This window comes from Mesocricetus auratus, unplaced genomic scaffold, assembly GCF_017639785.1.
Source record: "Mesocricetus auratus isolate SY011 unplaced genomic scaffold, BCM_Maur_2.0 Super-Scaffold_4256, whole genome shotgun sequence".
NCBI lineage: Eukaryota > Metazoa > Chordata > Mammalia > Rodentia > Cricetidae > Mesocricetus > Mesocricetus auratus.
Genome location: NW_024429182.1, coordinates 47,569,269 through 47,683,182, shown reverse-complemented (window position 1 = coordinate 47,683,182; position 113,914 = coordinate 47,569,269). Strand labels below are relative to the sequence as shown.

At 44.9% G+C, this 113,914-nt stretch overlaps 3 protein-coding genes, 1 long non-coding RNA gene and 10 other non-coding genes across 15 annotated transcripts; 6 read left to right on the top strand and 8 right to left on the bottom strand.

Moving 5' to 3' along the window:
* The first annotated feature begins 12,703 nt into the window (after positions 1–12,703).
* On the top strand, positions 12,704–44,492 carry LOC101823323 (oxysterol binding protein). The gene is made up of 14 exons (XM_040747068.1): positions 12,704–13,167; positions 17,405–17,613; positions 20,256–20,506; positions 25,099–25,297; positions 25,542–25,644; positions 25,912–25,966; positions 26,151–26,282; positions 31,894–32,139; positions 32,380–32,500; positions 38,492–38,595; positions 39,520–39,615; positions 40,918–41,099; positions 41,939–42,159; positions 42,243–44,492. Exons 1-14 carry the CDS (start codon positions 12,812–12,814, stop codon positions 42,383–42,385), a joined length of 2,418 nt encoding a protein of 805 aa, XP_040603002.1. The 5' UTR covers positions 12,704–12,811; the 3' UTR covers positions 42,386–44,492.
* Positions 44,493–46,212: 1,720 nt separating this feature from the next.
* On the bottom strand, positions 46,213–59,335 carry LOC110340438. The gene is made up of 3 exons (XR_002382258.2): positions 59,014–59,335; positions 58,587–58,810; positions 46,213–46,352 (listed from the first exon to the last, which is right to left on the bottom strand). It is a non-coding gene; the product is annotated as an uncharacterized LOC110340438 (long non-coding RNA).
* Positions 50,961–51,033, bottom strand: Trnaf-gaa. Its single transcript has one exon. It is a non-coding gene; the product is annotated as a tRNA-Phe (tRNA).
* Positions 54,287–54,359, top strand: Trnaf-gaa. Its single transcript has one exon. It is a non-coding gene; the product is annotated as a tRNA-Phe (tRNA).
* On the top strand, positions 58,397–58,469 carry Trnak-uuu. Its single transcript has one exon. It is a non-coding gene; the product is annotated as a tRNA-Lys (tRNA).
* A 1,934-nt stretch (positions 59,336–61,269) lies between the features above and the next one.
* Positions 61,270–61,342, top strand: Trnaf-gaa. Its single transcript has one exon. It is a non-coding gene; the product is annotated as a tRNA-Phe (tRNA).
* Positions 61,343–64,132: 2,790 nt separating this feature from the next.
* On the bottom strand, positions 64,133–68,231 carry Gtpbp6 (GTP binding protein 6 (putative)). Of its 2 annotated transcripts, XM_040747059.1 has the most exons (11): positions 67,629–68,231; positions 67,457–67,473; positions 66,928–67,066; positions 66,665–66,731; positions 66,371–66,501; positions 66,076–66,146; positions 65,360–65,518; positions 64,973–65,181; positions 64,686–64,834; positions 64,418–64,570; positions 64,133–64,313 (listed from the first exon to the last, which is right to left on the bottom strand). In XM_040747059.1, exons 1-11 carry the CDS (start codon positions 67,919–67,921, stop codon positions 64,190–64,192), a joined length of 1,512 nt encoding a protein of 503 aa, XP_040602993.1. In that variant the 5' UTR covers positions 67,922–68,231; the 3' UTR covers positions 64,133–64,189. The 2 variants fall into 2 exon arrangements, with proteins under 2 accessions (XP_040602993.1, XP_040602999.1); XM_040747065.1 differs by lacking the exon at positions 67,457–67,473 and having other exon boundaries at positions 67,615–68,229.
* Positions 68,232–71,306: 3,075 nt separating this feature from the next.
* Trnak-uuu lies at positions 71,307–71,379 on the bottom strand. The gene has a single exon. It is a non-coding gene; the product is annotated as a tRNA-Lys (tRNA).
* A 7,379-nt stretch (positions 71,380–78,758) lies between these two features.
* Trnak-uuu lies at positions 78,759–78,831 on the bottom strand. The gene has a single exon. It is a non-coding gene; the product is annotated as a tRNA-Lys (tRNA).
* A 1,112-nt stretch (positions 78,832–79,943) lies between these two features.
* Positions 79,944–80,026, bottom strand: Trnal-uaa. The gene has a single exon. It is a non-coding gene; the product is annotated as a tRNA-Leu (tRNA).
* Positions 80,027–80,435: 409 nt separating this feature from the next.
* Positions 80,436–80,521, bottom strand: Trnar-ucu. Its single transcript is given in 2 exon segments — positions 80,436–80,471; positions 80,485–80,521. It is a non-coding gene; the product is annotated as a tRNA-Arg (tRNA).
* A 681-nt stretch (positions 80,522–81,202) lies between these two features.
* Positions 81,203–81,275, top strand: Trnav-uac. Its single transcript has one exon. It is a non-coding gene; the product is annotated as a tRNA-Val (tRNA).
* Positions 81,276–81,559: 284 nt separating this feature from the next.
* Trnav-uac lies at positions 81,560–81,632 on the top strand. The gene has a single exon. It is a non-coding gene; the product is annotated as a tRNA-Val (tRNA).
* Positions 81,633–92,565: 10,933 nt separating this feature from the next.
* LOC101822791 (olfactory receptor 4D9-like) lies at positions 92,566–93,501 on the bottom strand. The gene has a single exon (XM_005063257.1). It carries the CDS (start codon positions 93,499–93,501, stop codon positions 92,566–92,568), a length of 936 nt encoding a protein of 311 aa, XP_005063314.1.
* Positions 93,502–113,914: the final 20,413 nt, after the last annotated feature.

Below are 113,914 nucleotides of genomic sequence, written 5' to 3'. Positions count from 1 at the left end.
CCATGGAGGGATGCTGCTTACTAGCTTCCTCTCATGGCTTGCTTGGCCTGCTTTCTTATAGAACCCAGGACCAACAGCTCAGGGACGGCATCCTGGCCTGGGCCGTCTCCCATTGATCACTAATTGAGAAAATGCCTTACAGCTGGATCTCATGGAGGCATTTTTCTCAACTGAGGTTCCTTCCTCTCGGATGACTAGCTTGTGCCAATTTGACACACAAAACTAGGCAGGACACCTTTCATGGCATACTTGATTCTTGCTTGCACAAGACTGTTCAAATATTTGCAAACATTGTGCCAGGCCCAGTCACTTTCCTTCAGAGGAGCTCATCAATGTGACTCAATGGAAGCCGAAGTAGTATATTACTTCTGGTGTCTGCACTGGAGATTCTTTTCAGATGTTGGTTAGCCCCTTGAACCTTAGGAAGCTTGGCTATGGTTCCAGTGGGTTAGAGTGCATGGTCGCCGTGCCTGAGAGCATGACAGGAGGCAGGTAGGCAGAGTGCTGGATCTAGATGGGAGCTAATATGTTGTGATAACAACTATAAGGGAGAAACAAGACAGACAGAGAGAGAGAGAGACAGAGAGAGAGGGGCTTTTTTCATCTCATTTTCTTCATGCTGCCTATGACAAAGTTAGAAATAACTGGAGCTATGGCTAAAAGTAACCTTACCAACAGAAGCAATACAGGATGCAAGAAGCTGTATCTGAAGATTTCAGGGATCCTCCACAATAAGCCTCCACACCAACCGGAGCTACTTTTCCGGAGTCTTTCTTTGCATATGAAAGGGTTGTGTTTAATCCAGCATAAACTGAGTTTCTGTTACTTGAAAAATAATCCTAGCCAATTATCACAAAGGACTTTTACTGTCATTTAAGTGCTATTAAGAAAAACACTTTTTTGGCCGGGCATTGATGGCAAATGCCTTTAATCCCAGCACTTGGGAGGCAGAGGCAGGTGGATCTCTGTGAGTTCAAGGCTAGCCTGGTCTACAGAGCGAGTTCCAGGACAGCATCCAAAACAATACAGAGAAACCCTGTCTCAAAAAAAAAAAAGAAAAGAAAAACATTTTTTGATTTTTTGAGACAGGATTTTTCTGTGTAACAGCTCTGAACGTCACTTTGTATACCAGGCTGACTTCAAACTCACTGAGATCCACCTACCTCTGCCTTCCTAGTGCTGGGATTAAAGGTGTGTGTCACCACCATGCCTGACAAGAAAAGCACTTCCTAATTGTTACAGATTTTGAGGAATCCATCCCCCAGAGCCTCCAATTTTCTCTGCAGTGCAAAGCATGCTTTTCTGGTGTGAAACAAAGGGACTACATACCTAGAAGAGGGTGGTAGTTCTGCCACTTTGTAAAAAAAAAAAAAAAAAAAAAAAAAACTTTTTTGGTTTGTTTTTAGAGACAGTTTCTCGTGTAGTTTTGGAGCCTATCCTGGTACTCACTCTGTAGACCAGGCTGTCCTGGAACTCACAGAAATCCACCTGCCTCTGCCTCCTGAGTGCTGGGATGCTATCAAAATAAGTCAAATGTTATTCTGTTGTGTTGATGACATCTTGACACCTGCTATTTATCTGTCTGGGGGCTCACACACCATGGCACAGACATGCAGGTCAGATGATAACCTGAGGGAGTTTGTTCTCTCCATCCTTCCCATGCGTTCTGAGGATGGAATTCAGGTCATCAGGTCTGGGAGCAAACACCTTTCCATGCAGAGCTATCTCACTGGCCCTTGTTTATTTAGTTTTCTTTCCTTTTTGAAAGGAGGCCTCATATAGCCCAGGCTGTCCTCAGACTTGCAATATAACCAAGAATAGCCTTGAGCTTCTGATCCTCCTACCCCTGCTTCCCCAGTGCTGGGACTTCCAGCATGTGGCACCATACCCATTTTTCACTGTGGTGATGGGGACTGAACCCAGAGTTTTGTGCACACTAGGTGTGTGCCTTGCCCACTGAGCCATGTCTCCCGCCTCTGTGACTCATTTGAATGAATTCAGCTTTTTTTTCTTCCCTCTCTTTAAATCAGGGCAGGTGAGATGACTCAGTAGGTAAAGGCTCCTGTCACTTAGCACAACGACTGAAGCTCAAATCCCAGGACCCCATGTGGAAGGACAGAGCCAGTTCCCAAAAGTTGTCCTTTTACTTTCTCACGAGAACTATGGAATGTGCACACACATAAATAAATAAATAATTTTAAAGAAGAAAATTCTGAAACAAAATTGTGAGTTAAAAAAGGCAAAAATTGTTGGGCAGTGGTGGCTCACACCCTTAATCCCAGCACTTGGAAGGCAGAGGCAGATGGAGCTCAGTGAGTCTGAGGCCAGCCTGGTCTACAAAGCCTGTTTCAGGATAGCCAGGACTGTTACATAAAGAAACTCTGTCTCGGACCTGGAGAGGTGACTCAGAGGTTAAGAGAGTTAACTGCTCTTCCAGAGGCCCTGAGTTCAATTCCCAGCAATCACATGGTAGCTCACAACCATCTATAATGAGATCTGGTGCCCACTATATACATAATAAATAAATCTTAAAAAAAAAGAAAAGAAACCCTGTCTCAAAAAAACATAAAACAAAAACAAAACAACAACAAAAAGAAGGCAAAAATTGCCAGGTGGTTGTAGTACATGCCCTTAATCCCAGCACTTGGGAGGCAGAAGCAGGTGGATCTCTATGAGTTTGAGGCCAGCCTGGTCTACAAAATGAATTCCAAGACTATTACACAGAGAAACCCTGTCTTGAAAACCCTAAATAAATGAATGGAAGATGACAAAGCATAGGTAATATATGACATGCCTAGTCACATCTGTGTTTGAACATAGAGTCTGCCTTTGCAAGGTACTTTACTTGTTTGAGTCTCTGTCCTTTCAGCAGAAACGCAGCTAGAAGTGAGGCTGGCATGAAAACATAAACGGTGCGATCCATGAAGACACTTTAAACAAATAATCATATACTTCTGCTTCTAAAAAATTCAAATGTTTCCAGGCTTCTCTACAACATGTCTGAAGCTGTCACTGAAAACTATTTGAAGCGGGGAGATGAAGAGAGGGACACCTTTAGTCCCAGCACTTAGGAAGCAGAGGCAGGCCGGTCTCTGTGAGTTCGAGATCAGCCTGGTCTACAAGAACTTTCAAAGCCACAGAGAAACCCTGTCTTGGGAAAAACAAAACAAAACAAAACAAAGAAAGCCATTTGAGCTTTTAGTTGCTGGGACAAAATATCTATTAAAAAAAAATTTGGGTTGTTGTAGAAAGATGGCCCAGTGGTAAGATTACTTGTTCTTTCAGAAGATGAAGCATGGTTCCCAGTACCCTAATCATGTAGCTCACAACTTCCTGTAACTCTAATTCCAGGGGATCTGACACTGACTGACCTCTCCAGACACTGCTAGCATGTGGTATGCATACAAACCAGTAGGCATAAATGCACACACATTAAAAAAATAGCTTTTAAAGTTAAGTTAGAAAAATAGTGTTAACAACAAGGACAACTTAAGGGATGAAGGGCTGATTTTGGTCTCATGGGTTCAACCCATGCTCACTTAGTTCCATTGCTAAGGGGCCCAACTGTGATAAAATAGAACATCAAGGCAGGGGATGAGTGGTAGATGGGGCATTTCCCTTCTTAGCAGAAGGCAGGGCAACAGAGGAAGAGTCCAGAAGTAAAGATAAACCCTTCAAAGGCTGGCCCTTAGGCCTCACAAACCTACTTCCTCTCACCAGGCCCCATCTCCTACTAGCCTATTCAGCTATGAATTTACAAATGATGAGGCTAGATCCTGTGATACCATCATCTCTTATTATGGCCATTAGGGAAGGACCAAACCTTCTGCGTATGAAGCATCTGTGGAAGGGATGCTTCAAACCTGAACCACAACTTGGAGAAGATATGTTGGGCTCTAATGACCTTGCATAATTAATAATTACAGTTAGTATTTAGTATCATAAATCAAGGCACATTTCCTGTGTTTTCATTTAATCTTCCCCCAAATCCTTAAGAAACAGTTATTAATATGGTGATTGGATAATTGTCAAGTTGTTGTATAAACAGCCCAAGATTGAATTTATTTAGCAAAAACAGGATTTATGCCCAGGTGATCAAATCCCTGGGACACTGTGACCGAATGAGGGGCACAAAGCTCTCCTTATCTGAAAACACACAATGTGGTTCTTGCACCTAAGGATGGAAAAGCAGAAGGCACATTACCTCCCTCTCTGTCAAGGATACATTCTGACACCTTCACTCTGTCTCCTTAGTTTCAATGAATTACATCATTCTGTTGCCCAGACTTTAGTGAAAGAGGAAGGTTACAAGGCTCAGAGACAACCCTTGCTCCAGGAAAAGTTAGAAAGCAAACAAAGGAAACTAGACCAATCCCCAGTGACCACAAAAATAGAATTCATTCCCCAAGCTCTTTGACACTCTGACTACAGTACCTGGAACTGGTAGGCACTAAGAATCGCTTAGGGAGAGCAGGAATTTAGCGTCTCTCTGTCAAGCAACAACGGGGTTACCAAGTACAGCCTTCTAGCTAGGTCTTTCATGTAGGTTAAGAGAACTAATGAAGTCTTGACCTAGGAGGGGAAGTGCTTATGGAGCATAGGATACTCTGGAGCAGCCCCTTAGATGTCCATTTTAGGACTAAGCACTGTCCTCAGCTGCAAGTGCTGTTGCCTGACAGCTCACAGCTGAGTGTCTGCTTCTCAGGCTTGTCCACTCCCTGGGCAATCTTCAGGGAAAAGGCTGAGTCTTATCTACTCTGAAGCTGATCCCAGTCCAGCTCATGCTGTGCTTGAGGGTCTCTATTGCCATTGCATTCATTCTTCTGCTTAAGGGAGTGCTTCCATAAAGCCTTGGAAGAATTCAGTCTAAGACAAACTCAAATTACTTCACATTCATATTTACAAGGAGACTCCTGGGCCAGGCAGTGGTGGTACACGCCTTTCATCCCAGCACCCAGGAAGCTAAGGTAGTCAGATCTCTGAGTTCGGGACCAGCCTGGTGTACAGAGCAAGTTCCAGGACAGTCAGGGCTATACAGAGAAACCCTGTCTCAAAAACAAAACAAAAATAAAGAACCAAAGAGACTCCTACTGTCTCTTAAAACAACAAATCAGTTGTCGGGACATGGTGCTGTCATGCTAGGAAGGTGGATCTCTGTCAGTTCAAAGCCAGCTTGGTCTACAGAGTAAGATCTAGGCCAGCCTGAGCTACATGGTGAGTACTTTAACTGAAAGCACACATGCACAAACCAATCAATAATTAAAATTTAAAAAATGAAGTGAGGGTAAAATTAGGGGCTCCCAATGCCTACATTGGACTACATTAACAAGATTTACACCACCACAAACATCTGCACCATTAGCAAAATATCACATGGTCAAAGTTGAGCCATAGAGCCATTGCCACCATGCACAATGAAAAATAACCATAAAAGTTTAACCTGGCAAGTAGGAAATATGTTTATCTAAAAACGTGTATTCTCAGAAGGAAGAAAAATGAACTAGGAAGCAATGGAATACATACAACAGGAAGGAGATGGGGGACTGTTTGGAGGGGAGAAGGCACCATCAGAGCAGAGGAGGGAGTACTTAGAAACAAAATGTTTGTGTGGAAGTTCTGTAATGGGGACTGAAGTGATAATCAGTAAAGGGCTTTGCTTTGGGGGTACAGGGAACCCCCTTGTTTAATCCCCAGAACCTTATTTAAACAGCTGAATGTGATGGTCCACATTTGTAATTTCAGAGTGGTGAGTCAGAGACAAGTAGGGCTTGATGGCTACCCAGGAAAGTCAGGTCAGCAAGATCCCGGCCAATAAAAACAAAGCGATCAGCTCTGGAGAAATACCACCCCCACCCAAGGTTGACATCTGGTCTCTATGTGCACAGTTGTACACACTTACCTACATGTATACATGTGCACACAAAAGAAAATGCTGTAATAAAACCTACTTCTTTGGGTGCTGACTTAAAAAAATAAACTTAAAAAGAAAGAGTGGAGCCGGCCATTGGTGGCGCATGCCTTTAATCACAGCACTCAGGAGGCAGAGGCAGACGGATCTTTGTGAGTTCGAGGCCAGCCTGGTCTACAAGAACTAGTTTAGTTCCAGGACAGCCTCCAAAGCCGGAGATAAACCCTGTCTTGAAAAACCAAAAAATAAAATAAAACAAAACAACAACAAAAAAGGAAAATTCTGGATAGAGAATAGACTAGATTAAGAAGGTCCCCTTGGAAGCTGTTTCGTGAGATGCATTGTGGAAGATAGGCTGGAGGCACACAAACTCATTGAAGGTACAGAGTTCATGTGCCCCAGACCCCATGAAGAAAAGGGCTGCATAGAAAATCACATAGGGTTTGGTGACTGACTGACTACACAGATGAGTTCGGGACTCTATGAGAATGCCCAGCAGTAATTTCAAACATTTGTCCTCACACACATTGACTGAGCCACTGAGTTACACCAACACTAACTCCAAAAAAAATGGTCTGAAATTTATCACCATCTTCCCATATCTGTTGTCACAATATTCAGTGATGTTACCAGCTTTTGTTTGTTTCTTTGCTGTTTTGGGTTTTTTTTTTCAGGCAGGATATCTTGTACCTCCTGTCTCCACCTCTCAATTGCTATATATTGGGATTACAGGTGTGTGCCACCATGCTCAGTTAGTGGGGTGCTGGGGATTGAGCCCAGGGCTTTGTGCATGCTGGGTGAGCACTCTTCGAACTGCTACATCTTCAGTGCAGCCACTGGTAGGCTTTAAATCAAAGTTGAGGTCACTTGCTTAAACTAAGTCCCCATGCACTAAGAAAGAAATCCAGGTTTCCAAGCACCATGCTCCGTCTCCACCTGGGTCACTGTCCTTTGCCTCCTCAGATCCTTTCACATGAATGACTGTCTCTATTATTTCCTAACTCGTTCTCAACTGCCAGATTATAGCTTGAAGAGTGCTATTCTTCTTTGAAACAAATTGCATTTGTTACTCTTTCCTAACACCCCAGTTGACCTCCACAGCTTTCCTTGTGTGTATAATCATTATAAGACTTTTCTCTGTACAAATACTGTGTCTATCCATTCATGTGTTCCATATTGATTATGCATCTGACCTTCAGATCCTTTGTGCTTCACCCAGAGCCAGTCTATTTGTATGTTTACTCTGGTGTTCCCAACACTTGGTTGAGGCTTCGAGCTGATAACATATGCACAATTAATTTGTTTTTAATTGTGTGCTTGCATTCGTGCGTGCATGTGAGTATGTGTATATGAGTTCCCTTGGAGGACAGAGTTCCCTTGGAGGCCAGGATCCCTTTCAAGCTGAAGTTATAGGCAGTTGAGAGCTGCCCGATGTAAGAGCTAGGAACAAAACTCTGGTCCTCTGTAAGAATTGTACCCAATCTTAACCCCTGAGTCATCTCTCTAGCCCCACAATGGTTACTCTTGTCTAGTTGATTGGATTGATAGACAAGTAAATTAGTGAAGCACACCTTTTGGGTGGGTCTATGAGGGCATTTTCTGAAAGAGTTAACTAAGGAGTAAAGACCACCTCCCCTTGAATGTGGATAGCTGCATTCCACAGGTTGCATAGAATAAAAAGAGAAAAAAAAGAAAGCCCTCATACCTCATCACTACAGGCATGCTCACTCTCCCTCCCGCCCTGCCCCCTCCTGCTGTGAGTGATGAGAGTTCTAAAATTATGATCCGAAACTAATGTCCTCTTCTTCAAGTTGCCTTTCTCTGGTGTTTTTACTAAAACTTAAGACAATTAATATTGTAAGAAGAGTGTGAGTCTGTGGAAGGGAGATTGCTACAGGATGGAAACCAGGGGACATTCTATAAAAATGTAGAAATCACATTGATCACCGAGAAAGTTTCTACAAAGGCACCAGCCAGAGGAAGTCCAGGGCCCACCTGGAGAAGGTGAGTGGATCAATTTAATGGAGCATGGAGACAAAAGCAGAAGGGGGGTGGTAGGCAGAGATGGTTCACAGAAGGAACTCATCTGCCAGACTAAAACTTCTGAATTGTATTCTAGAGGTGGTTTGGAGTAACAGTAATTCAACTTATTAAAGTCTTTTTTTTTTTTTTAAGACAATTTCTCTGCATAGCACTGGCTGTCCTAGAACTGGCTCAGTAGACCAGATTGGTCTTGAACTCAGAGATCTCCCTGCCTCTACTGCTAAGTGCTGGGATTAAAGCCATGTGCCACCATATGAAGCTGTTTGAAAATCTTTTTGAACAAAAATAAAAATTGTAGCACAATAAACAGTGATGTACTTGGTATGTGAGAAAAACAACCAGCCAACCAACCATGCAAGACTGACTCCGTTTTTGCTGTATTTGTTTTTTAGGTAAGCACATAGGTATGTACATCTGCTTGTGTGCAGATTTTAGGGTACACACTCCTGCAGTGATTTACATATAGGAGTGCCTGCCAAATGGCTCCTTTCTTGAAGGCTTGTTTCTCCCATGTGGTGGATTCAATCACTGGGTGGTTGACTCATGAGGGCTTTGAACTAATCAATAGACGAATCTATGTTTTAAAAATCTATGTACACCTATGTGCCTGAGAATATGTTTGTATAATATGTGTACAGGAGCCCAAGGAGGTCAAAAGAAGAATCAAATCCCCTAGACCTGGAATTATAGACAGTTGAGAGTTATAGGTGCTGGATAATGAGCCTCAGTTCTTTCTAAATTCAGTAAGGCCCCCAGGGCAGTGGTAGCTGACACCTTTAATCCCTCTAGTAGGGAAGCAGAGGTAGGAAGATCTCTGAGAGTTTGATGCTGGCCTGGTCTACAAACTGAGTTCCAGGATGGCCTGGACTGTTACACATAGAAACCCTCTCTCAAAGAGCAGAGAGAGAGAAGTAAGCACCCTTACTGCTGAGCTGTCTCTAAGACTTGGAGGAAGTAGACACTGGACACTGGACCCTCTCTGTAAGGTGCTTTGCTGACTACATACTCCCCGTGTTCTGTCTCATCACACAGGCTCAGAATCAATGGAGCAAAGAGACCCTGAGCAGGAACTTTGGAGATGAGAAGGCAAAATAAATTCTTCCTACTGCAAGCCATTTCTCAGAAACTCTGTCTCACTGATGAAAACAAACAGTGATTCAGGGGCTGTCTTCCCTTTTCTGCCTTTTGTGCTGAATCATTTCAAAGGAAATTCAGATAGTGCAACATTCACTTCTATATACTTTGACACAGTTTCCCAAATCTTTTTCGTTTGGTTGGTTTTTGAGACAGGGTTTCCCTATGCAACAGCCCTGGCTGTCCTGGAACTCATTCTGTAGACCAGGCTGACTTCGAATTCAAGAAATCTATCTACATCTGCCTCCTGAGTGCTGGGACTAAAGGTGTGGGCCACTATGCCTGGCCAGTTCTCCAAATCTTAAAGATTTATTTTCAGATCTTCCACATTAGCACTGAATTAATGTAGTAACTGCCCAACAACAGGCTGATAATACCAGACAGTTTGCATTTTGTAACTGTGTAGAGAGAAGCCTTCCCGCCAGCCTGGTTCCAGAGCCAAATCAGTGCCAAATGAACACACAGGAGGCTATATTAATTATGAAGCTGTTGGCAGTTTGCTTGGTTTCTTACTGGCTATCTCTGACTTAAGTATTTACTCCATAATTGTTATTTCTCTTACTGGAAGAATGGTCCGGACTTCTTACCCCTATGGCGGCTACATCATGGCTCCCTGTGTTTCTCCTTCCCAGAGTCCTCCTGGACTCCTAGTCCCACCTATCTTGCTTCCCTAATTCAACAACCAATAAGAGACAGATTTCAGAATGACATCTCCCATCATAACTGTGCTGAAAAAAAAGTATAAAAGTCATCTTTTCAAAATCAGAATCCAATCTGGTATTTGACTGTGTCTTTAAGTTTGTTAGTTAGCAAACAGAATCACCCTAATATGTAGCCCATGTTTACTGCCTCCCTCTCCTGGTGTGTGTGGTGCTGGGGGGTGGAATTCAGGTTCTTGTGTATGCTAGGTAAGCCCTCCACCAACTGAGCTAATCCTTGGTCTTTAAATTCACTAATTATTTTTAGTATATGTGCTGCAGAAGCGAGCACAAATTCACTCATTAAAACTAAGTATTTTAGACCGGGCAGTGGTGGCACATGCCGTTAATCCCAGCACTGAGGAGGCAGAAGCAGGCAAATCTCTGTGAGTTCGAGGCCACCCTGGTCTACAAAGCAAGTTCCAGGACAGGCTTCAAAATTTACAGAGAGAAACCCTGTCCCAAACCTCCCCCCAACTCTCTCCCCCACCCCTGCCCCAATGCAGTTGCAAGAGGAAGCCAGAGGCATTGGATCTTTGGAGCTGGCATGACCAGTGATTGTGGGTTTGAACTGAGAGAAGTGGGCCGTGAGCAGAAGCAGAAAACTTCACAACGACTAAGCCATCTCTCCGGGGCCCACATTCTTGATTTGACTGTCTCCTTCCACCTATCGTTGAAAGGCTTTCTCTAGCCCCTAGAAACAGGAGTGCAGATCTAGAGGCTTTACTTGATTCAGTTTAAGTTATTTTGGCAAGAAAATTTCATTCACTGATAACATTTATAGGTACTTTGTGCTGTAAGATCATAGGGACCTAATAAAAATGTTGTCCCTGAGTCAACGATGTTAAAGTAGATTACTGGGACAGCCAGACCTCCTGGTTTTAAAAGTGTGTTTCTCCTTTGTGATTGCACATTGAATGGAGGGACATGTGGCATCACTGCTCACAATTTTTACATCTGCTTGCAGTTTGTCAAAAACTTTATTACAACTACATTATTGTAAGGCCCTTCTTTTTTGCTATTACCTGTAGCTGTTTTGAACTGAAGTGAGAAGCCAGGTTCCCCAAACAAAACAGGCTGGATGACTTCTGTGTTGTGTTGTTTTGTTTTGTTGAGACAGGGTTTTTTTATGGTTCTGGCCATCCTGGAACTTGCTCTGTAGACTGCTTGCCTCTGCCTCTTGAGTGCTGATTTAAAGGCACCACCACCAGGCGACAGCTATGTCAGCTGCCTTTTGTTGTTGCTGTTTGAGACAGGGTTTCTCTGTGTAGCCCTGGTCTTACTGAACTCTGTAGACCAGGATGGCCTTGAACTCACAGATCTTTCTGCTTCTGCCTCTGTGCTGGAATTAAAGGAGGGCACTACCACTGCCTGGCTTAGATTACTTTCTTGACATCAATGAGGAAAATAGTTTTTACAGGATCTAGAAGCAACTCCTGGGGCTAGAGGGATGGTTAAAGGTGCTTCGTGCTCTTCTAGAAGACTCAAGTTCTGCTCCCAGTGTCCCTATGGGTTCCCTAGCCTTCAGCTTGACCTCTAGCTTCAGGGGATCGTATGTCCTCTTCTGGCATCCACAAGTGCCTACACACAAATGCACACACATACCCAGGCACACACCCATACACATAGTTAGAAAAAAACCGATACACAAGTTAGATCCTATCCCTACTATCAGCTCCAACTACTAAACTTTAATAGGTACTGGGTTCCCTGAAGTACAGATTTTGGCTATTTTTGTAATAATATATAACAACTCAATGCTGCACTAGTTACTGAATTTGTGACCCCTAACACAAGCTGTAATTAAGCTCATCAAACCTAATGATTCGACACTCAGTACAAAACAAAACAGAAACCCAACAACAAACAAGAATATTATTTTTGTTTTTACCACACTAAACCTAACAAAGGCCTTTAGATCTGTAAAAGAAATATAAAGGCCGGTAGGTCTTTGCCAATCTATTCTCCCCGGAAACTAGGTCGGCAAATAGGTGGTCAGAATCAGTAGAAGTGTACAACAATCTAGAATGAAGAGACAGAGGGTAAACCAGGAAAGGAACCAGGATGTCGGTGGGGGATGGGAGGCGCCGTGGGTCCAAGAGGGCGCTGAGGAAGCTCTTTCTGAGCTCTTCAGGAAACAGGGCCTGAGAAGGGAATCCCTAGGAGGACCCAGGAACCATCCATCTCTATCATGACCATCTGCAAATCTTAATTCAGGAGGGAATTCCACAACGCGCCCACATCAAAGAGCACTTATAGCAGTTCTCCGCTTCCTTAAAGCTGCGAACAGAAGGGCGCGGCCCACCCGAGCGTCCAGGAATTTAATTGAAGTCTCGACCGGCCAGCTTTCACTGACAGTTTCCAGAACCAATCATCTCCAAACACAGCTCCGCCTCTATCGACCTGTGAAAGACATAGATGTCAGCCAATAAGAAATAAGAATGAGTTTGTGAAGGCGGGACTCTGCCCCTTTTACCTCAAAGCGTTCAGTAATTGGTAGAAAGGCTTGAGCAGCTGATATCAACCACCAATCCCTAAGAGCGGAAGAGGATGAAGGGCAGAGCGATGGGCGGGGGTGACGTGGCAGTGACAGAAGCATAAACTGAAATGACTGGCGGAAATAGTAGCCAATCGGAGGCCAAACCGGCCGGGCGCTCTGCATTCTCTCGTCCTCGGACTTCAGAAAAGCACCAATGGTTTTGGAGATCTGCCTGATTGACTTTCCTTTCAGCCAATCGAAATGCGGCCTGGAGGACGCGTCGCGCCCCGGGCTTCTCACTGGGCGGAGTAGCATGACAGGCCCGAGAGAAATGCCAATGTCCGCGGGGTCTTCCGCAAGTGACACTTGGCGGCACCAATCGCCGCCCTCCTTCCCGGCGGCCGAGCCCTCCTTCCCGCGGCGGGGCTGGCGGGGCGGGGACGCTGCGCGGCGGCGGCTGAAGCGCTAGCCGTGTTGGGTGCTCCGGGCGGCGGTGGCGGCGCTCGTAGGCGGTTCCGGTCTTGTCTCTCCGGGCGGCGGCGGCGGCTCATGGCGGCGACCGAGCTGAGAGGAGTGGTGGGGCCGGGCCCGGCCGCCATCGCAGCTCCGGGCGGCGGCGGTGCGGGTCCACCCGCGGTGGGAGGCGGCGGCGGACGCGGGGACGCGGGGCCCGGCTCCGGGGTGGCGTCCGCGACAGCAGCGACGGCGGGCGGCCCTAGCCCCGGAGCCGGGGGAGTGGCGGCTGGCGGCCCGGGTTCTGCACCGCCAGCCGCCGGCTCGGGCGGTTCGGGCGCCGGAGGCTCGGGCTCTGCTAGAGAGGGCTGGCTCTTCAAATGGACCAATTACATCAAAGGCTACCAGCGGCGATGGTTCGTGCTGAGCAACGGGCTACTGAGCTACTACAGGTAACTGCTTCCGGGGCGCCGCGCTCACCTGGCCTTCCCCAGTGCAGCCCACGGGCCCGCGCTGTCACTCTTCCCCCGGCCAGCTTCGCAGCCAAGGTCGCTCTGGGTCCCTGTCTGTCACCTGTGCAGGTTGACAGCTTGCAAAAGTCAGACCGTCCAAGATTTGACATGCCGCTCCTGTCCCCGCCGTCACTCGTCTCTGGTGCCTCATCTGCCTCTATCCCTGGGTCTTTCCTGTCAGCAATTGTTTGGAGAGCATCTGCTCTGCCATTGTATTTCCGCTACCACGTGGGTGCAATTGCTAATTCTGCAAGTAAGGCACTGTTGTGAGGCTAGAGGGGCGCAGACCGAGCCCGGGCACTGTCCCTCAGGAACTTACAGTGGAAGTTCTAACTCCTAACTTTTTGTGCTCCATTCTCTAAAACTAAAAGTTCCTGACACACTCTTGATAATACCTGCCCTTGCTTGCTCACTCCACACATTCAGACATCAGAACACCACAGTCGGGAGACTTTGGGGTTCTGTCCACGTCTTTAAGCGTGCGCTTACTTTCTCGGTCTGGACAGCCCCGAATGGAGATGTATTCTTGCTATAGCTTTTACACTTGCTTACCTCACCTCCTCCCACAGAATGATTGTCTTATCCAGCAGTCCCGTGCTCTTTTTTGTTTTACTTACATTTTATTACAGGAAGAATGCATGTTTTTGAAGTGCTTATTTTGGTGTGGTTAATGTATACTTACCATGACTCATAACGTGGTAATAACATGTCACATTCTGGGGCTTTTATTACTAGACAGAGGTGTTGAGAGGTGGTTTGGGGATAGGTCATAAGTATTCCCAGTGGCTGGACATTATGACTGGATGCCTTACATGCAACATTTCATTCAATACTCATAGATCTCCTAGCTCCCTGGGAGTTAGGACATGTTCCTATGTTCCTGACAAAGAAGCAGACTCTCCCAAGGTCTTAGAGAAGTCAGAATTTAAAGCTACTGTTCATAACAATATAACCTAAAACCTAGGTTAGTGTTCCGTGAACCAATTAGATACAGAGATAATTACCTAAAACACAGTTTATAGATTATGGTTACAAAGTATACCTTAAGAGGAATTTGCTTAGTATAATGCCATTTCTAATTAAAATCTCTTCTCAAAGGTCATCCAGTTTGGGAACCCAAGTAAAAGAGTGGCTCAGCCTGTATTTCTTTTCAGTTTCACCAGTAGTTACTCTTGTTACCAAAAGTTTCAGGGTGAAAGTTGGTTTCTCATCAACAACATTGGCTTGTTTCTTAGAGGATTTCAGGAAAGCTTGAAGACAAGAGTTAGAGGTTGCTATGGGAACATTGTTATCTCTTCTCAAGCATAGAAGATACCTTAAGATAGCTCATCCTCTATGCTTAAGCAGAATTAGTTGTGAATAACATTTGCATTGTTGTATTTTGAATTTTTTAATACAGCCCTTTTCTTCTGCTCATCTAGAAGTCAGTTTAAGATTATAACATGTATCTGAAGTTTTAGTTTGACCCAGAGTTTTTTCCCATTTATTCAAGCTCATATCTTTTTTTGTCATGTCTTGTTTTAATAGACTATTCTAATGTTCAGTTCTTTCATATCCTAACTTGGCTTATAGATCACTAATAACACTTATTCCCCATTTTCAAAAATTGTTCATTATGAGATGGGCATGGCGATAACAAGCTTTAATTCCCGCAAAAGGCAGAGACAGGCAAAATCTTTGGTGAGTTTTAGGCCAGTCTGGTCTTCCATTGCCAGCCAGTGCTACACAGAGAAACCCTGTCTTAAGAAAAATTAAAAATATTCTGCGGTCTTTGTAATCAAACCAAATTCTTGAGTGATCTCCTTTTCAGGCTATTTGATTGTTCAGTATCAGTCTTGATCAGTGCTGACCTTGGACATTAATAACTTACCTGTTGCTGTCTCTTTGTATTTGTTGCTACTTTACCTTCATTTTTACAGTAGCTGACTCCATGTAAACTCCTTCTAAAACATACCAAAATATACTATTAGCCTGTCCTTGCCAACTAGGACGGTCCCACTCACAAACCCATCAACAGGGTCCAGCTTATCAATCTATACATTACATTACATCCCCAGTGAAGTACCTCCTTCCTACAGTACTGACAGTTTCTTCTTCCTGGTATAGTGCCTGTGATCCTCATCTCTTTCCTAGAATTACCTATGCTATTCCTTCTCTGATTGTCATATGTCCAAAACCTACAGTCTCTTATGTATGCCATTTCTAAAATACCCTTTTCCTTCATAGATTCCATCCTCTGATGACAGAACAGACAAGAGCAAGCCTTCCTTTTATCGTTCTTATGCTTCTTTACATAGATATTCCATAATTTACTCTCTTATACAGAATCCCAGCTCTCCTCGCACACCCCAGGCTATAGTATTGGTTTTCCTTTTAGCTCCTAGAGATTAAATTACTATTTCATCTGGCCTTTTCAGGCAAGAGCTTTCTAGCCAGAAAATAACCGTGTAATATTGTAATGACTGACAAACTTTTCCTGTGCTCTCAGAATCTTTCCTGCCTCGGTTCTAAACATTTATAACCAGAGGTGTGTTTGCCTGAGCCTAAGAGCTGTGGTCAAGCCTGCCTCCCTCCCAATGTTTCTTAGTGTCTGTTACACAGCTGTAGACTTTATATTATCCGAGAAACTTCTTTGGTGCATGAAGCCAGTGGAGGCTGAAGAGATCCTAGGAGGTGGTTAGTGAAAAGTGCCGATAAGGAGGAATGTGGTAGAGGCCCAAGTAGTAAGGGTAAGCTGGCCTTCAGCTGTGAGTCTCTAATTCAGCCTGCATTATTCATAATGTAACTGAAGCTTGGGGCTGGGAGGCAAGAATAGAAAAAGCGGGGGTTCACGTTACAGTGCCAGGTGCAGGACAAGGAAATTGACCAGTCCTTTGAGACCCCCACCCCCACCTCACGGTCCCTTATTGCTCATTAGTACACATTTGAGAAAGAAAAAAAAGTTACACGTGATGAAGTGAACAACAGTGGATCTGTCTTCCTGAGGGCAGTAAACAGACTTTCTCAAACATACTAAATCTTGGTGTCTGGGGAAGGGTGTGTGCCCTTCCTGGCATGCAGGAATTCTGGATGTGCCAGGTGTATTTGGCTGCTTGGCTTTACTGCTTTGTTATGTGGCAAAGGACTTTGACCTCTTTATGGACAGAGAAAACTACAGTTTCAGCATGAAGGTCCCTGGGCATAGCCATTGGTAGTGAAAAGATGAGCAGTTTTCCCTGCATTCTCAGTAGTACTGAGATTTTGATGTTCAGTGTGAATCTTGATATTTTATGTCAAGTGCTTTGTAGCTTGTTGTCACCAAGTAATGTTGTAAAGTTCAAAAGTTAGTCTATTAATAGAATTGTCAGTAGACATTGGGGAAATTTTTACACCCAGTTCTCTTGAGTGCAGACCTGCTGAGTCTTTCCTGGCTATTAATAGGATGGCTTAGGAGTTCCCACCAATAAAAGTCTGGAACTTAGGAAACTGCGTTTTCTAGAAAGATTAAAATGCCTGGTGACTCTTTTGAGGTTATTCTTTATTGTCTCAGAAAGGTAGTTATTCTTATTTCTTATCATTTGAGCCATGACCAATATTTAATAGTCTAATCACTTAAGGTTTACCCTTTATACACTTCTGCAATATAATCCTAAGTGTGGCATGACAGTTCTCATTTGGGCTGATTTACAGCGAGGGGGTGGCTTAAGTGTATAAAAATGGAGCTATTCTTAGAGAATGAGAGTGTCAAAAATTTTTGTTGCACAAGGTTATAAAGTGTTTTATAACTTGTTAAGTAAAAAGTGTTTTCTAACTGCAAATGGGCATGAGGGAGCTTTGTTAGGTGAGGGAATGCTCCTTACTTGGTAGTGGCTGCACAATTGGAACTATTTGTCAAAACTCATTCAGTTGTACTTAATTAACTGCTGAATTAATATTTCATGCAATTTTATCTCAGTAAAGACTGTATTTTTAAAGCTGATGGTAAGAGGAACAGTGGGCCAATAAAATCTGACTCACATCATGTTTATAAGCTCTGAAAGCAATTCCCAATGCTTAAATTTCCAAGGCTTGAAAAATTTGCTAATTCCTAAGACTGCTTAATTTTCCAAGTGCTCAGAGTAATGAAAAGAAACTAGAAGCAGAACAGGACAAATATCTATTACCTTTCTGTTCAGCCTTTTTTCTCTTACTATGGCAGGTCCAAAGCAGAAATGAGACACACCTGCCGTGGTACCATCAACCTCGCCACAGCCAACATTACTGTGGAGGACTCTTGCAACTTTATCATTTCCAATGGGGGTGCTCAGACCTACCACTTGAAGGCCAGCTCGGAAGTAGAGAGGCAGCGCTGGGTGACAGCCCTGGAACTGGCCAAAGCCAAGGCTGTGAAGATGTTGGCAGAGTCAGGTATGGTGCAAAGAAACACTGGGCCTGAGTAACACAGGTTTTACCCTTGACTGCAGTGTATCTTTGGAGTATGTCCCATGCCTTAGATATCTCAAGCTTCTCATTGGGTGTTACTTTTCTTGAGTAGTGGTTCTAAACTCAGTTCAGTCCTTCACATGCACACACAACATTTTGTGATGTCTAGAGACATTTTTAGTTAAAATAATGAAAGCAGGGGTGTGTGTGACTGGCACATAGAGACTAGAAGCCAAAGACACTGCTCAATTCCTTATGAGGCACAAGAACAGCACCGCACCCTCCAGCAAAGAATCAGCTAGCTGAAGTTGAAAAACCTTGGTACTAGAGATATGGCATAGCACTTAGGCTTAATTATTATTATGAGGGGCTGGAGAGATGGCTCAGAGGTTAAGCGCACTGACTGCTCTTCCAGAGGTCCTGAGTTCAATTCCCAGCAACCACATGATGGCTCACAATCATCTATAATGAGACCTGGTGCCCTCTTCTGACATGCAGACAGAACAGTGTATATATAATAAATAAATCTTTAAAAAATTATTATTATGATTATTTTTATTATTATTTTTTGATTCAGGGTCTTACTAGTAACCTTGGAAATCCCAGAACCCCATCTTCCAGCCTCTGCCTCCTGAGGGCTAGGACTAAAGACATGCTCCAATAATGCTTAGCCTTATGACATATTGAGACATAATTACTTTGTTACTAGCTCAGTATTAAGATTCTTACTCGACCTAGGTTTGTTTGTTTTGTTTTTTTCTGGCAGTCTCATGTTCCAGGCTGGCCCCAAACTCACTCTATAGTTTAAGATGACCTTGAACTCCTGATCTCTCTGTCTCCACCTCTCAAGTGCTGGAATTTTAGGCCAGCTTCTGATAGCTTCTCATTTGGTAAAGTTGTAACAGACTTGATAGATGACCTAAAAACCAGTCTTATCAGGAGAGGTGGCCCAGTAGTTAGGAGTGCATCTTGCTCTTGCAGAGCTTGGAATTTCAGTTCTCGGGCTGGAGAGATGGCTCAGCCGTTAAAGGCTAGGCTCACATCCAAAAATATAGGAATTTCAGTTCTCAGCTCTCGAATCAGGAAGCTCACAACCATTGTGACTCCAGCTTCAGGAGGATCTGCCGCCTCTGACTGCTAAGGGCACGCACTAAAACACAATTTAAAGTAGTAAAAATCTTTTTTTAGCCTTTTTTTTTTTTCTAAAGAAAATGATAGGATTTGCCCTCAAGATATTGATAGTCATACTGAGCTTGCTCGGTGACAGAGAACTGAAATGTTCAGTTTGCCAGTTGCCTAGTTTATTTTTCCATCATTTCCCATACTGTACTGAATATCTGTTAAGCCTTGAGAGGAAACTTCATCGCTTTATCAGTTTTGTGGTGACAGGTTACGTCTTGACCTTGACCCCTGCCTCAGTCTAGCAGAAAGGACAGGCCTTTTCTTGTTCCTTTTGTTTAATTTGAAGGCTGATGTCAGCTCCACAAAGGAGTGACAGTGCTGGAAAAACAGTTTGCAGTGACAAACTGTTAAGTACAAAGCTGATGATGAGAGGTACAATACAGATTCCTGCTTGGTTTATGATTTGAGAACTCTCTTGTTTTGCTTTTGGAGTGGCTTTAGGGTCAAATAAGTTCATCATGAAGCTCAGCTTGGAGAAGAAAAATGAATAGAGCTTTTAGTGATGTAGACTTTATCTCAAGAAGCTGCTCTGCGATGCCCAACCCATTTTGCAGAGGGCCAGCATGCCTCCCTAAAGATAATGGTGGGTTTGCAGTAATAATTAGTGTGGATTACATTGGACTCCTCAAGCTAATGTTTAAAAGCTTGTTGCTGGGGATGTAGTTCAGTTGGTAAGAGTGCTTACCTACTATGCATGAAGCTTTTGATTCCTCAGAACAGCATAAACTAGGTGTGGTGGCCATGTCTTCCAGGAGTTGGAAGCAAGGGGATTAGGAGTTCAAGGTCATCTTGTCTACATAGGGAGTTCAAAGCTAGCCTGAGGTGCATTGGATGCTGCCTCAAAAAAGAGTTGGAAGGTTTAGTTATATGTTCCTAATTCTAAGAGCCATCCAGTTTCCCATAATATCCTTTTCATCAGAAGATCTTAAACTTCAGCATACATTAGGACTACTTTGGTCACAATTAGAAGCACAGATTCTGGGCCAGTGAGATGGCTTAGCTGGGGAGGGCACTTGCTAACAAGCCTGACAACCTGAATTCCACTTCTGAGATCCTCATAGTGGAGGGAGAGAACTGACCTCCACAGGTTGTTCTCTGACCTCTCCACATATGCACTAGACACATGTACCCTACCCTTGCCCCCACAAACATAATTATAAATACATGTAGTTTTAAAGAGAAATGCATGTTCCCAGGCCTTGCCTCTCACCATCTGAATCTAAGTGTCTAGGAGTGCGACTTGACTCTATGAAGTGCTTCAAGTCTGTGTGGTACAGGTCATGGGCCACACTGTAGAGGACTCCTCTGGAATGACCAGCCCTCAGTTGCTCAGAATTTTCATCATGAAAAGTGGTGGTTTACTTGGGGCAGAGTAGACAGGGCTACTCTACCCCAACTCTCAGTCCTGTTCCTGGAGGCAGAACTTAATCTTGGCATCCCTACAGATGAATCAGGAGATGAAGAGTCTGTCTCACAAACTGACAAGACTGAGCTTCAGAACACCCTCCGAACACTCTCCAGCAAAGTGGAGGACCTGAGCACATGCAATGACTTGATAGCTAAGCATGGCACTGCCTTGCAGCGTTCCCTCAGTGAGCTGGAGTCCCTGAAGCTGCCTGCTGAGAGCAACGAGAAAATCAAACAAGTCAACGAAAGAGCCACACTTTTTAGGATAACATCCAATGCCATGATCAACGTGAGTAAAGATGGTGTACCTCTGGCTTTTTGACACTTCCCCTCTGAAATGTAATGGTTTCCCAACCCCTTGGAACTAACTGGTAAAGCACTGACTATTCTAGGTCTTGCTTCGATGATCAGTGCTTCAGGTTACATTGTCTGTTGCATGGAACGGGACTGGCTGTCCATGTGGGAGGTGCTCTGCTCAAATGGTCAGAAGGACCTTGCAGCGGTCCAGGAGGTAGTAAGGAGCCCAGTGGTGCAGCCTTCTTTCTCTGAGCAGCAGGGCATCTGAGGTGCTATTAGTTCAGTACCTGAACTTCTTTTGTTTTGATTTTGCCTCTTTGCTCTTTTTTCCTAACCTAATCTGTCAGAGCTGAAAGAGCCTCTTGAATCTTTGGCTCTGTTTTTCGCTTCCTTCTTCCTTGGAGTCAGACACTGCATGGCTAAGGCATCCTGCCTGGGAGATGGCGAGCAGGCCTGGCTCAAGCACTGCTGAGAACTTGTAGTACTAATTCAGAGTACTCCACTCAGGCATTAGAGATTGTGGGCAAATACAAAGAAAGCATCGTGGGCCTTGCTGATATATTGCTAGGTATGAAAGGAGTACCAGGTTTTACAATGCTGTTTTTCCTCTCCTGGTAACTGATTCTCACCTGACAGGTTGTTTTAACTCCCATGCACATAAAGACGCTAAAGGACATTTCCGTAAGTGAGCTGAATATTCCGTGAGAAATGGTTTTGTAGAGCTTCTCTCCCCATCTAATTAAATGGGTAAAGTTACCTCACAAGTGCCAGATTTCCCTTGTTTAGGAAGTGATTGTGAGAAGAGCTAGTTTAGTTCCTGTGGTGCCTGAAGATCAAAGACCTTTTCCTTCGATGAAAGGGAAATTTCATTTTCTTATTGTGTTTATTTGTTACTTGATGGCAGTTGTGTTAACCTTTTTTTAAGTGTTGAACACCTGCCGGGCTCTGATTTATCCCAGCCAGAAAAAAGACAAATTAGTGTTTCCTCTTAGGAATTTCAGGAAGGTTAGTCACCTCCTAGGAGCACTCAGCAGGTCAGTGCTGATGCAGGCATTCAGTGGCCAGGAAGCCTGGTAATCACACAAACTGACATCCATGGTAAATCTGTAGACTTACATTTTGTGGTTTGTTTGTATGGCTGTTTACCCTGTATGTCTGTATGCCTATGTATGTATGTATGTATGTATGTATGTATGTATGTATGTATGTATGTGCCTGTGGAGGCCAGAAGAGGGCATCAGATCCCTGGGATTGGAGTTATTGGTGTCCACAAGCCACCATATGGGTGCTGGGAAATGAATCCAGGTCCTCTGCAAGAGCAGCCAGTGCTCTTAACCCCTGATCCATCTTCCCAATCCCAAGTATGTATACTGTTTAGTTAAAAAAAAAAGCTACAAATATCACAGTCACCTAAGAATGATGGCTAATTGTTATCAACATCAGGTGAACACTCAACTATCTGACCGTCTTTTTTAGTTTCTTTATTCTAATATGAAATTTTTTTTCCAAATAAGCAACCCTGCTTTATAGAACCAAAGCCTTGCCTTAGCCTTTTCTCTTGGAAATTGTTCATCTTTGTTCTTTGGGGAATTATTCATCCTCAAGTTCTAGATTATGTCAGGAATGGTCTCTTAGAAGTCAGAACTAAACTTTCAGAAGGGAAGTGTAGCTCCGTGGGAGAATATTTGCCTAGCAAGCTCCAGGCCTTGGGTTCTACCCTCAGCCCAACACACACTGAGCCATCCAAAAGCTTGGTAGAAATAAGCTGTTCTTACCGGGCGTTGGTGGCGCATGCCTTTAATCCCAGCACCCAGGAGGCAGAGGCAGGCGGATCTCTGTGAGTCAAGACCAACCTGGTCTACCCAGAGAGTTCCAGGACAGCCTCCAAAGCTACATAGAGAAACCCTGTCTTGAAAAACAAAAAAAAAGAAAGAAAGAGAGAAAGAAGCTGTTCTCTCCCTCTTTGCTTTCTTGTCCACTGTCTGTGTCCCTGTTATCTGGTTGTTGCCTGAAATGCACTTTTTATCCTGTGTTATCTGTTTATCTTTCAGGTGATAATAGCAAGGCTTTAAATGCAATCTGCATATTAAAAACAAACCAGGTATGGTGACACATGCCTGTTAATCTTAGTACTCTGGAGACTTAGGCAGGAGGAACAAGATTTCAAAGCCAGTCTGAGCAGCTATGTGCCGTTACAGAATAGGCATAGGCAGCACATCGGAGGGGTTCAGTATGTACTAGGAAAGTTAAAGAAGCTAGCACGGCATCTAAATGCTGAAGGATAATGCAAATTTTCCTAGAAAGAAGGCAATATAGACTTGGAACTTGAACTCCAGCTGTGTCCTCCACTGTCTGCATAACCCAGGGAAACCTATCTGTTCTGTGACATCTGTTTGTTATCTGTGAATGCTTTGATACTATATCTTTCACGGTGTTATTGAAAGACTTTTGGTAATACATTTGAAATGCTCGGTGAGTGCCTGGAGGTACAACTGTCTCTTCATAATTTTTTATTTTAACTTTTGAGACAAGGTCTCTCTGTAGCTCTAGCTGTCCTGGAACTTACTATGTAGACCAGGCTGGCCTCAGACTCACAGAAGTCTGTTTGCCTCTGCCTCTCTACTGCTGAGATTAATGGCAGGCACCGCCATGCCCAGTGATTCTTGCTAAATTTTAATTATTGTCAGTATTACTAACAGAGAATAAGGGAGAGGAATTGATGAGAGTAGTGGTGTGTGGCATATGTGGGCCTGTTCTCAGAGTCTGGGAACTGCTGGTGACTGGCAGAGCAGGGAAGTAGCTGGAGGTGAGGCTTGAGTGGAGGTTAGGGGCAGTGCAGACTTAAAACCGATGGGCTTGTGGTCAGCTGCGAGAAGAGTTTGAGGCCAGTCTTGAGGCAAGCAAGCAGGGCTCCTGCCTCACTGAATGCTTACTGTGAGCCAGTGTCGTTCTAAATGCTCTGTGTAAAGAGTGACAGCTCTGAGGTGGTCTCTGTTGGCAGTCTTTGTTTACAGACAGTGAATGTGAGGCCCAGAGGAGTTCTGTAAGTAACTAGATGGCAGGAAAGAGCTGTGATTTGAGGCCAGCCATCCCAATCCCAGATCTGTGCTCCCCCGCTTCTGCTATGGAGGAATGGAAAGAGATTACAGACTCCAGAATAGTAAAGGGAGTCACTAGGACTTGATATTTGGATCTGAAGAAGGAAGCAAAACTGAAAGAGAGACACCATAGGGTCAGACAGCTTGAAGGGCTTTGGAGCTGCTCTGTGATGGAGAAATTCAAAGAGAGAAACAAGAGGCAGCAAGAGAATGTGGTGAATCAAGCGTGAGACCCACTGATTTTGAAGTTACTTTGAGCCATTGAATAGGCACTTGGATATTCTGGTCTGAACTCAGAGAGTCTGATTTGGAATCACTGATTTAGTAGCCATTGGTGGACCTGTAGGCAATTGTTGAAACCATGGGAGCAGACATTCTAATAGAACCTTTTAGTTTCTCTGTAATAGGGAATACACTTTGAAGCTTACATTGGTTCCTTCCTTCATTTATTTATTAAGCAAACTCATAGGCTCCTGCTGTGTGTTAGGAGCTGGAGACCTGTATATGAATAAGCTGTAAAATGTGTTTTAAAGTTGCTTGTGATCCCTCTGGAGAGATAGAAACTCAGTCATGATACTGCTGTACACGGGTTAGGTGGAAGTATGCTGAAACTGGTAAGGAGATAAAAGCAACTGGCTGCTTAGGAGTGTGGGTGTCACAGAAGCATTGTTTCTCTATAGGTCCTTCCCTTTCTTATAGAAAGGGGAGACGGAAGAGCCATGCAGGCAGACTGAGTAGCATATACCTAAGTAGTTAGGACTGGGAAAAAGCTGTGTGTCCAAGAAATGGTGAGTTCAGTGTGCCTGTGTTGTACAGTACAGAGGTAATAGCAACTGGGAGAGGAGGATTCAGGTGGTTGGTGGCCATACCTGGGAGGGCTGTTTGTGTTGTAACAGTAATTAGGATTTGATCCTTGCCATGAAGAGCCAGCAAAGGGACTGAGATAATCAGATGGGGTGGGGGGGGGTGTTGTTTTTCTCTATATCTTTGATTCTTCAAGTAGTGTTCTAAAAAGATCAGTTGTTTCCTAAATGACTAAAATACAAGCAAAGCCAAGTTACCCTGTCTCTAGTTTGAGTCAGTGCAGATTCTGTTCTCAGTGTCTCAGTCCTCAGCTTTGGGTTATGTGAACTTAGTTGGCTTATTGAAAGCAGTTGTCATTTACTTTTTCTTTCAGCCAGTAGATCTCAGGTGCAGTTCACACGCCCGCCCTTTGTGCTGCTGCCACAAATGCCTTGTCTGGGTTTGCTGCTCACTTGGTATTTGCTTGATCCTCGTGACCAGGAAAATAGGAGAACTATGACAACGGTGTTCACTCTTTCCCAAGTCTGACCTTGATTGCAGCACAGAGCTGGTTGTCCCTGATACTGTGAAATAGCAGGAAGTATTTAATTGTCATATGCCTTCTCATGTTCCCAGAATAAGGTTGCTTCGTGGGGAGTCTGACTAATTGAAGTGACATAACCCGAATACTTTCTCTGTACAGGCCTGCAGAGATTTCCTCATGTTAGCCCAGACTCATAGTAAAAAGTGGCAGAAGTCACTACAGTATGAAAGAGACCAGCGGATCCGACTGGAAGAGACTCTTGAGCAGCTAGCGAAGCAGCACAATCATCTGGAGAGAGCCTTTCGGGGAGCCACGGTGCTGCCGGCTAACACTCCCGGCAGTGCTGGCTCTGGTAAAGGTGAGAAGAAACTTAGCTCTTACATAGTGTTTTGATATGACCCAGGCGGTTTCTGCAGTTGACCGAAGAAATTCTCCACAATTGGTGGCTCATGTGAGATGCATTTGGAGCTGTTGGTTTCTTTTGGCTTTTCTGCAGCTTTCTACCATTGTTGCCATGTTTGTGATCAGTATTTAAAAGAACCCACTGTGCCAGGCATTGGTAAATGTAACCACAGAAAACAAATGAGGCTTTTTTCTTGTAGATCAGTGCTGTTCTGGAAAAGGAGACATGAGTGATGAAGATGATGAGAATGAATTTTTTGATGCACCAGAGATTATCACCATGCCTGAAAATTTGGGCCACAAGTAAGTTGTTCTTGACTGTTGAAGAAAATGAACATGTGTATTTATATGATGAGACTCTTTCCCAAGAGAATCTGAGCTAGTGATAGTTGCTAAGATGTGGGTTTTCTTTGTGTGGAAAACTGTTAGCACTTACACACTGAATTCTCCAGAGACCCCAAATTCTAAGTGTGGGCAGATATTTGGCATTGTGCTTTATAAAGAACTGATGAGGCCCAAACTTTAGTTCTGGTCTTTGTTCTAATTCTCCTCTGTTTTTCATCCATGAAGACGTACTGGTAGCAATATCAGTGGAGCCAGCAGTGACATCAGCCTTGATGAACAGGTAACTCATATTTGGAAATTGTCAGAGTCGAGGGACTTTAGTTTTGATTCCCAAGGACTTGTCTGTGAGGCGCCAAAAGAAATAGAAACTCCTGTTGTTTGTTAAGCATGGGGGAAGGGAAGGTTATAGATAGCAGATTTTTTGTTCTTTGTGGCTGATTGAATGGCTTTGTTTTTGCTTCTAGTACAAGCATCAGCTGGAGGAGACCAAGAAGGAAAAGAGAACCAGAATACCGTATAAGCCCAACTACAGCCTCAACTTGTGGAGCATCATGAAGAACTGCATTGGAAAAGAGCTCTCTAAGATTCCAATGCCGGTGAGGTCCTCAGATACCCAGAGTGGTCTACTCTCCACCTCAGTGGCACTCTGTAGCAGTTTTAAGCATGGTCTTTATTACCTTGCTAGTCATCCACCATCCCTTTAAGTCAGCCTGGCTACGGATCTGGTATGTTTCCAGATCATCTAGAGTCAGTTGCTTATGTTTGATAACATTTATGAGCAATTTCTGTGGCAGGTAGGCAGGTAGGCAGGCATGAGGCATGCACTGATAACAGCATTGCTACTGTCTTCAAGAAACAGATAGTGGAAGCCAGGCGTTTGTGGCGCACGCCTTTAATCCCAGCACTCGAGAGGCAGAGGCAGGTTGATCTCTGTGAGTTCCAGACCATCCTGGTCTACAGAGCGAGTTCCAAGAGAGCCTCCAAAACAATACAGAAGAAACCCTGTCTTGAAAAACCAAAAAAAAAAAAAAAGAAGAAGAAGAAGAAGAAGAAGAAGCAGATAGTGGGAATGAGGAGATGGCTTAGTCAGTAAAAGTACTTCCATGTAAGCACAAGGACATAAAAAGTCAGGTATGACAACTGTTATTATCACCATCATTACCTGGTGTCATGGTTTCCTAAAGAGAAAACAAGTGACTTAAAAATTTAATAAAAAAAAAAGTCAGGTATGGTGACATCGATGTCTTCCTTGTATGCCATGCATTCACTACACACATATACAACTACCACTCCCAAATTAAAAGACTGTAGTGGCAGGGTGTGGTAATTCATGCCTGTTAATACCAGCACTGGGAGGAATGACAGGAGTTTGAGATTAGCCTAGGCTACATAGTTTCTTGCCAACCTGGGTTAAAGTGTGAGACTTTGTCTCAACACACAGATACCAAAACAAAACATACATAGATTAAAAGTCAAGGAAACAGATGGGCGATGTGTTTCCTCTTTTAGTGTTAGGGTAAGTCCTATACAAAGGAAATACAGAACTAGAAGTAGTTTATTAAGCCTAGAAGATGAGGACCATCTCCATGATGAAGATGGATATTGGAACTGGGCATGGTAGTGCACACCTATGATCCCAACACTTGGGGCGTAGAGGCAGGAAGAGCAGGAGTTCAGAGTCAGCCTTGACTACTGATCAAGTTCAAGGACAGCCTGAGCTACTTGAGACCTTGTCTCAGAAATAAGCAGAGATGGGATTTGAGATGACCTCCCTTCTCTAACTACACTTCTCCTGTCTGTCCATATTCTTGTCAAAGGGATCTTAAAACTGAAAGTGTGATCATGTCAGTTCTCAGCCCACCATCTTTTAGTGAATCATTACTGCCTTAACTATAATCTGGTTCCTTGGTGGGCTGTGTGCTTTCTCCTGATGGGCAGATCTCTGTTGTGAAGAGTAGAGTCAGGATAGCCTTCAGGTGTTCAGGCATCTTGCCTCTTCCCTTAGGGCGTCCACACACATTGCTCTTTATGATTGAACTGTGTTTATTTGCCCACTAACCCATGGCCCTTTGCTGTGTTGAAGGATTTTGCTATGGTGTCTCTTGAATAAACCTCTAGCATATCTATCAGGGTGAGATGTTGATCCCTTGTGCCTGACCTCCATTGTTTGTGTCTGGCAGTGTTCTGCTTGCTTATTTATTGTACAAGTGTTTACTGAGTATTTCCAATTTGTATATGCAATGTCTGTATGCCTCTTAGACAGATGTTCAGTTTATAGAAAGAAATTCCAAACTACATTAATTTGAATCAGAGGTCAGCAAACTAAGGCCCTGGGGCCAAATCTGTCTGCCATCTAAACAGCCATAAGCCATGATTTTTTTAAAATAAGTGGTTGGGGAAAAAAATCTAAAGGAATGTTAATGTCCACAAATAAAGCTTTGTGGGGACAGAGATTCTCAATCATTTATTTCTGTTTGTGGTTGCTGTCTTGCTGTAGCAGCAGTGTTGAATGACCACCTGGTCCTGAAGGTGTAAATATTTACTGTGTAACTCCTTACAGAAAAACAAACAAAAAACAAAAACAAAACAAACAAAAAACTGGCACCTGCCTTAAACAAATGTTGGCTTAACACATTCTTCTTTTGGAATCCAGAAGTAGGTTGTCCCAGGCTGAATAACTACAGTGTCAGGACCAAGATTCTTTCTGTTTTGTGACCCTCTGCTTACAATTAAGTGCCTTAATTCATAGATGTTTATTGGTTCTTTGAGCCATCAGGGGATACTCCTTAGTCAGCTGGAAGATGGAAAAATAAGAGCAGGCTGTGCCTTTTAAGGGCACTTCCTAGAAATTGCATAATCCATTAATCTCTTGAATCTCTGTGGTCACAACTTACTTATTTGACCATAGCTTCCTAGAGAAAAGTCTAAAAATGAAGACTTAGGGTCTGGGAACTGCATGTTCTGTCCTTGGCAGGTACTTGGAAGCAGAAATAAAATGTCCTTCTCAGACTCTTGGTACATAGCTCGTACCTCTTCATAAACTGCTTCTCATAGGTAGGAACTGTATTGTTGCTATGTATATCCTTGATGCTTGGCATGGACATTCAGCAAATATTGAAGTAATCAATTAATTGAGCCAAGAAAACAAATAGGTTTTTACATACTTGTGGTTTTTTGTTTTGTTTTGGTTTTTGGTTTTTCAAGACAGAGTTCCTGTGTAACAGCTCTGGCTGTCCTGGAACTAGCTCTTGTAGACCAGGCTGGTCTCTAACTCACAGAGATCCACCTGCCTCTGCCTCCCCAGTGCTGGAATTAAAGGTGTGCACCACTACCACCCAGCTTACATACATATTTAAGCTTTACTTTTTAAAGGGAATGATTCCTAAGAGTGAGAATATAGCTCAGTGATAAGATGCTTGCCTCTCATGTTTAAGGCCCTACATTCCATCTCCAGTACTACAAAATAATAATAATAGTAATGGTGGGATAGTAATAGTAGTAGTAATAGCTAGGCAGTAGTGGCACATACCTTTATTCCCAGCACTTGGGAGGCAGAGGCAAGTGGATTTCTGTGAGTTTGAGGCCAGCCTGGTCTACAAAGCAAGTTCCAGGACAGCCAGAGCTGTTACACAGGAACTCTGTCTCAAAAACCAAACAAAAAATTAGTAGTAGTAATTAAAATAAAATGAAGGTTAACCCAAGAAAAAGGATCTTAATTAGCATATATTGGAGAAACCTCCAAATAATTGGTATCTGGAAAATAGAGGAGGACCCATTTGCTTGAGCATTGAGCACCTTATAGGAATTAGTAGACAGGTGGACTGGAAAGGCAGTCACTGTCTCAGATTGTAGATCCTACTTATAAACAGCTTCTGGGCTAGGTGACCTCTGTGTCTTCTGTCCTTATTGACATGGCCATTAGGAATGTGCAGTCCTGTATCTGCCTCCAGACCAATCATCTTCTCAGGCACCATTCTGCCACAGGAAAACTAAAGCTAGTGAGGCCGTGGTTTTTAGAACTTCTGTGCCTGCTGGCATCTGCCTGGGCACTGCCAGTATAAGACACAAGTGGGAGATCTTCTGGCAGCACCTGTGTGACTCTAGTTTTCATTAGACAGTCCTCCCTGAGCTCCTCAAAGTGTTAAGCTTCTGCCATGTCCTCTCAACCTCCGAGGTGCAGTGTTGTCTCTGTTTTTCTTTGTCGCTGGCTCATGGCTGTCTGGTGTTGCTAATCTCTGTATTTTGTGGCTAGCTAACTCTAATTGGCAGTGAGTGATGTCCTTGCTTCCTTCTGCTTGTTTGTGTTTGACCTCCAAGTGATAAAATGACCATTATGTAGAGCTTGGCACTTTCAGAGAAGCTGAGGTTCTTGGAACATTTATTAGAAGGTGGGATATATATAAATGAAAAGTAGTGACAGACTAGTGATGTTTGGACTCTGGTCCAGGTTCTGTTCTGTGTCTGGTAGCCACCAGTAGGACACAGTTTGTCGTGATTGTCCACTGAACATGTGAAAGGTTTCTTTCACTCTCCCTGAAGTGTCGCCACCTCCCTGCTGTAGTAAGGGCTTGGGTCTCACTGTCACGCTGGCCACTGTGCCACATTCAGGCATCTCCTGTAGTGTGGGCTTCTCTGGAGGCTGAGGCAAGACTGTCACAGGAGGGGAGGGGGGACTGGAATTCGCTCTGTATACCAGACTTGCCTCAAATTCACAGAGGCCCACCTGCCTCTGCCTCCTGAGTGCTGGGATTAAAGGCGTGCGTCACCACCACCCATTGATTAATTTTATTTAATTACATATATGTGTGTGAATATGTGCTTATGAGTTCAAGTGGCTGAAAGACAGTCATATGATTCCCTAGAACAGGAGTTACAGATGGTTGTGAACCGCTGAGCTCTTGGGAGGTGCCAGTCTCCCTCACCCCCACCCCCGATGTTGGGGTTACAAACATGTGCAGCCATGCCTGGCTTTTTTTTAATGTAGGTAGTAGGTAGTGGGGATTCAAACTCAGGTCATCAGGCTTTCAGAGTAAGAGCTCCTACCCACTAAGCCCAGCCCCTAGAGCAAATTTTATTTCTTTGTTTGTTGTAATACATGGGTCTCTATTAAGTAGCTCTTGCTGTTCTGGAACTCATTATGTAGACCAGGGTGGCCTCAGACTCAAGAGATCCACCTGCCACTGCCTCTCTATGTGCTGGGTAAAGGTATGTGCCACCAAACTTGGCCTTAGAATAAATTTCGTTGTAGCTTTGGAGCCTGTCCTGGAACTTGCTCTGTAGACCAGGCTGACCTCAACCTCACAGATCTACCTGCCTCTGCCTCCCGAGTGCTGGGATTGAAGGCATGTGCCACCACTGCCTTGCCCAAAATAAACTTTAAATTAGCAAAATTATTTAAAATTTTAAAGTTACCTTAGAAAGTAGCTTATTTTCTTGAAGGAGAAGCAGTGTGAGCAGTGTCTATTGTTCATTTCACCAAGTGGGAAGATTGGGCTCTGGTACACATAGCACTCAGATTCAGATAGTGTTTGTGTAATGAAATGTGCACATTGCCCTAGCAGAAGTGCTTCCTCATTCCCTGCACCCATCTCCACCCACTTGTGTCATCTAGTGATTGGGTGCTGTAAATCGGCTGTAAAATTTGAAAAGTGAGAGCATGCCCTGCTTCTTCTCAGCCCTAGCTGCAGAAGTCTGTGTCTGGTTGACACTGTCCTTAGAAGTCAGCTCCTGACCAAGACTCAGCAAGCGACTAGTCCAGGGTAGAAGCTGACTTTGGCAATGCAATCATTTCGGTGGTCAAGACACCCCTGTACTTATAATTTACCACCCTTCGCTTAACCTCCCAAAATGTTCAGTATCCAACTTCCTCTCCAGGTGCACTTCTGAAATTTTTCATTCCTTTAATAATTAGTTTGCTCAGTTACTATCTGATGATGTCTCCTATGGTCAGTCACTCCTGCCTGTTGTGGGATCTGCAGTGCTGTATAGATGAGACACGTTTTCCATCTCAAAGAGCTTATAGTTACTAAAATGACTGGAAGCAGTGATTTCTGCCACTCACTGACATGGACGCTAACAAAGAATGGGTCACCTGAAGACTAATTCAAGAGCTACAACTTCTTTTCTCTTTATTACCTTAGCATCTTCCTCTAGCTATCTCCTGTGAATGTCTGGGAAGAGACTTTAGATCTGGTCTCTTCCTTACAGGTAAACTTTAATGAGCCCTTGTCCATGCTTCAGCGCCTTACTGAAGATCTGGAATACCATGAGCTATTAGATCGAGCTGCAAAATGTGAGAACTCTCTAGAACAGCTCTGCTATGTTGCAGCCTTCACCGTTTCCTCCTATTCCACTACTGTCTTCCGAACCAGCAAGCCATTCAACCCTCTTCTTGGGGAAACCTTCGAGCTGGACCGACTGGAGGAGAATGGGTATCGATCCCTCTGTGAGCAGGTAAAGAGGCCAGGCCAGTATCATTTTTCCTTCCTTGTGATGGGGTAGTTTTTGAAGAAGCCAGTCTCAGTCAGCCCAGTCTGTCTTCTTTTTCATCAGAGTTCAACACACCGGGCCTGTCAGTCACTGTTGTGGATGTAAAAATATCATGGGAGACTCTTGGGTGTTTACCACCAATTAATAGGCCATATCTTTCTCTTCTCCAGTCTTCTTTCTTAATTCAAACCTGATTTCTTCAAGGTGAGTCATCATCCCCCTGCTGCTGCGCACCATGCTGAATCCAAAAATGGCTGGACATTGCGTCAGGAAATCAAAATCACCAGCAAGTTTCGAGGCAAATACCTCTCCATTATGCCCCTTGGTAAGGCCGCCATGTTTATTCCAGTGAAGGTGCTCTGGCAGAATGGAGGAGACCACTGGTTCGGGCATCAAGGGATTGGGAGCTCTGATTCAGGCACCAACATCACTAGCTAGCAATCTTTTTTGTTGTTGTTGTTTTTGTTTTGGTTTTCCGAGACAGGGTCTCTCTGTGGCTTTGGAGGCTGTCCTGGAACTCACTCTGTAGACCAGGCTGGCCTCGAACTCACAGAGATCCACCTGCCTCTGCCTCCCGAGTGCTGGGATTAAAGGCGTGCGCCACCAACGCCCGGCTGAGGACAGGCTTTTTAAAGACCCATCCTGCATAAATTCTTTGTCTCTTTAGTATATTTACTTTTTGTCTATAAGTGCTACTTTAGAATATGAATTCTAGCATGCCTTTAAAACTTTTTCTAATGGTGTTTCCTCATTACTCTAGTTCCATCTGTACATAGAAGATTTAGGATTACAAGATTAGGTTTCTTGGCTAGTTTTTTGCCTATGATCCTCTCTCTGCTTGATGGTTTAGGTGTCGTTTATGTAATAACTGAATCCTAGGTAAGATGAAACTTTGTTTTATTGGATTACAAGTTATTTTTGTGTCAGGACCAAAAAAATGAAGCCTAGGAGTAGGAACCCTGACTTGCAGAGTTGGAAGCATGCAAGATCTTTGCAGCTGCTACCATTCCTCACTTTGCGCTAATTTTCTTGCAAATATATATACGTACATACGTGTGTGTGTGTGTGTCTGTGTCTGTGTGTGTGTGTAGTTTTTAAGATTTATTTTTGCTGGGCGAGGTGGCACATGCCTTTATTAGCACTAGGGAGGCAGAGTTAGGTGGATTTCTGTGAGTACAAAGCAAGTTCCAGGACAGCCAGGGCTATTGCACAGAGAAACTCTGGTAAGATTTATTTTTACTAGCCGGGCGTTGGTGGCGCACGCCTTTAATCCCAGCACTTGGGAGGCAGAAGCAGGTGGATCTCTGTGAGTTCGAGGCCAGCCTGGTCTACAGAGTGAGTTCCAGGACAGTCTCCAAAACAATACAGAGAAACCCTGTCTTGAAAAACCAAAAAAAAAAAAAAAAAGATTTATTTTTACTATTTTTAATTTGTGTGTGTTTACATGTGAATATGTACATATGAATTCAGTGCAATTCCACAGAAGCCAGAGGCATCAGATGCCCTGGAGGTGGGTTAGAGACATTTGTAAACTACCAGATATTCATGCTGGCAGTCAAACTTGGATCCTCTGGAAGAGCATTTAGCCACAGAGTCATTTCTCCAGCCCCTGGAAATTGTATTTTTATGCTTTATAATCTCATTACATAACTTTATGTTGTTTACTTGTATGGATATTTTATAAGAACAAAGTTAGATACTATCTTTAATACATAGCTGACTTCACTGGTCTCTTAATTTCTTGTTTTTGTTTTTGTTGTTGTTTTGTTTTATTTTGTTTTTCAAGACAAGGTTTCTCTGTGTAACAGCCCTAGCACTTTGTAGACCAGGCTGGTCTCGAGCTCACAGAGTGGTTGCCTCTGCCTCTCGAGTGCTGGGATCACAGGTGTGCGCCAACACCTCCTGGCATCTCTTAGTTTCTTAATGTGGATTAAAGTTACCCACTAGTGTCCTTTTAGAGTTTCTTAGAAGACTGATTATTTCAATCTTATTGATCTAGGAATGACTCTGAGTTCTTGCTTATGCCGGATAGTTTTGCTGATTATAGAGTTCTTCCTTTAATAGTCTTCTCAGCATCTTGAATAGGTTATTCTATTCTCTTTTGGCCTCCTGTATCCTTTTTTCCCTCAAATATTTTATAATTTTTTACACACACAAGCATTTCATGCATATTAAGTGTGTAATTCAGTGCTGTTTACTACATTCATAATGGTATATGAACACTATTAACCATCTGACTCCAAGATACTTCTTATTTATTTATTTATTTATTTATTTATTTATTTATTTATTTATTTATTGGTTTTTACAAGACAGGGTTTCTCTGTATTGTTTTTGGAGGCTATTGGTCCAGCCCGGCCTCAAACTCACAGAGATCCGCCTGCCTCTGCCTCCCGAGTGCTGGGGTTAAAGTCGTGCGCCACCACCGCCCGGCCAAGATACTTCATTTTGTTCAGCTGAAATTCTCCACCCAGTAAATAGTAACTGCTTGTTTGGTCCTTCCTCCAGACTCAGAAAACCATTGCTCTACTTTCTGTCTGTATAGTTTTGACAGATCTGTGACTTAAACGTATTTGTCATTTTGTGACTGTTTTATTTCATTTCAGGGTCTTTTTCTTCTGTGTTCAATGTTTCTCTCTCTCCTCTCTCTCTCTTTCCCTCTCCCTCTCTCTCTCCTCCTCTCCTCCCCCCTTGTCTCTTCAGGGTTTCTTTGTGTAACAGCCCTGGCTGGAATTTGCTCTATAGACCAGAGTGGCCTCGAACTCACAGAGATCCGCCTGCCTATGCCTCTTAAGTGCTGGGATTAAAGGTGTACACTGCCAACGCCTGGCTAGGATTTCTCTTTTTAAGCTATTGCCATTACATTGTACACATACACACAATACGTTTTTTTTTTTTTTTAATCTGTCTACCTGTTGATGGTTATAGGTTGCTTCCATGTTTTAACTATTGCATATAAGTTCTTCTGTGAAGCTGAATGTAAATAGCTCTGAGAGTCCTTGCTTTCTATTCTTTTGAGTATATACCAGTAGTAAAATTGCTGGATCACATGGTAATTCTCTTTCTAATGTTTTAAGAAATTCCACATTTTTCCACAGTGTGACTCTATCATTTTATATCCCTCCAAATGGTGTACCAAGGCTGTAGTTATCCCATGTCCTTGTTCATTCATCCTAACCCTAACCCTAACCTTGTTGCTCATTCATTCATTCATGTATTCCTCAATAGTATCTACACTGATTGTTGTGAAGTACTTCTCATGTGCTTTTAGTTTAACAGTGGTGTGGAATATGTTTTTGTGTGCTTTTTAATGATTTGTGTATTTACTTTAGAGCAGTCTAAGTCTTTTGCCAGTTGTTTAGGATTTTTGTTGTTGGCTTTTTTTTTTTTTTTTTTTTTTTTTGAGATTTTGTAGCTCTGGCTGTCTGGATCTGAAAATGCAGCCAGTCTGGCCTGGACCTTATTGAGATGCTCTACCTCTGGATGCTGGGATGAAAGATGTGCACCACTATGCCTAGGCCTTTTAACGGTTTTTATTATATTCTCTTTTTTAGAGAGGTATCTCTGGTTGGTGTGGAACTGTCTTCTGAGTGCTGGGATAAAATCGTGTGCCACCACACCTTGCCCCTGTTGCCAGATTTTAAATTGAGTTTTGTTTAGTTTAAGGAGTTTTATATGTGGCCAGGCGTTGGTGGCGCACGCCTTTAATCCCAGCACTCGGGAGGCAGAGGCAGGCAGATCTCTCTGAGTTCGAGGCCAGCCTGGTCTACAGAGCGAGTTCCAGGACAGCCTCCAAAGCCACAGAGAAACCCTGTCTCGAAAAACCAAAAAAAAATAAAAAATAAAAAAGGAGCTTTATATGTGATCTGGATATCATTCCCTTATCCAAAGGAAGGAGGGAGGGAGGAGAAGGGAAGGAAAAGAGAGAGAGAGAGGGTGGGGGAGGATTTACAGGTCAGGCAGTGGTGGCACATGCCTTTAATCCCAGCACTGGGTAGAGGCAGGCTGATTTCTTTTTTTACACTTTTTATTATATATTTAAATTAGGAACAAGCTTGTTTCCCATGTTAGTCCCAGCTCCCCCTCCCTCCCCTCCGCGACCACTACCCCCAATAGCCCCCCAGCCCCCCACCTAATCCCCACTCCATTCCCCAGGAAGGGTAAGGCCCTCCATGGGGAATCTCTAGAGTCTGTCATTTTGTTCCGGGAAGGCCCCAGGCCCTCCCCAAAGTGTCCAGATTGAGAAAGCATCCCTCATTGTGGGATGGGTCCCCAAAGTCCATTTATGTGCCAGGGATAAATACTGATCTACTACCCAAAAACCACATAGATTACCTGAGTCTCCTCACTGACACCCACATTCAGGGGGTCTGGATCAGTCCCATGTTGGCTTCTCAGCTATCAGTCTGGGGTCCAAGAGCTCCCCCTTGTTCAGGTCAGCTGTTTCTCTGGGTTTCACCAGCCCAGTCTTGACCCCTTTGCTCATCACTTCTCCCTCTCTGTCACTGGGTTCCAGGAGTTCAGTTCAGTGTTTAGCTGTGGGTGTCTGCCTCTGCTTCCGTCTGTCACTGGATGGAGGTTCTAGGATGGTATGTAAGACAGTCCTCAAAATCATTATTAGGGAGGGGCATTTAATGTAGTCTCTCCACTACTGCTTGGTTTGCCGGTTGGTGTCATCCTTGTACATCTCTGGAGATCTCACTAGTGCCAGATCTCCCTTCAAACCTAGAATGGCTCCCTCTATTATGGTATCTCTCATCCTGCTCTCTTCTATTCTTCCCCCAATTCAACCTTCCTGCTCCCCCATGTCCTCCTCTCCCTTCTTCTCTCCCTTTCTTTTCCCTGGCTCCCTTTCTCCTATAGATGATAAACCGACCAAAGGAAGTTAAAATATTCATTATAAACATAATCCTGACACTACCTACCCACAGTATTTACAGATTCCATATGTTAAGGGCACAGTTCCCAGCAAGATTGCCCTTGCTTCTGATATATGCCACAAATTTTGGGGTGCTAAACTTCCCATGCTTTGGACCAACAAGTTATAAATTCAAAGGATACCTAAGTTCCCTCAGGTTTGAAAATTGCAAAAAAAAATTCTTTTTCTAGATTTATTTATTTTGTGTGTGTGTTTTGCCTGCATGTGAGTATGTGTACCATGTGTGTTTCTGGTGCCCTCAGAGATCAGAAGATAATGTCAGACAGATTCTCTAGAATTAGGGTTATGGATGCTTGTCAGCCACTATGTAGCTTTTGGGAACCAAACTGGATCCTCTGCAAGGGTAAAAAGTATTCTTAACCACTGAGCCATCTCTTTGACATCATTAGTTTTGAAACTCACTGGAATGACTTGTGGAACTAACTCAGGAAAGTGGTGTACATACAGTATTGACATTCAGAGTACAAATCGGGTCAGTTGGATGAAGAGACTTTGGAGCTGAAGGAAGGACAGGTCTCCATGTACCACTTCCATGACCTCCCACAAAGGAATCAGGGCATGTTACTCTTGAAATTTGTACTCCAGAGATGTTATTGGGGTTTCAATATGTGAGCTTAACTAATTGAATTCCATAAGATTTAATTCAATATCTGACTTCCCTTCTTGAAGGTTAGTAGGTATGATAATAGGTAACTCATAGCCCAAGTTGACAACAACATGGTTGATCTTTTTAGCCTGGCTTGCTCTCATCCTGAATTATTTCATTAACATTAACTATCAGTGATCCACTGAGTAACCTCAGTAGCATAAAGTATCAAACCCACCTAAGCTAATTTCTCTTGAGAAATTACAGCAGTCAAAAGATTCTTTTCCAGTAACCACAGCAAACCTGGACAAATTATTATGCTACATAGGATTGCACATGTAGTGAGTGAAAAACCAGGACTGAGTCCAGTTCAGTTCTGAAGCCCTCTCTTAGCTCTTACTATTAAAGCCCTTAGATAAGTGGTTTGTTTAAGGCCAGCCAGCTAATTACTAATCCTGACTGCCAATACGTGTTCCTTTCTCAATGCCGTTTTATTTTTTTTTGTTTTGTTTTTTCATGATGGGACACATTTGTCTTGGTTCTGTAAATTTTGTATTTGGCATTATAAAATACAACTCCCTAGCTAAGATGCATCAGTTGTCATTATCTGACATCACCTAATCATATTCATGTACTGAAAATCAAGTAAGACAATAGAACATTAAAGTTATACTTTAATTTTTTTAACTTGCTGTTTTCTTTTTAAAGTAAGAAATATTAAAAGGAAAGTCTTATTTCTAGTGTGCATGATGCTGTTTTCCTGATACCTGGCTATACATTTTTGTTTCTAGGTACCATCCACTGCATTTTTCATGCAACTGGGCACCATTACACTTGGAAAAAAGTTACCACAACAGTACACAACATTATTGTGGGCAAGCTGTGGATAGATCAGGTGAGCAAATGTTCCCAAAGTGCCTCTGAACTTGAGAGTACCTCTTCAGGTAATCTTGGTTGTATTTAGGACGCAGTAACTGGTCCCAGACTGTTTTTACTGGATCACCAGTTTCTCCTAAGGATTTTCTCTCAGGCAGTAGTCCTATATCCATATAATTCTATCTACAAATTATTACTTATGAATGACCAAATTTTAAGTTCCATCAATGACTATTGGAACTCTGTTGGGCAGTATAAAGGGATATAAGACACAGTTAGATGACCCCAGCACTTAAAATTTTTGCTATTCATGAAATGTTTATTGCCAACCAGTGTCCTAGTACTATTGTTACAAAGTCAGAGAAGGCCCTCCAGGGATTATTGATCATTGAAGAAATATGACATGTGTAGGTTGAAAAGTATATAACAAAATAGCCTAGTACAGGAGATAAGCTAAGAGACTAGCTAGTTAAGTATTAGCTTTGGGCTAAGACATGCTAAGCAGTCAGAAAAGAGGTAATACTGCCTTCTGACGAAGATATATATTTCATGATAGATAGGGAATTAGACTGAGTCTTTGAAAACTAGAAAGGAGAGAAAAATAAAACGAAGTCTGCAGGAAGATCTATAGAACTTTGAAACTGTAATTTGTGTTAAGCAAAGGAATTCTAGAAGGGTCCTAGTGAGGGACTTGTTCAGGAGGGTAGAATATTACATGTACATTTCAGTACATGTACTGAAGGTCAGATCATGTTACCAATATGTGACACATATAAAGAAATACTATTTGACCTTAATTCCAGCCTGAAATACCATGGTTGTCAGAAGAGTTCCGTAGTGACCCAGGTCTAGCTAGGACTTGTTCTTTAAACAAGGGAGCACTCACATGTAAAATTCATGTTAGTCTTCATAAAACTAATCCATGATTCTTTTCACTTTATAGTCTGGTGAGATTGACATCGTAAATCACAAGACAGGAGACAAGTGTAATCTTAAATTTGTTCCTTATAGCTACTTCTCTCGGGATGTAGCAAGAAAGGTAAGAGAGGTTGAAATGTAAATATTTATCATTTAGTGTGCATCCTTTAGAAGTGCTGGTATGTGTGCATATGGATAGAGGTAGGGAGGTAGAAAGACACATATCCTAAATATGGAGGGGGTCAGAAAAGTAGATGCAAAGAAGAGAGCCAGAAAAGGGACCAAATGCATTGCTGAACCACCTTCTTTTCCTGAGCAGCAATGATAAAGTAAAAGACAAGTTCAGGGACTGGAGAGGTTGATGCTCAGTGGTTGAGAGCACTGACTGTTTTTCCAGAGGACCTGAGTTCAATTCCCATATCAGGTAGTTCACAAATACTTGTAACTTTAGCACCAGGGAATCTGACACCTTCAGATTTCCAAGTACACCTGTGTGTCTCTCTCCCTCTCTCTCTCTTTCTCTCTTTCTCTCTCTCTCATCTCTCACACACACACACAAATAAAAATACTTTTTTTTACTTTAAAAATAAAATACATTTATTTATTTATTTTTATTTTTTTTTATTTTTTTTGGTTTTTCGAGACAGGGTTTCTCTGTGGCTTTGGAGGCTGTCCTGGAACTAGCTCTTGTAGACCAGGCTGGCCTCGAACTCACAGAAATCCGCCTGCCTCTGCCTCCCCAGTGCTGGAATTAAATGCGTGCGCCACCAGCACCCGGCCAAAATAACTTTTTTTAAAAAGCACAGTTGTAGAGTGATTGTGGGAACATGGAGGAAAGGGAGAAGGTGCAGACAGTAGATCACTGTGACATGCAAGGAAAGATGTCTAGTACTGCCACAGGGTGATCATGCCACAGATTCAGATTTTCATGTAGAATGAAGACTAGCTGGGAGTAGTGGCACACACCTTTAATTGCAGCACTCAGGAGGCAGAGGCAGGTGAATACCTGAGTTTGAGGACAGCCTAGTCTACAGAGTGAGTTCTAGGACAGCCATGGTTATACAAAGAAACTCTGTTTCTAAAATAGAAAAAAAAAAATGAAGACTAGTTGGGGATTCAAATGTGTTTGTGAATCTGTGTGATTTCTAGAATAGTTTTAAGTGTCAGCCAGGTTCTTTGCCTTCTTACATCTTTGTGTCGGAAATCCCTGTGCAGTAAGCAGCTTTGATCATAAAACCCATCAATTCATAACTTTTGTTTCAAGTAGTATTTAAAAATCAGCAACAAGAAAACTTGACCAACTCCATAATGTTTATGATAACTGAATTTAGCCAGGACTTACCCTGGGACTTTTTCTAAATTAGTCAGGTAAGCCACCCCACAGTATCATTCTGCTCCAAAGCTGTTCTCTCCATCCTTGTAGGTGACAGGGGAAGTAACAGACCCATCAGGAAAAGTTCACTTTGCCCTCCTGGGGACATGGGATGAGAAAATGGATTGTTTCAAAGTTCAACCAGCCTCTGGGGAAAATGGGGGTGATGCTCGTCAGAGAGGCCACGAAGCAGAAGAAAGTAGGGTCATGTTGTGGAAGAGGAACCCTTTACCGTGAGTATGGCATGGGAGCCTCCTGGGGGCTCTGCTCTTAACTCTGGGGCAGTATGCAGGTGCTGTGCCTGCTTTCTTTGTGGTTATCTGTGGGACACCCCAGGGAGATCAGAACCTTTGCAGAAATTACCAGAGCTTGTACACATGATTGGAATTGAAGTGTGCTTTGTTCCAAGACTCTACCTCACCAAATGTATACCAAAGTGTATTTCTCCTCTCTAAAGTCCATTGAAAACTCTCTTTATAATTTAGTGTTCTATTCTGAGACAGGGTCTCATGTAGAGTCCAGACTGGTCTCATTGTATAGCTCAGGCTCTCTTTGAAGTTCTGATCTGATCCTTCTACTTGTACCTCCAAAGAGCTGGGTTATAGGCATTCACCATCCTGCCCTGTATTCTCACTGCGATTCAGAGCACAACTTTACAAAAGCAGCCAGGGGAGGAAGGTGCTTTCCACCTGCTAACACACAGGACTTTGCCGACAAGTGCAAGCCATTGTCTGCTGTCATCATCTTGTATATGTGTCTACAGAAATAGCCAGATCATCCCAGAAAGAGGTAAAAAAGGAAGCAAAAGAAATAGGAATGAGGCCATTTTGAAGATGTCATTCTTCCTGATAAATATAGATAATTCTGAGTGTAGATACTGCAGTAACTATTAGGTGAAGTGATTCTGGGGAAGGGTGGAGGTGGTGCAGTTTGACTCTCATTTGGTTACCTGATAAGACTTTTGGAGTTTTTCACCTTGTGGGACACTTAGATGCAGGGCAGTATTCCAAGCTGTTGCTCCTTGGGTTGGATTGATCTTACAGCTGCCTTTGCTTTGTCTTGGTTATCTTAGGAAGAACGCAGAAAACATGTACTACTTCTCAGAGCTTGCCCTCACTCTCAACGCCTGGGAAGGGGGCACTGCACCCACAGACAGCCGGTTGCGGCCTGACCAGAGACTGATGGAAAATGGGCGCTGGGATGAAGCAAATGCTGAGAAGCAGCGCCTGGAGGAAAAGCAGAGACTTTCCAGGAAAAGGAGAGAAGCAGAAGCTATGAAAGCCACGGAAGATGGTAACACACCTGTCCCCGTTGTGGTTTCTTGGTGTGTGGCGAGTGCCAGCTCTAACCTAGCTTTTCATTTTCTTCCCGTTTAGGCACACCATATGACCCCTATAAGGCACTGTGGTTTGAGCGTAAGAAGGACCCTGTCACCAAGGAGCTAACCCATGTTTATAGGGGCGAATACTGGGAATGTAAGGAAAAGCAGGACTGGGGCTCTTGCCCAGACATTTTCTGAAGCGGCTGTAACTCAAAGGAAGAGGGTCGATCGGAGAAGACGGCAGAGGATGTGCGGGAAGGCTGGCAGTTGGGACTTTTACCAAGTGCTTTCCTCAAATTTGTCTGTCTTAACCAATCACTTTTTCCAAATCAATCACCAGAAGCAGACACCCGTGGTGGTGATTGGCTGGTTGCCTTAGCTGATTGACGCTGAAATCGACGTAGCAGATATCCATGTTTGTAAGGGAGCGGTTTAGTGGCTGAAAGTTAGTGTTACCTTACATCTGCAAAGGCAAGTAAGTGTTCGTGGTCTTCTCCCTGCCCCCATATAAGATGATGCCATTCACCCTCCCCTTGTAGTGTCCTGCTCAGCCAAGATCTGCATAAGATGTGATTCATGAGCATTTTGGTGCTGTTCAGAGCAAGAACTGATTTTAAAGTTCCTTAAAAAGAAACACAGAAGACTTAACCAGCAGAGGCCTCTTGCACAGGTCTCATGTTAGGAAATGTGCTCACATGTGGGGTTGGTTTAATGAGGCGTCGTGTGTAGATAACTAAGGTTGTGGAGCATCTGCCGGAGAGATTATTCTCTAGGGCTGGAAGACTGAGTTACGTTCTTGGAGATTGTATCTTCACTTGCATACAACACCCTCTGCTGTTTTCTATCTACTTTGACAGCAAGCAGAGGCCTCTTTGGTAGTTGATAAGAAGGTTAGCTATCTTTATGAAGGGGTTTTATGGTCTTCCTCAGGTGGAGAACCTCTGAGAACACAGGCAGGTTGGAAGAAGACTGCTAGCCACTCATACCTTCCCAGTCCTTCCTCATCCCGTCTTTCATTGCCTTTCTGGCTTCTCTCCTGGCACATTACCAGTTTGAATTTGTGTCACAGTCTGGAGCCAAACATTGCCTGACCCATTCTGTGTACTTCAGAATCCGAGAGAAGTTTCTCTTCAGCACACATTTCCGTCATCTTGAAAGTCCCATGGAATGGAGCCACCTCTGGAATAATGTGTTAAATCATCTGTATATTATATATATATATATATATGTATGTAGAGAAAATCTAATTTTTTTTGTTTGTTTTCCTCTTTCCCATGAAGACTCTTGGTTTTTTATATCACCTGTCTCCCTGGGACTCTGGGACGCATGTTACTATGGGTTGATACCCCTCTGCTTTCCATCTTTGAGGGACATTGCAACCCCAACAGGGTCACATGTGACAGTTACTGAACAGGGACGAGGAGGAAGGTTTGTGTCATGGTGACCCACTGCTGCCTCAGCCCTGCTTTCCTGATCACCTGGCTCTTGGAAAGGAAGTCCTAGTCTTTTTCCTGCCTCAGTTTCCTTTCTTAAGAGGAATATGGGTAGAAAGTCAGGAGGGTGATTTCTAGCTTCCTTATATCCCAGCCAGCACAGGATAAATCCCAAAAGAGTTTACTTCCAAGAATGTGAGCTAAGAACCCTGTGCCCTGTGGGAACTGCTGGGCCCTGGCTTCCTTCTTTCATCATTTTTTTCTGTATTCCAGTTTGCTATTCAGAACTGTAACCCTTGTGCAACCCACCCTTGGTTGAGGGTCACAAATTGAGGTGCCTTCCTTATGTACTTTTTGTTAGTGTTTTTGTTTTTGTTCCTTAACTATTGAGCCTCAGCCAGTGTGGGTCCTTGGGGAAAATATCATTCCAGAGGAAGCTATCCCTCCAGGGAAATTGGATTTTACTGGATAATTAGTACTTTTAATCATCCCCCTCCCCCGCACCGGCTCTCTGTCCCTAGATCAAACATGATTAAAGATTGATCACTGGGGAATTTCCTCCTAAGAAAGCTTTCCCCAGTACAAGGGGTTACTCCAGGGAGGCCCATGAAATGGGCACCAACTCTGGAGACTTCGGATTGAATGGAAATTTCCCACAGAACCTCATTACTTTAGCCCCTTCCTCTGTATCTGCACTACATTTCCAGCTTGATTCCCAGATCCCTGCTAACAGAAGAAGCTTAGAAGTCCTGAAGATGGAATAAAGTTACATGAAAGCAAAACAAGACTATATATATTTTCAGTTTTTTTTTGCCTTATTGCTTTTTTTCAAGAAAAAAAACCTACTAAATTAAATAATTTTTAAAAAGCTATATTGTCTGATTTGCTTCTACTCCTACTAGACAGAAAATAGTGGTGGGCAGAGAGAGACCTGGCCAGTGGTAATTTGTTCTGTTTGGGAATTTTATTTTATGTGTATGAGTGTTTTGCCTATGTGTATGTATTTGTACTATGTGCATGTCTGGTGGCTACAGAGGCCAGAAGAATGTGTAGAAAGGTTAGGAACCAAACTGAGACCTCTTGCAAGAGCAGTAAGTGCTCTTAACAACTGAGCCATCTCTCAAGCTCCTAGATTGCAATTCTTCAACATTGTCCAAGTTCATGAGCAGAAGAATAGCTTTAACACCTTACAGTGTGACATTTGTCACTGTCTGAGCTTAGAGAAACATAATTAATAGTTCTGATTCTTAAATAGCTTACAGGTAGAGGGATTACCTAGTGTGTCCCTGCCTGGCCTGGATTTAATGCCCAGCCATGAGAAAAAAATAAATTAAATTTTTTTAAAAAGCTAGTAAAAGTACAATACTCAAAATTCTTAGCCATTTGATGTACAGGTTCAAATCCAGCCTTTGGAACCATAAGCAGTTGTACTTTGTTTGAAAGACCTTCAAAATGAAGTGGCACACTTGTCTTCAGCAATCAGCTGAGACAAATTTCCCAAGCCCAGGAGCTCAAGTCTGGGTGACTTGTGGAGAGCCTATCTCAAACAAATAGAAGGCCTGGAGTGGTGGTGTAGGCAAAAGCAGGGGAGGCAGGAACACTATAAGCTCCAGACCAACCTGAGACACTTAGGTCCTGCCCCAAAAGCAAAAAGACCATTTCCAAGCAATGACAACATTTCACTTTTTCTTCTGCAAGGTCCAGGCACTGGGAGAGGATGAGCATAGTAAGGTATGGGCCGAGAAAGAGTTCCCATTAGAGAATGCACCAAAGGATCCTGCCCATGAGGAGCCCTAAGTACAGAGAGCTGAGAGGAACTCATTCTCTGGGTCACATAACTTTTAAGAGGAAACTATTCAGATCATGCTGGCGATGGGGGAAAAAAAGGCACTCAGAAAAACTAAATCTGTTCAGGCACACGTGGCTGATTGATTAGTCAGGGTTGGAATTCAAAGCTGGGAGTGGCTATGACCTCTATTAGCTATTCTTTGCCTAGGGAGTAAGTAACGGTCTTAAGTGGGGTGGTGGTCTACAGAGCAAGTTCCAAGACAGCCTCCAAAACAATACAGAGAAACCCTGTCTTGAAAAGAAAAAAAACCAGTCTTCACATGTGACTCTTTGTGGCTGTGTCACATACTGCCACTGAAGTGCTTGGCTGTCTGTACAGACTCATAAGGCTAGTGCCATTTCTTTTAAGGCTCTGCCCCAAGGAACATCCTAAAAATTCAACCTCCAGGACTCTGAACTTTTCAGATTCATGTCAAGAAAACTAGCTGTGTTGTCATCGATTGTTTTTGTACCAGGTTCTTTGAGAAACCACTTATCTGTTTAATTTGCCTGATTGCGATTGAATGCTAAATTGCTCTAAAGTTTTGTTGTCTTCTGGTAAGGTGGAAACCATGGCAGTAGGTACAAAGCCTAACCTCCCTGTGCCGAGATCTGGAGCACCATTATATGATTTATTTCCTACATTAGGGGCAATCAAGCAGCCACAGTGTATAATGATCCCTCTTTGATCTAATAATATGACATGAGTTGCGATGTGGATCCCAAGGGTCATAGTCCAAAATGATTCAACCTTATGACTCGGCAGTATTTCAAACCAGTGCATTCATGGACCTTTAAAGTCCCTCAAGTGGGAATACACGCTTTCATCACAGAGACGGTTCATTATGTTTGCCTTCCCGGGCCTTCATTTCTTCACAGCTGAAAAGCCACAGAGGAGATTCATCCTGAAGGGAAAGAAGAGTTGATACTGAGTAGGATGACAGCCACTGCTTCCCACATTCAAAAAATTAGGACCAAGTCTTTGAGGACTCTCAAGCTATAGAGCTGGAGCTGTCTAGCAGTGATAATATAAGGAACAGAGAACAACTTACACCCGAACACTGAACTTTACTCCACTATCCAGGATTCTCCCACAAGGACTATGCATGGTGCCAAGGTCAAGGTCCTTACTCCCTCATTAGCCAGATCTCGAAGGAGACTCATCTCTATAGCCTACAGCAGAGAGGACAATCTTGGCATGATAACCTAGGCTCTTCTCTTCCCTTGTTTATAAAAAGTCATTGCATTCACACACACACACTTGTTTGATCCACACACTTCAAGAATTTGCTCTACAGGGTCAGTAAAATAAAGTCCCAAAAGTGGTACAAAAAAATCTTAAAATTTCATTAGAGATGTACACTTTATGAAACAAAATTCAGATGCTCCAGATGTGGTTGTGCACACCTGTGAATCCTAGCTATTGGGACATTGAGGTAGGAGGGTAGTTCAAGTTCATTCTTAACATATTGAGTTTGAGACCAGCTTGGGTCTCATGAGACCCAACCAAATAAATAATAAACCAATAAATAATAAAAGCACACAGCTTTTGTCCCTTACCCACTGAAAGCATCCGGAGCCTTGTGTGGTTTCTGAAGCACCTGTGGTAACTAGCCATAGTCCCCCAACTCATTCAAACTGCTGCTGCTCTGGTTCATTGTTCCATTCAGGAAAGCAGCTGATTGGCCCAGTGAGGGGTCTTTAAAGGGGAGAACCTAAAGAGCTCAAGGACTGTGGGTACAGCGTGTCACTGAGTATGTATGTGCAAGGCCTGGGGTTGGGTCCTGGCACCATGATACATTACTCCATCTTCCATAAATAGCCAGTAGAGGTCACTGCCTCTGAGCTTGACCAGGTGATTTTAGAGGTTACTAAAAACAAGTTCATTTTCGGATATGGCTAGGAATGTTTTTAGTCATTCATTCACTCACTCACTCACCCTTATTTTCTGTGCTTTTTACCCCAGTCTGTTATCTAGCTGATAACTAACACAAATAGAAAAAAGAAAAGATTAGGTAAACAGCCAATTGTAATCAAGTTTGGCCAGTGGTGTGAGGCACTGTAGCCTGTAGGGAGTTGGGAGAAAGTGAATAGAAGCATGTCAAAGAAGGCTTCCAGAACTAGAAGAACTCGAGCTGTGAGTTGCAAGTTAAGTAGGCATTAGGGGAAGGGTTGTATAAATGTGTTGCACAGACAAAGAGGAAGAACAAGGTCCAAACAAGCATGCTGGCATTGACTATATGCATGCTAGTTTAAGATCAACAATTCACTAGCCTTGGGGGCTCTTTGCTCAGCTTTCCAGCCCACTCCCATTCCTGGGAGTGTTTTTTGCTTTCCTAATAAGCTACTTCTATTTCTATACATATCTAGCTTTTGTTTTGGTTTGTGGGTTTTTTGTTTGTTTGTTTTGTTTTTGAGACAAGGTTTCTCTGTATAACAATCATGGTTATCCTGAAACTCACTCTGTAGACCTGACTAGCCTTGAATGCACAGAAGTCTGTTTGCCTCTGCCTCCCAGCTGTTTGTTTTTTGAGACAGGGTCTCCCCATGTAGCACTGACTTTACTGGAGCTCTATGTAGACCAAGATGGTCTCAAATTCACAGAGATCCTTCTGCTTCTACCTCCCAAATACTGGGACCAAAGGTGTATGCCACCACACCCTGCTTTCCATACCTAGCTTAAAAGGCATGACTTTTCCTTATACTTCTCCTTATGGCAGCTGCTAGTATTCTCAGCTATCCCGTACTGTTTCTCTTAAATGCTAGTAAAACTGTCCTAAAGCATTAAAAAAAAAAAACCACTAAGCAAGGTGCTGGAGAAGTGTGTGCCCTTTCCCCCAAATGCTTCATGTACTGTTAGAAGCCTTGGCTTTTGTTTTTAATGGGTTTCAAAGATGGGCAGCAGGGTAGTTATAAGTGGGATGATGACTAGAAGACAGGAAAGGGAAGGTTTTGCAATTCACTGCCCTGGGAAACTTAGATGAAAGATCTGGTGTCCTGGCTAGTTTTTTTGTTTTGTTTGTTTTTTTTTGTTTTTCGAGACAGGGTTTCTCGGTGGCTTTAGAGGCTGTCCTGGAACTAGCTCTGTAGACCAGGCTGGCCTCGAACTCACAGAGATCCACCTGCCTCTGCCTCCCAAGTGCTGGGATTAAAGGCCACCAACGCCCAGCATCCTGGCTAGTTTTATGTCAACTTGACACACAAACTGGAGCCATCTGAAAGGAGGGAACCTCAGTTGAGGAATGCCTCCATCAGATACAGGCATTTTCTTAATTAGTGATTGATGGAGGAGGGCCTAACCCATTGTGGGTGGGGTCATCCCTGGGCTGGTGGTTCCAAAAGCAAGCCAGTAAGCAACTCCTCCATGGCTTCTACATCAGCTCCTGCCTCCAGGTTCTTGCCCTGTTTGAGTTCCTCCTGTCCAACTTCCTTTAATGATAGAGTACAATGCTGAAGTGTAAGCCAAATAAACCCTTTCCTCTCCAACTTGCTTTTGGTCATATCTCATCACAGCAATACCAACCCTAACAGAGACAGATGATAATATGAATTTTGAGACTGGAGAAACAGCTCAGTGGTTAGGAGTCTGTACTGCTGTTGCAGAGGACCAGAATTCCATTCCTAGCTTATCCCTGCCTAGACTCCTGCTCAGTGGATCTGATGCTCTCTGTTCTCTAGAGGCACTTACTCTTGCATGAACACATCTGCACAAAGCTATAAACATGTATACATAACTAAAATAAAATAACTTGGGACATTGCAACTCACACCCTTAATCTTAGCACTAGGAAGGCAAAGATCAGTTGTTCAAGGCCAGCCTGGTCTATATAGAGTGAGTTCCAGGCCAGATGGAACTATAAAATAAAATAAAAAAGGGTTGGGGAAGCTGGAGAGATGGCTCAACAGTTAAGAACACTGGCTGCTCTTCCAGGGTTCGATTCCTTTTTTTTTTTTTTTTTTTTTTTTGGTTTTTCAAGAGACAGGGTTTCTCTGTGGCTTTGGAGGCTGTCCTGGAATTAGCTCTTGTAGACCAGGCTGGCCTCGAACTCTCAGAGATGTGCCTGCCTCTGCCTCCCAAGTGCTGGGATTAAAGGCGTGCGCCACCAACGCACGGCTCCAGGGTTCGATTCCTAGCACCCACTTGGCAGCTCATGGCTGCCAGTAACTCTAGTTCCAGGGGATCTGGCACTCTCACACAGACATACGTGCAGGCAAGACACCAGTGCACATAAAATAAAAAGTTTTTAAAAGAAGAAAGGACTTTGAAAGAGAAACAATTTGTTTTTGTATATGCTTTGTTGGAGGTACTTGTAGAGATATCAAAAAACTTTTTTTTGAGAAAAGGTCTACTGTGGCCCAGACTAGCCTCCAATTTTTTACATAGTCTAGGATGCCTTAAAATTTAATATATAGCAAAGATAACCTTGAACTCCGATCCTTTCTTCTTCCTACCTTCCAAATGCTGCAATTACAGGCATGTACCCTGGTGACCTGCTTTGAGAAATCATTTTAAATATGGTTCTTCTATATTGTCTGAGAACTGAGAATGGGAGACTGAGGGAAACCAAACCACAGAATAAATCATTTGGCCAATTCTAAAAAATGAAATTTCATATAAATTTTGTACACATATATAAGGTATGCATATATCTGCAGAGATTTGGATTCAACTGAGGAACTGGGGTTAGGCTAGTATATAGTATATTATATATATTATAATTGTACCATACAGTTAGTGCCGTTATATCTACAATATGACTATGAAGGAACTGACTTGCTCTGAATCCCAGACAAGCACTTGGCCAGGGTAGGATTTAAGTGACCTTTTGTCATGCATACCCCAAGTCTATACAGCTGATAGGCTTTTCCACGGCTTCATACCGAATTACCATATGCCTGGTGGCTTAAAGCCAGGCTTGTTTATAAGTTCAATGCTGGAGGTAAGGAGTCACACCACATGGTTGGAGTGTTTAGGGTCTCATGAGACATAAAGGGGACATGGTTGAGCTCTTGTCAGAAAGCACATCATGAAAGCCTCCTTCCAGACTTATCCTTGCTGGCAGCCTTCAGTTTCCTGTTGCGGAAAAGAACCAGTTTCCTTGTTGACTGTCAGCCACTTTTATCCTAGGGGTTCATCTGCATGCCTTACCATGTGGTCTCCAGCTTCAAGCCCAGGGAACTTTCTGCCCTTCTTGTATGTTTAACTTGAGTCTCTTAACAGCTCAAGGACCCAAAGACCCCATGCTGGCCACACATCAATTGCTGTGACAAATACAGTAAGGGGATGAAGGGTTCCTTTTGGTCCGTGGCTTTAGTGCATGGTTAGTTGGTTCCTTGACTTTGGGCCAGATGCTAGGCAGAACATCACTTCCAAAGGAATATGATAGAGAAGGTAACCAGGAAATGTAGCGGAGTAACAGGAAGACCAGAAATGCTCCCGCCGGGCGGGAGTAAATCAATCGCTAGTGATTTGCTAGACGTGAACGCTAGCCCAGGTAGTGTAGTAAAATCACTGCCGAAACCCGGGATCGAACCAGGGACCTTTAGATCTTCAGTCTAACGCTCTCCCAACTGAGCTATTTCGGCGGTGCTTGTGAATGCTTTTATAACCTCTACAATTATAACTAAGAAGCATCGTTTTGCGCCACTAAGTCAGGCAAGTTTAGCTAAAGGCTAGATATTGACAAATGTTACAAAGGCGATGACGCAAGGGCTTTGTTTATTATCTGGGATCAATTACATCTCAAGCGATTTTTAAAATTGTCCTGCGCCGGTCGTTGGTGGCTCACGCCTTTAATCCCAGCACTCGGGAGGCAGAGGCAGGCGGATCTCTGTGAGTTCCAGGCCAGCCTGGTCTACAAGAGCGAGTTCCAGGACAGCCTCCAAAGCCACAGAGAAACCCTGTCTCGAAAAACCAAAAAAAAAAAAAAAAAAAAAAAAAGAAATGCTCCCTTGTCTCCTACCCCAAGTGACCCACTTCTTCCATATAGGAACAACTTCCATAATTTGCCACCACATAATTGCCTATTTAAATATTGAATCTTTCAATTTTTTAAACCAGGGATTAAGTCAAAGCCTCCATGATCTCATCTCTTCTAGAAACAGCCTCATGGACCCTCTCAGAAGTGTGCTTACTAACCCTGCAAGCATCTTTCAGTGAAAGCAAACTGATTATCAAGATAACCATCACAAAACCCTCTATGACTAATAGATATTCACGTATTTTAGAGTCAGATGCACTGTGTAGGCTAACGTAACCATAAAAGGCAAACCCTATTGTATTAATGGTCTCGTTGATTATATAGCTTTCTTTGCTGCTGCTGCTGCTACTGCTGCTGGTGATGGTGTTAGTATTCAGGCATCTGTACTGACCTGCCCTTGGGGTTCTGACAGGACACATCCTGAGCTGCAGCCACTAAGCACCATCTGTGTGCATTCACTACATTCCCTTTTAAAAGGGCCCTGCCCACCTCCTCTCTCTCTCTCTCTCTCTCTCTCTCTCTCTCTCTCTCTCTCTCTCTCTCTCTCTCTCTCTCTCTGCTGCTCCTGTACCTAGAGGTTGGTCTCCCACCTCCCCTCCCTCTTTTTTCCATTTCCCTAATTAAAAACACCTTCACAAGAGCTCTGTCACATAGTGTCTTATGCTCTTGAGCTACTTTTTAAATTACAACAGGTGTCTGGAGGGTTGCCTAGATGGGCATTATTTTAGGTTTTTTCCCTACAACAACTACCTAGAAAAAGCAAAAAGGTAATGTTGGGTCTGCAAAAACCTTGACAACATCTAGTTGAGGCGTGGCAGCTCCATACCACAGATATGCTCTTCCCTCATTCCCTTGAAAAAGGCAATCTCAAATCACTCACTACTTTGTCTTTGTAAATCCTAGACCAAGGTCATCTTTTCATTTCAAGTTACAATAAGCCCATGTTCCCCCTTCTCATGAATCAACTTAGTATGAAACATTGGAATATTCTAATTAGCCTTATGGTACTTAAGATACTTTTAGACAGGCAGTGGTGGCACATGCCTTTAATCCCAGCACTTGGGAGGCAGAGACAGGCAGATCTCTGTCAGTTTGTGGCCAGCCTGGTCTACAGTTCGAGTTCCAGGACAGGCTCTAAAGTTATAGAAAAACCAATGAAAAAATATGCTTTTAAATTAAATACATACAAGGAATGTACAACTACGAAATGGGAGACAGGTGAGATAGAACTAACATCTTAGGTATACCATTAATCCATAGCTGATTTCTTAGAGTTTGAAAGGGACCAGCAGAGCCAAGTCAATTTCTCAAGTGTCTATTACTCCTATTGAGGTAACATGGAAAAGTCTACATCATGTGGAGGCTTTGCAAATGTCGAGGGTGTGTGTATATCAGTCATTACGGGGAATCGATAGCTCACATTCTAAGCCTTGCCATCCTTTCCCAGACATTTTGTAAATATTTCTGACATTCAAATTGATGGCATCTATAAAAGCAAAGCAAAAACTCAACAAAGGATATGGTTAATTCCTCCAATTGAGAATAGGGCCACTACCACACTTTAAAGCCAAATTTGAAGCAAGCTTTAATTACTGGCCAGTGGATGGGCTCTTGCCAGGTCCATACCCAGATTCCTGGGAGATGGCTCAGATTCACAGTTTACAGTGGCTTAAGAAGGAAAATGTAATTCATTACATTTTTCATCAGGAGCAAGCATACATCCTGATGTACAGCCAGCCTACAACCAAGTGGCGGCAAACATACATACATACATCCTGACATACTTACTGCCTGTGAACCTCCCTCACACGTGACCAAGCACATAGGTGCAGATGGGTCAAACAAACTTGTTTAGGGGAGTGAAAGCATGTGGCTTGTTATCTCCCATAAACAAAGCTTCCATCATTTCAGGAACTATCTATCCTTGAGCAAGGGACTTGCAGATCAGAGGCATTCTTGTTTCATGGATCTCTTGGGCAAAGTGATTCAAATGTAACTTTGACTCTCACAAAACAAAACTAAATGAAAATAAAGGTTAGGTGTTGGCCTTACAAAATTTGCTTGCCTCAAAAATATTAGTTTATGTGTCTATAACCCTTGCAATGTTGTTTTATACCATGAAATCTGGGAGATGGGTGATCTGATTAGCTTGTGTTTGACCCATACAGGCAATGCTGTGCATTGATAAATCAGGCTATTGTAACTTTTATGAGAATTACAACCTCAAAAATTCATGAACTGGATTGGGGCTGTAGCTCAGTGTTAGAGCACCAGGTAGCATTCATGAGGCCCTAGGTTCAATCCTCATTACTTTAAAATATTCTTTGAATTTAACTAAAAAAGAAAAAAGAAAAAGAAAAAAAACCATTAGCCTGGTCCAAAGAGTCAGTTCCAGGACAGCCAGGGCTCCACAGAGAGACCGTGTCTCAAACCCCAGCATCCACAACAATTACAACAAACCATTAAATGCTTTTAATACAGAGAAGCAAATTGCAGGGCAATTTTATTTATTTTTTTATTTATTTTTGGTTTTTCGAGACAGGGTTTCTCTGTATCGTTTTGGAGGCTGTCCTGGAACTATCTCTGTAGACCAGGCTGGTCTCGAACTCACAGAGATCCGCCTGCCTCTGCCTCCCGAGTGCTGGGATTAAAGGCGTGAGCCACCAACGACCGGCGCAGGACAATTTTAAAAATCGCTTGAGATGTAATCGATCCCAGATAATAAACAAAGCCCTTGCGTCATCGCCTTTGTAACATTTGTCAATATCTAGCCTTTAGCTAAACTTGCCTGACTTAGTGGCGCAAAACGATGCTTCTTAGTTATAATTGTAGAGGTTAAAAAAGCACTCACAAGCACCGCCGAAATAGCTCAGTTGGGAGAGCGTTAGACTGAAGATCTAAAGGTCCCTGGTTCGATCCCGGGTTTCGGCAGTGATTTTACTACGCACCACCTGGGCTAGCGTTCACGTTTAGCAAATCACTAGCGATTGATTTACTCCTTCTGTGAGGATTTGTTGTGTTCCTGTCTCCACTTTTGTATATTGTTAGTGTGCCCTGTCCTGTACTCAACTGAGGCGCCCCTCACTTCTTGATGACATCACCATTCTTTCGGGTTTCCTATATGGTGCCTGCCAACTGCGAGATTTGGGACTCTGGATCAGTCTGGGCTTGGGGTGGGATCCATCCTACAGTCCGAGGGTTCTGAAGCCCAGGTCCCAATCTAGCATCGGGTTAGTCCACCTGGGGTAAAAATAACCAGGACCCGCAGACAAGTGGATGGATGCGGGGAATGAAGGAATCCTTTTCCAGTATGGATCCACACTAGCATTATCAGGCCAAATACAGCATACCTAAATAAATATGAATTTCAAAGACACAACTCTTTAGAATAACCACTGTCCCAAATTTTGCACGGAGCATTCAAAGCAAAAGTCGTTGTTTCCGTGGAATTCCGGTGTAATGTAACTGAATGCACTGTATTTTCATTTGCTACATTATATAACCTCCTTACGTCCGACTTCAATGCTCATTCACCTTGTGTCCCAGCAAAGGTAGCCAGACGCCAAGCACTCAAGATAGACTGAATTTAAGAGGGAGAACTATACTGAGCCTCACTGTTTCACAGGTTTTACAAGTACATCTACATCTTTGAGCTGATTGGCTCACACCTCCAGCCCCCCCTCCCCCTCCCCACATTCCCCACATGTGCCCAGGTTTTCGGAGATTCTGAAAGCTTTGGACTGGATTCTAGGATTCTAATACAAACCAACAAACAAACCTAAAATGTGCTAGGGTGATGAGCCAACCATTGGAGAACGCAATGGAGCAGTGGTCCGTGGGATAAATAAAGCCTTCCGTGTAGCCAGGCGCCAGGCTTAACCATGGGCAGAAGAAAATGAGATCCAAGTCTCACAGTCTAAGACCACATAGTATGGTAAAACCACCACCACCACCACCACCACCAAACCCAGCAACTCTCTGCAAACCTACGCTTGCTCTTCTTCTGTTAATTGCCAAGAGGTTAGATGATACGGGGCTTCACCCACCAAATCATTCGGTTCTTGGGAGGAAAGATGTGTTTTGCTCAGAGACTCTTGAATCTCTAATGATGACCAGAACAAAGCAAAATGGTCATCTAATAAACTGGACAGTCCCACCTTTAAATGATGGCTTGAGCTATGAGTAATTTTATGTGTCAAGTTGGACAACAGTGCTTGGTTGTACACCAATCTAGATGTTATTGTTGAGTGTGTGTGTATGTGTGTATGTATGTATGCAAGTATGTATAAAGGTGCTGTGGCCAAGCCTGATGATCTGAATTCATTTCCCAGGATCTAGTTGGCGGAAGGAGAGAACTGCTTCCTGAAAACAGTCCTCTGACCTTCCTATAGGCACTGTGGTAAGTGTGCATGCTTCCCCCAAATACACAGATAAATAAATGTAACTTTAAAAAACAAAAAGCTATAAGTAATATTCAAATCAGTAGACTTTGAACAAGGCCAATTATTCTCCATAATATAGTTTCCTCCATGCAACCATTTGAAACCCTTAAGAGCAAAGATGAATTTCTAATGAGAAAGGAATTCTAAAAAACGTGGACGTAGGAGACCTGTCTGAATTTCTGGCCGACTGCCCTGCCCTGACCAAGGCTGCCTCATCACATCAAAGCTCTCACAGATATTTAGTCTGTCAGCCTTCCCTACAGGCTTTTAATTTTTTTTAATTTTTGAGTATAGCATATATTCATACAATGAAATACAATCACATCTATTTCTCACTTTCTCCTTCCAACTCCATTCATATCCCTCCACACCCCTCCCTACTTTTCTTTCTTTTCTTCCTGTCTTTTTCTTTCCCACTAAGTCCAGTGGGTGATGAGTATGGGTGTGGGGGCCACGTACCGGAGCATGGGAAACCTCCCAGTCGTCACGCCCTCAATGAGGTTTGATTCCTCCTCTAGCCACTATTCACAGCCAATAACTTCAGTATGGTGTGGGGCCTGGACATCATCTACCTATCTATTAAAGGATTTGGGCTGGCTTGATTTTGTGCAGGTCTTGAGTAGGTAACCACTGCTTCAGTGAATTCATGAGCTTGGCAGCCAGATCAGGCTCAAAAGATCCCACAACACGCCTCCTCAGCCTGTGACTCTTACATTCTGTCTGTCTCTTTTGCAATGTGCTCTAAGTGGTGGTGGTGACTGACATAGATGTCCTGTTTAGCTGAGCAGTCACAGTCTCTTCTCAGCACTGTGTCAAGTTCTACATCTCCCCCATTGACTGCTGTCCACTGCAAAAAGAAGCTTCTCTGACCAAGGCCTAGCTGAGCGAACTAAGTTCTTAAAACATCTCTGCCTCTAACAGTATCCAATCAGTTCTGTTTCTCCGGAGCCACCGGACAGCTTGCTCCAGCATCTCTTGTACACAGGTAAGGGGACAGCTGGGATCTTCAAGAAAAAGGAGGATCACACACGTCTAGGAACTGCTGCCCTTTTGGCCCTGTCCAGGTTTCAGCCAGAAGTGGAGGGAGGGCACTGTGAGCAGCAGCACTTGTGATTCAAGCAAGAAGCATAAAGAAGATGGCTGAATAACCTCACTCAACGTACAAGGCATACTTCAGATGCCTTTATCCACCCACTCTGCAGGATGACGCTTTGCCAGCTGGTTACAGGGGTCGCCCCAGAGAAGGTGGCACTTCAACTACATTCTCCAGTGTGTAATAGGGAGGAGATCATGCCCAGGCCAACATACCACTTTGGCTTCAAGTTTGAGTCATAGGAAATTAAGAAGCCAATACAATGAAAAACTCTACGTTTTCTCTAATCCCATAGAAGCAGGGCATACATGCACAAAGATTTCCCTTCTCCCCGCTCGATCTCGAAGGACAAAGGTTGGTCAACTGAAAATATTTTAAAATTAGTATCGGCTTGCAGATGGCATCAGAGGAATCTACACAACAGACTTCCTTAACTATCTTTATCTGCTGTTAATTTCCTATATATTTACTTTCCCACAATTTGTTGCTCTAGAGACACAAGGTCTTTTTTCTTTATCTTGCCATTCATCCGAAAATATTTTATTATTATTATTATTATTATTATTAGTTTTTCTTGTTGAAGGTACTATATAAACAGGAACTTTGGGCCACTTCTTGAAGAATCACCCATTCCCTGAGTATCTTTTTCGTGTCTCTGTGAAATGCACGTGTTTATACACTTGCTTATTTTTCTCTTGCTTTTTCCTTTAGAATGTCATCCGAGAACTCAGCATAACAGGGATTGTTCTTCGGCCTTCCCAGGTTCTTGGGGATAAGAAATGAACAGAAGGGGGAGGGGAGGTGCGAGGGAAGAGCACCTACCAGCAAAGGCCCAGAGGACTGAAAGGTTGTGGCAGGATCTGCTATAAAAATGAAATACTGTAGCATCAGAGAGGATGGGGTGTTTGGAGCTGCGCGTGCTCAAGGCCGGCCCTGGGACGGAGGCAGGTTGGGAGGGCTTACTCTGACTCCTGATATGCCAGGGCAGCTCTCTTCGGCTACTGGGTTTCGGCTTGTGTTTTTTGAGCTGGGCACCCAGGATGGGGAGGAGGGGATTGCAAGTCGTATATTGGAAGAATGGGCAGCCTGATGGTAGTAACCTCTGGTTTTATAGCCTGTTCGCTCTGGGGCAGAAACACGAAGTGTGGCAATTGTTAGCGGGCGGCTTCTGCTCGCACACTTTTGCAGAACTCGGTGTTCACGGTTAAGGGAATAAGGGTCTAAGAGAAGTGGGGCGTGCTTGTACATCTGTATCCAGATGGCAAGTAATAGCATCATTCCACTTCATAATCCATTTTCCTTTCCTTGCTCTCACGTGATTTGTGCCCGGAATTGTATTAGGCACAAAAAAAGGGCCTAGTAATTATATAATAGTGTAGCGCAGAACAAGCAGTAAGAGTCTTCAAACACCGAATTGACCTTCTTTTCTGTGAGCCCGGATAGCTCAATCGGTAGAGCATCAGACTTTTAATCTGAGGGTCCAGGGTTCAAGTCCCTGTTCGGGCGCAACCGTTTTCTTTTAAAAAGGTATTCATCCTACTCGTTTTAGGACATTAGACATCATCTCATTTAGGGAAAGGAATGTTAAAATCCTGGGAGCACACCACATTCCTAATGGCTCACCACGTTCCGTGTTCGAGAGACACACTTGCAACCGTATTTTCCCGGCCGTCCTTGGGCATGCTCAGGTTTCCCTGCACGGTCCCACCCTGCTCTCAGGAAAAGGTGCTTTTCTGGGAACCGAAACCCCACGAAGAGCAGCTTTCCTCTTCACACCAGGTCAAACTTCCCCTGTCCCGAAGGGCGCCCATGATTACCACAAGATGTTGAAGCCGCGGTAGAGATTCCTGTTAGTGGGAGAAAGTGGGCATCGTATGGGAGAATGCACTTTCAAGGGCTGGGACAAACCAAAACAGTCAGCGCACACTCACGACAAATTCGTACACTCTCATCCATATTCTTGCAGGATTTTAAGAAATTGGCTGGTAAACACAAAAGGTGCAAGTTCCCCGAGGTGAAGCAATTTTCCCTGGGAGAAGACACTCCTTACTTGACACAGATTGAGTCTTCCTTGATTCAGGCGGGCCACAGAATGAAGCAGACCTCCTCTACTGGATGGGGAGTTAAGTCAGATGCCCTCGAAAATCCTAGAATGTCCCGATAAGCGAAAAAGGGCAAACAAAGATGGAGGTGGAACTGGAATGTGAAGCAGGGTCTTCACCCTCCTCACAGCGACGCTTCACGCAGGGTCCACACAGACTTCACGACGACCTCCTATTCCTCACTAAAAACAGCCTTCTCAGAAGTAAAGGAATCATTATCTTGGCTTCCATCTCATAAACCTGTGAAGATTAAACCAGACCAGAACTCACTCACAGGCTTGGTAGAGTCTAAGGGCAAGCAGGTGCATGTGATAATTACTAAGCGCTTTTAATCAGGGGATGAAATAAGAAAACGTGTGTTGAGATGAGTAAGGAATCGTTTAAAAAAAACAAACAAACATGTACACAATACGCCTAAAATCATAGGCCCATAGCCGCGGGCCTTGGTTGATATTTGTTAAAGGGACAACAGTGGTCACTCATCCAAAGAAAAGTGGACAGCGGGGTGAGATTTTGGAAAAATCACCATCATTCATTATCTTCAGTTGTGTACCCACCGAGGCGCCCACTAATCTGTGAAGGATTGTTCCACATCCGTGGTCGCACAGAGTCAGTGGGAGTCAAAAACTGAAACTCAACCCAAACACAAAACAACAGATGGAAAACATGAATGTGGGTGAAAGACTAATAGTGGGACTGCCTGGGAGACTAGACAGGGTGGGGTTACAGTAAATCAGAACAGTTCCTGTATGTATGAAGTTGTCAAAGCACACATCCAATACAATTTATACAAAGTCTGCTCTTTGCTTTTTACTCGTTGGCTCTTTGGGGGACCCACCACCTAGCTCCCAAATAAATCACACACATGGAGGCTTATTCTTATTTATGAATGCCTGACATAGCTTGGTTTGTTTCTAGCCAGCTTTTCTTAAATTATCCTGTCTATCTTTTTGCCTCTGGGCTTTTTCCTTTTCTTCTGTATACCTTATTTCACTCTTACCCTATGGCTTTTTTCCTTTTCTTCTGTATACCTTATTTCACTCTTACCCTATGGCTTTTTTCCTTTTCTTCTGTATACCTTATTTCACTCTTACTCTATGGCTTTTTCCTTTTCTTCTGTATACCTTATTTCACTCTTACTCTATGGCTTTTTCCTTTTCTTTTGTATACCTTATTTCCCTCTTACTTTATGGCTGGCTGGCCCCCTTCTTTTCTCACTCCTTGATGTCTCTTGCTTTTTCCTGATTTCTCCTTCTATTTATTCTCTCTGCCTGTCAGCCCCACCTATCCTTGCTCCTGCCTAGCCATTGTTCAGATCTATATTGGACCATCAGGTGTTTTAGACAGGCAAAGTAACACAAACACAAGAAAGCAACACATCTTTGTATCATTAAAACAAATGTTCCACAGCATAAACAAATGTAACACATCTTTAACTAATATTCTACAACAAAGAAATCCTAGCGGATCGTGAACCTTGAGACTGAGAAGGCATCCTAAGGAGAGAAACAGCAAATACCCAGACCTCTCTTCCTCAGGGACACCATTGGAAAGTGCAAACTAGTTCACGCTGGGCAGCTGTAACTCTCCGCTCTTCGCTCCCATCCTTCTCAGGACAGGCTGGTGCAGAACACTGCTTCCTGCTTTCAGCTATGGTTTGCATGCGCCCTTCGACAAAAGGAGACAGACTAAACACTGAAGTCTGTCTCGACCCTGACCTTTCAGGCGTTGGACAGATCTGGATGGCTGAGGACAAACTGGTTACCCCGTTTAAGAATTATGATCGCATAGACCTTCCAGCAGACCTGAGGGTTGAATGGGATCTTCAGGCCAAGTCATCTACACCAGGTAGTTCCTGTCTCTTTGGGACCCTGAATAGGGGTAGAGAAACCTTATGAATTAAATGTGATGGTTACCGGTCCAGGGTCTCAGCAGTACACGCCCTGGTAGGAATTAATTTTCTCATTGTTCTTTTTTTTTTTTTTTTTGGTTTTTCGAGACAGGGTTTCTCTGTGGCTTTGGAGGCTGTCCTGGAACTCGCTCTGTAGACCAGGCTGTTTTCTCATTGTTCTTAAAACGGCAGAAGTAGAGATCATACATCTCTAAAAGTGAAATTAGAAAATCAAAAGATAGAGGCGAAGTCACCGGAGTTTCTTTTTCCTTTAAATTTCTCCTGCACCAGGTAGAAGACTTCCCATACCATTGCTGAAATAGCTCAGTTGGGAGAGCGTTAGACTGAAGATCTAAAGGTCCCTGGTTCGATCCCGGGTTTCAGCAAGGGTATGTTTTGTTGGTATTCTGTCTCTGGGGCTGGTTCCTTCCCAATTCCAGTACAGTAATCTCCGGGAATATAAGGCACAAAACAAGCAAGGGGTGGCTGCCCTTTCTCTTTAGCCCTCAAGGTCTACTTCCTCTCCTCCTAAAGTGCCAGTGACAAACCGGAAATTGATTACATCAAAGTTCATCCCTTGGAAGCAATGAGTTTATTAGGATTATTTACAGACCATGGATGAGGGGTTATGGGCAGGAGCGTGGGCGACCCTAAAGAAGCCTCCAGTTTGAACCCAGCATGGATGATGGCTTCCCCATGGCCGTGTATGTGGAGCCCCCTCCACCAACCAGTCTCTTCCAGCTGTATACTCTAACTCCTCTTTGAGGCCACACATAAAATTGCATATGACTTATGGGGAGTAGTGACTGGAAACTCAGGTGAAGATCCCAGGACCCTCCCCGGGCCCTTTTTCTAGGAGAACATCACATCCCCAGTCAACAAGGAGCCCAGCTGTTATGATCTTTCACAAGTATGTGTAGCTGAACTCCACCAATTGCCACCCCATATTGTCCCTTTGCTAAGCCTGCAAGTTTCAGTGACAGGCTTGACGACTGTCCTGGAAGCATTTACCACCACAGCCAAGAGTACAGGGAATCAGAGAGCACAGGGAATCTGGCTAAGAACACGTTCCTAGCTGGAGACTATATATGTGTGTCTTCATCAGAAATACAATTTTGGTACCCTGGTTTCCATGTTTCACCTTTAATAAGAGATATCAGTGCTCTTTCTTCGTAACAGCAGGAATGATGTGCAGTGTTTTTAGTTATATACTTATCGATGTCTTGAATACAAAAATTGAACACAATGCTATGTTACAAGCATTTTCCAAGCAAAAGTCAGTCACATGAAGTCTGAACTCAGTTAGGGCAGGGCGGGGGACAGGAGGGACTAGGTGGAAAGGGATCCTAGTCCGCCAGGCTCTGAGACGTGTTCCCGTGATGTCTCCAGGACACCCTCACAGAGATCTCCGAGTGACTGGAGTCGCACCCCTGTGAGGTCGTCATCCTGACCCCTGAATTTCAAGGGGATGACGGACGAGCTGCATAAATACCTCGAGGGCTGCATCAAGAACATCTTCGGGGACATGCCGTGTCTGCGTGGGATGTGGAGGGGTGTGGGCACGTGGCCGCTCGGGGTGTGGACCCGGCGCCACCTGGTCTGCAGCTTCAAGCGGCCTCTTTAAGGACATCCCCATGCTAAGGCAGCTGTGGGCCCCGGGGCAAGCAGGTGCCCCATGGAGGGCCTCGTGGGTCGCCATGCAGAGCTGTGGCCTGGAATCTCCTACTGGTCGGGGACAAGGTGAAATCGCAGGGCTGCTGTGTTACCTGGAGACCATGAAGAGCTGCAATCGCCCAAGTGCCACGCAGGATACAGCCTAGGGTGGTCTGTGAAGATGTCACCTGTCAGTCAGGTGGGGATGGGGGGCAGTCTATGGGGACATCACCTGTCAATCATGTGTGAATGTCACCTGTCAGTCTGGGAGTGGGCAGGCACTGACGTCACTGTGAGACAGGGTGGTGGACTTCCCTAGGGACGCCATCCTGTCAGTCTCACCTGCTGTGATGTGGACCCCTTGCATCACACCACCTCTCCCTCCCAGGTGGCCTGTTCGTGGCAGGCACCAACCTCACTGAGAACGTGGAGTACCCATCCGGGTACCTAGAGAAGATGACATTGTCCAACCTCCTGACCCCGAGAGCATGAGTGAGAGCAGCAGCCAGGGCCGGGCTCCCGCTGCACCAACATCATCGCGTGGAACTTGGTGAGTGACATCACTGGACGCCACCGTAAGCTGCTGTGGCCCTGACCGACCTGTCCCCACAGGGACCCAAGGTGCGGGGTTCAGTATGAGGTCAAGGTAACAGATGTGAGAGTTACGGGTATCAGAGTTAAAGGATGTCATGTATCTCCTGGAAACATGGGCAATGTCCTGTTGTCCCCTGTGAAGGGCCGAGGCCCTGGCGAGCCAGTCCAAGTCACACTAGCGGGTGCAGGGTTCGAACTCCCAGAGCTTGCGAAGCAGCCTGCTGGTCATTTCCGGTCATCAGGACGCCACCCCCACCCTTGCCCCTCGCATACTGAAGTTCCAATGTCCCACACCACCCCCCCAGCGTCTACGGGGTCATGTGACCTGTTGCTCAGGTGTTGCTTAGGTTGCATCACCCGTGATCAGCGCCTCCATTAATTAAAATCTTCTGAAGCCAACTGTGCCTGCGACAGTGTGTTTGTGCAGCATCTCCCGTAGCCCAGGCTTGACTCTCATTGGGGAGATGCGGGTGAGAGCCTTGGGCTGTTTTCTCCTGCCTCAGTTTCCACAGGAAGTACCACCCTACCTGGTTGGTGCGGTGCATGCAAGGTGAGCACTCTAAAGGCAGCAAGCACCCCGAGTACTGAGCCACAAACACTACCCACGGCTTCGCATCCGCTGCTGGCTGGGAATCCACCATCCCCACACCTGACTCACACCTGACCGTGTGACCTCAGCATTAGCGCATTTTCTCAGGTCAGAGAGTTAAAGGGTGTCCCCCGAGGTTAGACACCCTACCCTCCATCCCAGCCTGCAGCGAAGCTGAAGTCCGGAGCTGAGAAAATGGAACTGTGTCCCTGTCGTATGGTTCAGGGGCCCGACTGGGGTGGGGGATGCGACCTCACGTGTATCTGTCCTCCTCCCCTTAGTGACTCTCCCCGCCCACTTCCCCCAGTGACACGGACCCTCCACACAGCCATGCTGAGGGGAGAGTGCAAACCCGCTTTAATGAGCTGCTAGCCAATCTGGGAGGGACTATCGGTTGTCAGCCAGGGAACAGCTTCCGGAACCTGCCATAGGCGGCCCGACTGATGATGACGGTCACGTGGGCAGCACCAGTTTCGGGCAGCTCCTGTATCTGATGCACGGTGGCCTCCTTGTACAGCCAGCTGCGGGGAGAGCAGCCGTCAGTGTGGCACCTGCCAGGAAGCGTGCCGAGAGACAGGGGGCCACGCAGCACGTATGCACACCGTGCAGGTGCTCCAGGACTCACCTGAGCTGGGGTCCCCCGAGCTGCACGCAGAGGGTGAGGACCTGCCTGCCCGTGGCCCGCAGCACCGACTCCTCCAGCGCTGCCTTCAGCTCGTCCAGCCCACGCCCCAGGAGTGCTGACACAGCCAGGACACCTGGGCCCGGGGACCTATACCTGTGTGCGAGGGACTCAGTGGGCCAGGGAATGGTGGGATTATGTAGACACCTGCAGTGTAGACACTCGCAGACACGCATACGCAGTTTGCAGTGAGCTCTCCCCTCCCACTCACCCAGGAACCAGGTCCACCTTGTTGTGAACTTCCAACATGGAATCCAGGAGAGCGGAGGGCAGCTGCAGACCCTGCAGTGTAGACAGGACGCTGGTCTTCTGCTGCTCCGTGTTGGGGTGACTCATATCCCTCACGTGCATGATGACATCCTGCATGCAGGACGAGCGGTCAGCCCCAGGCACTAGTGGGGGACGGGCGGTCTGGGGACTGGAAGTACCCACTTCTTGATAAACATGCCCACACAAGTGACCTGTCCCCGAGATCACCCAGCCCATGCAGATGCGCACCGAATGTGCCACGTCCTCCAGCGTGGCGGAGAAGGATTGTATCAGGCTGTGTGGCAGCTGAGACAGGAAGCCGATAGTGTCCACGTACAGGACAGGTATGCGCGATGGCAGCAACCCCTCATGCGCTGTGACGTCCAGGGTTGCGAACAGCTGGTCACACGGCCGCATGGCAGCCTCACCCGTCAGGGCCTTGATGAGCGTGGTTTTCCCTGGGGGAAGGGATGCACGTGTACCCTGTGTTGAGATGAGGAGTGCTGCCTTGTGGTGAGACTGGGGTCCCCGAGGACCCTCCCACGCACGCCCTGTGCTGAGAGGTGGTGTTGCATCTCAGGGACCTGCCCCTGCGTGCCCTCCTGAGATGCGGTGCTGCACCCCGGGGACCCTCACCGCAGTTGGTGTAGCCGACCACAGATACTATGGGGAACTCTCGCTGCGTGCGCTGCCTCCGCAGCAGGCTCCGCTTGTCCCGCAAGCGCTCCAGGGCTCGCCTGATTTTTGCTTCCTTCTCCTTCAGCGCCTGGTGCCGCAGTTCCGTGAACGACTTCCCTGTGGACACGGATATGCGATGGCTGTGGAGAAGCTAGGGATGGGGTGCTCCCGGGGGTCCTGTGGCTGTCAGTGCTACGTTCTCAAGGGCCTCCCCATGGTCCCCAAACCAGGCCACGCACTGATTGGCGGGCAGCATGACTCTCCTGGCTCAGCGGATGGACCCACTGGTAGGTCACTGGATCCTCCCACTTGGGATCACAGCAGTCATTCACACACCAACACCTAACCCACTCGCAACTCCTGTGCTAGAAACAAGAGGGTGGCCAGCTCTTCCAGAGGTCAGTACGCCTGCCCGCTACAGTCCAGGATGTGCACACAGTGACTAGCAAGTCAGTCTGCGCACAGTAGGCTATCCACTCACACATCATCGCATAAGCAGAGCCTGTGACTGACCAGAAGATACACTCCAGTGACTGGCAGGTCAGTCCACGCACAGTAGGTCATCACTGATAATCACGGTCAGCACAGGGCAGCACAACTGCCCATCACGGTCAGCACACCGAGTGACCAGTGTTCCCCACCTCCACCGATGGGACACCGTGTGGCACCCTTACCTGACCCCATGATGTACCGGGAACCCCTTCCCTCATGGTTCGGCCAGGCAGAACGTCTGCTCAAGGTAGACCTGGGATTGAAACACACGCTTAGCGGCGGTCGGCACTATGGTCTCTGCTGGCCAGAGGCAGCCCTCCCAGGGCTTCCAGGGCCAGGGGGGGTGCAGGACTGGGGTCTCTGTATGGGAAGGGACACTGGACACTACAGCAGCGAGTCTGTGGAGATCCAGACGCACCACCTGTCCTATGCTCACCTCAATAAAGACTAAGGCATGTGAGGGTGGGGGTGACCCACCTGAGGAGGGGGATTTCAGCCAGTGCCAACTGCAGCCTGGCCTCCTTGGTGCGGGCATTACAGCGGAAGATGTGCAGGACGATGGTGAATCTGTCAAACACCTCCACGCCCCAGGCGGCCTCGAGTTCCTTCTACAGAGAGGCCGGCATATGGGGAGTCAGGGGCCCTGAGGCCTGCAGCCGAGCTCAGAGGAAGGGGTGGTGAGGCCCCGCGACTCCGTGTTCTCACAGCCGACCACCTGCTGTAGTCTCGGGCATGGTGTCAACACCGTCCTCGCCCATGCTGTTGCTGTACCTTAGTTGGTGCAGCCATCCTCTCCACGTTCAGGAAGACAGACGTGATGTCTGGACACCCCCCTGATCTTCTCTGGTGGGGAGACAAAGTTCTGTGAGAGGCAGGCTGTGCCGGGGCTGCCCATTCTACACATAGAGGACTACACACATGTGCAGAGGGAAGCACACCCACACAGACAGCCTCACATACACAGGATTGCGCGCACACGGGGTTTGATCAGGGCTCTGCTGTCCATAGGGTAGGGCCGGAGAGGGTGGTGCGACTTACCTGTCAGGTCTTGGAAGTTGCCCTTGCCGAAGACAAGCCTGCTGTCGGGGACTCTGGTGGGCACCACCAGAGTCCGCACCACCGACCAGCCGTGCAGAGCCTGCACCAGCGCGGCGGCCTCCGCCACCTGCAACTCTAAGAGATAAGAGAGTACAGACGGCGTCTGCCAGAGGCCGCGCCTCGCACAGACCCTGGAACATCGCGGAGGCTGCAGCAGCGGGAAGAGTGCCAGGAAGAAACCCAGTTACCCAGACCCCGCCCCATGCTCACCTAGACTCCGCGCCTACCTAACCAAGCCCCGCCCCACCGCCACCCAGGCCCCGCCCATGCCCACCAGGATACCGCCCCAGGCCAACGCCCAAACTCCGCCCCCTTCCCGATGCACGTCAGTTTCACCTTCCCTGGCTTCTCCACCACCTTCCTTTTCCGTGGCTCCGCCTCGGCCCTGCCCAATCAGCTTGTCCCCGTCAAGCCCACAACGCCTCCCTTCCGGCTTCAGTACGCACTTCCACCCTAGTGTCCCGCCTCTTCTGGTCAACTCGCTCCACGCCCCTGTGGGAGGGTCCCCTCCTCTTCCGGAGTCCGCGCTCGTTCCTGCCCTTGCCTTCCGGTGGGTGACGCGTGTTCCGCCTTCCTACCCCTCCAGGACGACCCCTCCGACCCCGCCCTTGTCCTTCCGGTACCTGTGTGCCGCGGCGTCCTTCCGGGCCGGCCCTTGACGTCAGGATGCAGGACGCACACGCGCTGGGAGGCGGTGGGCAGCAGGGGCTCCGCGCTCAGCAGCTCCTCCTCCTCGGGCTCCTCCCCCTTCCCCTCGGCACCGCTCGTCCGGCCCCGGTCGTACGAGCCTAGGCCCCGACTCCCGAGGACCCGGATGTCGGCGATGACCGCTCGGACCGGCCATTGCGGGGGCGGCGCGGAGCTCCGGGCAGCAAGGCCGCGGAGTAGGAGCCGGAGGCCCGGGAGGACAACGGCGCGCATGGAGAACATGCTGCGAGCGCGCGCTAGGGGGGCGGGGAAGGGAGGAGCGGGGCTTGGGGGCGGGGACAGCGATGCTTCCTGCGTCTGTTTCTGAGGTCCGGCTCCTGATTGGCGAGCGATGGAGTCCCAGCCTGGGCACTGTTCGAGTCCCGCTGGCGGGTAGAGGGGAGGGTAGAAGGAACTGGGGACTCCAGGAAAGTGCTGGAAGGTCTCAGGCGAGCAGGTTCCCACAGGAGCGAGTGGCAGGCACAGCTCGGCCTGGTTAGCTCCTGGAGTGGGCGGGGTCTGGGCGGAAAGTCACGAGGCTCCTTTATGCTAGAGTGCGGGTCACCATATGGAGTCACTTCACTACACTGGGGTCATTATAGCTGTCACCTGCACACCCGGGGTCATCACACCTGTCACCCATACCCCAGTCACCATCACCCCCACCCCACCTACAGCAGCGATGAGTCTCTGGCACCTCTGAGCACACAGTTACCCCGTGACTGCTGGTGACAAGTGGGCATTTCCTGGTGACCCGAGGCCCCTGAATTAGAAACCTGAACCTTGGTTGGGATCATCAGGGTGTCAGATGCAGTTCCTGAGACTCCACTGGAGCTTGAGGAAGGAGCCCTGGGCTGTCTCCTGGGGGCCAACGTGGACACTGCATGGACAGCCGGGGGCTGTGATGTCGCTCACTGGGCTCCAGTATGTGTAGATCATGGGATACCAGTGCAGTCGCCACAGGCGAAGGGATGTGTATGGGTGTGTAAGTGTGGTGTGTGTATGTGTATGAGGGTCTCACGCTCAGAGGCTTATCTAAATAACAAGAGACTTGCTCTGAGGTGTGGTTACTCAACCCTCAAGGACAGATAACAAGAGATTTGTCTAAGGCATTTTTACCAGTGTTTGGAGAATTAAGGAAGTCTGTTCCTTGTATGTGATTTAAAAAGTCTTTTGCCATTTTCCCCCTTTTGGTTGGAGTATATAAAAATATTGAAGAATAAATGGTGTGTTCAGTATTCACTGAATTGCCCTTCTGACTCTAGTAGAACTCCGATGGTTCTTGTTTTGTTTTTAAAAACAGTTTATTGTGTAGCCTTGGCCATCCTTGAACTAGCTCTGTAGACCAGGCTGGCCTCGAACTCACAGAGATCCACCTGCCTCAGCCTCCTGAGTGCTGGGATTAAAGGCGTGCGCCACCAACGCCCGGCTTGTAACTTATCTTTTATCATAAGGAAAACCATAACCATAAGTATCTGTCTCAACTCCATCAAAGACCTCAGAAGGATAATATATAAACTCCGAGACATCTCACTGCTTGGACAGTCACCCAGAGTTCTTCTGTAATGTTGGGGCATCCATCTTCAGCCTACAGGCCTAGTGTGTCTGGCAGAGTCCTCAGCAAAGCAGGAAATTTTAAACTGTCCACTTGTATTGGCAATTTATCAGTCATTTTTCTCTGTGTCCTGCAGAATGTCTGGCAGACTCTTCCAAGAAGCAGGAACCCTGCAGGACTGTAATACCTTGCCAAGTTCAGCAGTCACTTTCCTGTGGCAGACATTTTAAAACACTGTAATCAAATACTGCTGAAGGGTCATCCCAAACACTTCTTTCTACCAGTTTTTAAACCATTTAACATTTATAAGAGAAACCTGAAAGTGGGAGGCATTATTCAGAACTTCTAGAAACCAGACATTCACTTTTCCAATCTGTCTTCCCACTTCCCACTAAAAGCAAAGCCTCCCCTTCCCCACAGAAGCCACACTTAGGGAGTCTCAGAGAAGGGCCACTGCCCAGGCCACCACATGGACCAACAGAACCCATCTGACTCATGGTCCAGCCCAGGCACAGAAGCTCCGACAGCTCAGCAGAACTGTTCCTCTTGGTCTGAGGTCAGTGATCCCCACACTCACCATGGCATGGCTTGTGGCCTCCCTCATAGTTCCTATAGCAGAGGAGAATCCCAAAAAGAGCCTGCAAGCCTCCTCCCACAGGTACTCCTGCGTGCTAAGTCTTCCCAGGGTCCACATTAGCTAACCCAAAAAGAGCCTGCAAGCCCCCTCCCACAGGTACTCCTGCGTGCTAAGTCTTCCCAGGGCCCACATTAGCTAAGGCCACCCAGCTGGGGCTGAGGATAGTAGCAGCTCCCTTACTCAGTGATCAGAGACCAAAAGACCCAGACAGCAGAGGCCTTCCCAGATCTACCCTTCCACCCTAGGGGCAGACGGGGCCCTGATCTGAGAAATTTGTATGTTAGTAGAAATTCTTCTAGACTCCCAGAGCACTTCTGTCAGGGCCCTCCGGCCATCAACCAGGTATGGCTGCCTCAGGTACTCATAAGAAAAGACCCTCATAGAAAGTACGTGACTCGTGACCACCCTGCTACCTGCCAAGTTCCAGAACCAGACCTGAGGCTTATCTAGGGCGTAGGTTTAAACAATAGAAGGTGGAATGTGAAAGATTAAAGTTAGAGTCTACAGTTAGGTTACCAGAGGACACAGGATGACCTACCCATCCCACTGAACTTCCACTCCTCCATTCCCCTATAAAAATCCCTTTGGGATGAATAAAGTTGTCGCCTTGATCAGACTCTTGTCTTGGTCCCCTGCCCCCCATCTTTTTCCTAGGTGTCCACCAGACCCACGTTGAGTGTCCTGCAGGTCGGGAAACACTTCCTGTTCCTCTTCCAAAGCACACAGTCCTTTGTGTACAAACACAGATTGTCCAGTGGAGCTGGGAAGTCCTGCAGTTAAACACAGGTCGCATTCAAACAGTAACAGTTGTCACTGTGTAACTACTGTTAAAGAAAAACAGGCCATGAGGCTATACATGTATTTATCATGTCTGCCTGCATGCCAGAAGAGGGCGCCAGATCTCATTATAGATGGTTGTGAGCCACCATGTGGCTGTTGGGAATTGAACTCAGGATCTCTGGAAGAGCAGCCAATGCTTGGTAACCTCTGAGCCATTTCTCCAGAACCAAGGCTGTACATCTTAAAATAATAGTTCTGTTAAGCAGGGTCAGGTTAACCAGATCTTCTATATTGGTTGAACAAGTGTAAACTACAGTAATCTCAGTAGCCCTAGATTATTGATTGCTCTGGCATGTGAACCCCAAGAAATGGCCAGTCAGGGCATTTATGGATCATCTAAAATTGATTACATGATTTCTCGTTGCTAATCTTTTTTTTTTTAAAGCAGACACAATGGTACACCCCCCTTTTTTTTTTTTAAGATTTATTTATTACATATATAGCGTTCTGCCTACATACCAGAAGAGGGCACCAGATTGAATTGTAGATGGTTGTGAGCCACCATGTGGTTGCTGGGAATTGAACTCAGGACCTCTGGAAGAGCAGTCAGTGCTCTTAACCTCTGAGCCATCTCTCCAGCCCAAAGAAAACAGTAGCGCCCGAACAGGGACTTGAACCCTGGACCCTCAGATTAAAAGTCTGATGCTCTACCGACTGAGCTATCCGGGCTCACTCATTGCCTATCTTGACTACTGTTGAGGTAAAAAAGCTCTCTCCTTCCTGCCTCTCCCTTTCTGCACTGTCTTTACATCAACTTAAAGTTGGTCAGTGAACTCAATTCTTGCACAGGTCCCTCTTCATTTGTATGTCCCCCCAAAAGTCAGAGACTGGCAGACACACATTAACTGGTCCATTTTTCCTGCTCACTGAGCTGTCAAGGCCCAGCTTCGAAGGAGTTTTAGGACTGTCTATCCAGCACTGGGCAGCAGAGGCAGGATTGGGTGTTCAGTGCAATTCTCAATTATATAGCATGAGGCAAGCCTAAACTACAGGAGACATTGCTCCACACAGAAATCAATAATCAACAGCACTTGGGAGAAAAGGAATGAAACTATTAATGACCCAGAAACATTAGAGAACAGAAACAAATAGAGATAAGAGCAGTAGTGTGCTTAAAGAAAATGTTATTGATTTTGCCCATATGCACTTGTTGGCTGCTGAGATCTGTAACCTGACACATAGAGTTACTGTCAATGGCTTGTTTCTCAAACCTCTGGGTTGATTGTAACTGTGTCAAGCAGTATTGAATATATCTTCATAGGATAGTTGCCTATTTGCAAATTCAATATTCACTGGCTCAAGATAACATTCCCAAATAGTACATCCACAGAATCTGGCCTGTGATCATTCATGTGACATGAATTAAAACATGCTGGGAAATTACAGAACCACCCCCATCCCACCACAATCAGATCCTTTTTTATAATGGTGACTCGAGCAGCTGATTGCCTACCTTGTTTTCACCACAGTGTACTATAACACGATAAATAAAGACCCAGAGACTGACATTGGGGTTCAATTTTCAAGCTGAGGATCAGAAAAGCAAAGCAGCTGGTCACTAGCTCTTACTCTACCTCAGGCTGAAAGGCAATCCTGGCTCCACTAAACCTCAGACTGTAACCTCTCTTCACCATGGCTGGGGAATCCTGAGACTTCAATGTCCTCCTATCCTCAATGTGGCTGGAGAATGAATCCCTGATACTGACTACTGAAGACACTGCTCCTATCCTTTATACCCCTCTAGTGCTGGGATTAAAGGCGTGCAATCACAGGTGCTGAGATCATCTTTGTGTGAGCTGTTTCTCTTTAGGACTGGATCAATCCTGTGTAGATCTGGGTAGCCTTGAGCTCACAGAGATCCATCTATTGCTTGAGGCTGACTTTCCTTTCTGAATCCTCAGGCAAGCTTTAATAAACCATAAATAATATATCACCAAAGTGTACACAAAAAAACTATTCCTCCTATTTTGGTCTGAAGACAGAAGCCATGTTCCATATGTGAATCTGTTTCCTGTGACTGCATTGGATATCCAACTACATGACTCAAATGGATAATTTTAAGACTCTGAGGTGGTACAGTCACTTAATGTAAGAAATTTGAAGGTGTGATACAGAGAACAGCAAGGTCATTGCCCTGAAGAGCAACAGACTGGCTGGGAATCAAGGCTACCTGAGTCAACATAAGAGAGCTTGTTTCAGAAACATTTTTTTCTTTTCTTTTTTTTTTTTCTTTTCTTTTTGATTTTTCAAGACAGGGTTTCTCTGTATTGTTTTGGAGGCTGTCCTGGAACTCGCTCTGTAGACCAAGCTGGCCTCGAACTCACAGAGATCCGCCTGCCTCTGCCACCCGAGTGCTGGGATTAAAGGCGTGCGCTACCAACGCCCGGCCAGAAACATTTTTTCTAACAGGACGGAAAAGCAGCTGTTCTAGAATGCCTTCTGATTGAGAAATCACTTCACGCTGAGATTAATAGAGAAAAAATTTCTTTAATGATAGCATGCATCCATCTCCAGGTAATGCTCAAAGAGGAGCCAGCTTAGATTTTGCATTCCATATATGCTGTCATCCTTAAGTGTCTTTTAGGTTCATGCTCCAGGTTACACTTCGAACAATTTAAATAAAGACGGGCAACTTGCCAGTGTAGACACTTAGGCAGTTGGGAGACTTACACAGCAAAGATATTCCCAGAATAATTTCAGCAGGTGATTCTTCAGTACAGGGTCCTGTGGTGAAGGTCACAGGGGATGAGAAAGATAGGACAAGTAGAAGGTAGAAGAGACAAAAGCTGGGGTGGCTTCTTAAGAAGAATAGCTTTCTGTATATTAGTTGGGGGGTTAATGGAAGGAAATGGGAGACTTTTATGAAGTTAACAGAAACTGTCATTCAATGGGACAAATTCAGGAGTAGGCTAATCAAACAATGGGGAACACAGGGTGACCTTGGGATTGACAACCATAGCTCCATATGGTGGGAACAGTTGTGCTCTCTGGATCTGAAGCAACCCTCCACAAAGGCTCTGGCCCCTGAACATTACCAGCTCTCCCAAGCATATTCCTGATTTTAGAGAAATAGCTCTGCTTTACTGTCGATATCAGGCTCTTAGGGAAAGCTCCCCAGGCCTAGACCACAGGCTTGTCACTAGCTCTTCCAAGAATGTTCCTCCTCCCAGCCCTCAGGCCTAAATAAAAGCCTTGATTGATCAGGCAAGTCCTTAACACAACAGTGTTTTACTTTTCAAATAGTTGTCAGCTTGTGTCATATTGCCCATCTGGCAGAACTATGCTTTTCTCAAGAAGTAAACTGGAACTTGATGGCCACCAGGCCTTAAGGCTGGTTGTGACCCTGTAACCCTCCTCAAGCAGCTTGTTAGAGGCCTATTTCTCAATATGTGGATGGGCCTAGTGGCTGGTTGTAAATCAGGTGTAGCTTCTTTGTAATGGTTTGGAGTCAAATATCTGTGTAATCCTGATGAACAGATGTGTATCCTAGCACCCCAAGGATGCTGGTTAGCATATACTTATCCTTTGGATGTTTAAGAGGCAGTCTTCCCACAGCTAAATTCTACTTAGTGTGACCTACTATTTCCTAAGCATTGGTAAATCCTTTATATCCCCAATTCTACATCACGGTGCAGTAGTGGCGTGCTACCCAACACATGAAATGCCTTTTACAACCTCCAAAAAAATTAACAATAAATGCATCTTACACTTAAAGGTTAAATACAAAGCGCTGTATGTCTAGAAGATACTGGTGAAACTAGGCCTCTCCGAGTTTGGCAACCTGTTTTCCATGGATGCACTAAAAGCATGTTGAAGTTGACTAGAAAGATGTTTCTACACACAGCTCCCTGCTCCCAGTACTTTGAGCAGATGAAGCCCACAGAGCAAAATTATTCAGAGGCTTGACCCTGGGTCCAGGGAGTTGCAAGGACCACATGGGATCTCACAGGATAGGGAATCTGGCTACAGGTTCCCTCCCACCCAGATCCGGGGAGGACCCACCACACTGGATCCCGCACCTCACCACCTGCTCCTCCCTTTCTGGGGACAGCAGCCCCTCACTTGCCCGGGCACTCCGCCCAGCTCCCTGCAGCAGCAATCACAACACAAAATCACTGGCACCAGCTCATCCTCAAAGCCAAGCCTGAGAATGGCGCCCTGGAAGAGCCCTGCCCTGCGTCACTGCGACTGGCAGCTCGCCTGGAGGGCCTGGTTGGCTAGTGAGGCCTGAGTGACAAGAGCACCTCCCATAGGGTTACACTGTGCTTAAGAATGTGGCAAGGTGGTTCCTGACGCAGCCCTTCCACCCCAGACCAAGACATTTTCTAGATCTGCGTTTCCATAGCACTTGCCCCTGGTTCCAATAGCAGACCCTGCTATCTTCCTGCACTCCAAGGTCGCTTCCCCGTCTTCCTCCTGGACACAGTGTGCCTAGCTAGCTAGCTTGCACAGCCCACTTACGCTGGCATAGGGATTCCCTGTCCCGCAGGTGGGTGAGTGCCCAGAATATTAACAATTAAAGAGAGATTTAGGGACACTAGAGGAGATGTTTGTTCTGTGGTTTCACGCTGAGGTCAGATGAACTGAAGATACTTTTTAACCTCACCGTCTGTGGATGGCAGCCTTGCTTGAGAGCCCTGTCAGCAGCCGCTAAACTCACCCGTGAGGCTCTCAAGATCGCCCTGGTCGTGCCAATCACGGTATATTCCCCCCACCACCTCTCAGACCTCTTCTGAGTTATTCTTCTCTCCCTCGTTGGACCCTCACGAGTTCAAGTCTTTCACTGACTTTTTCTAGAAAATCCCCATATTACCTTGGCCTCCAATCCTGCCCTAAGCCCTGCAACCCTACTCCCTTTCGCCTCTCCCTGAAACCTCTTCACACTCCTGCCTAGAGGCTGTGGAGGTTCTCCGCTCACTCCCGCCTGGTCTCCTAGACCTACCACTTAACAAACCTCCAACTCACCCTGTTTGTTGACAGAAGTTCTCTTGTAGATAGACCAGAAAACCGCCAGGTGGCGTATGCAGCGGTCACTTCCACTGTAACGGTTGAAGTAACCCGCCTGCTAATAGGAACCTCTTCACAAAAGGTCGAATTAATCGCCTTGACTAGAGCACTTCAGATAGCCAAGGGTCAAGGGCTGATATCTATATGACTCTTAATATGCCTTTTTAATAACCTATACCCATTCTGTCCTCTGGAGGGAAAGGGGCTTCCTCATTAGTAAGGGCACACCCATACCACTGGACCCCTTATAGCCAAACTCCCAGAGGCCCTCTAGCTCCCTGCAGAAGCAGCCAGAATTCACCGGCAGGGACACCAGTCCTCCAAGGACTCAGTAGTCTTAGGTAATGCCAGGGCTGACTCAGTAGCCCGGGGACTGGCTTCCGGCTCTTCTGGGTCAACAGAGCACGTTTTGGTTTCGATACCTTCCTATCAGCCCTATTATCAATCAGTAGGGAGGGACAAACTCTTAAAAAAGGGGGCCACTGAAACATGGCATTTAGTGTGTCAATTCCTAGCATTTTATCAGAGGAACATTTTGGAGGAATACATGTTTTTGGCATACAACATACTAAGATTAATTCTCTGTCTTCCCTCTCAATATCTTTGCACACACCCCCCCTCTCTTTTTGTGCTGGAGAGCAAAGACTCAAATGCCTTGAGAATGCTAGAAATTTTCTACTACCAAGCCTTATCCCCAGCCCACTAATTTATTTACTTATTTATTTATTTCCAAGTTGGAATCTTTCTGTAGCCCAGGCAGGCCTTTAAATCCCCACGTGTGTTTCTATATACTGTATGATAGAATTACAGCTGTGTGCCACCAAGCTCTCTTTGAACTACAATTACCTTATATTCATTCTCAAATATTTTTGAAATAGTCGATTGAAATTGAGATACATCCCACAAATGATGAAATTTCACAAATTAGACAGTATATTTTCTTCATGGCATTTGAAATTAATGCTGGAGCTGGTCATTGGTGGCGCACACCTTCCATCCCAGCACTCGGGAGGCAGAGGCAGGGGGATCTCTGTGTGCTCGAAGCTAGCCTGGTCTACAGAGCGAGTTCCAGGAGAGGCGCCAAAGTAATACAGAGAAACCCTGTTTCAAAAAACCACCAAATAAATAAATAATAAAAAAGGAACAGATTTTCCTTTTCAGCCCTTTTACACCCATGTCCTCATAATATTTTCAAGTTATAGATTAGTCTCAACTAAATCTGTATCATTTGTCTTTAATTTCTTCTATTATATCTTAGTATATAGTTTTTCTTCATTTATTAGCAAAATTGCTGTGTTTTAAATTTACTAAATTTGTGTGATGGCTAGCTTCATGTTACCTTGACACAAGCTAGCGTTATCTGAGGAGGAAACTTCAGTTATGAAGATGGTTCTATGAGACTGGCCTTAGGGCATTTGTCAAACTAGTGATTGATGTGGGAGGGCCCAGCCTATTGTGGGCAGTGTCACCCCTGGGCTAGTCGTCTTGGGTGCTGTAAGAAAGGCAACTGAGATGCCGAGGAAGAAAAGTCAGTGGGCAGCATCCTCCATGGACTCTGCATCAGCTCCTGCCTCCAGGTTCCTACCCTTTTGAGTTCCTGCCCTGGCTGCCTCTGATGATGAAACTGAGGGGAAACAAATCACTTCCTCCCCAAGCTGCTTTTGGTCATGATGTTTCGACTCTGCAGCAGAGAAGCCCTAACTAATATACTAGGTGTCTGCAGTTTTCTTTCTTCTTTTTTAAGATAGTGAACAATTTGAGAATGTTGTGTAAAATATAGATTGCAAGGGAATAATACATTTCTGGCATATTATGACATCTAAAGATCAGTAGGCATGGGAAACTTTTTTTCATATTTTATGCTGGTAACTTCCAAAGGTTTAACATTTTTCATCTTGAAGATTTTTTTTTTTGCTAGTTTTCTTATTCTATCCCTTCTATCCCTGGTCCTCCCTTCTCTCTCTGCCTACTTAATTCTACCACTTCCTGGAAATGTAGACTCAGTTACCAGTTGAATATTTGTCAGTATGTTTATTCAGTCCTGTAATAATCAACCATGGTGCCCCAGTTCTTCTTTTATTTTTATAACTCTGAGCTGCTTTAAATTTTTTAAATGTTTTATTTGTATATGTTTCAGTGCACAATGCCTGAACCTGCAGAGGACATTGGAGTTATAGATGGTTGTGAACTGACATGTGGATGCTGGGAAGTGAACCCAGGTCTTCAAGAGCAGCCAATACTGTAAGCAAATATACCGTCTCTTCAGCCCTTATCATGTTAATTCTGCAAATATACCATCTCTTCAGCCCGTATGTTACTTCTTGAGCCCTACTTTTAATGCTCTTTTTTTCCCCCCACAAAGAAGCCTTCATAAGTTTTTGACTTTTTAAACCTAAAGTATTTTCTTTTACGAGTGTAGTGTGAGTTCTATTAGGTCTTAGTAATAAAAACCTGGGGTCAGATATAGGGGAAAATGCCGAGAGACCAAAGAGACAAAGGGGCAAAACCACAGGCACCTTGCCCACTCAACTTCCCAGCAGAAACAGACAGAGCTCCTGTCTCCTCCTGCCCTATCACCTCCTCTCTCCAGCCAGCCATATATATTACTCTTCCTGTCTGTACAGACCTCCAGACCTGTGTGGTTAGCTGGTGGCTAGCTCCGCCCTCCGATCTGCAGGCAAGTTTTATTTGTACAAACAAGATTATCACTACATACTAGTCTTATTATTTTATTATAAGACTTAATAATCTTTTTTAAGTTAGAAACAAAAGATTGTAAAAGCACCAATTTTACTGTACGTTTTTCCAATTTCTTTAATTTTTGCGCATGACATTGGTTTGTGCTAATGGTGGTCAGCACTCTTGGTGAGGTTCTAAGTGTTTTTAAAACTCTGTCATCTCAGGGAGATACTGGCGATACTGGCTCATAATTAACTACATTCAAGTCATAAGGCTGTGGTAAGACTGGGTAATAGTTAGACCCTGCTGTGAAAGGACGGCACACTTGTTATTTCCCATTTGTGGAAGTCTAAAACAACTTCCGCCCGAACAGGGACTTGAACCCTGGACCCTCAGATTAAAAGTCTGATGCTCTACCGACTGAGCTATCCGGGCTCTTGGCGGGTGCCTCTTTTTTTCTCCAAGAGTATCCCCAGCAAAAATTAGGCCTAGAGTTCAATTTTTTTTTGCAAGTAGTCGTCGAAAACCCTTAGTCTTTTGCTTTTTCTTCAAAATCGAGATGAACAAGCTTGTGGTGAAATCAATTCCGTCTTTCTTCTCTCTGGTCACACGTAAGACTAAAATTACTGGAGATCCATCGTGCGTGAGGCCTCCGAAGAGGACGCTCTGGTATGGCTTCTGGAGCTGGTGGAGACATTTCTAATTTCGGTCTTGTTTTTTGAGGCGCCCTAGAGCGTCTTGTGGGTGCAGTATGGATGCATAATTTGAGGTTCGGTTTGTGTTTGACATTTATTGAGCGTATGCTGAGTCCGAGCGGCTGCAAAGACCCAGACTTGGTCCGCTGTGGGAACCCCCTCCCCTTCCTCCACCCTCATTTGGATAATCACAAACGAGCTAGGTAGTTGTCACAAACGAACGTGTGGGACCCTAAGCATCAGCTGTCGACTGTAACTAAGTTCAACGGAAAAGGCCAGCACCATGACCCCTGGAGGGGGCTGCCTGGCCAGGGTCAGCCTCGGGAGAATCACGAACCTCGGGCACGTTGCCTTCCAAACCTCCGGACCGACTCCGCGTCTTGCTGGAGAGCTTGCTTCACAAAGGCCGTGGAGTCGGCGCTGAGCGAGCCAGAGCAGGCAGATCCATTCCGGCTCTCCCGGCGCAGACCCAAGGGTCAGCCCCCAGAACTGACCACACGACCACACGAGGCCACACGACTCTCTCGGTGTCGCAGACATCCTAACCCTTCCGGGGCTAACCAAACATCTCCGCGGGATGTCTGCTGAGCCACCACACACCCAACCCTCCTGGTTATTTTTCTGCTGCTTCTCGCTTCTGTCACGCCTCATGGGGAAGGACCTTGCTTTTTATTTTATTTTTTCCTTTTAAAATATTTTACTTAGAAACTCTAGCCATCAGAAAAGAACCAGGCACGTAGCTGGATCTGGAGAGTTCAGTGTTGAATAGAGTGGACGCTGCTCTGCGCGACTCCTTGTGTCTTCCGTTCTGTGTCCGACGTCGTAGGAGGCTGGGAAAGAAAAAGGAACATCTACCAGAAGTGGGGTTCGAACCCACGCGGATATAAATCCATTGGATCTTAAGTCCAACGCCTTAACCACTCGGCCATTCTGGTACATGGAGGAACCGGCCTTAATTTATCAGCAACTGGGACAACCCCGCGAGCCTTGAAAGTTTCTGAAGAGCACTAAAGCGATTTTCTACTCTTATAAAACAAAACATTGAAATATAAAGTCACAAAGGGAGGGCGGTTAGTAACTATGAGTACACTTCGCTCATTTCTTCATTTCCCCAGACACCGGGAGTGTGGCTGATGGTGGAAGGAGATCAAGAGGAACGCTCCGGTAGTAGTGGAAAGAGTCCTGCTCACTCCACGTCGGTGGGCTCAGGGACCAACTGCGATAAACTCCCTTTCCTATCTCAATGGGTGCGCCAGGCAGGAGAATTGAAACGGTCAAGCATTTTGGTTCATTTTTTGTTTTGCCTAACTCTATTTGGTTCTTCCTTTCTTACTAAAATAAAAGCGACTCTGGTGGGACTCGAACCCACAACCTTTGAATTCCTTCATCTGTCTAGAAGTCCAATGCGCTATCCATTGCGCCACAGAGCCAGATACGTCCTCATCTTAGTACTATCTACATCAGAGCAGGAGTGACGACTTGAGGACACACACACACACACACACACACACACACACACACACACACACACACACACACACACACACATCTCTCTCTCTCTCTCTCTGTCTCTCTCTGTCTCTGTCTCTCTGTCTGTCTCTCTTTCTCTGACATTCTCTTTATCTCTCTGTTATTCTCTTTCTCCCTGTCTTTGTCCTCTCTCTGCCAATCTTTCTCTCGTCTCTCTCTCTGTGTCTCTGTCTGTGTCTCTCTCTCGTCTCTTTCTCTGTCTCTGTCTCTCTGTCTGCATCTCTGTGTCTCTGTCTCTGTCTCTCTCTCTCGTCTCTCTCTGTCTGTCTCTGTCTCTGTCTCTGTCTCTCTCTCTCTCGTCTCTCTCGTCTCTCTCTGTCTGTCTCTGTCTCTGTCCTGTCTCTGTCTCTCTCTCTCTCGTCTCTCTCTGTCTGTCTCTGTCTCTGTCTCTCTCTCTCTCTTTGTCTCCCCTCCATATTAACAGTGCGGTGTGCAGCGAGGAGAGAGCAGAGCGGCGGTGCTAGAAAATCCGAGGTCCTGAAGTTTCTCGGCGCAGGACACAAAAACCTCATGTTCCGTAGCGCCATCGCGTCAGAGTCTCTGAGGCTTGTTAGCCTATCTGACAAGCAGTGCTCTCGCCCGGTTCCATAGTGTAGTGGTTATCACGTCTGCTTTACACGCAGAAGGTCCTGGGTTCGAGCCCCAGTGGAACCACGTGGTGAGGCGCGTTAACTTTTCGCTGAGGGATCTCTTCAGCCCCCCTGTGTTACTGAATTTGCCTGGGTAGCATCTCAGCGGTGTCTGTGGCTCCTGCTGAAAGCTGTTTTCTCTTTTTTCTCCCAATGTTGAAAAATGCGGGTTTTTCTTCCAGTGTTGAAAAAAATACGGGATAATTTCGAAAGTTCTCTGAGAATCATTTCATAATTTCCAGTTTTTACCATTTGCAATTAACATACAATCTTTTCATTATTCACCCTCAGAGGGGTCTCGCAACACGTGGTTCCATAGTGTAGCGGTTATCACGTCTGCTTTACACGCAGAAGGTCCTGGGTTCGAGCCCCAGTGGAACCATATACCATTTTCTTATGATTCCTTATTAATGTTGCGGTTTCAGTTTCATTCTGTTCCCGGTAATGACTAATTGTGTCTGGCATAGGAAATAGTCAGTTCTCCTTAGGTTTCTGCCTTTCTCCTTAGGTTTTGTTCAGCACCCGGAGCCAGTGACACTGCCCCCTCGTGTTCTCTTCTGGGAAGTGCAGGTGGTGAATGGCTTCTCCGGGTGCCTCTGCGCCTGCGCGGCTTCACCCTTGTCTTAGGTCCTGCGGGTCGCCGAGGGTCACCTGTGTTGCTTCCCGGGCTAGACGGCCGGGCTGGCGTTGGGTTGACACCCGCCGCCCCATCCTCAAGGCGTGGTGAGGATGCGGTGCTGCAGTCCTCTCGCGGACCGCCGGACCTACTCACCGTGTCACACTACGGCTTCCCTGACGAGATTTTTCCTTTTCTTCTTTTTGCTTTTCTTTCCCTTTTTCTTTTTTTTCTCTTAAATTTTATTTTTTTGGGTGGTGGTTGCAAGGGGCAGAGGGCGGATACAAAGGAACGGGGAAACGAATGGGATCGAGACACAAGATGTGAAAGACACAAAGAATAAGTAAGAAGAAAGTTAAAAAGTTGGTGGCACTCGCCTTTAATCCCAGCACCCGGGAGGCAGAGGCAGGCGGATCTCTGTGAGTTCGTGGCCAGCCTGGTCTACAGAGCGAGTTCCAGGACAGCCTCCAAAGCCACAGAGAAACCCTGTCTCGAAAAACCAAAAAAAAAAAAAAAAAAAAAAAAAACCAAAAAAACCCCCAAAAAACAAAAAACAAAAAAACAACAACAACAAAAAAACCAAAACAAAAAAGAAAAAAAAAACCAAAAACTTGCCTCTGTTGTGTGATGGAGCACGCCTACAATTCTCTTTAAAGACTTAGAAAGTTGTTACCATCAGTGCTGATTAACTACAAACCCGCTGGCTTCATACTGTATTTACTGATACAAAAGTACTTATTTAGAAATGTCAGGCACAAGGGAAGCAATTCAAAATCCTCCCTCATTTTTAATTGCTACAAGTTTCTTTTGTTATCTCCTAGAAGTATCCCTATTACAGCTCTGCAAAGCGCATCTTTCTTTCTTTCTTTCTTTCTTTCTTTCTTTCTTTCTTTCTTTCTTTCTTTCTTTCTTTCTTTCTTTCTTTCTTTTAATTTTTATTCTAAGAATACTATTTTACATACCCGTCCCAGTTCCCTCTCCCTCCCGTCCTCCCATTCCCCCCACCATCTCCCCATCCCACCGTCCGTCAGTGGATGAGGTCTCCCATGGGGAATCATCAAAGTCTGTTACATCTTTTGGGGCAGGGCCGAGGCCCTCCCCGCTGTAGCTAGGCTGAGCAAGGAATCCCTCCATAAGGTATGGGCTCTAAGAAGCCCATTCACACACTAGAGATAAATTCTGGTTCCACTGCCAGCTGCCCCATACACTGGCCCCACGTTCAGTTTTAGGCAGGTTCTCCAGCCATCAGTCTGGAGTCCGTGAGCTCCCACTTGCTCAGATCAGCTGTTTCTGTGGGTTTTCCCAGCATGGTCTTGACCCCTTTGCTCATCACTCCTCCCTCTACAACTGGACTCCAGGAGTTCAGCGCAGTGCTTAGCTGTGGGTGTCTGCTAATGGTGAGTCTACCTATGGTGCACTTGGTAACAGAACTTTCACATGGACCAAAAATCGAAACATTAGAAGTATTTCTGTACATGGTCGACAGGAGCAAGCAGCATAGTTTTTAGATCATAATCTTAAAATAGAGCGGAATTTTCCAAGCAGGAAAAATTTAAAGCCTGCAAATGATAAAAGGATGACAAATTTGATGGTGTCAAAAACTTTAATTTCTGTATTGGCAGAGAATATCAGAAATAGAATGCAAAGACAAAGGCAAGTCTGGGAAATGTGTTTGCAAAGCCTGTCCCAGCCTGGGACTGGGGTTGGGGTGGGGTCTTAGTGGTGAGGCTGGGGTGGGGAGGATCTTAGCGGGGCGGTTCGGGCAGGGTATCGATAGGCCCTGATAAACTGCTGTCACACGTGAGTGCAATGACTTAGTCACGCGCTGAAGGCAGCAGCACAGCCCTGTGTTCTTCCTGCTCCCTCGTCTGCCGTGTCCCTGAACCTTGGGGGTGAGGGGGCTGTGTGGATACGTGAAGGCGACCTAGTCACTTATCTTAGCACTTGGCTGGTCAGCTTCTCTTGGGTATATGGCCTGGGAAGAGTTCATAACCAGGTACGGGCCTGCTGTGTGTCTGGTTCTCTCTCTGTCAAGGACTGGGGATGGGGGATAGTTCCTGTATGATTCTTGAGAGGACTTGGTGAACTGACAATGTCCACATAGTCAGCACTAAGTTAACACTGTTGTCCTTATTTTGTCAGGCACACTTATGACAGTTTGAGTACAGCATTGGGCTTTTCCGTTATAGACATTTTTGGAAACTGCTAACTGTGTGATGGGCTGATATTTCATTGGCTTCTCTTTTCTCTTGGTCTTTACTCTTTCTTTCTTTCTTTGTGTATTTTTAAAAACTATTTTATTTATTTATTATGTATACATTCTTCTGCCTGCATGACAGCAGAGGGCACCAGATCTCATTCAAGGTGGTTGTGAGCCACCATGTGGTTGCTGGGAATTGAATTCAGGACCTCTGGAAGAGCAGTCAGTGCTCTTAATCACTGAGCCATCTCTCCAGCCCTCTTTGTGTGATTTTAATTAAAATATAACATTCCTTCCCCTGTTCCTGGGGAGACTATTTCTCCCTTTCTCAGCAGTCATTAGTTGCTTGTAGTTTTGTTGTCTAGAGGTGGGACCCTGTGGTAGTTTGAATGTAATTGGCCCCCATAATCTCATAGGTAGTGGCGCATTGGGAGGTGTGGCTTTATTAGAGGAGGTATGGCCTTGTTGGAGGAAGTGTGTCACTGGTGGGGGTGGGCTTTGAGAGCTCATATACGTTCAAGCCACACCCATTGTGGCAGACCACTTCCTGTTGTCTGTGGGGTCAAGATGCATCGCCTTCTCCACTCTCAGCTCCTTCTCTAGCTCCATGTCTGCCTGCACGCTGCTGTGTTCCACCATAATGAGAATGGACTGAGCCTCTGAAACTGTACCTGGGTCTAGTTAGGTCACGACTCTTGGAGGAGAGCCTACTCCTATCACTTTACTAGAACTTTGTGTTTCTCAGTCACATTCTAATATTTATCTTCATAGCCACAGATTAGTGCAGCTCTTCCCCATCATCAAAGAAGCTTGTCTTTAAAGCAAATGAAGACTATTAGAGAAAACCACAACTGGTCAAAATGTAGCAACTAGTGCAGGGGGGCAGAGGTAGACAGATCTTTGTGAGTTTGAGGCCAGTCTGGTCTACAAAGTAAATCCCAGGACACTGAGGACTATTACATAGAGAAACCCTGTCTTGAAAAGACAAAAAAATATTAGTTTATATTTATTTCAATTGTATGACTGTTTTGACTCTCTCTCTCTGTGAGTGTGCGTGTGTGTGTGTGTGAGTGTGTGTGAGTGTGAGTGTGAGTGTGTGTGAGTGTGAGTGTGTGAGTGTGTGTGAGTGTGTGTGTGAGTGTGTGTGTGTGAGTGTGTGTGTGTGTGTGATGCATCCCTGGTGCCTGTGGAGGTCAGCAGAGGTCATTGGATCATCTGAAACTGGAATTATGGTTGTGATGTGGGTACTGGGAACTGAATCTGGGTCTTCTGCAAGAACTCCTAATCACTGAACCATCTCTCCACTGTTTCTGCCACCCCCACCCCATTGTCATTATTTTTTAAAAATATATAATTTGTTTTTATTTTATGTTCATGGTAATTTTGCCTGCATGTATGTTTGTGTGAGGTGTCAGAAGCTCTGTAACTAAAGTTACAGACAGGTATAAGCAGCCATGTGGGTGCTGGGGATTGAACCTGGGTCCTTTGGAAGAGCAGTCAGTGCTCTTAACTAGCTGAACCACTTCTCTCGGCCCCATTGTCATTCTTAAAGGCCTCCTATCACCTACTCAGGACAGGGTGGCTTTGACTGGCCCTGATTGTTTTCTGGACTTCCAACCCTGGGTCACTAGGCTGGGTCACTCCTTTCTTCCAGCTCTCATTCAGTTTTCTGCTGTCAAGGCTCGAGATCTATTGTAGAAGTGGCTTAAAGAATCCTGACTAAGTTAGGACAAAGAGACAGTCTAACAGTTCCCGAGACCCCAGTCTGTAAGAGGCCTTCATTCACATACTTGAATCGAATGTGTTTCTGAGGCAAATACTTTTAAATACTATTTAAAAGTTTGATATTCTTATGAAGTAACTTTAATTCAAGTTCCTTTGTAATTTAGTTTTATTCATCAAACAAAGAAAGGGCCTTTTTGGATCTTGCCTTTGAAGGTTTTCTAGCAGAGTACAAATTTACTTGTGCGAGAATGCCTTACCAGAGACTTCTGTTTAAACTTCAAAAAAGAAGGAGACAATGATGTGAAACCAGAAGCTATCAGGTATTACTTCTAAGAAGGTACAGGAGAAAAATCTTAGTGATTATTGGTCAGGCAAAAAATTGTTCAATAGTACACAAAGATCTATATACTAAAAGACTTTCATTTGTGTACTTGAAAAATGAAGTCTCTCACCTCTCTGAGGACACCATGAAGGAAAGAGAAGGAGGGGGGGGTGGAGAGATGGCTCATAGGTTAAGAGCACTGACTTCTTCCAGAGGGCCTGAGTTCTGGCGGCTCACAACCACCCTCTGGTGCCCTCTGCTGGCATGCAGGTAGAAGACTGTATCATAAATAAAATATTAAAAAAAAAAAAAAGAGAAGGAAGATGGATTTTTCTTTAGGCTGCCAGTTCACAAGTAATGACACGGAGGCTTATTGTCAATTATGAAAGCTTGGCCTATAGCTTGGGCTTGTCCCACTAGCTCTTATAACTTAAATTAACTCATTTATATTAATCTCCATTTTGCCTTGTGGCTTTTTACCTCCCTTCCATCTTGCACCTCCTGTTTCCTCTGGCATCTCTCCCACGCCTAGATTCATCTCCTCTTCCTTTCTGTCTGCCTGGAAGTGCCACCTGTCCTGTTCATGCCTAACTATTGGCCATTCAGCTCTTTATCAAACCAATCAGTAGGCAGCCTGGCAAAGACACGTCTTCACAGTGTACAAAACTTATTCCACGTCAATGGGCCCCATAGGCTCAAATGTTTGAATGCTTGGTCCCAAGTTGGTGAAACTATTTGGGAAGGATTAGGAAGACTTGTTGGAGTAGGTGTGTCACCAGGGGTGGGCTTTAAGGTTCCAAAAACCTGTGCCATTTCTAGTTGGCTCTCTTTCTGCCTCCTGGTCATTGTCTCCACACGTGTGCCCTCAGCTATTGCTCCAATAATCCTGAGTAACTCAGTGCCTTCCTGCTGCCATGCTCCCTGCCATGATGCTCAAGGACTCTAAGCCACTGGAATTATGAGTCTCAAATTGAATGCTCTCTTTTTACAGGTTTCCTTGGTTATGGTGTCTCTTAACAGCAATAGAAGAGTAACTAAGACACATGGGCTCCACTCTGTCCTTAGCCTGTAAATAAACAGACCAGTTCTAGCAATAATCCTGTAAATTTGGCTCATGTGCAATACTCCCACTCCAGATTTCATCTGTGTGCAGACCCCATGGAGGGCAGAAAAGAATGTGGATCCCCCGGAGGCAGAAGAGAATGTGTGATCCCCGGGAGGCAGAAGAGAATGTCCGATCCCCGGGAGCTGGAACTACAGGTGGATGTGAGTCACTTGATGTGGGGGGGGGTACTGGGAACCTCCCAAAGAGCAGCAAGCATTCTCAACCTCTGCCCCTTCTGTCCTGCCCCACCCACCCACTTTTAAACCTAATCATCTTGCCCTGCCTCCAGGAAGAATCCAGTTAAGTCGCCGTATTTCTTACTTGTTTTGTTGCTGTAACAAAATACTGGACAGGACAGAAGTGTCAGGGACCTCCAGCCATCAGTCAGCTAGGCTGTATCACGTACTCATAGAGAAGACGTGACACTAAGACCACCCTGCCACCCCTTCTGACATAAAGCATATTCCAAGTAACAAGCCTGGGGTTTACCAGTCAGTTAAAGATTAGCTTAATTGGAAAAACTACAAGGTCGTCAGGAGATAGGCCTGAGCAGTAGTAAATTGTAATAGATAGGATCGGACCCTGCTGTCAGGTTAACAAGCAACATAGGAATTCTTACCCCTGACCTCTTGCCCTGTAGATTAGGTAGCCAGGCAACGCAGCAGACCACCTCTTCCACTGACCTCTTGCCCCTGCAGCTGCAAGCACATCCTCCGCCTTTCCCTCCTCAGTTCTCCTATATAAATCCCCTTGTGATGAAATAAAGTTGTCACCTTGATCAGAATCCTGTCTTGGCGTCCATTCCTGTATCCCCTGTCCTCCATCTTTCTCCTAGGTGTCCACCAGACCCACGTTGAATGTCCTGCGGGTTGGGACAAGAAGCAGCAGGAAGGGAAGGCTCCATCATGGTGGGGAAGTCATGGTGACAGGAGTGTGAAGCTGTTGGTCGGGTTGTACCCTGAGTCGAGAAGAAGAGAATGGTGACGAAGAGAGCAGTGAATGCTAGCGTTCAGCTCTTTTGCCATCTGTTCATTCTGGGATCCCAGCTCATGGAATGTCGACACCCACAGTTAGGCTGATTCTTTCCCACTTGCCTAAACTCTTCCCCAGACACCCCAGAGGTCTGTCCCTTAGGTGAGTCTAGACTCTGCTATGTTGACAATATGACTCCTCTCTGTCAGCTCAGTCAGGGTGCCCTGACCTTACTGTCCCCTTCAGGTAACTGTGCCCAATAGCATCCTCCTTCAATTCTGCTTCTAGGCTACAATTTCCTGTCTGTGTTTAGACTTGAGTCCATTCTGTCTGCTCTGCTGGGGCAATTATCACATTTGTCCTTATAGTCTCGAATAAAGTTTTCCAGCATTTCGTCTGTGTGTGAAGAGGGTGGTGAGGGAGAATGTATTCACTGCAAGGGTGGCATGGGGAACGTTTTTGGAGTGATGGGACCATTCTCTGTTTTGATTTGCTTGAAGCTGTAACCTTGAGAGTTATTTATTTTTACATTCATTTTGACATGTAATTTATCAAAAGAGAGGTCTTCCCTGAGTGGAAAGCTCAGAGGTAGGTTGGTGAGCAGGAGGAGTCATTAAACTGCGCCAGTGAATGAAGCCATGCTCGTTGGCCATCTCCTTCACATGTGTCATCTTCTCCCCCTCCTCTCCTCTCTCCCCCTTCAGTATTCCATTATGGGTGGCTGTACTAACTACTGTTGCTGTCACAGACACCATGACTGAGGGAGGCGATGTATAAAAGAAAGAGTTTAATTTGAGCCCATGATGGTGGAGCAAAGGCATGATGGTGGGAATAGTTGAGAACTCACTCTTGGTCAACAAGAGGAGGCCTAGAGAGAAAGTGTGTGTGTGTGTGTGTGTGTGTGTGTGTGTGTGTGTGTGTGTGTGTGAGAGAGAGAGAGAGAGAGAGAGAGACAGAGAGAGAGAGAGAGAGAGAGAGAGAGAGAGAGAGAGAGAGAGAGAGAGAAAACTGTCAATGTAGCACATCTTTTGAAATATCACCCCCAGTAACACAGCTCCTCCAGGGCTACATCTCCCAATCCTTTCCAAGCACTAATCGGGAACCAAGTTTGCAAATGTATGAATCCATAGGGGCCATTCTCATTCCAACCATCTCAATGAGGGAGGGGCTTGAGAGACACCCCTCCCTGGGAACCCTTTGGCAGTTGATGGCTACCTAGAAAGGGGGAATACTTTGCTTCTGTGGTGTAGCCAATGGTTATTTACCCATGCACCAGTATTATAAATAACTGTCTACCCATGTTTATGCAAACAACACTAACTGAATCAAGAGGGAGAGACAGGAAGAGAGAGGGAGGGAAGGAGATATCAGAGCAAGAGGAGAATGTGCTGAGAAGTGGTCAGTGGGACGGGCTAAGAGACAATAATGAGAGTGTGTATGGTAAAAGCACATTATATTCATGTATGAAATTGCCAAAGAATAATAATTGTGGTGGTATGAATAAGATGTCCTCCCAAATTCTTTAAATACCTGGTCCCCCCTTGGTGACACTGTTTGGGGGAACTTAGGAGGTATGGCCTTCCTGGAGGAAATATATCACTAGAGGTGACCTTTGAGATTTCATCATCCCCAGTTTGCTCTGTCTCCTGTTTGTGGGCTGAGATGTGAGCTCTGAGCTGTTTCTGCCAAGATGCCTGGTTGCTGCCATGCTTCTCTGTTTTGATGGTCATGAACTCTTATTCCTCAGGAACCAGAAGCCCCAAATAAATTCTTTTTAAAAAAATCATTTTTTATTTAAATTAGAAACATTGCTTCACAGATCAATCCCAGCTCCCTTTCCCTCCCCTCTCCCCCTGTACCCCCAAATAAATTCTTTCTTATTTAAGTTTTATTGGTTGTGGTGTTTTATCACAGTGATCGAAAAATAATTAATTTAATAATTAAAAAATAATTCCCAACTCATTGTCTTAACTGTCTATCAAAAGAACTTGAAGGGGTTGGAGCGATGGCTCAGTGGTTAAGAGCACTTATTGGTCTTTTTTTTGGGGTGGGGTGGGGTGGGGGCAGGGTATCTCTGTACAGCCCTGGCTGTCCTGGAACTAGCTCTGTAGACCTTGAACACAGAGATCTGCCTGCCCTTGTCTCTTCATTGCTGGGATTAAAGGCGTGGGCCACCGTGACCTGATGCCCTTATTGCTCAACTCCCCACACCCACATGGCGGTCGGAATCATCTCCAGCTCCAGGGGGATCTGATGCCTGCTTCTGACCTCCACAGGCACCAAGTACAACAGCATGATACAGATACACATGTGGGCAAAACGCTGATATAAATAAAATTAATACATCTAAAAAACCAAAACCATTTAGCAATGTAACTGGCAGATAAGGTTGCTAGAATTAATTTGTGTGTGTGTGTGTGTGTGTGTGTGTGTGTGTGTGTTTTGAAAGAAGGTCTCACTGTGTAGCCTTGGACAGTCTCAGATTCACTCTGTAGACCAGGCTGGTCTGGAACGCATAGAGATCCACTTGCCTCTGTCCTTTGAGTGCTGGGATCAAAGGCAAGAACCAGCCTGCCTGGCTTTAGAATTAAATCTTGTTCTCTATTTCTTTACATTAAGGAGAAGGTGCTGAAGACAAAAGATCTCAACATGGACCACAGACTGAGCTGTCGATGTGGACAGTGGCTCAGGAGTTAGTGATGGTTCTGTGCTGCTATGTGGGTGTTGGGATTGGAACCCAAGTCCCCCAGAAGAACAGCCGGGTTTCCAGCCTCCAGAAAGGAGGGTTTTGAAAGCTTTGCTTCTTTCTTGTCAGGCGCAGATTCGTGGGCAGGGTGGGATTCTTTTCTTCCTGGAAGGCTGCTCAGAACCAAATGGTGTAAAGTGATGAATTTTTAAGTACCAGAAACCTCACAGTATGTACTGTCTGGTCAGGTGAGGGCAACCAAGTGCCTTTCATGACACTGCGGCAGAGAAGAAAATTTTCTTCTTTCCTTTCCTTTTTCTTTTCTGTTTCCCTCCCCACCACTTTTTGTGAGTTTGTTTCAGATTCGTGAGTTTGTGTGTCTGAGATGGCAGGAGTAATAAAATCTGTACTAATCTCAGAGTGAGATATATCAGTTCTAGCTGGGCTTCTCATGAAATCTGAATTCCTTTTCATCTTTTAAAGGGGAACTTTGGGAGCTTCCTTAGGAAAATAGAGCAGAAATCTTCCAAAGGAAAACTAGTTCCACATGAGGAGACGTGACTGCTTTTATTAACTTTACCCCAGGTTCCCTGAAAGTCATTTACTGATTGTTGCCTGGACAATACATTGCACAGACACAATTCAAGAGTCACAATTGGCTACAGATAACCTATGGGGCAGAGCACTCGCCTCCCATGTGTGGCGCCATAGGTTTGCTGGAAAAGAATATTCTTGGACATACACACACACACACACACACACACACACACACACACACACCACATAAAAGAAGTCAAGGCAACCCAGTAAGGTAATTTCTTTTTGTAAAATGGGTGCACCACAACTCTTAGATACAGTGAGCCATCTCTCCAGCCCTAAGTGTGCCATAAGCAAATATGGAACAGACAAGCACACTGGGCATGAGACTTCAGTTAGTTTTTATGCTAATGGTGGTGGCTGTGTCTCTTCCCATTGGTGGGAACATGACCTCCTAATCTGATGTGATTGGCTAATTCGTAATCATCTTAAGGAGATGTGGTAGTGAAGTCTCAGGGATGGTGGGCAAATATGCAGATATACAGGGATTTCATTAGATAGGGGGGTTTATAGAATACTGGCCTTTGGTGGGTTAGACACTTTTGACAGGAAAAAAAATCTCACAAGTTCAATTCTTAACATTACACAGAAAACAACAAACCAATCAAAAACCAGTAAACTGCCCCCCCCCCATAAGACCTAACTTTCTCTTGGATTTCATTTTCTTAACAGTAAAGCAAGGTGTCTAAGTCTTATAAGCATTTGAGTTCCTAAGAATTGACATTTAATTTTATTTTTAATTATGTGCATGTGTATGTCTGGGTCTGTCAGACACTAGAAATATCAGGTCTCCTGGAGCTGGAATTATGGGTATTGAGAGCTGCCTGATGTGAGATTTCACACTTGAACTCAGATCCTTGGCAGCAACAGGAACAGCAAGACTTCTAGCAGCTGAGCCAGCTCTCCAGTTCAAAAGTTGACAAGAATTATGTCTAAGGCTCTATGTTGTCATCATACTCACCTAGAGAGACAATTGTCTCTAGCTTTTGAGGCCTCCACTGTACAGTAAAGATAAACACCAGCCTCAACATGGTCTATTGATTGGGGTCTTCTGTCTTTAAGTTCTGATTTTTCTAATTGGAAACTTAGTATCTAGTCCTTTGCAGAGGTTCCCAGTCTTTTCCTGAGTTTCTTCATGGCTGACTTCATCTCCTGGTTCCGCAGGGTGTAGATCATTGGGTTTAGGACAGGGATGATGACAGTGAAGGTGATGGAGACAGCTCTGTCCATGGGGAGGGCAGTGAAAGGCCGGGCATAGACATAGATGCAGGGCACAAAGTGCATGGTGACCACAGTGATGTGGGAGGTGCAAGTGGAGATGGCTTTCCTTCTGCCCTCTCCTGTGTGTGACCTCAGCATTGTCATGATGACTGTGTAGGACACCAGAAGGAAGACAAACCACAGGGTAGAGATCAAGCCATTGTTAGAAATCATTAAGACTTCAAGAGCAAAGGTGTTGGTACAGGCGAGTTTGAGAACCTGTGGTACATCGCAGTAGAAACCATCAACAACATTGGGTCCACAGAAGGGGAGTGGGAGTAAGAGAGAAATCTGTACAATGGAGTGAACAAAGCCCCCCATCCAGGAAGCCACGATGAGGGCAGTGCACCGCCCCTTACTCATGATGGTCACATAGTGCAGTGGCTTGGAGATGGCCATGTAACGATCAAATGCCATCACAGAGAGAGAGAAAATGTCTGCCCCACCAAGCAGGTGAAAGAAAAACATCTGGGTGAAGCAGCCATTGAAGGAGATGGCCTTTCTTATTGAAAGAAGGTCCACTAGGACCTTTGGAGCTGTGATGGAGGAGAAACAGATGTCCAAGATCGAGAGGTTGCGAAGCAGGAAGTACATGGGGGTGTGGAGGCAGGATTCCCAGGTCACAGTGACCATGATGAGGAGGTTTCCCAGCACAGTTGCTGTGTAGACTAAGAACAAGAAAAGAAACAAGACCAAACTCAGCTCTTGGGACTGGGTCAGTCCTTCAAAGACAAATTCTTTAACCCTGCTGTAATTTTTCTGTTCCATTGGCTCATGTTTCTTTTACTTCTTCTGTCACCTGGAGAGGAAATAATTTTGTTATGGAAAAGTACATCATCAAAAACAACAAAAAATATGACTGTGCTTTGGGTGTTATTTTGTTCTAAAAAATTATTACGTTTACTGTGTGTGTGTGTGTGTGTGTGTGTGTGTGTGTGTATGGTTGCATGCCAAAGAACAATGCTGGAGGTCAGAGGACAACCTATGGGGTGTCAATTCTCTTCTCCTACCATGTGGGTCCTGGGTGTTGAATTCAGATTATCAAGTTTAGTGGTAAGTGCCTTAACTCACTGAGTCACCTTGCTGGCCCTGGGTTTGGTTATCTTTAGTGTTCATGTACTTTTATACTCCCTCTACTCCATAGTCTGTCCTTCTTGAGGCTGACCTCTGACCCTTCTCTAACCACCGAACACTCTGGATTTTCCTGGACTTCTTTCCATCAGCACTGAATTATTTTGCTAGTTTTCCTGCTTTAGTTTCCTTTGAAGCTGAGACCACACAAATCTAATTCTCGAGTTTCATACCTAATTATTTGCTAATATATAAGTAAGTCAGAAAATGTCATTGCTTGCAAACATTTTAATGTATAAAATAATCAGGTATTTTTTTCAGAGTAAATAATTTACAAGATTTATTGAAAACTGGACCATTTGCAGCCATTGAATGCGTAAACCTTGATGCATAAGAAGGTCTTGAGAATAATATGGAAGAGAGAAAAGACAACATCTTGAGAGACATGAGCTTTGATGCCTACCCCAATCTTCAAGGTAGGCATTAAAGCTCATGTCTCTCAAACTGGATTGTGGAGAAATGGTGCAATGTTTAAGAGCATATGAACTCTGGAGACTTAGTCTCTCATCAGTGTTATTCGAGCACTGGTGACCACAAGGTTGTAAGGTCTTTATAGACCATAATCACATTAGATAAGCTTGTCCTAGCCCTTTTAGCCTTTGGGACTTTAATATTAAACTGTTTTCAGTAGTGTTGTCCTCAATTTCCAGGTGAGAAAGCAAGGCTGTATTCTGCCCATGACTTAACAGCACTTAGCCCTTAATTGGTCATAAATTCAACTGGTCAGGTTTTGTTCCTGACTCTGAATTTGAGGCTGATTGTTGTTATTAAAAATAAACCAACAACAACAAAAACCAACAACAACAAAAACCAACAACAACAATAACAACAACTCCCTGTGGAGATCAAGAGTTTCCAGAAAGTTTATAGCTGCAGAAGAAAAGTCCTTACAAGTGCTGTGGCTGCTTTTCTGGTAATGGAATCTTCAGTAGGTAGAGTTGAGTGGTTTTTGGAACCCTGAGCCAAGTCTCCCTCTTGCTGCTTTCTGATTTCCCTACCTCTCTGCTGTGTGTTCCCACTGGGAGATTATATGCAGAGATTCACTGAACCATGTGACAATGAACTGCATGAAACCTATGTGAGCTGATTTCTAGATGTTTAATCTCTCAGTCACTCAGAACTTCTACATTTTTCTATCTGAAAGTAGAGGATCTAAAAGTAAAATTTAAGGCTGTTAAGTGTGATAATTCATTGTACTGAATGTTTTTCAGTAGATGTTGTCTCTGGCCATTACTGTGGACTGAATTTAGACAAAAACATCTACTGCTGAGTCCATCTCTTCAGTATTGTCTAGACATATTGATAGAATAATTATCATGAAGCATTGCAGATGTCACAGAAGGGTTGGTGTGAGGAGAGGCAGCCAAAACATTCATAACTAAATAAACAAAAGGCATCGTTAAATAAAGGTGGGCTAGGTGTTCAGCTCATGAATGTGTGTCTCTAGTCAAGGGGTTCTTGCTCTGGGCCCACACTTTAACTTCAGGTCTTTGTAAGGTCAGGGACTATCAGCACTGAATTACAGTCTTGTCCTTTACTGGTTTTCAGGAGCAGCCATTTTCACTGAGGGGAATTTCTGAGACTCTGAAATCCCTCCTTGGAACATTCCTCAGGCCCAGAAGTTTCTGGCCCACTGATTTCCTGTCATAAGAGCTAAATTCGTGCTTCTGGCCTTAAATATTCTAATTCTTGGTGCCCAGAGACAGACAATGCGAACAAATAGAACTTTCAAAAATAACGTTTACATGGGTGTTTATCTCACTCTTGTATGTGATATGATAACTGCAATAGAAAATGTCCAACTATAGGATAGGTACTGCTTAAACATCATTGGAAAAACTCTATTCAAGCAGGTATAGCGAGGTTATTGAAAAGAGGCTTCCACTCCTCTGGGGCTCTCTCCCATACTGTCTGTATGAGTGAATGGGACCTCAGTGTGACAGTCTGTCAGCCTCCTCCCAGATCCACACTTTGGCCTCTATTTATTTCACTCTTTATTTGGGCTCGACCTTGTGTCCTTGGTTCCCACTTCAGGTTCCTGTTTATAAGCCCCATCCCTTTTGTCCCCAACTTGTATGTGGAAAAAAAACCTGTTTCAACAAACCCTTGGGAGTAAGACAGGCTCCCGAGGACGGCTGTGGCTTTGTGGAGGGCCACTCCTCTGCCTTGGCTGAGTGGAGCCTGAGGGTTGGGGTTCTGAGATAGAATGGGGTAGGGGGTGAGGTGGGTGGTGTTCCAGTGGGAGGCAGAGGAGGACCTCAGACTGAATCTTCGTAAGCCCTTCCTTTCTGTCCCTGAACATGTCTTCCCCAGGGGCAGTGAACTGGTGAACCGATGCTGTGTTGTGGCAATAAACCGTTTAGTTGAAGAAAAGAAAAATTCTCAAGCTGATGACAGATGAATCTCTCATAAATTAGTACATGTCCCCATTGCTTGACTATCTAACAATTACCATTGTCCGCTGTTTTGTCCTTTCAACAGGGGTGGGTTAAGGATTAAGTCTGACACAGAGACTCCTCCCCCTGTATCACAGCTCCTCTCAGGGCTTCACATGCTAGAGAAGCCCTCCACCACTGAGCTAAGCTCCCAGCCCCTCTCTGGCTCTCTAGATGCGTTTATTATGCACTACTAAACCACCACAGAGTTATGCTCAAGCTATGATTCCTATTATGTCTCATATTATTCACTTGGTCAGGCTTATAAAGCTGTTGCGGAAGAGATCAATACAGAAATAATATGAACAAAAAGATATAAGGGCAGTTCTGAGACTAGCATCAAGGTCACACCCAGAACATCTTACAGGGCTGAGGGACTTTAAGTTCCCATTGACAGCTAGGGCCACCCAAAGGCAAGAGAGGGAGCATAGACAAAGCTTGAATACTGTGCTGCAGATGAGGAAATGGAGGTGAGAAGAGAAGCCTTTGGCTCCCCCTCCACACTCCCCAAAGTTAACCATCCTGTGCATTTGGACTATCTGGAATTCCTTCTGTGCTGGATGGGGAGTCTTCAGAATGGAACCCTGACTGCAGCCTCTGTGCTGGGTGTTTGGGGCAGTTCAGGTGGTTGAACTGAAGCAGGAAGAATTGCAGATGAGAAGGCTTTGTTGGACCTTGGGCCCCACCTGTGGAAGATCAGTGATTGGGAAGTAGATACACTTGCATGGTGGGATGTGTGTAGCTGAATAACTGTACATGAAAGAGAACTAGGGGATGAGTTAAAAGCACTCTCTTTGCTTTCTGTGTTAAAAAATGTAACAGGACCAATATCCTGAGGTTCTGTAAAGAAATCAGCCTTAAAAGTGACCAAATGGCCAACTCAATGGGCAAACATCAAGCTGACAGCCTTTTATGTTTAATGACAGAAACCAAGAAATGGAAACCAGGAGAATTAACCAGAACTCATGGGGATGTATGTACCATGTTGGAGCATAATAAAGAAACCAGGTGTAAGAAGTTTTCCTTTGCTTGTTTTTGGCAAGAAAAACGGAAACTCCCAAGTTCTCTGTTACCGATACGCTTGAGAAAATGCACTCTGCTGAAACAGGCTTTTGAATGTTATAGTTCCAAAGCTGAGGAAAACCCTCTTCCATCATCCACATCTTCTAACGTGCTGAACTTTCCTGTGTCCTTCAAGTGCCTTCCTTTTCTTGAACAGTGAGTTATTCCCCTCTGTACTGTTCTGGCTTCTAACATTAATAACTATCATCCCACACTGCGAAATCATCACTGACATACACTCCATAGTACTACTTCAGAGTTGGTTATGCATGGACACATGTGCCCAGACATATGAGCAGACACACAAATGTACTAGTCAAGATCTGACTTCCTACTATCATCTCATTAAAGACCTCCAAACTCTAATTCCCATCCAAGAAGTGTAGGTGAGCATTGATTGTATAAACTGACCTTAGACGTTGATAATTTGTCAGGGATTTCTTTTCCTTAAAGAAGACAAGCATCTGAGGGTTAGTACCTTCTCTCTTAGAAGCTCTGAGACTCTCTTCTGTATGGCTTTACCATGCTTCTCCATAGCATGCCTGCCATAGTGCCACTCCCTCAGCACCGAGTCACAACAGAAGAATCAACAAAGATGATAAAACTGTTGAGCATGATTATTGAAGTTCAGTGGCCAGACTTTTTCTTTTGGGAGAAAATTCTGTTGGGAGTTATTATAAGCAGCACACCAGAAGATATGTGCAAACAGCTTGGCTTTGAGAATCTCCAGACATAGGCAGGGGAGGGGATGAATCCTCATAGATCCTGTTCTCAGAGCCCAGGTATCTTTGCTTAATATTCTCAGAGAGAGCCAGCAAGTCTGTGTGTAAGAGATAGGAACTTAGCAAAAAAAAAAAATGAACACAATCCTTTATATGGCTATTTCATCATATCTATTTTTTCTTGTTGATCTACTACATATTCAGAGTTACCACAGAGACTGGAGAACACATTTTCTTTGTTCTTAAGTTTCCATATTAACTATTACTTATTTTTTCGATTTCTCCTGTGTGTGGGAGTGGCACGCCTGTGTTCCAGTGTGTATGCACATGTATGTCAGTGCATGTGCCCATGGTAATGGGTGTGGAGGCCAGAGGTTGTAGCTGGATGCCTTCCTTTGATTGCTCGCCACTTTTCCTTTTGAGACAGTGTCTCCCACTTGATAGATTCCTCATGTCCAACCTAAGTCTCCCGAGACTGATATGATCTTTAAGACCAAGAACTAAACACCTCCCTGTGAGGTGCTGACACTCTCCATCACCTCCACTCCTTTTTCCTTTGTAAATCTTCCTGATAACATTGCTTTCAGATTTCTTCTGTATTTTTTTTTTTTTTTTTGGTTTTTCGAGACAGGGTTTCTCTGGCTGTCCTGGAACTCACTTTGTAGACCAGGCTGGCCTCGAACTCGCAGAGATCCGCCTGCCTCTGCCTCCCGAGTGCTGGGATTATTCTTCTGTATTTTACAAGAATTTATCACATTTTCTTTTAGAACTTGTGAGCGCTTTAGGTATGAGGAGAGACAATCAAGATTGCATAGGAAAATAAACAAAAGGGCAGATTGATGGAGGTGGGCTAGAAGAGCAGTTCACGGAAGTGCACCTCCAGTTAAGGCTTCTTGTGAGGAAGCTGGAAGGAAACAGTTCACGGAAGTGCACCTCCAGTTAAGGCTTCTTCTGAGGAAGCTGGAAGGAAACAGAAGAGCATCTGGGTGACAGTCATTTTAGGAGATGCTTTTTCCCTGACACGCTGATCAGGAAGTGTGATGAAGGAAAGCAGATGTCACAGACAGACTGAGGAGCAGGAAGCTGATGGGAATGTGAGAGATTCATGGTGATGGCGCTGGTGACGGTGCTGAGGTTTCCTGTGATAGTTGTCACTCACACCAGAAGCAGGACAGATAAGATCTAGCTCAGCTCTTGGGGCTGAGCAACCTCCAGGAAGATAAATTTCTTCACTGTGGGATATATGACCTGATCCATTAAGTCACATGTCCCTTTTCAAGTGCATCTCTGGAAGAATAGCAATACAATGACTATATAAAATGGTCAAATTCTAGTATTATCTTTTCAGTGGCATGTTGGGTTGGACTTAAGGAGGGGAATAATTTTTCTTCTTTGCATGGTTTCTTTTCTCTGTGTATCCCTGGTTGACCTGGAATTTTCTTTATAGACCCAGCATGCTGGCTTTGAACTTATAAATATAGATTTCAACATGCCTCTGTCTCCTGAGTGCTGGGATTCAAAGCGTGTGTCAGTATCCCTGGCAAAAATTCCTTTTTCAAGTGTATTCTCTGTGATTGTAATTTAGGATGCAGATATTACCTGAAAAATCACCCAGAATTTTGACTCAGTCATTAAGCAGGTAGATTCTGTCACTAACTCAATGCAATGTAGGAGACAAGATGTCTTTACAAGACAGCCTGTCCATATCCCAGTTCAACTTTATTAGCATGGCATCATAGATTCAAATTACAACAGCCAATTATTACACACACACACACACACACACAAACATACACACCAGAAAGACTAGAATGAAGAAGATGAAGGGAAATGACAAAAATAACAATAATAAAGCAAATGAAAAATGTCAAGTGAGGGTGGAGGTTTGGGATTACTGAATTCCTGATTACTGGAAACCTTACACAATGCAAGTGTATATGAGATTGATATAGCCCTTTACTGCTTAATTATATGTCTGCTGGCATGTGTACATACATATGGTGTATATATTTACGTGCTACATTTAGTAGGGATCTATTTCTTTGTATTTTATGTCTACCAAGAGTTATCTGCAGAAATGTTCACAGCAGCTCTCTTTTTTTTTTTTTTTTCGAGACAGGGTTTCTCTGTGTTGTTTTGGAGGCTGTCCTGGAACTAGCTTTGTAGACCAGGCTGGTCTCGAACTCACAGAGATCCGCCTGCCTCTGCCTCCCGAGTGCTGGGATTAAAGGCGTGCGCCACCAACGCCCGGCCACAGCAGCTCTCTTTATAACTTCCTCAGACAAAGAACACATAAGCCCACACTGATAAGGCAATCTATGGGGCCTTGGGTAGTAGATCAATATTTATCTCTGGCATACAAATGGACTTTGGGTGCCCATCCCACAATGAGGGATGCTTTCTTAGCCTGGACTCTTGGGGGAAGGGCCTAGGTCCTCCTCTGAATGAAATGACAGACTCTGGAGATCCTCCATGGAGGGCCTCACCCTCCCTGGGGATTGGAGTGGGGACTGGGTGGGGGGTTAGAGGAGCTGGTTGCGGGGGATGGGGGAGGAGGGGAAGGAGAGGGAGCTGGAATTGACATGTGAAGCAAGTTTGTCTCTAATTTAAACAAAAAATGTGAAAAAAAGATAGTGTTAAACTTACACAATACTTTACAGCAGCAAGAGCGACTCCCACTATTTGTAACAGTGTAATTGAATTTCTCAGAAACTGTTTTCCTAAATAGCCTATGTACCAAAGAATACACATTTTTAGTTTTCTTAATGTAGACACAAATGAAAGGAGCTTGAGGGAAGATCCCTAAGGTGTTGATAATGTTGCATCTTAGTAACCTGGAGTTTGTTACAAAGGCATTTTCAGTTTGTGTAAAAATTTATTGAACTGTGAATGTAACTGCATTTTTCTCTATGGGTGTGGCTTCTCTTTTAGGAGAAAGTTAAAGTTAATAAACATGTATCACTTGGGAGGCAGAGTTAGGGGAATCTCTGTGAGTTCCAGACCAGCCAGGAGTAAACAGTGAGACCTTGTCTCAAAAACAATGCGTAAACATTTCACTCTTTCCTCTGTCCTAGCTCTCTTTAGCTCTGGCTGTCCTGGAACTTGAGAAGCTCCTGTCTGTGCCTCCTAGTGTTGGCATTGTACACTGCCACCATGCAGCCTCTGTCTGCATCATCTTTTTCCTTTCCTTTTCTTCTTTTGTGTCCTGAGCTCATTTTGTAGATCAGGCTGGTCTTGGACTTTAAAGGCATGTTCCGCCCCTGCCCAGCTGTCTGTCTATCTTTTGGTTTTTTGAGACAGGGTTTCTCTGTGGCTTTGGAAGCTGTCCTGGAACTAGCTCTTATGGACCAGGCTAGTCTGGAACTCACAGAGATCTGCCTGCCTCTGTCTCCCGAATGAGTTTTTTCCCCTCTCACCCCCTTTTGTTTTGTGCTCAGAGATCAACCTAAGGTAAATACCTCAAAATATCAGAGTACATACCCACTGGAAGATTCCTGCTTTTTTTTTCCTCTTTCTTTTAGTGAACATTTATGACTTAAAAATTTGCTTAGAGTGTTTTGATTGTGTGTGTGTATGTGCACTACACAGGTGCCTCCTTCAAGGGTCTCCAAGATCTCCTGAAACTGTAGTTGTGGATGGTTGCGAGCCTCTATGTGCTGGAATCAAACCTAGACTCTCTGCATAAGCAAGGAGTGCTCTAAACTGCTGATGCATTTCCCCAGCCGCTGGAGTGATTCTTACATGTTGTTCTCTCTGTGTCTCCCCAAACCTGAGTCATTCATACCTTGATGTTTTCATACAGGTTTTATAGTTGAGAAAGCAGGCATGGGAAGATTAACTAGTTGATCAATGTCTCAAAGCCTGCAGGAGCTTACCTCCTCTTAAGATCGGTCTTATTTCAAAGCCAAATGTTCTTCAGAACAACCAGAACTCTTCCGAGTGCTAACCATTCCCCGCCCCCTCAGGGAGATTATTTGCACATCAAATCAAAGTAGTGTGCTGTGTGAGAGAGACTGTGATTCTGGAAGCCTGCACACGGCGAGAGGCAAGGCTAGCAGTGACTTAGCAGGAAAGGGTGTTAGAGGTGACAGCAGCCGGGGTAGGGACAACTGTCAAAATTCAGACTCAGTAGTCTCTACAGACTTCTTTACAAAGAACCAGCATCAGCCACATGCTATTCCAATGAGAAAGCACAGAAAAGGGTTCCAAGCGACTCTGCCTTAATCATGAGCTCTTTTTGCAAATGACTGATCTAGTAAGGGATGTTAAATGATGGCTTTTAGCAGCATAGGAAAGACATTCTTAAAGTATAGGATTTTGCACATTGCATTGAATGACAGGCAAAATGGGAACTGGGCTGACTAGTCAACTTGACACAAGCTAGACTCATCAGAGAGAAGGGAGCCTCAGCTGAGAAAGGGCCTCCACAGGACTAGGCTGTGGGCAAGCCTGGAGGGTATTTTTTTCTTTTTCTTTTTCTTTTTCTTTTTATTACTTCAATTTTTAAATAGCTTGCTTTACATGTCAATCTCAGTTCCCTCTCCCTCCCTTCCTCCCCCAACCCCACCATGCCCCCCAGCCTCCCACCCTATCCCCACTTCCTTCCACATAGGGGATATCTAAAGTCTGTCATTTCGCAGGGTCCAGGCACTCTCCTGAGAGTCCAGGCTGAGAGAGCATCCCTCTTTGTGTTATGGACACACAAAGTCCGTTTGTATGCCAGGGATAAACACTGATCCACTGCCCAGGGCCCCATAGGTTGCCCAGGCCTCCTCACTGACTATCACACTCAGAGGGTCTAGATCAGTCCCATGCTGGCCTTCCAGCTGTCCGTCTGGGGTCCAAAAGCTCTCCCCTGTTCAGGTCAGCTGTCTCTGCTGGTTTTGCCAGCCCATTCTTTGCCAATTTACTCATCGCTCCTCTCTCTCTGTCACTGGGTTCCATGGGTTCAGTTCAGTGTTTAATTGTGGGTGTTTGCCTCTGCATCCATCAGTCACTGAATGAAGGTTCTAGGATGGTATATAAGGTAGATGTCAAGTTCATTATCACGAATGGGCATTTAAGGTGGTCTCTCCACTATTGCTTAGCTTGCCAGTTGATATCATCCTTTTAGATCTCTAGAGGTCTCACTGGTGCCAGATCTCTCTTCAAACCTATGACTCGATCTATTATAGTATTTCTTATCCTGTTCTCCCCTATTCTATCCCCCACTCAACCTTCCTGTTCCTTCATTACCTACTCTCTCCTCCTCTTCTCCCCCTGTCTTCTTCTCAGCTCCCACTCCCCCCCCCCACACCTCCCACTGTGTTCCAAGTCTGTTCAGGAGATCTTGCCTCATTCCTCTTCTCTGGTGTACCATGCATATCTCTCTTAGGTTCTTTCCTGTTTCCCAGACTCTCTTTCAGTGGCACTGCAGACTGGGACTGTCCTGATCCATGTCTACAATCCATATATAAGTGAGTACATACCATGTTTGTCTTTTTGTGACTGGGTTACCTCACTCAGGATGGTTTCTTCTAGTGCCATCCATTTGCCTGCGAATTTCAAGATTCCATTGTTTTTTTCTGCTGAGTAGTACTCCATTGTGTAAATGTACCACATTTTCTCTATCCACTCTTCAGTTGAGGGGCATCTAGGTTGCTTCCAGGTTCTGTCTATTACAAATAATGCTGCTCTGAACATAGTGGAACAGACATCCTTGTTGTATGAATGGGCATCTTTTGGATATATGCCTAAGAGTGGAGTTGCTGGTTCTTGTGGTAGGTTTATTCCCATTTTTCTGAGGAATCTCCATACTGATTTCCAAAGTGGCTGAACCAGTTGGCACTCCCCCCAGCAGTGGAGGAGTGTTCCCCTGTCTCCACATCCTCTCCAGCATAAATTGTCTCGGTCTTTTTGATTTTAGCCATTCTGACAGGAGTGAGATGGTATCTCAGAGTTGTTTTGATTTACATTTCCCTGATGATTAAGGACGTTGAGCACTTTCTTAAGTGTCTTTCAGCCATTTTAGACTATTCTATTGAGAATTCTCAATTTAGTTCTGAAGCCCACTTTTTAACTGGATCCTTTGGTGTTTTGAAGACTTGCTTCTTGAGTTCTTTGTAAATTTTGGAGATCAGCTCTCTGTCAAATGTGGGGTTAGAGAATATCTTTTCCCATTCTGCGGGCTGCCTTTTTGTCTTATTGACTATGTCCTTTGCCTTACAGAAGCTTCTTAGTTTCAGGAGGTTCCATTTGTTAATTGTCGATCTCAGTGTCTGTGCTACTTGTGTTATGTTGACGAAGCGGTCTCCTGTACCAATTCGTTGAAGAGTATCTTCCACTTTCTGTTCTAAGAGTTTCAGTGTGGTTGGATTTATGTTGAGGTTTTTGATCCATTTGGACTTAAGTTTTGTGTAAGTCGATAGACATGGATATATCTGCAGTCTTCTGCAATGCAATATCCAGTTATGCCAGCACCATTTGTTAAAGATGTTTTTCTTTTTCCATTGTACAATTTTAGCTTCTTTGTCAAAAATCAAGTGTTCATAGGTGTGTGGGTTAAAATCAGGGTTTTCAATTCAATTCCATTGGTCTACCTGGCTATTTTTGTGCCAATACCAAGCTGTTTTCAGGAGTATAGCTCTGTAATAGAGCTTGAAGTCAGGGATGGTGATCCCTCCTGAAGTTCCTTTATTGTATAGGGTTGTTTTGGCTATCCTGTGTCTGTTGTTTTTCCATATAAAATTGATTATTGTTCTTTCAAGGTCTGTGAAGATTGTGCCGAAATTTTGATAGGGATTGCATTGAATCTGTAGATTTCTTTGGGCAAGATTGCCATTTTTATTGTGTTGATCCTACCAATCCAAGAGCATGGGAGATCTTTCCATTTTCTAGTATCCTCTTTGATTTCTTTCTTTAGAGACTCAAAGTTCTTGATGTACAGATCTTTCACTTCTTTGCCTAATGTTATTCCTAGATATTTGATGCTGTTTATGGCTAATGTAAAGGGTGATGTTTCTCTCATTTCTTTCTCAGCCACTTTATCATCTGTATATAATAGGGCCACTGATTTTTTTGAGTTAACGTTGTATCCTGCCACTTTGCTGAAGGTGTTTATCATCTCTAGGAGTTCCCTTGCAAAGTTTTTTGGGTCACTTATGCAAACTATCATATCATCTGCAAATAGTGAAAGCTTGACTTCTTCTTTTCCTATTTGTATCCCCTTGATCTCCTTTTGTTGTCTTACTGCTGTAGCTAGAACTTCAAATACAATATTGAAGAGATATGGAGAGAGTGGACAGCCTTGTCTTGTTCCTGGTTTTAGAGAAATTGCGTTGAGTTTCTCTCCATTTAGTTTGATGTTAGCTGTTGGTTTACTGTATATTGCTTTTAGTATGTTCAGGTATGTTCATGTTATCCCTGATGTCTCTAGGACCTTTATCATGAAGGGGTGCTGGATTTTGTCGAAGGCTTTTTCAGCATCAAGTGAGATGATCATGTGGTTTTTCTTTTACAGTTTGTTTATATGGTGGATTACATTGATAGGTTTTCTAATGGGGAACCATCCCTGCATCCCTGGGATGAAGCCTACTTGATCATGGTGGATGATTTTTCTGATGTGTTCTTGAATCCGATTTGCTAGTATTTTATTGAGTACTTTTGCATCGATGTTCATGATGTGTCTTTGTGTGGCTTGGGTACCAAGGTAATTGTAGCCTCGTAAAAAGAGTTTGGCAGTGAGCCTCCCGCTTCCATATGTGGAACACTTTGAGGAGTATTGGAATTAGCTCTTCTTTGAATTTCTGGTAGAATTCTGCACTGAAACCATCTGGGCCTGGGCTTTTTTTGGTTGGGGAATTTGATGACAGCTTCTATTTCATTAAGGGATATAGATCTGTTGCGACCCCCCGGGAAGGGACCCCCCGACCCGCGGGGGTGAGGTGATGAGGGTCGCTACTAATTTAGTGGGCCTTCACGAGCAGATCCGATCTGGAAAGTGAACTTCAAGAGGTTAATGGAAACAGGCTCAAGACAACGTTCGCTGATCAAGAGCCTTTATTTTTTGGGGCGTGCTGGAATTTATAGAGGAAGGACCTCAGGGGGTGGTACAAGCATGTCAATCAAGTCTCAATTCAAATATACACCAAATACGGTAAAGACAAAGCTGTAATTTTCCATCAGTCATTAGTTACATTCCACAAATGCTTGTCAGCGTAAGTCAGGTGCAGGAATTAGGGAGGGGTAGGGAGTATACAACAGAACACTTTAATCTTTTGTTAACAAAGACAATTACTCTGTAAGGGTACTTCCCTCTGGCTAGGCGGGTGGGCTGCCCTGTGTAAATTTAACTTTAATGGTTAGCCTTTTCCTTTGTCTCAAGGGCATGTGTGCTCGCAGTCACGTAGGCGGAAGGCCAAGAAACGGTTGACAGACTCCATTTTGTTCAAGGTTCTAGCAGTCCCCAACATCTCCCCCTTTTCTATATAGTAAAAGAAGAGAGCAATTGGGTGGAGTGCCTGTCTTAGGTTACCTGGTGGGCTTCCAGTTCTGGACATGGCGAGAGAGGATACGAATTAAGTTTTTGCCGGCAATGTTTAGAGAGCCATGTTTGCTCCCAGATTCTGGCACCAAGCTATCCCCGTCTTAAGCATCTCCACAGCCTGGAGCAGAGTGAACGCGGGCGGTTGGCCAGGTACTCAAACTCCTGAAAGCTCAAAGGCTGGAATGTAGGTTTGTCTACAGCCTCAGGTTCTTCGGGGTCTTGTTGAGAGAGCTGCTGATAGTGAACCTGAACTGAATTTTTGGTAGCCTCATCAACCTGATTTTTAACAAAACCAGTAAGGCGACAAAATGCCCAAGGACCAAAGGAAATAAGTAACATGAAACCAATAAAAGGTCCTAACAAACTAGGCAGCAAAGTCGATAGCCAGGGAGAGGTAGAAAACCAATTTTTGTACCAAGATTCACTTTGATCCAAATTTCTTTTTGTTTCTTCCAGACTCTGTTCAACTCTTCTGATACTATCTCTAACTAATCCTGATTTGTCTTTGAAAAAGCAACATTCCTCTTTAAGGGTGGCACAAACTCCTCCCTCCCGCAAAAAGGCGAGGTCGAGACCTCGGCGGTTTTGTTGTACCACTTCAGCTAAGGAACCAACAGTTTGTTCTAAGTAATCTAAACCTCTTTTTAGCTCATCTACGTCTCTAATAACAGTGCGGGTTAGAGCATTAACAGAGTCCTTTGTGTGGATTAGGGAGTAAATTCCTGTGCCAGCACCTGTCGCACCCAGACCAACCAATATGGCTAGTGTGAGGGCGGTGACCGGCTCTCTTTTTTGGCGAGAGAGAGTTACAGTTGGATCACTTTGGGGCAATAAATCAGATTCAGGGCGAACAGTCAATTTGGGCACAAGTACAACAAGGACGCAGTAGTCCTTGTGCGCAAGAAAAACATCTACAATAATATGTGGGGATAACCCTGTGGAGCAAGCAAAAAAGGTGAGGGTGGGGGCAATAAGGAAGGAAGCATGAGCAGCAACTTGCATGGTTTGAGTACATGCTTCTAACAGCGGGGTGGGGGGAAGCATACGTGGTCCCAAAAGGCAGAGTCCAGATCCCACGACCTGTCCTAAGGTCATGCCGCGTGGTTGTGGCTGCGTGCCCCAGCGAAGCAGATTGGTGTCGTTGGTGTAGATGGGTGAGCCGAAGGCTGCAATACCTTCGTAGAATGGAGGGATGGGCGAATAGCAAATCCAGCAGCGCTCATAGGTGGTGTTGGAGAGTGCCTGGGCTGAGGCGTTGACCATCTGAAGGATGAGGTCCGCGGTGGAGACTGGACCAGCGGCGGGCATGGTGGGTTGATGAACAGTGGTGGCGGCAGCTGGAGCTGGAGAATCGAGATTAGGACGAGGGCGAGGGGGCGGCAGCCTTGGGTAGGAATGAGCCACCACCAGAGGGGTATAAAAAAGGATTGGGGCCAACAGCAATAGGGCGAAAGGAAGGGATTTCCTTCAAAAGTCTAATGGAAAAGGTGAAGCCTGGGTCCGTGCCAGAAACATATAGGCGTAGACCCCAGTAAGCGCCTCGGGAACCTTCCCAGAGGAACTTTTTTCCTGCAGCCGTAAACTGGATATGCAGGAAGTTGCACCAACTTCGTGAACAAAGGGGATTAAGTGGTGGTGGGCCAGAATTAAGCTGTCTGGCCAGGGGATGTAAGGAGGGAAACTAAAATTCAAAAGGAGAAATGGAAGAAGTAGCAGGCGATGCGGTGTTATCTTCACTGGGAGTTTTGTTATCAACAGCATCTGAAAGAGAAAACAAGAGATTCCTCAGGGGCTCTTTCCCTGGGAGGGTTATAAAGCTTGACCAGCGCGTTTCTCCATTGCTGGTGTTATGAATGCAAGCATGTCCTTTTCCCTAGATAAGGACTGGGTGAGGACCGAGCCATTGGCCCGTGTGCACATCCTTCCAAAGTACCTGTCGAAAGTTTTCACGGGTGGAAGGGTGCCAGAGCCGATCAGCAGCTGATCGGCCATTGTTGTCCAGAGAGAGAAAATTGAGCACAAAAAGTGCATGATTTAAAAGTAGGCGATGCTTGCCTTTGCGAGCGTACAGGGTTTCGCTTTCGGAAGAAAGCTTAAAGAGCATATTTTTTTAAGGTCTGATTAGCTCGCTCTACAACTCCCTGTCCTTGGGGGTTAAGGGGAATTCCTGTTTTGTGGGTAATGCCAAATTTTTTACAAAAATCCTCAAATTTAGAACTAATGTACCCTGGGCCATTGTCAGTTTTAATGGCGATAGGGACAGGAATAATAGTAAAACAATGTAAAATATGGGCAATAACGTCTTTGGCGGCCTCTCCTGTTTGGAGAAAGGCACAAACAAAGCCACTAAAGGTATCCACCGTATCATGAATATATTTAAGATTGCCAAAGGCAGAATAATGAGTAACATCCAATTGCCAAAGCTCACCAGGCACAAGACCACGGGGGTTGACTCCTGTATGAGGCTCAGGCAAAAGGGAAAGGCAAGCTTTGCACGATTTAACTATCTCTCGAGCCTGTTCACGAGTGATGGAATATTGTAGCCTAAGTGTTTGTGCATTAAGGTGATGTAATCTATGAGCCTGTTGTGCTAACTGTAAAGAGTTAGACTGATCAAACACAAACCAAAGAGAAGTCAGAGGTAGCTTTTATGCATCTGTCTGAAAGGTTTTTAGAAACCACCTTCTGTAGTGATTTGGCTAAGCTGATACATTCAACTTGAGAGACAATAAAATGGCAGAACAAATCCAAAGACACAAAGTGAAGGCTCTGTAATGGCACTGACCACACACACACGCACATACACACACATATACATACACACATACACAGCGGTTTGAGTGTAAAAGCTCCTTTAGTTTCAGACACTGGGTACCCTGACCACAGACAGTTTGTGTGGGGCTGAATAGAGCATGGACTTAGAACCCAGCAGGGTCACAAGGCTTCAGGTGCCCCTGCCACCCATGGATGTATCATAAACGACACTGTGACACAGCAGTGACCTCACAGCTTTAAGTTTAGGACTGGCTAAAGAAATGCAGCAATGGCCTGGTAACACTAGCTGGGCCATTTAGATGCTGTCCAACCTGACAAAGGCCACATGGAACTAGAATGACATACTTTTGGGGGTCTGGCCAATCATAAGAAAACTAAACAGACCAAAAGTGCCACAAAGACTACTAACTAATACGTTTACATTCAAGCCTTCTCTTTAGGTCTTAAAGAGCATGCTGTTCAGAGGTGGAAAACTTTTTGTTGGAAAGCCAGACGAGGCCATTCCACAGTGCTCGAGAGAGCAGAGTCTAGTCCGCACACTCTAGCATATAATACTGAAATGTGTTGGGATCGTAGAAGCAAGGCAATGTCCCAGCACAAGATCAGTGCAATTTACAGGATCAACATGCCTGCCACAGGATGCCCATGACAGAGCTACACGTGTACTGTCTATGGTGAGCCAGCCAGCACAGTTACTTTGGGGAAGGGTTTAAAACATAAACAAAATGTTTGTATTTGCAAATGAGGCATATGAACACCAAGGGAGAGTAACATCTACTCAGGGCACATTCCTTTTTTCATAGGTGTGAAAAATGAGTTAGGGAGAGATCACAGAAAGGTTGCTTATGGCATGCCTGGGACTACTGGGATTGTCCACTGCCCATGTAGCAAAATGCCCATGAAAAATCCTTGTAACAATCCAAGAGTTCAGGGCCATGCTGAGGGCCCTGAAGGTTCGTTCCTGTGACCAGCCAGCGCTACCACCACAGGGACTACCAAGAGAGGCTACCTAGCCTCTAAGGACTCCTAGACACTCAGGGGTCCCAGCTGTTAGCTGCATGACTCTAGGCTGATCTACCTTTAACACATTGTATCAGATATAGAATTTGATTGAAAAACTGCTTGTAAAAATAAATTTTAAATCACCCTGTAGATCAACGCAAAAGCATACCACACCGATACATCATCTATAAGAAAAACAATTCATCCAGAAAAACTACATCTGTGGCTTCCAAAAATAAAGCATCCACAAACCTGATTTCTTTTTGATAACGAAAATAGGGGTATTCCAAGGAGATGTGGAGAGTTCTATATGGCCAGCATTGAATTGCTCCTGCACAAGCTGCTGGGCTGCTTCTAATTTTTCTTTGACCAGAGGCTATTGCCCTACCCAGACAGGATCATCATTTATCCAGGTGATTTTATCTGCCGGGGCGGGGGTGGGGTGGGGTGGGGTACAGGGGAGGTAGTAACCACTACTGAAAATTTTGAGCAGGTGGGCTATAGCCAAGGCACGCTCTATCATCAGGATCAGGCGAGCCGCTTCTTCGGCTCAAGCCGCCTGTCTAGTGCGTGGTTGCCCCTGTGCCGCAGGAAGAGGTCTAGCAGGGAGAGGCAGTTCAGCTCCCTACCCTTCAGGGTCAAAAAGAGGGAACTGGAGTTTACGTGATGCCGAGGAGAGGAGCTGTGAAAAGTTGTCGCTGAGAGCTTGAACGAGAGAGAGGAAGCAAGAGAATCAACAGTGGAGGAGTATTTGGGAGCAAAAGGTTGAGGAAGATCAGGGAGCTAGGAAGGATCGTAGGCAGGAGGTCTCGTGGCCAGAGACCTCGAGCCCGAACCCGAAGGTATGCGGCAGCCTCTTCCTCTAGCTCCTGGGCGTCCCCAGGATCGAGAGGTTCCTCAGGAGGAGCAGAGGCGACAGCCCGTAGGGAGGGGTAGATACCAGTGGCTAGAGAGTGAACTTTAGGGGCAAATGAAGTAGGTTGATCAGAAGGAGAAGGAGGAAGCTTATCAAAGTCAGAGTTAGCAGAGGAAGAGGAACAATCTTTAGAAAGATCAGCGACAGAACTTGCCCTGGAGCTGCACTAGAACACCCTCGGGAAGCGACCTCTAGATGTTGCTGGGCATCTTTAAGAATTTGTTCATTTCGGGGGCTTTCCTCCGCGTTAACAATGATACTTTTTAAGAGATCCCAATACTGCTGCATAATCTTTTTATCGCTTTCAGAGCCTTTGGTTTCGAAATAATTAGTTAATTCGGCCCCAACTTGTTCCCAAGTACTGCAAACTATTTTTGGACAGGTAATGACAAATCAGGGACAAACTTCATGTACAAAAAGCAAAAACTTAAGTAAATCTTTTTTCTTAACCTCAATGTTTCTATCTCTTAATTCTTCTTGAATTCCTTTAATAAATCTAGCTTCTTTGCTGATACTAGTCCCCATTTTCGCGGGACGGATGGGACGGCGGTGTTAACCTAGGTTATTAGACTAACCCTACTCTGCGCCACCCGGATGGGGCTTACCTGACGCCTTATGAGTGGGCTCCGGACTCGTCGCGCCTCTGCCGTCCGATCGGTGGTCTGTAACTCGTGTCCCACGTGGGCGCCAGTTGCGACCCCCGGGAAGGGACCCCCGACCCGCGGGGGTGAGGTGATGAGGGTCGCTACTAATTTAGTGGGCCTTCACGAGCAGATCCGATCTGGAAAGTGAACTTCAAGAGGTTAATGGAAACAGGCTCAAGACAACGTTCGCTGATCAAGAGCCTTTATTTTTTGGGGCGCGCTGGAATTTATAGAGGAAGGACCTCAGGGGGTGGTACAAGCATGTCAATCAAGTCTCAATTCAAATATACACCAAATACGGTAAAGACAAAGCTGTAATTTTCCATCAGTCATTAGTTACATTCCACAAATGCTTGTCAGCGTAAGTCAGGTGCAGGAATTAGGGAGGGGTAGGGAGTATACAACAGAACACTTTAATCTTTTGTTAACAAAGACAATTACTCTGTAAGGGTACTTCCCTCTGGCTAGGCGGGTGGGCTGCCCTGTGTAAATTTAACTTTAATGGTTAGCCTTTTCCTTTGTCTCAAGGGCATGTGTGCTCGCAGTCACGTAGGCGGAAGGCCAAGAAATGGTTGACAGACTCCATTTTGTTCAAGGTTCTAGCAGTCCCCAACAATCTGTTTCGATTGTTTATCTGTTCTTGATCTAGTTTTGGCAAGTGATATATATCCAGGAAATTGTTCATTTCCTTTTAATTTTCGAATTTTGTGGAATACAAGTTTTCAAAGTATGCCCTGATGATTCTCTGGATTTCCTCAGTGTCCATTGTTTTGTCCCCCTTTTCATTTCTACTTTTGTTAATTAGCATGTTCTCTCTCTGTCTTTTGGTTAGTTTGGACAAAGGTTTGTCTACCTTGTTGACTTTCTCAAAGAACCAACTCTTTGTTTCATTGATTCTTTGCAAGGTTTCCCTGGTTTCTACTTGATTGATTTCAGCCCTCAATTTGATTATTTCCTGGCGTCTGCTCCTCCTGGGTGATTTTCTTCTTTTTTTCTAGAGCATTCAGCTGTGCTATTAATTCTCTAGTATGACTGTTCTCCAGGTTCTTCGTGTGGGCACTTAGTGCTATGAACTTTCCTCTCAGCACTACTTTGAGTGTCCCATAAGTTTGGATATGTTGTGTCTTCATTCTCATTGAATTCCAGGAAGTCTTTAATTTATTTTTTTATTTATTCCTTTACCCAGGGATGGTGCAAGTGTGCATTGTTCAATTTCCATGAGTTTGTAGGGTTTCTGCGATTTGCGTTATAATTGAATTATAATTTTAATGCATGGTGGTCTGATAAGATACAGGGGGTTATTCCAATTTTTTTTTATCTGTGGAGGTTTGTTCTGTTTCCTATTATGTGGTAGATTTTAGAGAAGGTTCCATGTGGCGCCGAGAAGAAGGTATATCCCTTTGTGTTTGGGTGGAATGTTCTATAGATGTCTGTTAAACCCAGTTGGGTAATAACTTCTTTTGTTTCTTTGTTAAGTTTTTGTCTGGAGGTCCTGTCTAATGGTGAGAGTGGGGTGTTGAAGTCTCCTACTACTAGTGTGTGAGATTTTATGTGCGATTTGAGCTTTAGTAATGTTTCTTTCACAAATGTGGGTGCCTTTGTATTTGGAGCATAGATGTTCAAAATTGAGACTTCATCTTGATGGGCTTTTCCTCTGATGAATATGAAATGTCCTTCTTCATCTTTTTTGATTGATTTTAATTTGAAGTCTAATGTGTTAGATATTAGGATTGCAACACCAGCTTGTTTCTTGGATCCGTTTGACTGGAAAGTCTTTTCCTAACTCTTTACTCTGAGGTAATATCTGTCTTTGATGTTGAGATGTGTTTCTTGTATGCAGCAGAAGGTTGAGTTCTGTCTTTGTATCCATTCTGCTAGTTTGTGTCTTTTTATAGGCAAGTTGAGGCCATTGACATTGAGGGATATTAATGACCATTGCTTGATGATTCTTGTTTGTGCTTGATTTATTG

What these genes read in the sequence shown, in the direction of transcription:
- LOC101822791 (XM_005063257.1), bottom strand. Translation starts at nt 93,501, where the DNA reads ATGGAACAGAAAAATTACAGCAGGGTTAAAGAATTTGTCTTTGAAGGA.
- LOC101823323 (XM_040747068.1), top strand. Translation starts at nt 12,812, where the DNA reads ATGGCGGCGACCGAGCTGAGAGGAGTGGTGGGGCCGGGCCCGGCCGCC. An exon ending in GGGCTACTGAGCTACTACAG is followed by an intron (nt 13,168 to 17,404) that starts GTAACTGCTTCC and finishes TTACTATGGCAG; the next exon opens with GTCCAAAGCAGAAATGAGAC. An exon ending in CCTCTCCATTATGCCCCTTG is followed by an intron (nt 32,501 to 38,491) that starts GTAAGGCCGCCA and finishes TTTTGTTTCTAG; the next exon opens with GTACCATCCACTGCATTTTT.
- Gtpbp6 (XM_040747059.1), bottom strand. Translation starts at nt 67,921, where the DNA reads ATGTTCTCCATGCGCGCCGTTGTCCTCCCGGGCCTCCGGCTCCTACTC. An exon ending in GCTGAAATCCCCCTCCTCAG is followed by an intron (nt 66,147 to 66,370) that starts GTGGGTCACCCC and finishes TTTCAATCCCAG; the next exon opens with GTCTACCTTGAGCAGACGTT. An exon ending in AAGGTGGACCTGGTTCCTGG is followed by an intron (nt 64,571 to 64,685) that starts GTGAGTGGGAGG and finishes CCTCGCACACAG; the next exon opens with GTATAGGTCCCCGGGCCCAG.